This window comes from Schistosoma haematobium, chromosome 6, assembly GCF_000699445.3.
Source record: "Schistosoma haematobium chromosome 6, whole genome shotgun sequence".
Classification (NCBI taxonomy): Eukaryota; Metazoa; Platyhelminthes; class Trematoda; order Strigeidida; family Schistosomatidae; genus Schistosoma; species Schistosoma haematobium.
This window is the reverse complement of record NC_067201.1, coordinates 12279020-12423198: the sequence shown is the minus strand read 5'-3', so window position 1 is coordinate 12423198 and position 144179 is coordinate 12279020. Positions and strand designations below refer to the sequence as shown.

Genomic DNA, 144179 nt, shown 5'->3' with positions numbered 1-144179 from the left:
CACTGATAAGTATGAAAGAAGGCTTGGTTAGAAAAGATACTGTCCTCAAGGCTGAAATTTTGTTCAGAAGTGAACGTGCATTGATAAGCAATAAGTTTAAAAAGGAGGTATGGAGTGTGAAAAAACCAAGAGCTTCCCTATTGATGTTGTGTAGTTTAGATTTGCATAGACTGTGGTTTGTTATGTTTGACTGATCATATGGGCTATCGCTTGAGCAAACTGTAGCGCAAGTAAGACCAAAGATTTCTGAAGGCCCAAAGATCATTATTTTGATAAAGTGAATTAATTTGTTGAACTTGACCAGGCGGACAGTTAAGACAAGCACCTGCTAGTTGGGGTTGGGTTGATGGTGCGTAACCTAGTATTCCACCTTGCCCAGACGGAAATTGTTGAGAAACATTTCGTCTTACAGGTTTGTTGTTTAAAACGTTTGAGGGTTGACGTATGGCACGTTCGTTCACTGTGATCTGTCTAATATTAGGCCTGCTTAAACCATAATTGAAGTGGCCGTCGTGTGAGACATTTGAATGAATTGTGTTCTGATAGCCTCCCCAAAGATGAGTATGGTAAATTATGGTGTCATGAAGTATACTTTTTTTATTTAGTAGAGCAATTGTAATATTTTTGTTATTGGGTATAGGACCAGAAGGTTCTGTACACACATTCTTCTTACGTGTCATAAACTTTTTAATCTTGACAGTGTTTTTACGAGCTGTCACATTAGAACTAAGCTCCGCCTGCAGCTCTTTTAAAGTTACTGCCAGTCCCAAGCCCGCAAATGCCCTGGTATGGCCGAGAGCGGGATGGGTTCGCCCTCGTTCTCAAAATATTTTTACACGGCCACGCGTATACAACCTTTGCCAGGGAAGTCCTACTCACTGCCTTCTCGTGGCAGGCGTATGATTTACGAAAATGAGAGGAAGAAAAGCGAATGTCCGGCGCTTTAGCCGGATCCCAAATCAATGGTGCATATGGGCACCAGCATCCTGCGGGAACAAATGGCGTATGAACCAATCGTTGGTCACCGGCTACCATAGGAGTGGATCTCCTTACGATGCTTCACTGCCTTGTGGATTAGACCTTTAGGTCAAAGGCTCGGAGTGTGGCCCCTAAAATAACCACTTTCTTCAATCCGGGCACCTGGGCAGTATCACAGTCCACACAGAAATGATGAACTGCCCATAATTATGGAAACTACTTTACTTGCTTCAACTAGCAATCAAATTATTCAAATGATGATTATTAACACTATTATTATTATTGTTATTATTATTATTTACTGCATCATTATTCACTTTCTTTTATTCCTATTCTGTCTATACTTATTTTTTCGACTTATACAGCAGCTCGTCTATGGTGGAAATTCGACTTTATCCAAACGATCTTGAGTCACTGTTCGGGTGAAAATTGTATATTACCACCGAATATGAGTACTGAAGCAGTTTTTCTGCAACCACTTGCACCAATCAACGTCCGTAGGTATGGTATGTGCTTTGCACCTTCGAAGTGCAAAGTACTTCTACAAGACTGGCAGGATTCCAATCCTGTACTCACCCTGGGTGATGAGCAGATAGACGTAGTCGAGAAGTTCGTGTATCTGGGTAACTGCATAAGTCCTGGTGGGGGTGTGAGTGATGAGATCAATGCACGAATAGTGAAAGCCAGAGCGGCTTATGCCAATCTTGGCCACCTTTGGCACCTTCGTGATGTTAGTCTAGCTGTAAAAGGTTGTATCTACAACGCGTCGGTGAGAGCAGTTTCGCTCTATGGTTGTGAAACCTGGGCTCTCCGAGTTGAGGATGTTAGACGACTCTGTGTTTGGTCATCGTTGTCTCCGAAGGATTGCTGACATCCAGTGGCGTCACCATGTCAGTAATGCAGAGGTTCGGCATCGTGTGTTTGGACACAGAGACGATAATCCAATTGGTGTCAACATCTTGAAACACCGACTTCGCTGGCTTGGACATGTTCTACGAATGTCGTCCCAGAGAATCCCACATCGTGTATTATTTGCCAACTCTGGGACTGATTGGAGAAAGCGGAGAGGTGGTCAGTATATGACATGGTGTCGTGGTATGAAAGAAAGCTGCAAAGGACTGGCTTGTGTTGGTCGTCCACGACTCCCTGGTTGGGGTCCGAGAGATGGTGCAACACAGTGGCTAGAGATGTTATCAGATATTGCTCAGAATAGAAGCCAGTGGCGATATTGCTGTAACCTTCCTGTACTTTCTTCATAAAAAGTGGTTGTTTCTTCCTTAACTGAAAGATTTCTTCTGGTTGTACTTTTCCGTTCCCCCATTATTACTATTATCATTACTACACTCCCTTACACCAATCTCTTCGTTGTTGTTTTCTTTATTTTTTACGCTCCTTACCTTCTTTTTTTCTTCTTTCTTTTCGAATCCTCATTGTTTTGTGTGGCGCATATATATTGGTGCTCTCTTGTACAAATACTTATGTGTTCAAATAAATAAATAAATAAACAGTATTAAAATAAGCCCGGGTAAAGTAGGAGGGTTGAGCATGGGATCAACGTCCCCATCCCGTAGAAAACTAACTCGCTAAAAAAAACGCTTATCTAAAAAACTAATTGAAAACATTTTAACTATGCCCTGAGAGTAAGAAGGTCTTCATTTAGAAGAATTATGGCGCTTCATGGTGAAAGCCGAGTTCCTTCGGAAGCCACGAGGCCGATGCCCCTTCTAACAACCAGAGCAAAAAATGTTATAGGTACATGGAACGTCCGAACGATGTGGGAGACTGGGAAGATCAGTCAAATAGCAACGGAAATGAGGAGATACAACTTGGCAGTACTGGGAATCAGTGAAACCCATTGGACCCAAGCTGGACAGAAGAGGCTAGCTACGGGAGAGATCCTGCTATACTCCGGTCACGAAGAGGAAAATGCTCCACGCACTCAGGGAGTTGCTCTAATGCTGTCCAAAGTAGCACGAAATGCACTTTTAGTATGGGAATCTCACGGATCCAGAATCAACAGAGCATTATTCAAAACAAAGAAGGGGGGATCATAATGAATATTATCCAATGTTATGCACCCACCAATGATAGCAACGACGACATTAAAGATCAATTCTACGAGCGGCTGCAGTCACTCATAGAGAAGTGCACAAGAAAGGGCCTCACCATTATGATAGGAGATCTAAATGCCAAAGTTGGAATAGACAACACCGGATATGAAGATATCATGGGACGACATGGATTGAGAGAGAGAAACGAAAATGGGTAGAGATTTGCAAATCTATGTGCATTCAACAAATTGGTCAGAACCAGATAGATCATATTTGCATCAACAAAAAATTCCGAAGGACAATGGAGGTTGTGAGAACCAGGAGAGGAGCTGACATAGCTTCAGATCACCACCTAATTGTAGCCAATTTAAAACTGAAGCTAAAAAAGAACTGGACAACTGGACAAACAGCAATACAATGGTTCAAAACAGCCTTCCTTTGAGATACTGACAAACTCAATGGATTCAAGATAGTTCTCAACAACAGGTTCCAAGCCTTACAAGATCTACTGAAGGAAGAAGAAACTGCTATGGAGGACAACTGGAAAGGCATCAAAGAAGCATTAACTTCAACGTGTCAAGAGGTTCTGGGCCTAAAGTAGCATCATCATAAGGAATGGATCTCTATAGAAACACTAGACAAGATCAAGGAAAGGAAGAGCAAGAAGACAGCGATTAACAACAGCCGAAATTCAACAACGGCGGAACTGATGGGTAGAGTATTTCGAGGAACTCCTGAACCCCAATGAATCCACTGGACATCGAAGCAGCGCACACAGACCGTCCCATAGATTTCAATCTATCAACGACAGAAATCACAATGGCCATCAGACAAATGAAGAACGGGTAAAAAAAGCAGGACCCGGCAACATACCAACTGACGCACTGAAGTCAGACATCGAAGTAACTACAAACATGCTTCACCTTGTATTCAAGGAGACTTGGTAGAGGGAACAAGTGCCGATGGACTGGAAAGAAGGACACCTCATAAAAATTCCAAAGAAAGGAGACCTGAGCAAATGTGAAAACTACAGAGGCATTACACTACTGTCAATACCAGGGAAAGTCTTCAACAGAGTGTTGCTCAACCGGATGAAGGATGCAGTAGACGCCCAACTTCGAGATCGACAGGCTGGATTCCGTAAGGATCGATTGCCACACTACGGATCATCGTCGAACAATCAGTTGAGTGGAACTCGTCACTATACACCAACTTCGTTGATTACGAAAAGGCATTTGGCAGTGTAGATAGGAGGATATTATGGAAACTTCTTCGACACTACGAAGTTATTGAGAAGATTGTCAATATTATCCGGAACTCATACGACGGACTACAGTGCAAGGTTGTGCATGAAAGACAGCTGTCAGATGCAGTCCAAGTAAGGACTGGAGTCAGACAAGGCTGTTCACTCTTCCCCCTCCTCTTTCTTCTGGTGGTCGACTGGATTATGAAGACCTCGACATCTGAAGGAACACACGGAATACGATGGACAGCTCAGAATCAATTAGACGATTTGGACTTCGCAGATGACCCTGCCCCCCTATCGCATACACACGAACAGATAAAGATAAAGACAGCCAGTGTAACAGCAGTCTCTGCATTAGTAGGCTTCAGTATACACAAAGGGAAAACCAAGGTTTTCAAATTCAAAGCGGATAACAGCAATCCAATCACCCTTGATGGCGAAACTCTGGAAGATGTAGAATCCTTCACATACCTGGGAAGCATAATCGATGAACAAGGAGGATCAGATGCAGACGTAAAGGCGAGGATTGGCAAAGTAAGGACAGTATTCCTACAATTGAAGAACATATGGAACTCAAAACAACTTTCGACCAGTATTAAAGTAAGAATCTTCAGTAGAAACGTCAAGGCAGTTCTACTGTACGGAGCTGAAACTTGGAGAACTACAACAACCACCATCAAGAAGATACAAGCATTTATAATTAGCTGTCTACGCAAGATACTCATAATCCATTGGCCGGATACCATCAGCAACAGCCTTCTGTGAGAGAGGACAAACCAGCTTCCAGCTGAAGTGGAGATTAGGAGAAAACGATGGAAATGGTTAAGGCATCCATTACGCAAATCATCAGACTGCATCAAGGCAAGCCCTATGTTGGAATCCTGAAGGGAAGCCGAAAAGAGGAAGGCAAACGAATACTTTACACCGGATATGAAAAGGATGAATTACAAATGGAAGGAGCTGGGAAGGATTGCCAAAGACAGGATTGGATGGAGAATGATGGTTGGCGGCCAATGCACATACAGGAGGAGTAATAAGCATAAGTAAGTAAGTAAGTAACATTAGAATTAGGTATTTGGTTATGGGCTTCTAATGTTAAAATGGAAAATATCGGATTAATGTTGTTATTAGATACACATTGGTTCTCAAAAGTCACTACAGACATAAGAGGCAAATTAGCACTCTTCATTGGTAAGTCAGAGTACTGGATAACATGAGATAGGTTAGCTGCATCAGTGGGTCCAGCTGCTGAATCATCGGGATTTGTTATGATCTCAACATCATTATTTTCGCTTAAGGTACTGTTTTGCGTAATTCTTTGGTTGGTGGGCTCATCTGAGAGTATTCGAGCGTTTCTAAACTTCGTAAGCGCGCAGATTAGCCGTTCGGATACTTTCAACTGTTCAGCTAATAAATGAGAATCGAATCTGAACAAAACCGGGCACGAGTATTTCTGGTGCTATTTGCTAAGTCAAATACGTTGGCATGAACTACGTTGGAAGTTAAATCCTTGAATGTGAGTGCGTTTCCTGACATTGTTCACGAATACACGATACTTATTTTTCCATGGTTTTATGCTTGTATGAGGAGTGGGACGATGAATTGGCGGTTGCCACTTAACGCTGGTCTGAGAAGTGTCATATTTGTGACCACAAATCGGTTGTTAGTGATGGTAAATTTACGGTGAAGTTGAAATTGTGGTTTCCCAAGTAGGAAAATGGATTTTAATACGACAATGATATGTTGTGATCTCTTTGTTAAGTACCGTTGTAGATCATAATGAGGTTTAGTTGACGTGCTTAACTCCACAATACTATATTCGTGTGGTCTTCTATCAACACTTAATAAACTACAAGTACACAGTCCACAACTGCAATCACATGCCACTGTAGTCACTTTTTTGGATGTTCAAGACTGTGCAAAATGAAACAATGTGCAGCATCATTTATTTGAACTCATTAGCACTGATTTCATTGTCAATAAACATAACAAAACAACAGATCTGATGCTTCACTTCTCTTCCACTTCCTCCTTCTACTTCCTCGTCCCCTCCACCTTATTCGGAATTTTGCATCTTCCGTTTGTTCCGTCAGTGTACGGTTGACCATTTCTCACCCTGAAATAGAAACAATAGGAACTGAGAAATGTAGTGGCTAGCCGTCGTTCACATGCACACACGTTCTACTCACAATAATGTTCCTGGATGCGAGAGAGAATTCTGTGCGAAAGCGAGAAAAGTGTCGAATATCCACATTTGAAATACGTGGTAGACTTAGGGAACAAACTGAATATAGACATGAAGTGAATCACACTGAAGCACACTGATAAAAACACATCATCGGAATGCTTTGAAACCACCAAAGTTCAATGTAAAACAAATCATAAAATCGGAATTATGCTTAAGTATGTGATGGAACACTATGTGCATTGACGGATGGAAATTATGAAGACTTACGCAGGTGAGTAGAAACAGGTAATCAACTTTTCGTTTGGATAACCAACGCCTTCACATCTGCTATAACCACATCCTACGTAAGCCGTTTCTGCTTGAACTATCTAGATGTAGTTGAGAGAAATTAAGTGATGTAACTTCGTTCAGTGATTGATAATGAAGTTTGAGATTTCGTTCAGTCACACAATTTGTGTATTCACATACCTGCTTGTAACTGTCGCACTGATGCGGTATTTCACATTGGTCTGATTTGTGATCATAGTGGTCCGATTCTTCCATCCAATAAGTAACAGCTCTACAAAAAGCGTAATCATAACAATCTTACACTCGGTAAACCTACTCTGCCAGCTCGGAGATAACAAACGTGTTTCGACCCACGGAGTCAAATTTACCAACACTTCCAATCGGTTCGTCGTCATAAGCATCACATTTTTGGGACCAGCGTTGAGCCGCCGCCTCCAATTCATCGTCCCACTCCTCATACAAGAATAAAAATCATAGAAAAATAATTATCGTATATTCGTGAACAATGTCAGGAAACGCGCTCAGATTCAAGTCCGATGCGCAAGGCTTTCACATCATCTCAAACTTACAAGAGGCTGTAATAATTCCTCCGCTGGCACTATGCCCGTTTCCCCACACTTGCTTCGGTATTCTCGATGTTCATTGTGTACTTTCAGCATGAGTTGCGCCTCCTGTGCGTCCAATCCGAAGACAGCTTCCACGAAGCAAACGGCAAGTAGTAGTGTGGGCACCATTCTCTGGTATCTAGTTTAAGTCGAAGACGCAGTCATATTTATACCTTTGATCATTTGAATATTGTCCTCACATGTGAATTTTGTATGATCACGCCCAATTTCTTTCACATAAAACCAGAGTACATCTCGGTTGTCCTCATAAAGTTCTCACTCATGTCTCAAACATGAATTGTACGTCATTGTATTTGAACTTTATTTCATAAATAATTATTTCTTTAATTGTTCATTGGCACGGCTGACGATGCAGACACCATATACGCTGAGATCTGTGAGTGAAATGAACAGATTATCGTAAATAGTGGTATAAAGCTCACGATAAATATCGTGTTCTGATCTCCATAAACTGAACGTGCCATATTCTGATTCCTATGAAGCTTTCGACTGCATTTAATTATTTTTAGTGCTAGGTAAATTCGATTCATGTAACCGTGGGGCACGTCGTTTCACTGTGGTCTGTCTAATATTAGGCCTGCTTAAACCATAATTGAAGTGGCCGTCGTGTGAGACATTTGAATGAAGTGTGTCCTGATAGCCTCCCCAAAGATGAGTATGGTAAATTATGGTGTCATGAAGTATACTTTTTTTATTTGGTAGAGCAATCGTAATATTTTTGTTATTGGGTATAGGACCAGAAGGTTCTGTACACACATTCTTCTTACGTGTCATAAACTTTTTAATCTTGACAGTGCTTTTGAGAGATGTCACATTAAAACTAAGTATTCGGTTATGGGCTTCTAATGTTAAAATGGAAAATATCGGATTAATGTTGTTATTAGATACACATTGGTTCTCAAAAGTCACTACAGACATAAGAGGCAAATTAGCACTCTTCATTGGTAAGTCAGAGTACTGGATAACATGAGATAGGTTAGCTGCATCAGTGGGTCCAGCTGCTGAATCATCGGGATTTGTTATGATCTCAACATCATTATTTTCGCTTAAGGTACTGTTTTGCGTAATTCTTTGGTTGGTGGGCTCATCTGAGAGTATTCGAGCGTTTCTAAACTTCGTAAGCGCGCAGATTAGCCGTTCGGATACTTTCAACTGTTCAGCTAATAAATGAGAATCGAATCTGAACAAAACCGGGCACGAGTATTTCTGGTGCTATTTGCTAAGTCAAATACGTTGGCATGGACTATCTTGGAGGTTAAATGCTTTTAATATCGAGTTCCCTACATATTTAATGGCGTTAGGCTATCACGTTATTACGAGAGATTAATCGCTTATAAACTTCGATGGCGATGAAATCGATGACAGATTCTGCCTTTATAATGTCTTCAAGTTCCGCAGGAACTACATCCTTTGACAATAGCAGTCTTTAGTTCTTCCATAAGATCGTCATTCTTAGATAAACAGCCATCATGTGACTCGACTTTAGAACGCATTACTCTAGTTGCTTCATATTACCGATATTTTTTGATGCAGCCGCAGATGTGTTGTAAGACAACTCTCATCATTATCAGATTGAAAAGTATTAGGAGAGGATCTGTTATAGGTAATAACATAGTTTCTATTATCTGAAGAATTAGGGCTTTTCAAGGCTTGTTTCTTTTATCAGTCGGCTTATTTTGCTTTAAGTGTTAATTCTAATGCTATTTATGAATTATACACTCGGATTCAACGATATTTAAGCAATTTAAATAGGATACCGTGTTAACGTAACGCAGAGTCCAAACACACCACAATAGTGTGAGCGCCATTCTCTGGTATCTGGTTTTAGTCAAAGACGCATTCATATTTATACCATTGGTTATTCGTGTACTCTCCTTAATTCCCACTTCGGTTTTACGCTTTTCTTCAGTATTTCCATATATGGGTTCCCCGTTTCAAATGTCATTATTGTTTATTGCAAATCAATGCATTTGCGTATCGTATTTTAATGTCTTTTGTTAGTAAGTGACTCAGGACGAAGCACGTTTGCCACATCTAATATGTTGATTTCGATTGATTGACATTTTCATTTAAACTTCATACAAAGTATTAAACCTCGAATATTGTGTTCGCAAATGCTTATAAAACATTTCTCAGTGAATTTTTAAACCGGTTGGTAAGCATTTTGCCTTCTTCTTTTTGGAACTTAAATATTTTCTCAAAGGAACCAACGTCGTTATGTGAAGAATGGTGTCTGTCATTCACAATAAGTTAGTGAATTATTTTTACTTAAACCTGTCGCAGTGTTAATTGACTTGCGTTTCTGCTCGTTTTTATAGTTTTCCTCCACTATAAATACGGAAGATCACCTAAAAATAGATCTTAGTCACGCGTTGTACACCATGATTTTGTTTCTGTTAATATTGTTACTTTCTATCTCATCTGATCTTGGAGGACAAGAGGAAATGGCAGAATTTGCAAGGACTTTATTTTTTACTAAGCCAAACATAGAGAACCGTACGACGCACTGAAACAGACAGCTATTAAAGTCGTCTCATTAAGCGAACGGAAAGCCTTCGAACAGCTTCCCAGTCAAGTGCTGATAGGAGATAGGACTCCATCGCAGCAAAACAACTATATGAGAAGCAAAATCGGAGACAGAAAACTAGATAAAAACATTTTTTGTCAGTTGTGGTTACGACGACTTCCAGCGAACGTGCAGCAGACCCTTGCAGTTGAGGACAGCGATGTCGACATAGACAACACTGCTAAGATAGTCGATAGGATTTATGGGAGAATGAAACAAACGAGTCCATAAAGACATGGCACCACGGCAGGAGATTAACTTTTTATGCCACAAGCTGACGAAGCTTAATCACAGCGATATGCAAAGATGGTCACGTAGTAGATCGAGAGACAGAAGCCGATCATGTTTTAGGAGACGCTCAGCTCCTACAATATGTTGTTATCATCAGACTTTCAGTGTCAAAGCTCGAACTTGTAGAAAACCATGTAAATTCAAACGACTACACCGATTGGCGGCAACCGCCGAGACAACTAGAACAGCTCCTAGGAACAGTCGTTTATTTTACGTTCATTACAGAGTAACAGGCCCCCAGTTCTTAGTGGACACGGGAGCAGAAGTAAACGTCGTGCCTCCAGTGAGTAACAAAACACGAAATATTAATACAGAGCTAACGCCTCAGGCAGCAAATAAATCCGATATAAAAACATATGGCAAACGTAGATTAACATTGAATTCTGGTCGCAGTACTTCATTCCGCTGGGAATTCATTATCTCAGATGTATCCGTACTTATAATTGGTATTGATTTGTTAAATAATTTCGACTTATTAGTGGATACTCGACGAAACCGGTTCGTGAACAAAGACCATTCAGTAGTGATAAGAGGAGTAAAAACTGATCACGTATCTATGAATTTAGTAGTGTCAGAAGACAAGAGCGAGCCATATAAATCGATTCCAAAAGAGTACGCTGATTTGACGGTGGCATCATACGATAACAGAGATTTTAAACATACTGTACAGCACCATATTATAACGAAAGGTCTATCGACTAACGCAAAACCACGGAGGCTAGACCCAAAAAAGTTGAACATTGCGAAAAGAGAGTTCGAAAAATTGATGAAGCTTGGTAGCATAAGACCATCTAATAGTCCCTGAGCATCCCCGTCGTGTATGGGTTTCATGAAGGGTGAAGAAATCAGGCAATGAGGAGACTATAGAGCCCTTAAGAAGCAAACTATACCGGGCAGATATCAGGTACCGCATATCCACGAAATTACCACAAATTTGGAAGGTGCCAAGATATTTTCGAAATTGATCTTGTTCGGAATTATTGCCATATTCTCGTGGCGGAAGAAGATATACCTAAAATAGCTGTAACCACTCCATTTGGGTTAGTTGAGTTTTTGCGAATGCACTTCGGATTAACTGATGCAGCCCAAGCTTTCCAGAGATTCATCAGTCAGGTTGTCAGGGGTTTGACAGGAGTATACGCGTAGGAACATCGACAGCATCTACGACGGTTGTTTACGAAACTTCAAGAATATGGCGTCACATTCTTTTTAATGACGGCTCCTTAGGGTTCAGTGGGATGCCACGAACTTAAGATATTAATACTGATTTATCTTGCAAAATACCTCACTTAATCTTGTTACGAACGTTGAATTGGTTTCACTTCCTACTCAGTAATCCTATTAAATGCAAACTAGACAATTCGCTAATATACGAAGCCTACTCAAGACCCTATGATACCTAAAAAAATAATGATGCAAAAAAATGAAAAGGGCTACAATAGCTGCGGTAAAAAAGGAAGATAGACATTTGTATATCACAATACCGCTTTTAGCACTATATTTTATAAACACACATAATCCAATACTTTCAGTTTCTTTCTGAATCGCCTCCATTTGTCAGTTGTATGTTCACTCATACCTTGTTTACAGTTATTTTATTTAACCGATTAAAATGCTCTTGCTTAATAAATACCTTGATAAAAGAAAATAAAACTGAGTAATCATACCTTAAACATTGTTTCATGAATATTGGGTACTCTGCCTCGTCCTTTTTTTACTTGCTCTTTCTTTCAGCCCCCTTGAGATATGAAACGGGTGACTTCACCATGCACCATCCTTATAGCCTTAGATATTCCAAAGGGACATAAAGTTGCGATTTCTTGAAGCTCCCACATTCAATGGACCTATCCTTGACCATCAGTTGCACATTCTCCACGTAAATTTCATGAAGCGCGCCGTGATACTGACTAAAACCATCTACATTTCATATCTTATAAATTATCAACCCAGCTGAGTAATTTGCTACAGTGGATATTGTTTCATTTGTAACAATTTGATTTTGCCTGTAAACTGGCATGCCTCATGTAACCAACTGTTATTTGAGAATAAATTATTATTATTATTAGCGTGGAGAAGCGCGAATTTGGAAAGGAATCATTGCGATTCGTTGGTCATATGATAAATTCACAGGGTATCATGCCAGTCCCGTCAGAAGTTGCTGCTATTCATAATTATCCGTCACTCGAGTCACAAAGAAAATTACGATGGCTCTTGGGACTGACAGACTATTATAGACGATTTATCCCAAACTGTGAAACAATATTCCAACCATTGACGGACGCTTTGCGAAGACATACCCGAACATTCCGTCTTTTAGTGAATGCTATACAGGCTTTCCAGAACACTAAGCGAGCGCTAGACGATAAGACAATGTTAGTACGACGAAAGAACGAAGCACCACTAGCAGTCATGACGGATGCATCGAACATTGCAGTAGGAGTCGTTTTGCAGCAGTTAGTAAACGGTACATGGGAAACACTTTCATTTTTCTCTAAGTGATTAAACCCTACTCAAACGACATATAGTACGTTTGAAAGAGAACTATTAGTGATTTACTGAGCAGTAAAACATTTCCGACAAATAGTTGAGGGTACCGTTTCAACAGTACATGCAGATCATAAACCCCTCACAAAAGCATTAAACACCAAACAGGATAACTACTCGCCTAAGGGAATTCGACAATTGGGGTTTATTTCCCAACTTACGTCAAATGTACAGTATATCAAAAGCAATAATAACGAAGTGGCAGATGCGTTATTCAGAACGATGGTAAACGCTTTCATCGAATCCGAAATCGGTTATTACAAATTAGCAGCACTGCAAAATATCGATGTCCAGTTAAACAGACTAAAGTCTGCCAATACAATCTCGTCAGTACCAGAAGAAACTCCATCGGAAAAGTAAGCATCATCTGCGACATTTCTACGGGCCAACCACGACCATTTATTCCAAAGCCACTAAGAGGAAACATTTTCGAAGCTATGCACAATATTTCGCATCCTGGAATAAAGGCTACCACCAAACAAATCAGCGAGCGCTTCGTATGGCCATGTATGAACCGGCATATTCGTAACTAGACGCAGGCGTGTATAAAATGTCAGAAAGTTAAGTTACATCGTCACTTTTGTTCCACAGTAGGTCATCTCCGTCACCCCGATAGCAAATTCGAACACATACATATCGAAATTGTGGAACCACTGCCGATTTCGAATGGCTTTAGTTATATTTTCACTTGCATTGATAGATTCACGCGATGGCCTGTAGCAGTGCCCATAAAAGACATTGCAGCCGAAACTATCGCAAAAACACTATTAGAGCATTGGATTTCCTATTTTGGCGTGCCTACTAATATTAAAACCGAAAGTGAAGTTCAATTTGAGAGCCGCCTCTTCCAACAACTCACAGAGCTCCTCGGAACCAAACGAAGTTGCTTAACATCCTACATCTGATGTCGAATGGTATGGTAGAGAGATTACATCGACAACTCAAAGCCTCTCTTACAGCTGTCATTAGCAGTTATGATTGGGCCAGCAGGCTCCCATTAGTCATGGTGGGTTTAAGATCAGCAATCAAACAAGGTATAGGATGCTGCCCAGCAGAGTTGATATATGGAACTACTCAACGTTTACTCGTAGACTTTTTCGCGTCAGGTAAAAGCGTTCCAACTGATACAGTCAATTATGTAAAAAGTCTAAAGCAGCATATCAGTAATCTAAGGATAACGCTTCCGAAAAAACATCAACACCGTATGTACGTGCCCAAACAACTGAGTGACAGTACCCATGTGTTTATCAGAAGGGATAATGTGAAACGTCCCTTACAACCGGCCTACGATAGTCCATTCAAAGTGATTAGACTATTATGGTAGACAAAGCTAGAAAAACTGTTGTAAATAGCATTGACCGAATCAAACCAGACTTCATCGAAACTGACGATCAGTCAGTACATACAGATACTTCGAAAACCGTCGAATCACCGAAACGTGAATCCCAATCATCAGCGACATCGACGAAGACCAACAAAAAGAATCCAGTAACGACAAGATATGATCGAAGAGTGAGATGGCCGCAACGATACGTAGCTACAATTTTGAATTGATAATTTCTTTCACCTCTTCGGATGTAAATTTCTTTCCTCTCCACTTTTTATGTACGCATCGAAAATTTTAACTTATCTCTTATTATATTCGACATATTTTATGCATTCTTTCGATCTTCCGTTATTATTTTATTCGGCATCACGGACATATACGAACTCAAACTTACATGTATTTGCAATAACTTACATGATAGTTCTATTACATCTTAATTTCGTAAATTACGAATATATACCCTTCCGTTAAATTTGTCATTTTTCTCGCAAACACAGACACTGTTTTGTATCTTTGTTTCCTGGGGGGAACTATAATGTAATGTATCCATATTCAGTTGATGATTCGTATGAGTTGCCAACATTGGTCCAATTTATGTGTTTACGAACTTGTTCATTGATTGATCAGCATCCACATGATAGTCATTGCATTCTTATACAAAAGTGAATTGTTGCAAACAAAAAATAAATTTAATCACTTTTCTTTTTCCGCGTCTAACTAAATTAATAATATTGGACCACCTGTTTGATCCTATAGCAACTCACGTCCAATTGAGTTTGTTCACATTTATTTCGGTTAAGTCATTTTGTTAACTTATTAACGAACTGAATCATCCGTACAACAACAACTTATCTTTATCATTGTATCTTTATTATTGTTGCGAATGCATGAACATGTATGCTTGAGCATTGCTTACTGTCTACGCATTTATTCACGCTGCTAGCCTTACTACTAACCGCTTAATTGATTCGATGACTCATTTATTTCACTATGTAAATAAATGTCCATGTTATTCATGTTAATTGTCCTCTCTCGCTTACTCGTACTCATATTCGCTGACTCACTCGATCGCTCGCTCGATTGCCTGCTTGCTTTTTGGCACAACTCTTTCATGATTGTCTTACGCACCGGCATTTTTGGATATCTATGTGTGTGGTCCCATAATAAACACAATCAACACTTCGTATTCGCCTTTGGGATCAAACTGTGGACCAATACTAAACGTATATTTTTATCGTATAATTGTTAAGTAACTAAACTATTCATATTCATATCCCTCTTATTATAAACTTTATTTTGACCTATGAACCATTATTATACGTTTTACCATTCTTGAATTATGCTCTGTCTATTAGTCACTGACCCCTACATTCACAGCCAAATTTGGCCAAATTTTGTACGAATTTTATTTTCTACTTTATGCTACGTTGTGGTCTGTTTGATTGGTAATATAAACTCAGTATGTTTGATATATAATGATTCATATCGCATAGGCTGAGATTGGTGTTCTGAACTTAACTGGCTGGGTTAGGCGGAAAGCAGGACCAATCAGGACTCTAGGCTGCTCGCACGTGTTTTACGCGTCCTTGGTCCGATCGATAATTCTCTGCTTTTGACTGGCGGCTTTGAGCTATAACATGTGTGTCCACATGTCGAAGGATGAAAAAATGGATTTCGTTTTGTGTGGTAGGATGATATATTCCTCTCCAGATAAATTGACCAGACTGTCCCTTCCAGATCACATTGACAGAATCTCTGGATGTGTACCACAATTCTTTTGTTTGTGGTCTGTAAAAGCGTCTTTATGATCACCTCAATGATTTTAGGTGTCCTTGTTACGGATATCTGTTTGAATAACGTTTAGCAATTCGTCTGTCTGCAACAAAACCACAACGTATTTGTCAAGTGACCTAATTTGTATCAACCCACTTACCACTGATCTAAAATATGAGATTTGTTGTTGGTAGATCGAGCGATTGCGCTAATTGTAGTACACTCATGGCTCTACAGAAGTTTAGTAATAAAAACGAGTTATAGTGGTTTTGACCAAAAACAGCCAGTTAGTATCCGAACACAGTGTTTTCCCTACTAAATTTTAAAAATACCCATAATCCCGAATGTTTAGCTGTTTTCTATTCAACCCCATTCCTACAATCCTTTGTTTATTGTTTTCTTCAGCCTCATGAAATATACTTGCTTGGAAATTGACCGAATAAGAGAGAACAAATCCAAGTTTTCATACATAATTAATTTACCCATTACAAGTGACTAAACGACACTGATCATGGACGCAGTTTGTCCTGCTTCTCGCCCTCTCATTTCTCTCTCTCTTTTCCAGCACCCTCGTTATATAACACCTAAAACGTATATGGAACATATGACTTCTTTCTTTGCCGTCACTGATACCTCCCGTATGTATCTGGGAAGGCTATCAAGGGTAAAATATAACACGTGAAGTTTGACGTCTTTCACTCACTATTTATGCATTTACCGCATAACTTACTATAAACAGCTGTGGACTTTAAATGCATTCATTCCTGACCACCGATTGCTTGTCACGACTAGACCTCACCAAAGTGCGCCAACTCTCATATTGAACATCAGAGTCTAAGTGACATTGATATTCCTATGTATGAAAATGTATTCTCCGTTTCCATAGGCATTGTCTTATAATACATCAACATAGTGGAGTAACTTAATAGAACAAAGCCTACAGTAATTGTAACAACTTGATCTTACCTGTAAACTAGCACGCCTCATGCAAAATATTGCTATTATAATGACAAGGGATATCTTCAAAAGCTTTTCTCTCCACATACTGAAATGAAAGGGTCAGTTGTGTTTTTCTCTGCCTTTCAATTTGATGCGTCAAATGCGTTTTCTCTCTCAAGGCGAAAGCTCGATATTCTTCAGTGAGCTTGAGTCCGAAGTTATTCTTGTATGTATATGTAGTGACCGGACAAAATGAGGAATGAAACATTTAATTCAGTTAACGAGTGAGTGGAGTCGGTGCAACCTAGCGGAACTTGAATTAAGGTGATACGCACCGTTCGCAGTCTAGAGGGGAAAATTTAGCTTCAGCGTAGCTATTATAGTTCTTTTGGTCTTGAATAAGATACGGAGTTCCCATATGCACAAATAACGTCTAATAAACTACAAGTATAGGATGAATGATATTTTACACAGTCCGCAACTTCAATCACGTGTCAGTGTAGTCAGTTTATTGGTTGTAAAGACTGTGAAAATAAAACAAATATCCATATACTGCATACACAACATAATGAGTTGGACAATCATTCACGCATTTAAAACGACCACGAAGGAATTTCGATTTGCGAAAAACACGGAATAACAAAGTGCTTGAAATATAAACCGTTTATGTTTAAGGAAGAAAGCTGACACATATTAAATAGAGATGAGTTGATAGTATCAACCGGTTAAACTGAAACAGTATATAAATAAGACTGCTTGAATGTCGAACCGTGATCCACGACTTCTGTGGCCTCCTTTCAGTTGAACTGAAGTAACAGTTAAAATATTTATGGGTTGGATCATTTCTCGTCCAAATAATTACATTAAACATCAGCAATTAACGCAAAATGATTTGAGGGGAACAGCACTCACCTCGATGTGTAATTGCATGCGGTGAATTCTTGGGCATGAAATCGAAAATGTTCACAGTGATGATATGCACATCTTACATGTGCAGTATTTTCGTGAACGATCTGAAAATGATTAGTGGATATCTTTCATCACAGATGTTTATGTTAATAATGGATAAAGACATTGTCGGCAATGTTCGTAACAATGCAAGTGCTGACCTGCTTTCTAATAATTATAACGTATCACTTCAGGTTTGTGTTTGTTCAACATATGATCGTATTTGTTACCTTCATCCAGATCTAAAAGAAAAATGTTTGTCTCAGTACAAGAAGTAAATTTTAAATACCCCAGCATTTATGGAATCGCCAACATTGTTTACTGCGAAATTTTCAGTCGTTTTTACTGGACTGTTTTACCCAGTTCATGTCATTGTTCTCTTTGTCTTCACTTTATTCACAATGGTGATGAAAAATGGAAAACCAGATTAGTTAATGCACCTGAGTGTGCTAGTTGCTAAAATGTGGGCTTGGTTACATTAGAACTGATGACTCACGAGTGTATTTATTCTGATGATACAACAAAATGAAATCTACGATAATTCCAATATTCATGACATGGGTTGTGAAAACGAAGAATTTCAATCCTCTCTTCCTATGTTAAACACAGAAATACTTTGTGAGTAAGACCAGCGTGCGCCTTAAAAATCGAGTGTCGTTCGGTAAACGAGATGTATCGCAGTGTATGCAACTTCAGCCTAGGCTGCACTGCGAATGTCGAGTAACACGAGTGAAGGAACATCAGTCCAATGTTATATGTTTGCAGCTCAATGTGTGGCTTTCGACTGTGGGTTCGTTCCATCAACCGTTATTTTGTATGTGTTAGGCTGTCGTTTGGACACGTGTGATTTCTAGTATATTGTGAGACAATGGAATTGCCCAGATTAGAATTGGCGTCGGTGCCATGTAGTGTTATTTGAAGGGCGGTCGAATATATCTATCTATCGTTCGGCGAAGAAGCAGTAATGTGTTTTCTAGATAATACTTCTGACACTTATGTGAAATGGTCTGCATACGGTAATGGGTGGGAGTGTCCTTCTGAATCTGATAACCGTCGTACCGAAAGAAGATCAACATGGTCGATACGATCGTCGAGGACGTCGAAAGAGATTGACCGGCATCCAGTATGTATCGTCAACTCAGATTTCTGACAGCTTACACTGGACCATGAACATTTCCTCACGTTTCCATTCATAACAGGCCAACAAAATCGTTTGCTATCAGATTGATGGTTTTTCGAACGACTGCTACAAGACAATTTGTACAACCCATTGAGGCCGTTTCATCGATATTGTTCCGGCACAATTGGATGATGCTTATTTGTCGATGTACCATGAAGTAACGTTTCACTACAAGTTTCAATCTACTTGACCCATCGTTTCACAGTTGTTGCAGGTAACTCGTGCTGATGACCGACGTCTTCTTTTTGATAGTGTGTGAGTTGAGGGAGCCGATTTCTAGTCAACCTTTCAGAGAAAATTCTGCAAAGCAGAATACATGGCTGAAAGTTCTGTCTCGAAAGTGCTATACCTCGAATAATATTATCCGCCCGGCAATTTTTGTATTTTTTTTAAACATTACCCCCCACCTCATGAAAAAAAATTTCACCCCCGAATTACAATATTTTCCATCACGTGTTTCGTCCAATGAAATGGCTAGTTCTGAAAGTTTGATTTAATTGGTTAATTATGTCTTGAAAATTGTTATAAATTATCAGTACTTGTCGTCCAAGTACATTGTAATCGTCATTATGGAGGAGAGTAACGTGTCAAGTACAAGCGCTGGTATTTCTCAAGTCACAGAAATGGAGGAAGTCTTTTTGACTACCTTGTTTCTGGTTGCGTTCCCATCGGTTGAAGCGTTAAAGACTGCTATCACAAATTTTGAATGATCGACTTACAGTCATTATGTAGTGAGAGATGAAAATTCGTATATTACATTTGTGTGTTGGAGAAATGGGCGTATAAGATGATGCAGTAGACCTTGTTCATATTTATACGTTTAATGTCCATAGATATTTGTTGAGTCAGACGACGTTGGCTTGTTCACTGACAATTCATAAAACTAATATTTCCGATGCTTGTCAAAAATGGTTACATTCGTAATGTCTAGATATTTCAGGTTTCGTATTACGGTCAACAATATTCACACTTGACAGATTATACGCACTACTTCTTATTATGACAAATAAGTTAATTTTAAAATGCAGAACTACAAATAATTTACAAGTGAAAACCGTTATTCATTTCTATGGATTTTAAAATTAACCCTATTGAAATCTAACGTTTTCTAATTTTTATTAAGAGTGACTATTTAAAAAGTGAACCTCCACTATATATTAAGTGCCTATTTAGGAAAAATTATTACTTCATCAAATGATGGTCTACGGTTAGTTCACCTGAATTGTACATACTGCAAGAAGTAATTTATCATGATGACTTATTGATATGTTTTTTTCCCATTAACAGACCATGTGTTACAAAAAACGTATGCACAAACTTTGGTGTTAATTTCATTATTATTTTGGTATTCAACATTTGACTACCGACCTAATTCAGTAATCACTATTATCAAATATTCAAACCGGTTTTCAGTTACTTTCTTCCAAAACTTTCTTTTTATGTGATACATATAAGTATTCGTGGCAAGATAGCTAACGACTTCAATTAAAGGTGGACATGAAATCACTTGATCGGAAAACAAAAATTTATCCCAATACACATTCGCTAACAGTAGGATTGAACTTAAGTTGGTGTTTTTTATTCTAAATTCTAAATTTCTTACAAGACTAACATTACATAAAAATAATTATTCATTATCAGTGAATTTCAAATTTCAAATGCATATTATGACATTCAATCATAGCACTTGATGCGATTTCGATTTCAACTAATCAGATTGCAAAAGAGGAACAGTTTACGACCAATCAAAAAATTATTGAAGGTGACAAAATTTTTGTTCATTTTCACTTCAGTACACTTTTGCAAAACAAGTAAACCAATCAAAGATACCTAAATTTTTCATTAGCACCCCACAATTTTTTTGAAATGTGTGGTAGGGAATCATATTTGCCGGGCACTCGATGTCAACCCCATACCTCTATATCTTCCTCAGTATAATCGAACCGTCCTGGATAAACGCCGAAGGCTTTCAGGCTTTAACCATTGTTATAAGACTCCTTCGACTGCCGGCTTGGATAGGTCCATGTTAGTTGCTTACTGGGATAAAACTACGGTCAAACTAATAGGTGATTTGGTGTTTTCGCGGGAGAGCACTGTTGCTTGTGCAATAATTTTCTTAATTGTGAAGAAGGCCTTTATCGCGCTGTCCTTCAAATTGATGAGTTTCGCGTTTCCACGAATAACTAGAGCATCAATAGTGTATTCGATAAAATCTGGGGAATCACTTCCGATTTCACATTTCTGAATATCTACAGTGCTGTCGTGTCTTTGTAGTTGTATGAAAACAAGGTCAAAATGTTGAAGATGAGATTCTCAGACCAAGCTCTTGATCAGACAGTTATCTTCATGTACATAAGTGAGGTTGAGGCCTCGAAAGACATTACCGATCAGTCTCTGGAATGCTTTTGCAACATTTCCTATAACAAAACGCATGCGCAAACAATCGTATAGTCCAAATAGTGTAATGATGGCGGTTTAAGGAATATCGCGTAAATCCATGGGAAGTCGGTCATAAGCTCTAATCAGGCCGATTTTCAAGAAAACGGTTGTACCGTTTAAGGTGTCTGTCAGGTCGTTGACTTGTGACAAGACGTCCATATATCGAATGGATTTTCGAGAGACTATGCACAGTAAAGATGTCTGTAATCTGTCGAGTGGCTGAAAAATTCACAAGTTTATCATGTGTTCGAATTCATTTTGTCAACCTCGGCTTTTCTTTAGCCCGTTGACGCACTTTCGAAAATACAGGTGGTCCTGTAGTAATGATGTGGTGTGCAAAATTATGGGTCGCACACGGTAATTTTATTCACGTTTGGTACAGTTCGAGGTGTTCATCGAGTATCTGTTGATAGGATGTGTCAAAAATGTGCTTAAAAATGACTGCGGATTTTCTGCAACGTCAATGCCGGCCGGTAAGAATATTCTCGAAAGGGCTTTCGTGATGGACGGTTGGAAGAATGAGAAAATAATGGGTTTTCTATAATTTCCGGAAGACGAACAGTTACCTCCTCGGTCTGTCCATCCAACAACATGCAGAAGATAGCTTGTCTCAATCTAGATTGAGTCCTTGACAAGATGGCTGACTTGTTTAAAATTGTGGCTAGTATTAGTGAGTTCGAAGTGAAACTAGCTGTCTGGGTTGAAGAGAAGAAAACAAATTTACCACTTGATTGGCGGACAAGTGCGCAGGAGAGAAGACGAGTTAACTGGAACACTACTCAATTTATTCCCAATCCCGAATCGCACTACGATCTTGTTCCAATTCAGCTAAGCGCAAAAAGATATATGAATGAATATATGAATAACAAGACACCAATAAACAAACAATCAGGAAACAATTGGTAAACTAGGGACAAAAGTAAATATTAGTGTTTTCAAAGCTTCGAAATAAATGAAATAACTATGATAATTAGGAGTATTTGAGTCATAATGTAAAGTAAGAGTCCTAGAAATAATGAAATCGGATCAAGAAGTACTAGATAAGCACAGACGAATGTAATGTATTTGGAATTAAAAATCAAGCATTCAACAAGTAAGAAGGAATGATTAGTTCATTCAAACACCACAATAACGTCTACAAAAGTGGCCTTCGTCTTTGTCAGGGCTTCTTGTTTCTCTGTTCACATCACTTACCATTCTTATTTTGGTACAACTAACAGTCAGAATTATCTGTTTCATGTGGTCTTGAGACAGACCTTTATCCTGACAAGCTTCTTTGAGGCGTTTGAGAGAGTCTACGCTTGCGATGAGCATCAAGATAACGAGCGAGAACACGACAGATGTCCGTATCTTCATGTTGTGGTGTTTGATGCTTTTACTGAAAGAATAAACCTCAGAGTTGGGGTTCTGATGATCTCTAGCATTCAATCGGCAGATGCAGCCAGTTTGTCACAATGTTATTTCGAAATGAGACAAGGACTACCTGGGTGTTTTGAGGAGGCTTAAACAAGAAGAGCTGCTCGAACAGGCTCTTGCCGAAGGTCCGTTGACCAATGACCTCTCCCATATAATGCAACATTTTTGTTGCTGAGCCATGTTGCAAGTCCATGTTGTGGAAGAGTTGGTCTAACTTTTGTCGGTCGGTTCGGTCTCAACGTTTAAGTTTGGCTTTCTTCAGAATGCTGTAGGGTTCCAAAGCATCACTAGCGCACATACTAGATGTGACGTACCCGTTGAGATCACGAGACAAAGCCTCCATCACTGCGAGGAATTGTGCACATTCCCGTGGAAGCTGGCCTCTGCGTAGCACAATCAGGATTCTATATATTTTCGGATCAGAGTAGCATTAGTTGAAAGGTGAAATTCGAAAGAGCCGTAATCTTAGATAGCTGACGTGTCTGCTTTCTCATGAAAAAGATAAGATATACCAATGAACAAGAAATGATGTCCGGAAATATAAAATTCATCACAATATGTGAAACTAAAAATTAGAATTATAATATATAATGTTCAAAAACGAACAGACACTCAGTTTATTGTTTGGTGTACTAGATCACTTCAAGTTGCTTTGATGATTACCTTGAAGAAGTCCAGAAAGGCTGACTGAACAAAATGTTGGAATTATATGAATTTCAATCTCTGAGATTATTTCAAATATGATTTTCGCCTAACATTCGTACAAATTTTGTTCATTAAGATTTCAGAGGAAAAAACCAGTTTGTCAAACTGCATCACTTTATTTATTATTCAACAATGAAATAAAAATTGATGATAACAAGCTGAGAAATAGTTAGTTCATGTTATTTTTCATTATTCTTGTGAATAGTTTCATTGTTTACATCTGGTGTTTGTTCCATCGTCGTATGGTCTTCCTTTACTAGCCCTAAAAGTATCACAAACAATAACCAATCATTTGGAACTACGGCAGATGGAAAAAAACTTTTAATATTTAATAAATTGTAGTTGAGTCAATTATTTTGAATGCAGTTAGCTACAATAAATAATTTTGGTTATGTATAAGTTTGAGCCATTAGAAAAATCAACGTGACTACTAAAACAAGATGGAAACGTAGAAATAAGTATGCTCAAACAAACAATAATTTACATTGTTCCTATTGCTTATTGACATCATTCGAATCGTGGTTTTGTGGTCTAGGTACTTAAAGTCTTAGTATCGATTTCGTGTGGAATCAATGAAGGACACCTCTGGTAATTAAAAGTGATGACGAAACAGTTATCTAATGCTCCCTACTGCCCAAAGATTTTCAAGCTGATCTCAGTCAATGATAGTGACTGGTTACAAATACAACAACATCAGCAGATTCTGTAGCAACACAGCATAAGGAGATAGTCTGTGATATTCGAAAACAGGTATATAATAAAATAAGAGGTGTCAAAACTTTACTCGAAAGTTATTCTCATTCCAATTTACTGTAATTTCCTCTGTAACATCTCTAACCAATGAACATAGCTTCAGCCTTTGACTCAATGTGTAATCTTACTCACTGTTTTGATCAATTATTCAATGCTTGTTGATGAAATATTTGCAAAGATGAATGATTGTCATTTTAATTATGTTTTCAGGTTGTCGCATTGTAATGTAAGACTGAAGTATCAAAAATATAGGCGGGTATTTTGAATAAATGGACACTTTATTATGAAATTATGAAATGAGCACGCCTAGACTCAAAGTTAATTTCCCTAACTACAATTGAAAAATAGGAAGATTTGAAGTTATATTAAAAATAACGCACTCCTTGCACGCCGTGGTGGAAATACTGCCTAACAAACAGGCCTGAATGCAAGAATTATCAAAAAGCTGGGATGTACTAAAAAGTTATTTTGTTATAGTTTGTAACAATTTATCAATTCACATTCACGACTTCATACGAAGTGGAATACAGAACTGCGAATTCTTATGGCCTACATGATAAGCATTAAACTATTGTACTCGTCCTTATCTTATAACTTCAATCAATTTGTATTACATTGTGACGGTCAAGGAATGTTCGTGTAAAAGTCGATAAATGGTCAAAAACAAATAGAAAAGTGTGATGACTTCTCTGACTATGGTGGTTAGAAAACAACTATACAAGTGTTAATTATGTTCCACATTAAGGTGAAGAATACGTTAAATACAGGCGAGTAGATGTGTGATTAACCAACATATAGATAAACATAGACATGTATACACACTTATCTAGATCTAAAAAGCCTTCAGTGTTAAATAACATGGCAGCACTTGAGAAGGATAAATATGAGTGCACAGAATAAATTCATTTGGCGATTATAAGGACTCGATTCAGATTTTATATTCATATATAGTACATTTAAATACACTGTAAAATACAATGCTTACGCTGGAGCATAATTGCAAACAACTATATATTTTCCTTTATTTATGTTTTTATTGCACATGTGAACTCCACAGCCAATATGTGTTGTGTTAATGTTTACAATCTATAATTGAAAATAACTAGTTCTTTTTACAAATATAAACTAACTTGTTTATACATAGAACAATCGTAATTCTCTCCGCATTTATCATTTTTAAAACTATAAAATCGACTTCCATCTCGCCAAACATTGATAGCACTTGAGGAAATTCGAAGAAAAAGCGCAAGGTAAGTGGTAACGTATTACTGAATAAATCTTACTATGAAACTGAATGAACTTGAGCAATATTCTGACCGACTGATTTCCATCTACACGTAGTTCTGTCATTTAAACGGCTAGGTGAGTTTTCACACTGTTCTGCATACTGTTGAGCAGTTACATGTAATCCATCATCCCATGTCTACAAACAAATATTCACTGAGATAATTCTATGAATAAAAGGATGTTCACAATTTATATAAGGGATAGTTGTGGTTTGACAATTACGGAAAACTAGAATGATATCGGTATATGTTCCTCTAAATTATGGTGTTCCTGAATGAAGTGTATTCATGGCACAATAGGATGTCAAACCCAGAACTTTGGGGTCTTACGGTATGCATTTCATTTCCAGACCACAGAACTGGTATCCGTTGATATGAACATGTGACTTCAATGAAATGACAATGTTTAGCAACCATAATCAAATATCTTAGGTTGGTAATTGCTTCGCGCTCAATGTGGTTTAACTCCACTGGTCATGGCTTTTAACCAGAACTCCGGAAATTACCTGCGGAAATGTCAAGGGATCGTTATGGAAACTGTAGGTCTTAAGTCCGATCTCTGTAGGAGTGATGAGTTGACAACACTGAGTAATACCATACTAGGACGAAACAGCTACCCAGTACTTCTTGATTTTCGATTATTGTCTAACGACATTCAATTAAACATTACCCATCAACACTCGTTAGAATGAAGAAATATTTAAATGAGGTGAACTTCAGAGTGCACGTGATCCCTTCTTAATACGTTATAATATTATAACATGGTCAGATGAGCTCACAAGATTTCCAAGTTTTGTCTCAGATGGTGTACTCCAATAATAATCACATTGATTTCTCGTTTGTCTAACGTAATTATGGTGATGTAACAAAGTCCTTGCAAATTCTGCCATTTCCTCTTGGCCTCCAAGACCGGATGAGATAGAAAGTAACAATATTAACAGAAACAGAATCATTGTGTACAACGCGTGACTAAGATCTATTTTTAGGTGATCTTCCGTATTTATAGTGGAGGAAAACTATAAAAACGAGCAGAAACGCAAGTCAATTAACACTGCGACAGGTTTAAGTAAAAATAATTCACTAACTTATTGTGAATGACAGACACCATTCTTCACATAACGACGTTGGTTCCTTTGAGAAAATATTTAAGTTCCAAAAAGAAGAAGGCAAAATGCTTACCAACCGGTTTAAAAATTCACTGAGAAATGTTTTATAAGCATTTGCGAACACAATATTCGAGGTTTAATACTTTGTATGAAGTTTAAATGAAAATGTCAATCAATTGAAATCAACATACCAGATGTGGCAAACGTGCTACGTTCTGAGTCACTTATTAACAAAAGACATTATAATACGGTACGCAAATGCATTGATTTGCAATAAACAATAATGACATTTGAAACGAGGAACCATATATGGAAATACTGAATAAAAGTATAAAACGGAAGTGAGAAGAAAGGAGAGTACACGATAAAACAAAGGTATAAATATGACTGCGTCTTCGACTAAAACCAGATACCAGAGAATGAGGCTCACACTACTACTTGCCATTTGCTTCGTGGAAGCTGTCTTCGGATTGGACGCACAGGAGGCGCAGCTCATGCTGCAAGTACACAATGAACATCGAGAATACCGAAGCAAGTGTGGGGAAACGGACATAGTGCCAGCGGAGGAATTATTACAGCCTCTTGTAAGTTTGAGATGATGTGAAAGCCTTGCGCGTCGGACTTGAATCTGAGCGCGATCCCTGACATTGTTCACGAATACACGATAATTATTTTTCTATGATTTTTATTCTTGTATGAGGAGTGGGACGATGAACTGGCGGCTGCCGCTCAAATGTGGTCCGACAACTGTGATGTTCACGACAAGAAACCGACCAGAAAAGTTGGTTTATTTGACTCCGTGGGTCAAAACATCGCTGTTCAATCCGAGTTGGCAGGGTAGGTTTCCCTATTGTAAGATTGCTTTGATTGTGCTTATTGTAGAGCTGTTACTTATTGGATGAAAGAATCGGACCACTATGATCACAAATCAGACCACTGTGAGCCACCGCATCAATGTGACAGTTACAAGCAGGTATGTGAATACACAAATTGTGTGACTGAACGAACTGTCAAACTTCATAATCAATCACTGAACGAAGTTTCATCACTTAATTTCTCTCAAATGCATCTAGATAGTTCAATCTGACACGGCCTACGTAGGATGTGGCTATAACAAATGTAGCGGCTTTGTAAATCCAGATGAAATGTTGATTACCTGTTTCTACACACCTGCGTAAGTCTTCATAATTTCCATCCGTCAATGCACAAAGTGTTCCACCACATACTTAAGCATAATCACGATTTTATGATTTGTTTTACATTGAGATTCAGTGGTTTCAAAGCATTCCGATGATGTGTTTTTATCAGTGTGCTTCAGTGTGATTCACTTCATGTTTGTATTCAATTTGTTCCTTAAATGTACCACGTATTTCATATGTGGATATTCGACACTCTTCTCGCTTTAGCACAGGACCCTGTCTCGCATCCAGAAACATTATTGTGAGTAGAATGTGTGTGCATATGAACGACGGCTAGCCACAACATTTCTCATTTCCTATTGTTTCTATTTCAGGGTGAGAAGTGGTCAACCGTACACTGACGGAACAAACGGAAGATGCAAAAATCCGAATAAGGTGGAGGGGACGAGGAAGTAGAAGGAGGAAGTGGAAGAGAAGTGAAGCATCAGATCAGTTGTTTTGTTATGTTTATTGACAATGAAATCAGTGCTAATGAGTTCAAATAAATGATGCTGCATATTGTTTCATTTTGCACAGTCTTGAACATCCAAAAAAGTGACTACAGTGGCATGTGATTGCAGTTGTAGACTGTGTACTTGTAGTTTATTAAGTGTTGATAGAAAACCACACGAATACAGTATTGTGGAGTTAAGCACGTCAACTAAACCTCATTATGATCTACAATGGTACTTAACATGGAGATCACAACATATCATTGTCGAATAAAAATCAATTTTTTACTTGGGAAACCACCATTTCAAATATACCATAAATTCACCAACACTTACAACCGGTTCCTCGTCGTAAATATGGCACTTCTCAGACCAGTGTTGAGCGGCCGCCGCCAATTATACAAGCATAAAAAGCATAGAAAGATAATTATCGTGTATTCGTGAACAATGTCAGGAAACGCGCTCAGATTCAAGTCCGAAGCGCACGGCTTTCACATCATCTCAAACTTACAAGCATGATGATCTTAAGGAAGAACTGAAGACACTATCACCCCTTAAACTACTATTGTCAAAGGATGTAGTTCCTGCGGAACTTGAAGACATTATAAAGGCAGAATCTGTCATCGACTTCATCTCCATCGAAGTTTTTAACCCAATAATCTCTCGCAATAACGTGATTATCTATCGCCATTAAATCTGTAGGGCATTCGATATTAAAAGCATTTAACCTCCAAGATAGTCCATGCTAATGTATCCGACTTAGCAGAGGGCACCAGAAATACTTGTGCCCGGTTTTGTTCAGATTGGATTCTCATTTATTAGCTGAAGCGTTGAAAGAATCCGAACGGCTAATCTGCGCGCTTACGGAGCTTAGAACCGCTCGAATAGTCTCAGATAAGACCACCAACCAAAGAATTACGCAAAAGCGTACCTTAAACGAAAATAACGATGTTGAGATCATAACAAATCCCGATGATTCAGCAGCTGGACCCACTGATGCAGCTAACCTATCTCAGGTTATCCAGTGCTCTGATTTACCAATGAAGAGTGCTAATTTGCCTCTAATGTCTGTAGTGACCTCTGATAACCAATGTATATCTAATGACAACACTGATCCGATATTTTCCAGTTTAACATTAAAAGCCCATAAACAAATACCTAGTTCTAATGTAACAGCTCTTAAAAGCACTGTCAAGATTAAAAGTCTTTGATACGTAGGAAGTATGTGTGTACAGAACCTTCTGGTTCTGTACTCAATAACAAATATATTACGATGACTCTACCAAATAAAAACAAAAATATATTTCACGACACCCTACTTTACCATACTCATCTCAGGGAGGTTATGAGAACACACTTCATCCAAACGTTACACAAGACGGCCACTTCCATCAATGTTTAAGCAGACCTAATATTAGATAGGCCACAGTGAACCAACGTTCCCCACGGTTACCCTCAAACGTTTTAAATAATCAACCTGTAAGACGTAATTTTTTCCAACAATTTCCCTTTGGACAAGATGGACTACTAGGTTACGCACCATCAACCCAACCCCAACTAGCAGGTGCTTGTCTTAACTGTCCGCCTGGTCAAGTTCAACAAATTAATCCACTTTATCAAAGTAATGATTTTTCTGGCCCACAGAAATCCTTGATCTTAATAGCGCTACAGTTTGCTCAAGCGATAGCCCATATGATCAGTCAAACATAACAAACCACAGTCTATGCAAATCTAAACTACACAACATCAATAGGGAAGCTCTTGGTTTTTCACACTCCATACCTCCTTTTAAACTTATTGCTTATCAATGCACGTTCACTTCTGAACAAAATTTCAGCCTTGAGGACATTATCTTTTCTAACCAAGCCTTCTTTCATACTTATCAGTGAAACATGGTGCTCTCAAGCGGTATCTGATGCAGAATTAAATATCCAGAACTATCGACTCTATCGCTGTGACGGAGAAACTAAGCGAGGAGGTGGGTGTGTTATGGATGCTTCGGGTACCCTAACAAATAATAAATTTGAAGATGGTGTCCTGAATAGTTTACCAGAATCAGTCTGGATATCAGTCAGCACCCTGAATCATAGTCTACTCGTTGGATGTATTTACAGAGCTCCTGATAGTTCGAATAATGAGAATGATCTTATTATCAATGCGTTCACACATGTATCTGCTCTAAACTTTAATGCTAAGGTTATCACTGGGGATTTCAATTATCCTGGGATTAACTGGAATACCGGTAGTCGTCCGTCATGTAATGATGAGTTCTCGGCAACCATTACCATGCGCTACTGTTCACAGTGGGTTCTTACGCCAACAAGGGGTGATAGTATACTCGACCTAGTATTTAGTAGATATGTTATCCCACTATCTGTAAAAGTACACGATGAATTTGAAAGCAGTGACCATAAGATAGTAGTTTGCGCTCTCCCTATCTATCCCCCTTATAATCGACCCATTCAAAAAACCTGCCAATATAGAGACTATAAACATGCTGACTGGGACCTCCTACACTCCCTGATTAAACTTTCAGACTGGGATAACTTTCTTTCATGTAATAGTCTCATGGATGCTATGGACGAATTCTATCTGATCGTTAACTCTTGGCTAGATTCCTGTGTACCTCTTAAAACGTATAGGTTTAGTAAACCTTACGAGTCATATATACCAGCTAAATATCGTAATAAACTAAGACGCCTACAGAATCGTTATTTCAAGTCAAACGACTTCACGGTGGTTGCACAAATAACAATAATTTTCAATCAAATTAAGGAGAAACACAGGTTAAAAGTCATTGATGAGGAGAAACTAGCACTTAATTGTGGCTCGAAAGTGCATAACCTAATTCTCTCTTTCAATAAACGCGCTAAAGCAACTCAAAATGTTGAAATACCATGCGTCCTGCATAATAGCACCTTTATATACGACTCTAAAACTATAGCAGACCTTTTCAGTGGTATTTTTGCGAATGGTGTAGGAATCGTAAGTGGCTCTGCTTCAAGAGTTATGTGCGTGACTAGCAACTCAAAAAGATCCATCTCCTTCAAATGCATGAAAATTAATAAGGCTATATATACCCTCGAGCTTTCGAAAGATCATGGAGCAGACGGGATTTTGTCCTTTCTCTACAGGTATAGTGGTCCAGAAATTCCACCTCCTTTTCTAAAGCTGATTGTTCTCTCTGTGGAATCAGGCTCTTACCCTTACTGTTGGAAAACCGCGTACATCATACCACGTTACAAATCTAGAGATAAGACTGACATGAACAATTATCGGCCGATAAATATTACCCCAGTTATCTCCAGGATTATGGAAAAATTATAAGTGATGAACTTTCCAACTATTTACTCACTGGAAAATTTATCAGTGATATTCAGTATGGATTTCTTAAAAATCGATCTTGCATGACATGTCATTTTGACTTCTTTAATTTAGTCTCCTCTCTACGTAGCCAAGGATATCTAGTCTCAGTGTCATATCTGGACATTTCTAAAGCCTTCGATATGCTTAGCCGCCAACTTCTTATAGATAACCTCGCATCTTATGTGGTTCAAAAGTCTTTGCTTGCTTAGTTTGATTTCTCTCTCAGCAGTCTACATCAAATAGTTAAAATTAGCTCTTCATTGTCTAACGCTGTCCCTGTTAGAAGTGGTGTAATACAAGGTGGTGTCGTAGGCCCTTTGCTCTTTCGAGTGTTTATCAATGATATTTGTGTGGATAAGCCCCTTCTATATGCAGATAATCTAAAAGTAGTATATTCATTTTCTCCACATGAGCTGAAAAATGTGCAAAATTGCATCAGCATGAAGCTTAACAAGGTAGCACAGAGGTGCTCAAAACGGCAGCTGGAGCTTAATACAGCTAAATGTGGATGGATATGCTTCGGCGATACATTACTCAATTTAGATCTTACCACAAATGGTGAAGTGTTATCTGGGTTACATACAACAGTAGACTTAAGTATTCCTTCGACCTGTCGTTTACAAGACAGATGTTGAAAGGGACTTCCAAGTCTCAGCGTCTTGTAGGTCACGTAACTCGAATCCTTCATAACAATGAGTCACGTGTTTTAGTGTACAAAGTTTGTGTTCGACCACTCCTAGAATACTGCATGTTGATTCAGAGCACTGCGCGCATAAATGATAAATTAAGGCTGGAATCAGTAGAGAGACGATTTACACTTCGTATTCTTGGGGCTCACTGTACCTTGACTTTTAATTCTAGATGTAATAAACTTGGGTTAGACCGTTTATGGACGATTATACTCAAACTGAATCTTGTCGTTTTCTTCAAAATACTTAATAAACTATCCCTTACATCCAACCACGTGATTCAATATGCAGAAACTTCTCATCATGACATCCGTAATTTCTTGTCACTGGTGAAACAAACTTATTCTAAATCATCTTCCCATATGAATTTCTTCACCTTTAAATTTTCTGGACCCTGGAATAATCTACGACAATCTATCTGTACGATAAAATCGCTCCTATTATTTAATCGGTGCATTGATGCATACTGCTCCTCTGAAAATACATTGAATGTTCTAGCACCTGTGAGTGTATCTTATTCCACAGGTGAGATTATAGGAACTTTAAATGTTTAGCCACTTTTATTAGTGGATTCTGTAAGTAAAACCACTTACCTGCTGTCACCGGCAATCTTAACTAATTTGAACAATATCTAGCATCAACAATATATCACTGTCACATGACACATGTATTTTGGTAGACCTGATTGACGTATTTTGGTAATTACTGCCTTGTTGTTCCATGCTCTCTGTTTTCGTTTTCATTTCTCTAGTTGTAGATAATTATCATTAGTTCGATCTGGCACACGAAATGACCTTAACTACTCCGTTCATAAATCAACAGGCTATTCATTTAAGAAAAATTAAAAGTTCCGGGGTTATTAATTGGGTCGTCAAAATACATGTACTACCTAGAGAATTACTGAACTAGTATACTTAAAACTATCTTATATCTTTGTTTGTTCACTACATCTGATGTTACTATTTATATGAAATTGAACATGCCTGCAAGCTGGCACGAATTCTCTTATTATTATTTTCAGAATGCATGTATATATATATATATATTACTGCATAGCATTTGCTTCTCGAAAGCTGTCTTCCAATTAAACGCACGTGGGGGGAACAACTTACGCGCATCGAGAATTCCGAAGCAAATGTGTGAAGGCGGAAGTTGTACCAGCAGATTAAATATGAGAGCCTCTTGTAAGTTTGAAAACATAAGGCTAATTTAAGCTATAGGTTCGATTCCGAGCGGATATATTGACATTATTCATGAACATGCACATAGTGTTCCACCACATACTTAAGCATAATCACGATTTTATGATTTGTTTTACATTGAGATTCAGTGGTTTCAAAGCATTCCGATGATGTGTTTTTATCAGTGTGCTTCAGTGTGATTCACTTCATGTTTGTATTCAATTTGTTCCCTAAATGTACCACGTATTTCATATGTGGATATTCGACACTCTTCTCGCTTTAGCACAGGACCCTGTCTCGCATCCAGAAACATTATTCTGATTAGAAAGTGAAATTTAAAAGATTGCTACTGACAATTGTGCAGCACCGTAAACGAATTAAAACAGTTTTTTGGTTATACATAGTGAATATGCGGCAGATAAACATAATGGCTAAAACACTATTGTTAACAACATCGACGTAGTCGTACAAGTGATCTTTGTTTATCAAATCGCACCTTACATGACTGTTGCTCATAAATTCATCATGGCTGGTCACAGCTGCGTCGCTGAAAGATTTCAGGGAAGCACTCACCAACAGAGCACTGTTACTAATTTTATTACAGTTGATAGTGATATCGACCAGTTTTGGCACTTTGACGCTGATCAATTAATTCAAGTACACAGTTTTCCTTATTATCTCAAAGTAAACAAAAGCAACGATGGGTGCAGAATAATACGAGTTCATTTTACTTCGTTAGGTTCCCATCAGCTGGTTACAACCTATAGTATTTTTAAATCAAAGCTTTTACAGATATTGACACACTTAGAAAATACAAAGATGATCAGAGATGAATCTGTGTAAGAAGATGTAGCGAAGATCCCAATACAGTCAATAAGACTAAAAAAATATTTTGTTTCAGATAAATAAATAAAGTTTGAGGTAGAAAGTTTCGGAACATTGAACTAGTGATTAGAACCCATGAAATTAACAAACAATAGATGATTGTGCAATGAAGTAGCAGAAAACACATTAATGACAATACAGAATGTTTCGGGTTGAAATGAGTCAGTCACGGATTAAACAAAGATGATAGTGATGTGAACATACTTCAGAGAGAGTTGAAGTGGTGGATAATGCAATAAAAGAGATGTGATGTTGTCTGAGCAGAGGAAGATTTATTACAACTTCCTTCTTGACACATAGATCTTGTTTTAGACATTTGATCACTATAGCCTCGGAGAATTTCGGAAGATTGGAGGTTGGTTTTCCATTATCCTTTTTGAAAGACTTCAGCATATCCACTTGATATCCTGTACCAAGGAAATCTCGTTTCAATATGTCCACCTAATATATAGTGTTCCGTAACTCGGATACGTGTATACTGTTTAATTTGTCACAAACCACGTTTTGCGTGTGTGTAACTAATGCAAAATATGTGGGCAGCTTTATTACCGTCAGCTGTGTTGTGACAGAAGATGGGAGGAAATGAAACTGCACAGTCTTATCATCATACTCATCTCTATTCCGCTTCATTGCCATGGCTTCTCTTAAACCGCCTGACTACATGAATCGACAACAAGAAGATTACAGAGCGAAATCACTCGATTGATGTGTTTCGAGGTTTCTCAAGTGCTGTAAACGGGCCAAAGTAACAACTGGCAATGTTATGCAAAACAATGTTTGACATGCCAGAAGTGACGAATTTGGTCTGGAAACGACACAAACAAGCAAAACGAACGCATATGAAAATACAAAACATTTAACGCAGTAGTTGACTTGATAACATGATCAGTCGGTTGTTAAAAGCTGTTCATGATTCTTGTTGATTGTGTTCCACAGTGAATACATTGAAGGATTTCACATTGATTTCAATTGACACTCATGGGAATTTCATGCATCATATGTTTCAAAAATCAGAGATACTTTCTTCATACTCCATGTCCACGTTATAATATTTATGTAGTAATCATTTCATAACTCACCACTACATATTATTTTCCCTTCTAATACTCCCTTTTATATTGCTCAACTTTAACTCTCCAGTAGCATTTAAGGTCTCTGTTGGCAACTCACCAATTACCATAAATACGGTTGTTCAGCTCTCTCAGTGACACTGTGTTAACGCAAATAGCCTTCTGTGAACTAAATTGATTTCACCCAACACCAAAAATTACTAGATGCGATCGAAAGCTTCATCTGAATCAGAATATGGCACCTGTAGTTTATGGAGATCAGAACACGATATTTATCTGGAGCTTTATACCACTATTTACGATAATCTGTTCATTTCACTCACAGATCTCGGCGCACATGGTGTCTGCAGCGTCAGCAGTGTCAATGAACAATGAAAGAAGTAATTATTTATGGAATGAAGTCCAAATACAATGAAGTACAATTCATGTTTGAGACCTGAGTGAGAACTTTATGAGGACAACCGAGATGTACTCTGGTTTTATGTGAAAGAAATTGGGCGTGATCATACAAAATTCACATGTGAGGACAATATTCAAATGATCAAAAAGGTGTATATATATGACTGCGTCTTCGACTAAAACCAGATACCAGAGAATGAGGCTCACACTACTACTTGCCATTTGCTTCGTGGAAGCTGTCTTCGGATTGGACGCACAGGAGGCGCAGCTCATGCTGCAAGTACACAATGAACATCGAGAATACCGAAGCAAGTGTGGGGAAACGGACATAGTGCCAGCGGAGGAATTATTACAGCCTCTTGTAAGTTTGAGATGATGTGAAAGCCTTGCGCGTCGGACTTGAATCTGAGCGCGATCCCTGACATTGTTCACGAATACACGATAATTATTTTTCTATGATTTTTATTCTTGTATGAGGAGTGGGACGATGAACTGGCGGCTGCCGCTCAAATGTGGTCCGACAACTGTGATGTTCACGACAAGAAACCGACCAGAAAAGTTGGTTTATTTGACTCCGTGGGTCAAAACATCGCTGTTCAATCCGAGTTGGCAGGGTAGGTTTCCCGATTGTAAGATTGCTTTGATTGTGCTTATTGTAGAGCTGTTACTTATTGGATGAAAGAATCGGACCACTATGATCACAAATCAGACCACTGTGAGCCACCGCATCAATGTGACAGTTACAAGCAGGTATGTGAATACACAAATTGTGTGACTGAACGAACTGTCAAACTTCATAATCAATCACTGAACGAAGTTTCATCACTTAATTTCTCTCAAATGCATCTAGATAGTTCAATCTGACACGGCCTACGTAGGATGTGGCTATAACAAATGTAGCGGCTTTGTAAATCCAGATGAAATGTTGATTACCTGTTTCTACACACCTGCGTAAGTCTTCATAATTTCCATCCGTCAATGCACAAAGTGTTCCACCACATACTTAAGCATAATCACGATTTTATGATTTGTTTTACATTGAGATTCAGTGGTTTCAAAGCATTCCGATGATGTGTTTTTATCAGTGTGCTTCAGTGTGATTCACTTCATGTTTGTATTCAATTTGTTCCCTAAATGTACCACGTATTTCATATGTGGATATTCGACACTCTTCTCGCTTTAGCACAGGACCCTGTCTCGCATCCAGAAACATTATTGTGAGTAGAATGTGTGTGCATATGAACGACGGCTAGCCACAACATTTCTCATTTCCTATTGTTTCTATTTCAGGGTGAGAAGTGGTCAACCGTACACTGACGGAACAAACGGAAGATGCAAAAATCCGAATAAGGTGGAGGGGACGAGGAAGTAGAAGGAGGAAGTGGAAGAGAAGTGAAGCATCAGATCAGTTGTTTTGTTATGTTTATTGACAATGAAATCAGTGCTAATGAGTTCAAATAAATGATGCTGCATATTGTTTCATTTTGCACAGTCTTGAACATCCAAAAAGTGACTACAGTGGCATGTGATTGCAGTTGTAGACTGTGTACTTGTAGTTTATTAAGTGTTGATAGAAAACCACACGAATACAGTATTGTGGAGTTAAGCACGTCAACTAAACCTCATTATGATCTACAATGGTACTTAACATGGAGATCACAACATATCATTGTCGAATAAAAATCAATTTTTTACTTGGGAAACCACCATTTCAAATATACCATAAATTCACCAACACTTACAACCGGTTCCTCGTCGTAAATATGGCACTTCTCAGACCAGTGTTGAGCGGCCGCCGCCAATTCATCGTCCCACTCCTTATACAAGCATAAAAAGCATAGAAAGATAATTATCGTGTATTCGTGAACAATGTCAGGAAACGCGCTCAGATTCAAGTCCGAAGCGCACGGCTTTCACATCATCTCAAACTTACAAGCATGATGATCTTAAGGAAGAACTGAAGACACTATCACCCCTTAAACTACTATTGTCAAAGGATGTAGTTCCTGCGGAACTTGAAGACATTATAAAGGCAGAATCTGTCATCGACTTCATCTCCATCGAAGTTTTTAACCCAATAATCTCTCGCAATAACGTGATTATCTATCGCCATTAAATCTGTAGGGCATTCGATATTAAAAGCATTTAACCTCCAAGATAGTCCATGCTAATGTATCCGACTTAGCAGAGGGCACCAGAAATACTTGTGCCCGGTTTTGTTCAGATTGGATTCTCATTTATTAGCTGAAGCGTTGAAAGAATCCGAACGGCTAATCTGCGCGCTTACGGAGCTTAGAACCGCTCGAATAGTCTCAGATAAGACCACCAACCAAAGAATTACGCAAAAGCGTACCTTAAACGAAAATAACGATGTTGAGATCATAACAAATCCCGATGATTCAGCAGCTGGACCCACTGATGCAGCTAACCTATCTCAGGTTATCCAGTGCTCTGATTTACCAATGAAGAGTGCTAATTTGCCTCTAATGTCTGTAGTGACCTCTGATAACCAATGTATATCTAATGACAACACTGATCCGATATTTTCCAGTTTAACATTAAAAGCCCATAAACAAATACCTAGTTCTAATGTAACAGCTCTTAAAAGCACTGTCAAGATTAAAAAGTCTTTGATACGTAGGAAGTATGTGTGTACAGAACCTTCTGGTTCTGTACTCAATAACAAATATATTACGATGACTCTACCAAATAAAAACAAAAATATATTTCACGACACCCTACTTTACCATACTCATCTCAGGGAGGTTATGAGAACACACTTCATCCAAACGTTACACAAGACGGCCACTTCCATCAATGTTTAAGCAGACCTAATATTAGATAGGCCACAGTGAACCAACGTTCCCCACGGTTACCCTCAAACGTTTTAAATAATCAACCTGTAAGACGTAATTTTTCCAACAATTTCCCTTTGGACAAGATGGAATACTAGGTTACGCACCATCAACCCAACCCCAACTAGCAGGTGCTTGTCTTAACTGTCCGCCTGGTCAAGTTCAACAAATTAATCCACTTTATCAAAGTAATGATTTTTCTGGCCCACAGAAATCCTTGATCTTAATAGCGCTACAGTTTGCTCAAGCGATAGCCCATATGATCAGTCAAACATAACAAACCACAGTCTATGCAAATCTAAACTACACAACATCAATAGGGAAGCTCTTGGTTTTTCACACTCCATACCTCCTTTTTAAACTTATTGCTTATCAATGCACGTTCACTTCTGAACAAAATTTCAGCCTTGAGGACATTATCTTTTCTAACCAAGCCTTCTTTCATACTTATCAGTGAAACATGGTGCTCTCAAGCGGTATCTGATGCAGAATTAAATATCCAGAACTATCGACTCTATCGCTGTGACGGAGAAACTAAGCGAGGAGGTGGGTGTGTTATGGATGCTTCGGGTACCCTAACAAATAATAAATTTGAAGATGGTGTCCTGAATAGTTTACCAGAATCAGTCTGGATATCAGTCAGCACCCTGAATCATAGTCTACTCGTTGGATGTATTTACAGAGCTCCTGATAGTTCGAATAATGAGAATGATCTTATTATCAATGCGTTCACACATGTATCTGCTCTAAACTTTAATGCTAAGGTTATCACTGGGGATTTCAATTATCCTGGGATTAACTGGAATACCGGTAGTCGTCCGTCATGTAATGATGAGTTCTCGGCAACCATTACCATGCGCTACTGTTCACAGTGGGTTCTTACGCCAACAAGGGGTGATAGTATACTCGACCTAGTATTTAGTAGATATGTTATCCCACTATCTGTAAAAGTACACGATGAATTTGAAAGCAGTGACCATAAGATAGTAGTTTGCGCTCTCCCTATCTATCCCCCTTATAATCGACCCATTCAAAAAACCTGCCAATATAGAGACTATAAACATGCTGACTGGGACCTCCTACACTCCCTGATTAAACTTTCAGACTGGGATAACTTTCTTTCATGTAATAGTCTCATGGATGCTATGGACGAATTCTATCTGATCGTTAACTCTTGGCTAGATTCCTGTGTACCTCTTAAAACGTATAGGTTTAGTAAACCTTACGAGTCATATATACCAGCTAAATATCGTAATAAACTAAGACGCCTACAGAATCGTTATTTCAAGTCAAACGACTTCACGGTGGTTGCACAAATAACAATAATTTTCAATCAAATTAAGGAGAAACACAGGTTAAAAGTCATTGATGAGGAGAAACTAGCACTTAATTGTGGCTCGAAAGTGCATAACCTAATTCTCTCTTTCAATAAACGCGCTAAAGCAACTCAAAATGTTGAAATACCATGCGTCCTGCATAATAGCACCTTTATATACGACTCTAAAACTATAGCAGACCTTTTCAGTGGTATTTTTGCGAATGGTGTAGGAATCGTAAGTGGCTCTGCTTCAAGAGTTATGTGCGTGACTAGCAACTCAAAAAGATCCATCTCCTTCAAATGCATGAAAATTAATAAGGCTATATATACACTCGAGCTTTCGAAAGATCATGGAGCAGACGGGATTTTGTCCTTTCTCTACAGGTATAGTGGTCCAGAAATTCCACCTCCTTTTCTAAAGCTGATTGTTCTCTCTGTGGAATCAGGCTCTTACCCTTACTGTTGGAAAACCGCGTACATCATACCACGTTACAAATCTAGAGATAAGACTGACATGAACAATTATCGGCCGATAAATATTACCCCAGTTATCTCCAGGATTATGGAAAAATTATAAGTGATGAACTTTCCAACTATTTACTCACTGGAAAATTTATCAGTGATATTCAGTATGGATTTCTTAAAAATCGATCTTGCATGACATGTCATTTTGACTTCTTTAATTTAGTCTCCTCTCTACGTAGCCAAGGATATCTAGTCTTAGTGTCATATCTGGACATTTCTAAAGCCTTCGATATGCTTAGCCGCCAACTTCTTATAGATAACCTCGCATCTTATGTGGTTCAAAAGTCTTTGCTTGCTTAGTTTGATTTCTCTCTCAGCAGTCTACATCAAATAGTTAAAATTAGCTCTTCATTGTCTAACGCTGTCCCTGTTAGAAGTGGTGTAATACAAGGTGGTGTCGTAGGCCCTTTGCTTTTTCGAGTGTTTATCAATGATATTTGTGTGGATAAGCCCCTTCTATATGCAGATAATCTAAAAGTAGTATATTCATTTTCTCCACGTGAGCTGAAAAATGTGCAAAATTGCATCAGCATGAAGCTTAACAAGGTAGCACAGAGGTGCTCAAAACGGCAGCTGGAGCTTAATACAGCTAAATGTGGATGGATATGCTTCGGCGATACATTACTCAATTTAGATCTTACCACAAATGGTGAAGTGTTATCTGGGTTACATACAACAGTAGACTTAAGTATTCCTTCGACCTGTCGTTTACAAGACAGATGTTGAAAGGGACTTCCAAGTCTCAGCGTCTTGTAGGTCACGTAACTCGAATCCTTCATAACAATGAGTCACGTGTTTTAGTGTACAAAGTTTGTGTTCGACCACTCCTAGAATACTGCATGTTGATTCAGAGCACTGCGCGCATAAATGATAAATTAAGGCTGGAATCAGTAGAGAGACGATTTACACTTCGTATTCTTGGGGCTCACTGTACCTTGACTTTTAATTCTAGATGTAATAAACTTGGGTTAGACCGTTTATGGACGATTATACTCAAACTGAATCTTGTCGTTTTCTTCAAAATACTTAATAAACTATCCCTTACATCCAACCACGTGATTCAATATGCAGAAACTTCTCATCATGACATCCGTAATTTCTTGTCACTGGTGAAACAAACTTATTCTAAATCATCTTCCCATATGAATTTCTTCACCTTTAAATTTTCTGGACCCTGGAATAATCTACGACAATCTATCTGTACGATAAAATCGCTCCTATTATTTAATCGGTGCATTGATGCATACTGCTCCTCTGAAAATACATTGAATGTTCTAGCACCTGTGAGTGTATCTTATTCCACAGGTGAGATTATAGGAACTTTAAATGTTTAGCCACTTTTATTAGTGGATTCTGTAAGTAAAACCACTTACCTGCTGTCACCGGCAATCTTAACTAATTTGAACAATATCTAGCATCAACAATATATCACTGTCACATGACACATGTATTTTGGTAGACCTGATTGACGTATTTTGGTAATTACTGCCTTGTTGTTCCATGCTCTCTGTTTTCGTTTTCATTTCTCTAGTTGTAGATAATTATCATTAGTTCGATCTGGCACACGAAATGACCTTAACTACTCCGTTCATAAATCAACAGGCTATTCATTTAAGAAAAATTAAAAGTTCCGGGGTTATTAATTGGGTCGTCAAAATACATGTACTACCTAGAGAATTACTGAACTAGTATACTTAAAACTATCTTATATCTTTGTTTGTTCACTACATCTGATGTTACTATTTATATGAAATTGAACATGCCTGCAAGCTGGCACGAATTCTCTTATTATTATTTTCAGAATGCATGTATATATATATATATTACTGCATAGCATTTGCTTCTCGAAAGCTGTCTTCCAATTAAACGCACGTGGGGGAACAACTTACGCGCATCGAGAATTCCGAAGCAAATGTGTGAAGGCGGAAGTTGTACCAGCAGATTAAATATGAGAGCCTCTTGTAAGTTTGAAAACATAAGGCTAATTTAAGCTATAGGTTCGATTCCGAGCGGATATATTGACATTATTCATGAACATGCACATAGTGTTCCATCACATACTTAAGCATAATCACGATTTTATGATTTGTTTTACATTGAGATTCAGTGGTTTCAAAGCATTCCGATGATGTGTTTTTATCAGTGTGCTTCAGTGTGATTCACTTCATGTTTGTATTCAATTTGTTCCCTAAATGTACCACGTATTTCATATGTGGATATTCGACACTCTTCTCGCTTTAGCACAGGACCCTGTCTCGCATCCAGAAACATTATTCTGATTAGAAAGTGAAATTTAAAAGATTGCTACTGACAATTGTGCAGCACCGTAAACGAATTAAAACAGTTTTTGGTTATACATAGTGAATATGCGGCAGATAAACATAATGGCTAAAACACTATTGTTAACAACATCGACGTAGTCGTACAAGTGATCTTTGTTTATCAAATCGCACCTTACATGACTGTTGCTCATAAATTCATCATGGCTGGTCACAGCTGCGTCGCTGAAAGATTTCAGGGAAGCACTCACCAACAGAGCACTGTTACTAATTTTATTACAGTTGATAGTGATATCGACCAGTTTTGGCACTTTGACGCTGATCAATTAATTCAAGTACACAGTTTTCCTTATTATCTCAAAGTAAACAAAAGCAACGATGGGTGCAGAATAATACGAGTTCATTTTACTTCGTTAGGTTCCCATCAGCTGGTTACAACCTATAGTATTTTTAAATCAAAGCTTTTACAGATATTGACACACTTAGAAAATACAAAGATGATCAGAGATGAATCTGTGTAAGAAGATGTAGCGAAGATCCCAATACAGTCAATAAGACTAAAAAATATTTTGTTTCAGATAAATAAATAAAGTTTGAGGTAGAAAGTTTCGGAACATTGAACTAGTGATTAGAACCCATGAAATTAACAAACAATAGATGATTGTGCAATGAAGTAGCAGAAAACACATTAATGACAATACAGAATGTTTCGGGTTGAAATGAGTCAGTCACGGATTAAACAAAGATGATAGTGATGTGAACATACTTCAGAGAGAGTTGAAGTGGTGGATAATGCAATAAAAGAGATGTGATGTTGTCTGAGCAGAGGAAGATTTATTACAACTTCCTTCTTGACACATAGATCTTGTTTTAGACATTTGATCACTATAGCCTCGGAGAATTTCGGAAGATTGGAGGTTGGTTTTCCATTATCCTTTTTGAAAGACTTCAGCATATCCACTTGATATCCTGTACCAAGGAAATCTCGTTTCAATATGTCCACCTAATATATAGTGTTCCGTAACTCGGATACGTGTATACTGTTTAATTTGTCACAAACCACGTTTTGCTTGTGTGTAACTAATGCAAAATATGTGGGCAGCTTTATCACCGTCACCTGTGTTGTGACAGAAGATGGGAGGAAATGAAACTGCACAGTCTTATCATCATACTCATCTCTATTCCGCTTCATTGCCATGGCTTCTCTTAAACCGCCTGACTACATGAATCGACAACAAGAAGATTACAGAGCGAAATCACTCGATTGATGTGTTTCGAGGTTTCTCAAGTGCTGTAAACGGGCCAAAGTAACAACTGGCAATGTTATGCAAAACAATGTTTGACATGCCAGAAGTGACGAATTTGGTCTGGAAACGACACAAACAAGCAAAACGAACGCATATGAAAATACAAAACATTTAACGCAGTAGTTGACTTGATAACATGATCAGTCGGTTGTTAAAAGCTGTTCATGATTCTTGTTGATTGTGTTCCACAGTGAATACATTGAAGGATTTCACATTGATTTCAATTGACACTCATGGGAATTTCATGCATCATATGTTTCAAAAATCAGAGATACTTTCTTCATACTCCATGTCCACGTTATAATATTTATGTAGTAATCATTTCATAACTCACCACTACATATTATTTTCCCTTCTAATACTCCCTTTTATATTGCTCAACTTTAACTCTCCAGTAGCATTTAAGGTCTCTGTTGGCAACTCACCAATTACCATAAATACGGTTGTTCAGCTCTCTCAGTGACACTGTGTTAACGCAAATAGCCTTCTGTGAACTAAATTGATTTCACCCAACACCAAAAATTACTAGATGCGATCGAAAGCTTCATCTGAATCAGAATATGGCACCTGTAGTTTATGGAGATCAGAACACGATATTTATCTGGAGCTTTATACCACTATTTACGATAATCTGTTCATTTCACTCACAGATCTCGGCGCACATGGTGTCTGCAGCGTCAGCAGTGTCAATGAACAATGAAAGAAGTAATTATTTATGGAATGAAGTCCAAATACAATGAAGTACAATTCATGTTTGAGACCTGAGTGAGAACTTTATGAGGACAACCGAGATGTACTCTGGTTTTATGTGAAAGAAATTGGGCGTGATCATACAAAATTCACATGTGAGGACAATATTCAAATGATCAAAAAGGTGTATATATATGACTGCGTCTTCGACTAAAACCAGATACCAGAGAATGAGGCTCACACTACTACTTGCCATTTGCTTCGTGGAAGCTGTCTTCGGATTGGACGCACAGGAGGCGCAGCTCATGCTGCAAGTACACAATGAACATCGAGAATACCGAAGCAAGTGTGGGGAAACGGACATAGTGCCAGCGGAGGAATTATTACAGCCTCTTGTAAGTTTGAGATGATGTGAAAGCCTTGCGCGTCGGACTTGAATCTGAGCGCGATCCCTGACATTGTTCACGAATACACGATAATTATTTTTCTATGATTTTTATTCTTGTATGAGGAGTGGGACGATGAACTGGCGGCTGCCGCTCAAATGTGGTCCGACAACTGTGATGTTCACGACAAGAAACCGACCAGAAAAGTTGGTTTATTTGACTCCGTGGGTCAAAACATCGCTGTTCAATCCGAGTTGGCAGGGTAGGTTTCCCTATTGTAAGATTGCTTTGATTGTGCTTATTGTAGAGCTGTTACTTATTGGATGAAAGAATCGGACCACTATGATCACAAATCAGACCACTGTGAGCCACCGCATCAATGTGACAGTTACAAGCAGGTATGTGAATACACAAATTGTGTGACTGAACGAACTGTCAAACTTCATAATCAATCACTGAACGAAGTTTCATCACTTAATTTCTCTCAAATGCATCTAGATAGTTCAATCTGACACGGCCTACGTAGGATGTGGCTATAACAAATGTAGCGGCTTTGTAAATCCAGATGAAATGTTGATTACCTGTTTCTACACACCTGCGTAAGTCTTCATAATTTCCATCCGTCAATGCACAAAGTGTTCCACCACATACTTAAGCATAATCACGATTTTATGATTTGTTTTACATTGAGATTCAGTGGTTTCAAAGCATTCCGATGATGTGTTTTTATCAGTGTGCTTCAGTGTGATTCACTTCATGTTTGTATTCAATTTGTTCCCTAAATGTACCACGTATTTCATATGTGGATATTCGACACTCTTCTCGCTTTAGCACAGGACCCTGTCTCGCATCCAGAAACATTATTGTGAGTAGAATGTGTGTGCATATGAACGACGGCTAGCCACAACATTTCTCATTTCCTATTGTTTCTATTTCAGGGTGAGAAGTGGTCAACCGTACACTGACGGAACAAACGGAAGATGCAAAAATCCGAATAAGGTGGAGGGGACGAGGAAGTAGAAGGAGGAAGTGGAAGAGAAGTGAAGCATCAGATCAGTTGTTTTGTTATGTTTATTGACAATGAAATCAGTGCTAATGAGTTCAAATAAATGATGCTGCATATTGTTTCATTTTGCACAGTCTTGAACATCCAAAAAGTGACTACAGTGGCATGTGATTGCAGTTGTAGACTGTGTACTTGTAGTTTATTAAGTGTTGATAGAAAACCACACGAATACAGTATTGTGGAGTTAAGCACGTCAACTAAACCTCATTATGATCTACAATGGTACTTAACATGGAAATCACAACATATCATTGTCGAATAAAAATCAATTTTTTACTTGGGAAACCACCATTTCAAATATACCATAAATTCACCAACACTTACAACCGGTTCCTCGTCGTAAATATGGCACTTCTCAGACCAGTGTTGAGCGGCCGCCGCCAATTCATCGTCCCACTCCTTATACAAGCATAAAAAGCATAGAAAGATAATTATCGTGTATTCGTGAACAATGTCAGGAAACGCGCTCAGATTCAAGTCCGAAGCGCACGGCTTTCACATCATCTCAAACTTACAAGCATGATGATCTTAAGGAAGAACTAAAGACACTATCACCCCTTAAACTACTATTGTCAAAGGATGTAGTTCCTGCGGAACTTGAAGACATTATAAAGGCAGAATCTGTCATCGACTTCATCTCCATCGAAGTTTTTAACCCAATAATCTCTCGCAATAACGTGATTATCTATCGCCATTAAATCTGTAGGGCATTCGATATTAAAAGCATTTAACCTCCAAGATAGTCCATGCTAATGTATCCGACTTAGCAGAGGGCACCAGAAATACTTGTGCCCGGTTTTGTTCAGATTGGATTCTCATTTATTAGCTGAAGCGTTGAAAGAATCCGAACGGCTAATCTGCGCGCTTACGGAGCTTAGAACCGCTCGAATAGTCTCAGATAAGACCACCAACCAAAGAATTACGCAAAAGCGTACCTTAAACGAAAATAACGATGTTGAGATCATAACAAATCCCGATGATTCAGCAGCTGGACCCACTGATGCAGCTAACCTATCTCAGGTTATCCAGTGCTCTGATTTACCAATGAAGAGTGCTAATTTGCCTCTAATGTCTGTAGTGACCTCTGATAACCAATGTATATCTAATGACAACACTGATCCGATATTTTCCAGTTTAACATTAAAAGCCCATAAACAAATACCTAGTTCTAATGTAACAGCTCTTAAAAGCACTGTCAAGATTAAAAAGTCTTTGATACGTAGGAAGTATGTGTGTACAGAACCTTCTGGTTCTGTACTCAATAACAAATATATTACGATGACTCTACCAAATAAAAACAAAAATATATTTCACGACACCCTACTTTACCATACTCATCTCAGGGAGGTTATGAGAACACACTTCATCCAAACGTTACACAAGACGGCCACTTCCATCAATGTTTAAGCAGACCTAATATTAGATAGGCCACAGTGAACCAACGTTCCCCACGGTTACCCTCAAACGTTTTAAATAATCAACCTGTAAGACGTAATTTTTTCCAACAATTTTCCTTTGGACAAGATGGACTACTAGGTTACGCACCATCAACCCAACCCCAACTAGCAGGTGCTTGTCTTAACTGTCCGCCTGGTCAAGTTCAACAAATTAATCCACTTTATCAAAGTAATGATTTTTCTGGCCCACAGAAATCCTTGATCTTAATAGCGCTACAGTTTGCTCAAGCGATAGCCCATATGATCAGTCAAACATAACAAACCACAGTCTATGCAAATCTAAACTACACAACATCAATAGGGAAGCTCTTGGTTTTTCACACTCCATACCTCCTTTTTAAACTTATTGCTTATCAATGCACGTTCACTTCTGAACAAAATTTCAGCCTTGAGGACATTATCTTTTCTAACCAAGCCTTCTTTCATACTTATCAGTGAAACATGGTGCTCTCAAGCGGTATCTGATGCAGAATTAAATATCCAGAACTATCGACTCTATCGCTGTGACGGAGAAACTAAGCGAGGAGGTGGGTGTGTTATGGATGCTTCGGGTACCCTAACAAATAATAAATTTGAAGATGGTGTCCTGAATAGTTTACCAGAATCAGTCTGGATATCAGTCAGCACCCTGAATCATAGTCTACTCGTTGGATGTATTTACAGAGCTCCTGATAGTTCGAATAATGAGAATGATCTTATTATCAATGCGTTCACACATGTATCTGCTCTAAACTTTAATGCTAAGGTTATCACTGGGGATTTCAATTATCCTGGGATTAACTGGAATACCGGTAGTCGTCCGTCATGTAATGATGAGTTCTCGGCAACCATTACCATGCGCTACTGTTCACAGTGGGTTCTTACGCCAACAAGGGGTGATAGTATACTCGACCTAGTATTTAGTAGATATGTTATCCCACTATCTGTAAAAGTACACGATGAATTTGAAAGCAGTGACCATAAGATAGTAGTTTGCGCTCTCCCTATCTATCCCCCTTATAATCGACCCATTCAAAAAACCTGCCAATATAGAGACTATAAACATGCTGACTGGGACCTCCTACACTCCCTGATTAAACTTTCAGACTGGGATAACTTTCTTTCATGTAATAGTCTCATGGATGCTATGGACGAATTCTATCTGATCGTTAACTCTTGGCTAGATTCCTGTGTACCTCTTAAAACGTATAGGTTTAGTAAACCTTACGAGTCATATATACCAGCTAAATATCGTAATAAACTAAGACGCCTACAGAATCGTTATTTCAAGTCAAACGACTTCACGGTGGTTGCACAAATAACAATAATTTTCAATCAAATTAAGGAGAAACACAGGTTAAAAGTCATTGATGAGGAGAAACTAGCACTTAATTGTGGCTCGAAAGTGCATAACCTAATTCTCTCTTTCAATAAACGCGCTAAAGCAACTCAAAATGTTGAAATACCATGCGTCCTGCATAATAGCACCTTTATATACGACTCTAAAACTATAGCAGACCTTTTCAGTGGTATTTTTGCGAATGGTGTAGGAATCGTAAGTGGCTCTGCTTCAAGAGTTATGTGCGTGACTAGCAACTCAAAAGATCCATCTCCTTCAAATGCATGAAAATTAATAAGGCTATATATACACTCGAGCTTTCGAAAGATCATGGAGCAGACGGGATTTTGTCCTTTCTCTACAGGTATAGTGGTCCAGAAATTCCACCTCCTTTTCTAAAGCTGATTGTTCTCTCTGTGGAATCAGGCTCTTACCCTTACTGTTGGAAAACCGCGTACATCATACCACGTTACAAATCTAGAGATAAGACTGACATGAACAATTATCGGCCGATAAATATTACCCCAGTTATCTCCAGGATTATGGAAAAATTATAAGTGATGAACTTTCCAACTATTTACTCACTGGAAAATTTATCAGTGATATTCAGTATGGATTTCTTAAAAATCGATCTTGCATGACATGTCATTTTGACTTCTTTAATTTAGTCTCCTCTCTACGTAGCCAAGGATATCTAGTCTTAGTGTCATATCTGGACATTTCTAAAGCCTTCGATATGCTTAGCCGCCAACTTCTTATAGATAACCTCGCATCTTATGTGGTTCAAAAGTCTTTGCTTGCTTAGTTTGATTTCTCTCTCAGCAGTCTACATCAAATAGTTAAAATTAGCTCTTCATTGTCTAACGCTGTCCCTGTTAGAAGTGGTGTAATACAAGGTGGTGTCGTAGGCCCTTTGCTCTTTCGAGTGTTTATCAATGATATTTGTGTGGATAAGCCCCTTCTATATGCAGATAATCTAAAAGTAGTATATTCATTTTCTCCACATGAGCTGAAAAATGTGCAAAATTGCATCAGCATGAAGCTTAACAAGGTAGCACAGAGGTGCTCAAAACGGCAGCTGGAGCTTAATACAGCTAAATGTGGATGGATATGCTTCGGCGATACATTACTCAATTTAGATCTTACCACAAATGGTGAAGTGTTATCTGGGTTACATACAACAGTAGACTTAAGTATTCCTTCGACCTGTCGTTTACAAGACAGATGTTGAAAGGGACTTCCAAGTCTCAGCGTCTTGTAGGTCACGTAACTCGAATCCTTCATAACAATGAGTCACGTGTTTTAGTGTACAAAGTTTGTGTTCGACCACTCCTAGAATACTGCATGTTGATTCAGAGCACTGCGCGCATAAATGATAAATTAAGGCTGGAATCAGTAGAGAGACGATTTACACTTCGTATTCTTGGGGCTCACTGTACCTTGACTTTTAATTCTAGATGTAATAAACTTGGGTTAGACCGTTTATGGACGATTATACTCAAACTGAATCTTGTCGTTTTCTTCAAAATACTTAATAAACTATCCCTTACATCCAACCACGTGATTCAATATGCAGAAACTTCTCATCATGACATCCGTAATTTCTTGTCACTGGTGAAACAAACTTATTCTAAATCATCTTCCCATATGAATTTCTTCACCTTTAAATTTTCTGGACCCTGGAATAATCTACGACAATCTATCTGTACGATAAAATCGCTCCTATTATTTAATCGGTGCATTGATGCATACTGCTCCTCTGAAAATACATTGAATGTTCTAGCACCTGTGAGTGTATCTTATTCCACAGGTGAGATTATAGGAACTTTAAATGTTTAGCCACTTTTATTAGTGGATTCTGTAAGTAAAACCACTTACCTGCTGTCACCGGCAATCTTAACTAATTTGAACAATATCTAGCATCAACAATATATCACTGTCACATGACACATGTATTTTGGTAGACCTGATTGACGTATTTTGGTAATTACTGCCTTGTTGTTCCATGCTCTCTGTTTTCGTTTTCATTTCTCTAGTTGTAGATAATTATCATTAGTTCGATCTGGCACACGAAATGACCTTAACTACTCCGTTCATAAATCAACAGGCTATTCATTTAAGAAAAATTAAAAGTTCCGGGGTTATTAATTGGGTCGTCAAAATACATGTACTACCTAGAGAATTACTGAACTAGTATACTTAAAACTATCTTATATCTTTGTTTGTTCACTACATCTGATGTTACTATTTATATGAAATTGAACATGCCTGCAAGCTGGCACGAATTCTCTTATTATTATTTTCAGAATGCATGTATATATATATATATATATTACTGCATAGCATTTGCTTCTCGAAAGCTGTCTTCCAATTAAACGCACGTGGGGGAACAACTTACGCGCATCGAGAATTCCGAAGCAAATGTGTGAAGGCGGAAGTTGTACCAGCAGATTAAATATGAGAGCCTCTTGTAAGTTTGAAAACATAAGGCTAATTTAAGCTATAGGTTCGATTCCGAGCGGATATATTGACATTATTCATGAACATGCACATAGTGTTCCATCACATACTTAAGCATAATCACGATTTTATGATTTGTTTTACATTGAGATTCAGTGGTTTCAAAGCATTCCGATGATGTGTTTTTATCAGTGTGCTTCAGTGTGATTCACTTCATGTTTGTATTCAATTTGTTCCCTAAATGTACCACGTATTTCATATGTGGATATTCGACACTCTTCTCGCTTTAGCACAGGACCCTGTCTCGCATCCAGAAACATTATTCTGATTAGAAAGTGAAATTTAAAAGATTGCTACTGACAATTGTGCAGCACCGTAAACGAATTAAAACAGTTTTTGGTTATACATAGTGAATATGCGGCAGATAAACATAATGGCTAAAACACTATTGTTAACAACATCGACGTAGTCGTACAAGTGATCTTTGTTTATCAAATCGCACCTTACATGACTGTTGCTCATAAATTCATCATGGCTGGTCACAGCTGCGTCGCTGAAAGATTTCAGGGAAGCACTCACCAACAGAGCACTGTTACTAATTTTATTACAGTTGATAGTGATATCGACCAGTTTTGGCACTTTGACGCTGATCAATTAATTCAAGTACACAGTTTTCCTTATTATCTCAAAGTAAACAAAAGCAACGATGGGTGCAGAATAATACGAGTTCATTTTACTTCGTTAGGTTCCCATCAGCTGGTTACAACCTATAGTATTTTTAAATCAAAGCTTTTACAGATATTGACACACTTAGAAAATACAAAGATGATCAGAGATGAATCTGTGTAAGAAGATGTAGCGAAGATCCCAATACAGTCAATAAGACTAAAAAAATATTTTGTTTCAGATAAATAAATAAAGTTTGAGGTAGAAAGTTTCGGAACATTGAACTAGTGATTAGAACCCATGAAATTAACAAACAATAGATGATTGTGCAATGAAGTAGCAGAAAACACATTAATGACAATACAGAATGTTTCGGGTTGAAATGAGTCAGTCACGGATTAAACAAAGATGATAGTGATGTGAACATACTTCAGAGAGAGTTGAAGTGGTGGATAATGCAATAAAAGAGATGTGATGTTGTCTGAGCAGAGGAAGATTTATTACAACTTCCTTCTTGACACATAGATCTTGTTTTAGACATTTGATCACTATAGCCTCGGAGAATTTCGGAAGATTGGAGGTTGGTTTTCCATTATCCTTTTTGAAAGACTTCAGCATATCCACTTGATATCCTGTACCAAGGAAATCTCGTTTCAATATGTCCACCTAATATATAGTGTTCCGTAACTCGGATACGTGTATACTGTTTAATTTGTCACAAACCACGTTTTGCTTGTGTGTAACTAATGCAAAATATGTGGGCAGCTTTATCACCGTCACCTGTGTTGTGACAGAAGATGGGAGGAAATGAAACTGCACAGTCTTATCATCATACTCATCTCTATTCCGCTTCATTGCCATGGCTTCTCTTAAACCGCCTGACTACATGAATCGACAACAAGAAGATTACAGAGCGAAATCACTCGATTGATGTGTTTCGAGGTTTCTCAAGTGCTGTAAACGGGCCAAAGTAACAACTGGCAATGTTATGCAAAACAATGTTTGACATGCCAGAAGTGACGAATTTGGTCTGGAAACGACACAAACAAGCAAAACGAACGCATATGAAAATACAAAACATTTAACGCAGTAGTTGACTTGATAACATGATCAGTCGGTTGTTAAAAGCTGTTCATGATTCTTGTTGATTGTGTTCCACAGTGAATACATTGAAGGATTTCACATTGATTTCAATTGACACTCATGGGAATTTCATGCATCATATGTTTCAAGAATCAGAGATACTTTCTTCATACTCCATGTCCACGTTATAATATTTATGTAGTAATCATTTCATAACTCACCACTACATATTATTTTCCCTTCTAATACTCCCTTTTATATTGCTCAACTTTAACTCTCCAGTAGCATTTAAGGTCTCTGTTGGCAACTCACCAATTACCATAAATACGGTTGTTCAGCTCTCTCAGTGACACTGTGTTAACGCAAATAGCCTTCTGTGAACTAAATTGATTTCACCCAACACCAAAAATTACTAGATGCGATCGAAAGCTTCATCTGAATCAGAATATGGCACCTGTAGTTTATGGAGATCAGAACACGATATTTATCTGGAGCTTTATACCACTATTTACGATAATCTGTTCATTTCACTCACAGATCTCGGCGCACATGGTGTCTGCAGCGTCAGCAGTGTCAATGAACAATGAAAGAAGTAATTATTTATGGAATGAAGTCCAAATACAATGAAGTACAATTCATGTTTGAGACCTGAGTGAGAACTTTATGAGGACAACCGAGATGTACTCTGGTTTTATGTGAAAGAAATTGGGCGTGATCATACAAAATTCACATGTGAGGACAATATTCAAATGATCAAAAAGGTGTATATATATGACTGCGTCTTCGACTAAAACCAGATACCAGAGAATGAGGCTCACACTACTACTTGCCATTTGCTTCGTGGAAGCTGTCTTCGGATTGGACGCACAGGAGGCGCAGCTCATGCTGCAAGTACACAATGAACATCGAGAATACCGAAGCAAGTGTGGGGAAACGGACATAGTGCCAGCGGAGGAATTATTACAGCCTCTTGTAAGTTTGAGATGATGTGAAAGCCTTGCGCGTCGGACTTGAATCTGAGCGCGATCCCTGACATTGTTCACGAATACACGATAATTATTTTTCTATGATTTTTATTCTTGTATGAGGAGTGGGACGATGAACTGGCGGCTGCCGCTCAAATGTGGTCCGACAACTGTGATGTTCACGACAAGAAACCGACCAGAAAAGTTGGTTTATTTGACTCCGTGGGTCAAAACATCGCTGTTCAATCCGAGTTGGCAGGGTAGGTTTCCCTATTGTAAGATTGCTTTGATTGTGCTTATTGTAGAGCTGTTACTTATTGGATGAAAGAATCGGACCACTATGATCACAAATCAGACCACTGTGAGCCACCGCATCAATGTGACAGTTACAAGCAGGTATGTGAATACACAAATTGTGTGACTGAACGAACTGTCAAACTTCATAATCAATCACTGAACGAAGTTTCATCACTTAATTTCTCTCAAATGCATCTAGATAGTTCAATCTGACACGGCCTACGTAGGATGTGGCTATAACAAATGTAGCGGCTTTGTAAATCCAGATGAAATGTTGATTACCTGTTTCTACACACCTGCGTAAGTCTTCATAATTTCCATCCGTCAATGCACAAAGTGTTCCACCACATACTTAAGCATAATCACGATTTTATGATTTGTTTTACATTGAGATTCAGTGGTTTCAAAGCATTCCGATGATGTGTTTTTATCAGTGTGCTTCAGTGTGATTCACTTCATGTTTGTATTCAATTTGTTCCCTAAATGTACCACGTATTTCATATGTGGATATTCGACACTCTTCTCGCTTTAGCACAGGACCCTGTCTCGCATCCAGAAACATTATTGTGAGTAGAATGTGTGTGCATATGAACGACGGCTAGCCACAACATTTCTCATTTCCTATTGTTTCTATTTCAGGGTGAGAAGTGGTCAACCGTACACTGACGGAACAAACGGAAGATGCAAAAATCCGAATAAGGTGGAGGGGACGAGGAAGTAGAAGGAGGAAGTGGAAGAGAAGTGAAGCATCAGATCAGTTGTTTTGTTATGTTTATTGACAATGAAATCAGTGCTAATGAGTTCAAATAAATGATGCTGCATATTGTTTCATTTTGCACAGTCTTGAACATCCAAAAAGTGACTACAGTGGCATGTGATTGCAGTTGTAGACTGTGTACTTGTAGTTTATTAAGTGTTGATAGAAAACCACACGAATACAGTATTGTGGAGTTAAGCACGTCAACTAAACCTCATTATGATCTACAATGGTACTTAACATGGAAATCACAACATATCATTGTCGAATAAAAATCAATTTTTTACTTGGGAAACCACCATTTCAAATATACCATAAATTCACCAACACTTACAACCGGTTCCTCGTCGTAAATATGGCACTTCTCAGACCAGTGTTGAGCGGCCGCCGCCAATTCATCGTCCCACTCCTTATACAAGCATAAAAAGCATAGAAAGATAATTATCGTGTATTCGTGAACAATGTCAGGAAACGCGCTCAGATTCAAGTCCGAAGCGCACGGCTTTCACATCATCTCAAACTTACAAGCATGATGATCTTAAGGAAGAACTAAAGACACTATCACCCCTTAAACTACTATTGTCAAAGGATGTAGTTCCTGCGGAACTTGAAGACATTATAAAGGCAGAATCTGTCATCGACTTCATCTCCATCGAAGTTTTTAACCCAATAATCTCTCGCAATAACGTGATTATCTATCGCCATTAAATCTGTAGGGCATTCGATATTAAAAGCATTTAACCTCCAAGATAGTCCATGCTAATGTATCCGACTTAGCAGAGGGCACCAGAAATACTTGTGCCCGGTTTTGTTCAGATTGGATTCTCATTTATTAGCTGAAGCGTTGAAAGAATCCGAACGGCTAATCTGCGCGCTTACGGAGCTTAGAACCGCTCGAATAGTCTCAGATAAGACCACCAACCAAAGAATTACGCAAAAGCGTACCTTAAACGAAAATAACGATGTTGAGATCATAACAAATCCCGATGATTCAGCAGCTGGACCCACTGATGCAGCTAACCTATCTCAGGTTATCCAGTGCTCTGATTTACCAATGAAGAGTGCTAATTTGCCTCTAATGTCTGTAGTGACCTCTGATAACCAATGTATATCTAATGACAACACTGATCCGATATTTTCCAGTTTAACATTAAAAGCCCATAAACAAATACCTAGTTCTAATGTAACAGCTCTTAAAAGCACTGTCAAGATTAAAAAGTCTTTGATACGTAGGAAGTATGTGTGTACAGAACCTTCTGGTTCTGTACTCAATAACAAATATATTACGATGACTCTACCAAATAAAAACAAAAATATATTTCACGACACCCTACTTTACCATACTCATCTCAGGGAGGTTATGAGAACACACTTCATCCAAACGTTACACAAGACGGCCACTTCCATCAATGTTTAAGCAGACCTAATATTAGATAGGCCACAGTGAACCAACGTTCCCCACGGTTACCCTCAAACGTTTTAAATAATCAACCTGTAAGACGTAATTTTTCCAACAATTTCCCTTTGGACAAGATGGACTACTAGGTTACGCACCATCAACCCAACCCCAACTAGCAGGTGCTTGTCTTAACTGTCCGCCTGGTCAAGTTCAACAAATTAATCCACTTTATCAAAGTAATGATTTTTCTGGCCCACAGAAATCCTTGATCTTAATAGCGCTACAGTTTGCTCAAGCGATAGCCCATATGATCAGTCAAACATAACAAACCACAGTCTATGCAAATCTAAACTACACAACATCAATAGGGAAGCTCTTGGTTTTTCACACTCCATACCTCCTTTTTAAACTTATTGCTTATCAATGCACGTTCACTTCTGAACAAAATTTCAGCCTTGAGGACATTATCTTTTCTAACCAAGCCTTCTTTCATACTTATCAGTGAAACATGGTGCTCTCAAGCGGTATCTGATGCAGAATTAAATATCCAGAACTATCGACTCTATCGCTGTGACGGAGAAACTAAGCGAGGAGGTGGGTGTGTTATGGATGCTTCGGGTACCCTAACAAATAATAAATTTGAAGATGGTGTCCTGAATAGTTTACCAGAATCAGTCTGGATATCAGTCAGCACCCTGAATCATAGTCTACTCGTTGGATGTATTTACAGAGCTCCTGATAGTTCGAATAATGAGAATGATCTTATTATCAATGCGTTCACACATGTATCTGCTCTAAACTTTAATGCTAAGGTTATCACTGGGGATTTCAATTATCCTGGGATTAACTGGAATACCGGTAGTCGTCCGTCATGTAATGATGAGTTCTCGGCAACCATTACCATGCGCTACTGTTCACAGTGGGTTCTTACGCCAACAAGGGGTGATAGTATACTCGACCTAGTATTTAGTAGATATGTTATCCCACTATCTGTAAAAGTACACGATGAATTTGAAAGCAGTGACCATAAGATAGTAGTTTGCGCTCTCCCTATCTATCCCCCTTATAATCGACCCATTCAAAAAACCTGCCAATATAGAGACTATAAACATGCTGACTGGGACCTCCTACACTCCCTGATTAAACTTTCAGACTGGGATAACTTTCTTTCATGTAATAGTCTCATGGATGCTATGGACGAATTCTATCTGATCGTTAACTCTTGGCTAGATTCCTGTGTACCTCTTAAAACGTATAGGTTTAGTAAACCTTACGAGTCATATATACCAGCTAAATATCGTAATAAACTAAGACGCCTACAGAATCGTTATTTCAAGTCAAACGACTTCACGGTGGTTGCACAAATAACAATAATTTTCAATCAAATTAAGGAGAAACACAGGTTAAAAGTCATTGATGAGGAGAAACTAGCACTTAATTGTGGCTCGAAAGTGCATAACCTAATTCTCTCTTTCAATAAACGCGCTAAAGCAACTCAAAATGTTGAAATACCATGCGTCCTGCATAATAGCACCTTTATATACGACTCTAAAACTATAGCAGACCTTTTCAGTGGTATTTTTGCGAATGGTGTAGGAATCGTAAGTGGCTCTGCTTCAAGAGTTATGTGCGTGACTAGCAACTCAAAAGATCCATCTCCTTCAAATGCATGAAAATTAATAAGGCTATATATACACTCGAGCTTTCGAAAGATCATGGAGCAGACGGGATTTTGTCCTTTCTCTACAGGTATAGTGGTCCAGAAATTCCACCTCCTTTTCTAAAGCTGTTTGTTCTCTCTGTGGAATCAGGCTCTTACCCTTACTGTTGGAAAACCGCGTACATCATACCACGTTACAAATCTAGAGATAAGACTGACATGAACAATTATCGGCCGATAAATATTACCCCAGTTATCTCCAGGATTATGGAAAAATTATAAGTGATGAACTTTCCAACTATTTACTCACTGGAAAATTTATCAGTGATATTCAGTATGGATTTCTTAAAAATCGATCTTGCATGACATGTCATTTTGACTTCTTTAATTTAGTCTCCTCTCTACGTAGCCAAGGATATCTAGTCTTAGTGTCATATCTGGACATTTCTAAAGCCTTCGATATGCTTAGCCGCCAACTTCTTATAGATAACCTCGCATCTTATGTGGTTCAAAAGTCTTTGCTTGCTTAGTTTGATTTCTCTCTCAGCAGTCTACATCAAATAGTTAAAATTAGCTCTTCATTGTCTAACGCTGTCCCTGTTAGAAGTGGTGTAATACAAGGTGGTGTCGTAGGCCCTTTGCTCTTTCGAGTGTTTATCAATGATATTTGTGTGGATAAGCCCCTTCTATATGCAGATAATCTAAAAGTAGTATATTCATTTTCTCCACATGAGCTGAAAAATGTGCAAAATTGCATCAGCATGAAGCTTAACAAGGTAGCACAGAGGTGCTCAAAACGGCAGCTGGAGCTTAATACAGCTAAATGTGGATGGATATGCCTCGGCGATACATTACTCAATTTAGATCTTACCACAAATGGTGAAGTGTTATCTGGGTTACATACAACAGTAGACTTAAGTATTCCTTCGACCTGTCGTTTACAAGACAGATGTTGAAAGGGACTTCCAAGTCTCAGCGTCTTGTAGGTCACGTAACTCGAATCCTTCATAACAATGAGTCACGTGTTTTAGTGTACAAAGTTTGTGTTCGACCACTCCTAGAATACTGCATGTTGATTCAGAGCACTGCGCGCATAAATGATAAATTAAGGCTGGAATCAGTAGAGAGACAATTTACACTTCGTATTCTTGGGGCTCACTGTACATTGACTTTTAATTCTAGATGTAATAAACTTGGGTTAGACCCTATGCAATAACCTAGCACAATTTATCTGTACGATAAAATCAACGATTTAGCTCCCATTCTTTTCATTTCAGTCCTCTGTCGGTAGTAAACCCAATTCCGTACACTGCTTTATACAACTTATATCTGACAGCATAATAACATCCATCATAATATTGTACGTTAAACTAGTAGATGAAAGTAGAGGTTACGTTTACCTGGGAATCACCATTGTGGCTAGTTAAATTTCACTATGTGCTTGTGTGTAAATAGTACTTGTAATCACAGGATGATAGCTGGCACTATGCTTTGGAAAGAGAGCTGCACTGGATTAATGCATTTATCTAATAATAGAAAGCTCCAAGTATACATTGACTACAAACCACTTTGATACCTTTACATCCAAATCCACGTTGCTGAAGCACATTGAACATTGATTCACCACCTACACTTCCAAATATTCATCGTACCACTCATGGTAGTGCTGATAACTAGTTTTACTGAATCATGGTGCAAAGTGCTAACAGGTTGAAAATGATCATATCTCGTCGATAATATTTGTGATCTCTACTGTGGTTTGGCGAGAGTAATATCAAGACTCATTTGTATTTGGCTTAGTGTTTAGCACAGTTCGCATCGTGATTCCAATGACTGCTATGTTGCAAGAACGTGAAAGTGACGACCGATATCCACTAACGCATATTCTACACAATCTTGTTTGTTTGCAGGGACGGCGACAGATGTACTTAACTATTCACGAGTGATCTTATTCACCACCGATTTCTTTTACACAGATGCTTGTTAACAGGGATATCTTTGTGAACAATTAAAGAGAAATGAGTGTAACATGATGCAGCACCATTTATTTGAGATTATTAGTACTGATTACATTGTCAATAAACATAACAAAACAACTGATCTGATGCTTCACTTCTCTTCCACTTCCTCCTTCTACTTCCTCGTCCTCTACATCTTATTTGGAATTTTGCATCTTCCATTTGTTCCGTCAGTGTACGGTTGACCACTTCTCACCCTGAAATAGAAACAATAAGAACTGAGAAATGCTTCTGGATGCGAGACAGAGTTCCGTGCAAAAGCGAGGAAAGTGTCGAATATCCACATATGAAATACGTGGTACATTTAGGGAACAAATTGAATATAAACATGAAGTGAATCGCACTGAAGCACACTGATAAAAACACATCATCGGAATGCTTTGAAACCACTGAATCTCAATGTAAAACAAATCATAACATCGTGATTATGCTTAAGTATGTGATGGAACACTATGTGCATTGACGGATGGAAATTATAAAGACTTACGCGGGTGAGTAGAAACAGGCAATCAACATGTTTGCTGGATATTCATAGCCTGGACACCTGGTATAGCCACATCCGACGTAATTCGTGTCTGATTGAACTATCTAGATGTATTTGAGAGAAACGAAGTGATGAGATCTCATCCAGTGATTGGTAATGAAGTTTGAGATTTTGTTCAATCACATAATTTATGTATTCACATACCTGCTTGTAACTGTCGCATTGATGCTGTGGCTCACAGTGGTCTGATTTGTGATCATAGTGGTCCGATTCTTTCATCCAATAAGTAACAGCTCTACAATAAGCACAATCAAAGCAATCTTACACTCGGTAAACCTACTCTGCCAGCTCGGAGCCAACAGCGGAGTTTCGACCCACGGAGGCAAATTTACCAACTTTTCCGGTCGCTTTCTTGTCGTGAACATCACAGTTTTCGGACCAAATTTGAGCGGCAGCCGCCAGTTCATCGTCCCACTCCTCATACAAGAATAAAAATCATAGAAAAATAATTATCGTGTATTCGTGAACAATGTCAAAGATCGCGCTCAGATTCAAGTCCGACGCGCAAGGCTTTCACATCATCTCAAACTTACAAGAGGCTGTAATAATTCCTCCGCTGGCACTATGTCCGTTTCCCCACACTTGCTTCGGTATTCTCGATGTTCATTGTGTACTTGCAGCATGAGCTGCGCCTCCTGTGCGTCCAATCCGAAGACAGCTTCCACGAAGCAAATGGCAAGTAGTAGTGTGAGCCTCATTCTCTGGAATCTGGTTTTAGTCGAAGACGCAGTCATATTTATACCTTTGGTTTATCGTGTACTCTCCTTTCTTCTCACTTCCGTTTTATACTTTTATTCAGTATTTTCATATATGGTTCCTCGTTTCAAATGTCATTATTGTTTATTGCAAATCAATGCATTTGCGTACCGTATTTTAATGTCTTTTGTTAATAAGTGACTCAGAACGAAGCACGTTTGCCACATCTAGTATGTTGATTTCGATTGATTGACATTTTCATTTAAACTTCATACAAAGTATTAAACCTCGAATATTGTGTTCGCAAATGCTTATAAAACATTTCTCAGTGAATTTTTAAACCGGTTGGTATGTATTTTGCCTTCTTCTTTTTGGAATTTAAATATTTTCTCAAAGGAACCAACGTCGTTATGTGAAGAATGGTGTCTGTCATTCACAATAAGTTAGTGAATTATTTTTACTTAAACCTGTCGCAGTGTTAATTGACTTGCGTTTCTGCTCGTTTTTATAGTTTTCCTCCACTATAAATACGGAAGATCACCTAAAAATAGATCTTAGTCACGCGTTGTACACAATGATTCTGTTTCTGTTAATATTGTTACTTTCTATCTCATCCGGTCTTGGAGGCCAAGAGGAAATGGCAGAATTTGCAAGGACTTTGTTACATCACCATAATTACGTTAGACAAACGAGAAATCAATGTGATTATTATTGGAGTACACCATCTGAGACAAAACTTGGAAATCTTGTGAGCTCATCTGACCATGTTATAATATTATAACGTATTAAGAAGGGATCACGTGCACTCTGAAGTTCACCTCATTTAAATATTTCTTCATTCTAACGAGTGTTGATGGGTAATGTTTAATTGAATGTCGTTAGACAATAATCGAAAATCAAGAAGTACTGGGTAGCTGTTTCGTCCTAGTATGGTTTTACTCAGTGTTGTCAACTCATCACTCCTACAGAGATCGGACTTAAGACCTACAGTTTCCATAACGATCCCTTGACATTTCCGCAGGTAATTTCCGGAGTTCTGGTTAAAAGCCATGACCAGTGGAGTTAAACCACATTGAGCGCGAAGCAATTACCAACCTAAGATATTTGATTATGGTTGCTAAACATTGTCATTTCATTGAAGTCACATGTTCATATCAACGGATACCAGTTCTGTGGTCTGGAAATGAAATGCATACCGTAAGACCCCAAAGTTCTGGGTTTGACATCCTATTGTGCCATGAATACACTTCATTCAGGAACACCATAATTTAGAGGAACATATACCGATATCATTCTAGTTTTCCGTAATTGTCAAACCACAACTATCCCTTATATAAATTGTGAACATCCTTTTATTCATAGAATTATCTCAGTGAATATTTGTTTGTAGACATGGGATGATGGATTACAGGTAACTGCTCAACAGTATGCAGAACAGTGTGAAAACTCACCTAGCCGTTTAAATGACAGAACTACGTGTAGATGGAAATCAGTCGGTCAGAATATTGCTCAAGTTCATTCAGTTTCATAGTAAGATTTATTCAGTAATACGTTACCACTTATTTTGCGCTTTTTCTTCGAATTTCCTCAAGTGCTATCAATGTTTGGCGAGATGGAAGTCGATTTTATAGTTTTAAAAATGATAAATGCGGAGAGAATTACGATTGTTCTATGTATAAACAAGTTAGTTTATATTTGTAAAAAGAACTAGTTATTTTCAATTATAGATTGTAAACATTAACACAACACATATTGGCTGTGGAGTTCACATGTGCAATAAAAACATAAATAAAGGAAAATATATAGTTGTTTGCAATTATGCTCCAGCGTAAGCATTGTATTTTACAGTGTATTTAAATGTACTATATATGAATATAAAATCTGAATCGAGTCCTTATAATCGCCAAATGAATTTATTCTGTGCACTCATATTTATCCTTCTCAAGTGCTGCCATGTTATTTAACACTGAAGGCTTTTTAGATCTAGATAAGTGTGTATACATGTCTATGTTTATCCATATGTTGGTTAATCACACATCTACGCACCTATATTTAACGTATTCTTCACCTTAATGTGGAACATAATTAACACTTGTATAGTTGTTTTCTAACCACCATAGTCAGAGAAGTCATCACACTTTTCTATTTGTTTTTGACCATTTATCGACTTTTACATGAACATTCCTTGACCGTCACAATGTAATACAAATTGATTGAAGTTATAAGATAAGGACGAGTACAATAGTTTAATGCTTATCATGTAGGCCATAAGAATTCGCAGTTCTGTATTCCACTTCGTATGAAGTCGTGAATGTGAATTGATAAATTGTTACAAACTATAACAAAATAACTTTTTAGTACATCCCAGCTTTTTGATAATTCTTGCATTCAGGCCTGTTTGTTAGGCAGTATTTCCACCACGGCGTGCAAGGAGTGCGTTATTTTTAATATAACTTCAAATCTTCCTATTTTTCAATTGTAGTTAGGGAAATTAACTTTGAGTCTAGGCGTGCTCATTTCATAATTTCATAATAAAGTGTCCATTTATTCAAAATACCCGCCTATATTTTTGATACTTCAGTCTTACATTACAATGCGACAACCTGAAAACATAATTAAAATGACAATCATTCATCTTTGCAAATATTTCATCAACAAGCATTGAATAATTGATCAAAACAGTGAGTAAGATTACACATTGAGTCAAAGGCTGAAGCTATGTTCATTGGTTAGAGATGTTACAGAGGAAATTACAGTAAATTGGAATGAGAATAACTTTCGAGTAAAGTTTTGACACCTCTTATTTTATTATATACCTGTTTTCGAATATCACAGACTATCTCCTTATGCTGTGTTGCTACAGAATCTGCTGATGTTGTTGTATTTGTAACCAGTCACTATCATTGACTGAGATCAGCTTGAAAATCTTTGGGCAGTAGGGAGCATTAGATAACTGTTTCGTCATCACTTTTAATTACCAGAGGTGTCCTTCATTGATTCCACACGAAATCGATACTAAGACTTTAAGTACCTAGACCACAAAACCACGATTCGAATGATGTCAATAAGCAATAGGAACAATGTAAATTATTGTTTGTTTGAGCATACTTATTTCTACGTTTCCATCTTGTTTTAGTAGTCACGTTGATTTTTCTAATGGCTCAAACTTATACATAACCAAAATTATTTATTGTAGCTAACTGCATTCAAAATAATTGACTCAACTACAATTTATTAAAAGTTTTTTTCCATCTGCCGTAGTTCCAAATGATTGGTTATTGTTTGTGATACTTTTAGGGCTAGTAAAGGAAGACCATACGACGATGGAACAAACACCAGATGTAAACAATGAAACTATTCACAAGAATAATGAAAAATAACATGAACTAACTATTTCTCAGCTTGTTATCATCAATTTTTATTTCATTGTTGAATAATAAATAAAGTGATGCAGTTTGACAAACTGGTTTTTTCCTCTGAAATCTTAATGAACAAAATTTGTACGAATGTTAGGCGAAAATCATATTTGAAATAATCTCAGAGATTGAAATTCATATAATTCCAACATTTTGTTCAGTCAGCCTTTCTGGACTTCTTCAAGGTAATCATCAAAGCAACTTGAAGTGATCTAGTACACCAAACAATAAACTGAGTGTCTGTTCGTTTTTGAACATTATATATTATAATTCTAATTTTTAGTTTCACATATTGTGATGAATTTTATATTTCCGGACATCATTTCTTGTTCATTGGTATATCTTATCTTTTTCATGAGAAAGCAGACACGTCAGCTATCTAAGATTACGGCTCTTTCGAATTTCACCTTTCAACTAATGCTACTCTGATCCGAAAATATATAGAATCCTGATTGTGCTACGCAGAGGCCAGCTTCCACGGGAATGTGCACAATTCCTCGCAGTGATGAAGGCATTATCACATGATCTCAACGGGTACGTCACATCTAGTATGTGCGCTAGTGATGCTTTGGAACCCTACAGCATTCTGAAGAAAGCCAAACTTAAACGTTGAGACCGGACCGACCGACAAACGTTAGACCAACTCTTTCATAACATGGACCTGCAACATGGCTCAGCAACAGAAATGTTGCTTTATATGGGAGAGGTCATTGGTCAACGGACCTTCGGCAAGAGCCTGTCCAAGCAGCTCTTCTTGTTTAATCCTCCCCAAAACGCCCAGTTAGTCCTTGTCTCATTTCGAAACAACACTGTGACAAACTGGCTGCATCTGCCGATTGAATGCTAGAGATCATCAGAACCCCAACTCTGAGGTTTATTCTGTCAGTAAAAGCCTCAAACACCACAACATGAAGATACGGACATCTGTCGTGTTCTCGCTCATTATCTTGATGTTCATCGCAAGCGTAGACTCTCTCAAACGCCTCAAAGAAGCTTGTCAGGATAAAGGTCTGTCTCAAGACCACATGAAACAGATAATTCTGACTGTTACTGGTACCAAAATAAGAGTGGTAAGTGGTGTGAACAGAGAAACAAGAAGCCTTGACAAAGACGATGGCCATTTTTGTAGACGTTATTTAATTTTATCGAAATCTTTGAAGACATTAATATTTACTTTTGACCCTAGTTTACTCCGCAGACACTGAGATGACGTTTGATGTATAATCCAATTCCGTATCCCTTTGTGTTCCAAAGCCATTGTAATTTAAACATGATCTTTTGTATTCTATTTTCTACCCTCATCCCAAGTCTTGTACATTATCGTATTTTCCTAATTGTTTGTGCATTTGAGTCATGTTATTCATCTATTTATTTATGTATCTTATTGCACTGAGCTGAATCGGAACAAAACCGATGTGTCAGTCGAAATCGAAAATAAATTGTGTAGTGTTCCAGTTAACTCGCCTCCTGTTGTCAACCAGTCAGGTGATGGAATCGTATTCCACTCTTCACCCCAAGCGGCTAGTCTCACTTCGAACTTACTCATACTAACCACAAGGTTAAACCAATTAACCATCTTGTCAAGGACTCAAGTTAGATTGAGACAAGCTATCTTCTGCATGTTGGCGGGTAGGCAGATCGAGGACGTACCAGTAGGTTTTCTAGAAATTATAGAAAACCCAGCATTTACTCATCCTCTCAACTGCCCATCACGAAGAAACTTTCGGGAACATTTGACTGCACGCGCTAACGTCAACCATGGTCGGCGTACATAGCTGTCCATTGTATACCACTCAAGTAATTACGAAAATCCCTCATTTAGTAGATATTAGCGGAAAATTAATATTTCTTCCGGCAAATTCCAACGACTGTCTGGATTAACCGGTTTTAAACTCATCTGTGGCAAATGCAAAACCGATTAGAACATATAGTAGATGTGTATTTTGCAGATGTTTCTATGTCAATCACAGGTTTAAGCTTCTTACAGCACCATGATCTACTCGTCATTACGTGCAAACGGCGTTTAGTACGAAATTATCAATTTGTGTAACTTCGTATTCTGTTGTAGATTACCTGCAATCACTGCTAAGCACACTTTTGACCCATCCTATCAACAGCTACTCCATAAATCACTGAAATATACAAAACTTGAGCACAGTTACCGTGTGCAACCCGCAATGTTGGACACCACATCGTTACTGCAGGACCACCTGTATTTTCGAAAGCGCGTCAACCAGCTCGAGAAAAGCTGAGGTTGTCAAAAATGAATTCAAGCACATGATAAACTTGTGAATTTTACGGCCACTCGACAGATTATAGGCATCTTTACTGCACATAGTCTCTCGAAAACCCATTTGATATACGGACATCTTGCCACAAATCAACGACCTGACAGACACCTTAAACGGTACAACTGTTTTCTTAAAAATCGGCCTGGTTAGAGCGTATGACCGACTTCCCATGGATTTACACGATATTCCTCAAACCGCCATCATTACACTATTTGGACTATACGATTGTTTGCGCATGCTTTTTGTTATAGGAAATGTTGCAAAAGCATTCCAGAGACTGATCGCTAACGTCTTTCGAGGTCTCAACCTCACTTATGTACATGAAGATAACTGTATGATCAAGAGTTTGGTCTGAGAATCTCATCTTCAACATATTGACCTTGTTTTCATACAACTACAAAGGCACTACACACTGTAAATATTCAGAAATGTGAAATCGGAAGTGATTCCCCAGATTTTATCGAATACACTATTGATGCTCTAGTTATTCGTGGAAACGCGAAACTCATCAATTTGAAGGACAGTGTGATAAAGTTCTTCTTCACAATTAAGAAAATTATTGTACAAGCAACATCACAGCATTCATCAGTATAGCTGTGGACTCATCCAATTTGGAAATCAAGGCAGTCTTATAACAATAAGCACACGAAACATGGAGACAGGCGTTTTTCCAAGACGGCTAGACGATACCGAGGACGATATCGAGGTATAGCTCTTTTGAAATAGGACTCTAAGAAATGTATTTTGCTGTAACACATTTTCATAACTCCGTGGAAGACGGAAACTTTGCTTCATTCACCGAGAACAAACCTCTAACCTTCTATCTTAGCTCGTCTTCAGAAAGTAACCTTCTTCAAGGTCTCGCAAGTGGAATAAAATTCGCACCTTACATCAGATATACAACATATTTCGAGGGCAAATAGTGTAGTGACAGACACCTCGTCCCGTATACCTCCCTTGAACAGTTTGCAAAGAATCCGTTTCCTTAACTTTTGTACTATCAAAAAGAAGACACTGATTTTCAGCCAGAGTTATCTCCAGTAACTGTGGAACAATGGATAAGAACATACAAGGAATGTTTGTGACATATCCACAGGTAAGTAACGTCCAATTGTACCGAAACATTATTGATGCATCGTCTCTAATACGTTGTAAAAATTTCCTCATAATAGTTGTTCGAACAACCAACAAGCTGATGGCAAGATGACTTTGTTGGCCTGGTATGAGTAGAAACGTGTGGTAATGTGCATGCTCCTGCGTAAGCTGTCAGAAATCTGAGATGATGAGCACGTTTACAAACGCCATGTATTCAGTTGAACCTTTATCCACTCTACCAAAATCAATTGATGTTTTCATCGAACCTACCCTTAAACATAGTACACACACTTTCGTACGTCCCGATTCTGTACGATCACCCCTCCAAATGGTGTATGAACGACCCCTCTTTTATTTAGAATGAAACTCTGATAATGTTGATTTTCCTTCTGTGCAATAGAATAAGACGAACCTCAGAATTACGATGAGGTCCCCGCTAACCAATAATCAGGAAGTAACTTTGCTGCTATCCCGAAACCGGCCCAAAACAACACGCTCTGGATGGAGATTAAGGTTTCTGGGTCGTGCAAACGACTAATGCGCGCAGTACATTGTGGAAAATTGTTTTATCTCGACTTATTATAACGTTATTGCAAAAAAACATGTTTTCTATCCAATATCGATGGATTTCCAAATATGCCACTGCCTTAAAGTAGAAAGTCAGACAGTGTCGTTGACAACATCTGTTCGTAAGCATCGAGTTATAGTTAGGTCTGTATGCAACAGACTAATTGTAAGTACACAAGTATAACCATGAAGAGAAGTTGTGATTTGGTTGTGCGAAGCTATTTGTCAACTTGTAGTCAGAGTTTGGGTAGCCGATAACTTCTGTTACAGACGGTAAGGATTGAAGACTACAAATCGATAGCGAAGATGGCATGGTGAAGTTTCTAAATGATGATAAACCGTGAATGCTGCATGTTTGTTCGATAAATAAAGCGAAGAATATCGAAAAGAAGGTCACAAACCAAGAATGTGAATCTAGACTCATGTCAATGATACCGGTTAAAAACGCTGTCTCCGAACACTTTTATTTCCAACTTCTAATCTGACTGTGTTGGTATACTTCCATCACAAACGTTCCACGTTCAAAGTCGTTGTCAAACCCGAATACCTGTTGCGTCCTTATCAGTTATCGTCGCATATTCACCAATTCTAACAGACGATAATATCGTCTGCATCATTTATATGCTATGATGGTATTTTGATCGCTAAACTGCGATATCCATTAAGAGATATTGTTGACAGAAATATTTTCAAGCGCGGGTGATGTCTGTAACTTTGTGAAAACATCGTTGGTCTACCGACATTGTTTGATGTTATGGTGAAATTAAACTATTGAATGCCGAGAACAAGTTACAATTACAACTCTCCCTTCCCATATAAAGTAAATCATATTATTCTTGGACCATTTCATCAGTTTGATCGCTTGTGATGATATTTACAAATAATGAACTGTAGAACCGGTTACTGAATTCATAATTATCAATAGGTGATGACTCATTTTTACTGTTTTTTGTATTAGAACATCTACTGTGTGGCGGCAACCATCAAAATATCTTTATTGGACACTACTGTATAGAATACTGTGTTGGCATCGATCCTTCAGTAAATAAATCAAAATCAAGTTCGATTTTCTCCTTTACGTCAATGGAACACCAATTTGCCTTAGGAAAACAACTGCACTCACCATCACCCCAATGTTTATTCTACAGGACATCAATCCATGACCGGCATGACTACGATGTGAGTTAAATTCAACGTCAACAAACGACAACAACAAAGACAATTCATGAACATCTAACACCTGTCAGACTATCTACTAATCTGACAGTTTCTATGGTGACTCTTCAATTGTATGATTGTAGCAGTCTTCTTGTATTTATGTGTGAGTTTTTCTGTGTGTGCTCCATACAGCAGCATTTCTCTGTTTTCCACTGGAAGTTGTGTTTCGTCTACTGCCATCTGTATTTAGGTGCGTCACATCCATATTTCTTATTTACTCGAAGTCATCATATTTTTGTAGTGTCTACAGACTCTGAAATTGACTGACTCCCTGATGTCGTCATTTTTTTAATAGCTGTCACACATCTGTTTTACTTCGGATTACCTAAAGGCAGTTGCCATTTTGAGACACCGTACTTCGGTTATTTTTGTATAAACTGGTCAATTTCGTCTTGTATCACAGAAATTCTAGCCCACTCCACGGGTTTTATGAATGTTTGCTTTTAATAACCACTAATTCACTGCATTTCATGTATAATCACTGTTTTACGGTTAGCCACCCATGTTTGAACAAATGGAATTAACTTTTTCTTTTTTCTTGAGCACAGTGATGTTCTTTCATTGACAGAAGTATTTTTCGTATTGCAAAGTATGGGTTTTACCTAGTAAAGCATAAATTAGAACAAAATCCCCCACTTCGGTGATATCATGAGGTCTAGAAACAACGGAAAATATTCATATGATTTCATTCCAGTTGGCAAGCAGAAACAGTTTCTCTTATCTTGCCAGTGTTTAAAGTTTTACTGTCAATATATGCTATTCCATCCTTTTGTATGTACCACTAGTACCGCTGTCAGAATCGAATACATTTAGCAGTTTTATTTTAATATATTTCAATTCCTTCTTTTTTACAAGTTACAAACTCTGGTCAGCCAAAACAGCCATGAAAACGTACAACATGACGTGTAACGACTTTTCAGACAGAATGTAGTATCTTACAATGGTTTGATTTCTGTGTATATACAAAAGCTCGGCTTATTTCGCGCCTCACAGGACCTCGCTTCTCGAGAAAACGCTAAACTACAGTTATAGACGTCCGCATTAGCTTCGTATTGTATATGTTGTCACAATTTTAGTCACCACCTGTACACTTTGTTCACATTATAAAAGACTAGGAAGATTCCAATTGATTCAGTTAATTGGTTAGCTTGTTTGTGAACTACATTCAGATGATTATCTTGTGTGAGAACATATTATACACTTTCTGAGAATGCCATGTGCCGGGCTTTAATTTTTCCGAGTTCCTTATTCACGATCATCTAGTAGAACTCGTTGAAGTTTAAAATGTCAGTGCAGATATCTGATGATATCAAAGCTACATATTTTCAGCTTCCATTAATTGATTATTTTGTACTCAGGAGTTCCACAAATACCGAAACTGTCTCATATTGATCAGGCGTAACTTTTTTCAGCTTGTTCTTCTCGAATCCACTGTATATCTTCTTAAAGAAGGCGATGTAATATAAGTGTAGACGGCTTATTATCGTTGATGAAGCCATAATTGATGTAGTGACTTTTAATAATAATAATAATATATTTCTGCATGAGCAGGTACACGCCATTTTTACAGCCATGATCTAAGAATTACAACATTTGTTGGCTCACAGCATGCTTCCTAACTCATTAGGTTCATATTTGTCATAAAGTAGACTTGTAGAACGCTTATAGTAAATTATAGCCTTGAGGAGACGCGTACATCAAGTTTGTTCCAGACGTCAGAAGTTCCATATCTGTGCACTCAGAGCAAGATTCTGAAGAAAGAAAAAAAAGAAACTGAAGAGCAGCAAGGCAACTGGATATGAACACCAAACATTGCTCAACATTTTGCAGTAGAACAGACAGAGGTGTAATAAATGAGGTTAAATTCATATTATTTCTTGTTAGAGTGAAATGAAGTCGGAGGCTCTATATAAGAGAATGTAGTACTAAAGAACAATGAATTATTATGTTTAACAAGTTGGAGTAGGCTCACATGAAGGAAAAGAAATCAAGGCTGGTACAAGGAAAGCTGTTTATTAGAAGGGAGTGTTCATTTAGAAGGTGAAGTGTTAGGAATACTAATAACTACTTTATTGTCTAAGTTTTTTCTTGCTTTTTTTCCATCCCATGCCAGTCACACACTCCTAGTGTAAAAGTCCGAGTTAGCATGCTATAGGTTGTCTTAGTAGAATAGCTAATCCAGATTAAAATTGGAAACATGAGTCTGAGTGGTGGCCATAGGAAGACAATCTATATCACAGATTGATTGACTTATTCTCAATCATAAAGAGCTCGATACATACAGAATGTTCTGCCCCACAAACATGGGGGGATTGAATTCATCACCCTCACCATCGATCATTGCTGGTCAGTGACTCCAGCCTCTCTCTTTTTTTGATGTTCGGCTCATCTTAGCTTATTTCTGGATATATGTTATACCTCACACAATTCTCTGTGTTTCACAACCTGTTGGAAAACACTATTTCTTTAAGTACCATTTTACAATCTTATCATGCAGTTTCAAGTTATGGACTGTGGGTAAGGCATCGATGCAGTGCTTCTATTCACTATAGTATAAAGTATAGTTTGCCAATCAGAGTATAAGCATTAAGAAGGGTATAATGTAGGATAGTTGTTTATTAAAGCAGGCGGAAAAGTATAGAATTATATGAGTTGTAGATAAGGTAACGAGTGGAGAAATAATATTAATTGCTAGTCAACATAGTGTACTGAAGAGTAAAAGGCTAATAAATAATAAACAGGAAGAAACTCACATTAACTTGATGCTGATGTTATTTTGTGCTGTCCGAACCAGTTGAGGGGTAACAGGCTCCATAGATGCAATACCACTGGTAATAGGCAATCGACTGTGCGGTCCTCTTGACTTTCTGAGGGTGGTAGTGAGTGTCCCTCAGTGACCAAGTTTAGTTGAACAGTATCGATAGGTCCAGTGAGTTACCTGTCTACTTCAAGTGGAGAAATAGGGTGGAAAAAGTAACTAATACAACTGCAAAGTAGGAAAAATAAGGCAGACTGAACTTGAAGTTTGTTTTGGTCTAGACATGTAGAGAGCCTATGGTGTCTGAGTAAGGAGCAGATGTGTCCGTACATGCTAGATCAGTGCAAGTGAGGGGTTGATCAAGCAGTTTTACAAACGTTTGTAGATACTTTGTTTTCGAGTTTGTATTCATGTGGATCTCGGGCAGGCACTATATTACATGTCGAATAAGCATGGTTTTTGAGTAGTTTAAAGCAGAGGATCAAATTAGACCTAAGCCTTCTTTTCCAGAGGTTCTATTCATAAGCTTTGGCATCGGAAACTGTAGTCAACGACTGAGTCAGTCTTAAGTATTTCGCCGGTGAAGTATCGTTGTATTCCTTTTATTTTTAGTATATCAGATAAGTGTACGTCGGAAAATAAGAACGAGCAGTATTCAACGACAGGTCTTACACAAACTTTATAAAGAAGAATTTTAGATTCATTTTGATAGAAACTACAGAGAATGAAGCCAAGCAATTTCCGCATTGTAGATGCTTTGGCTGAGATGTGTTCAGAGAAGTTAAGACTGTGTGAGTAATATACCCTTAGGTCAGTTACTGATGCCAGTCTGGGCAGTGTGTTATTGTTAAGTGTTAGTTTTGTTTTAAGAGACGTGTCTCCTATGCATAACCAGCCGCATTTCTCTGTGTTGAGCCCCAACCTCCAGCGTTTGCATCAGTCGTCTACCATGTTGAGTTCGTGTTGGATTGTTTGCATAGTACTACGTACATCGCAAGGTTAGTTTTATAGATGACTTTTAAGTCGTCGGCATAGGGATAAGTCTTACCTGTGCTAAAGTACTTGCATATATTGTTGATGTAGATTATAAAGAGCAATGAACCCAAGAAACTACCCTGCACAACGCCACTGGTTAGTGGTCAAGGTGTAATTTTGTACAGTTATTCTTGGTTATTTGGTATCTGTTCGAATGAAAAGACTTGATCCATAGTCATAGGAGGTTTATAATTCCAACTGACTTCAGTCTGTTGATTAGAAGATTATGAGGTACTTTATCAAAGGCTTTCTTAATATCGAAATATAGTATAATCACTAGTTTCTTCTGGTCACGTATACGAGTAACCTCGTTAAAGAAGTCTGTCAGGTATGTATTGCAGGACCTTGTTCTAGTGAAAGCATGTTGTGACGGGTCTATTAGATCTTCCTTAAGTAGGTGATCAGATAGTTGATTTTGCATCACTTTCTCGATTATGCGTGATGCAACTGGAATGATATTTATAGGTTTGTAGTTTTCGGTCAGGTTTCTAGGTCCTGATTTGTGCTTGGGAAGAACATACGTTACCTTCCAGGTAAAGAACACTTATACTACAGCAGTACTTTATCACAACAGAGCAACATGAAGCTCATATTTTTGAAGATCACCAATGTAGGTGAGCTGAATAGATGAGTAAACGCTTACTCGAGCTGGACAAGAATGGTGTGAACTTCTAGTATACTTTGAAGTCGCACCGCCCGGTAATAATCAGTGTCAATTTAACATTCATCGTATTCATGTGCCGAGGATATTTTGATAGCCGTACAGAACGAATATAACGTTAATGAGAAAACCTATCAGTAAGAACGGCCTGAAGAAACAAAGTGCGACCAATATTGTAGCCACCTGTTCATAACGTGCAATCATCTGATGACAGCTAGCTGTCCTCGATTTTGACGAGCAGTGGTAAATCGTTTGACAACGAGTGACATGCCTACCCAGTGACATTTCACTGCACTTACACGTAATTTTAGATAACCCCATATGTGACTAAACAAAACACAATTTCGAACAACTTAGAAGCGAAACGTTTGATATATCAAACTAAATCAAAATGCCAGAACAAAAATGAGGAGAAATTGCACATATAGACCATAGAGATATATGTGACTGTAAATAATTTTCGATGCTGATTAAACAAACCCCAGCATTAAAAGGATGTATATTTTCAAGAGGAACTTGAGAACAGTTTTAGAATAAATAAAAAACCACTTTCTAAAACAATTTATAACACCTATATAGAATATAGAAGCTGAAACTGTTGATTATTAGATGGTTATACCCCATACTATCTGTGAAAAAAAGTAGGGGGAAACGGTTATTCGAATGTTGTGTTGGAGTAAAGACATTCACTCCACTAGTTAATTGTGACTTGTTTAAATAATTACTCGCCGGCCGCGGAAAAGTCGCTACCCGGTTTTGAAATCAAAACGTAACGCGAATGGTTAGTCTCATATATTTCTCAACCATATTGTATGTAGGCAGGAGGTAAAGCTGGAAAGGACTCTGGTAAAGCAAAAGCCAAGGCAATTTCTCGTTCACATCGTGCAGGCCTTCAAGTAAGTCTTCTTTGATCTGAACTACGTTTATCATAATCAACTTTCAAATCATTCTTATGGTAGGATGACAATCATTTCCCTGACCGAATTAACTTAAGATTTATTCCAAAAGGTACTGACATTGTAATATATGTTCCGGTTTTCGGGATAGAGAATCATGCGATTTGTCCTCCTTATAGATACTGCAACAATACCTGGTCGAGGACCACTTCCACATTGTATACTAAATAATAAGTACTCGTACAGTACAAGTAAAATCGTCAATATAGTTGCTCTTTAATGTATAGGGTTTGGAATAGTCCGTTTACTAGTAGTCATAATTCGACAGACTTGTCAGCTATAATGAATTCAAGGTCCTGTGAGTTGTTTAGAAATTTAAGTACCAAATCTTATCAGTTTTTCGAAACAAAGTTTCTTTATATCTGTGGGTTTTTAGAGTCCTAGAAATCTATAAGCAAGCGGATAAAATATTTCTCCCAAGGGAACGTCTAGCAGTGCAGTGCCTTACCAATGAATACGTTTATTTCGAGTGTAATATGTTTTGCTGTATATTAACTTATGGGTGTCTGTATCAGTAATAAAAAGTAATCAGAAGCAGGGTAGTTAGGAGTTAGTATCCTTTGTGACCGTCTAGGTTTATATTTTTCATTTTAGATAAATGTGAACATAGAATGTTAGGTGAGATTATGGATGACGCTAAAACGATTTTGGATTGTCCATCTATTTATCAGGGTCATATATTAGTTTGGGGAATTAGATATGATGTTTCTACGAACTGATATCAGCTATAATACCAAAATGGTATTTGGCCAAATGAGTTGGTGAATTTCGTGCCCAAATCCCAGATCTGATTGGTTCGTGCATAAATGCGTAGTTTCGTCTAATAGAAAAGTCATACATATAGTGCGATACAGGGATTCAGTATACAAAGGGAGAACGGTATACAGAAGTGAGCGATCGCTACTGATTTTAATTTTTATCTCAAGTAATCATAGGTCATGATCATCGTGCGGACTCCGACTTGTTTCTGTGTATCACGACACGTCATTTCAACACTAAAGTAATACTACGTTCCAGTTCATCTGCCCATAGCTTCCCCTAAGCTTCTACTGGACAACAATCAGGGAGTTGCAAAACAGGCACTTCATTCAGTAAAAGTCAGTCTCATGTCGTATATCGAAAACCATTTTTGACTCAGTTATCTAGTCTTTTAAAATGAAATAGAAATTAACGATACCTAGTAATCGTGTTTGTATAAACTTTCTACGTCCCCCTATTCTCTTATTCTAGTTTCCTGTTGGTCGTATCCATCGTCATTTGAAAGCACGCACTACTAGCCATGGGAGAGTTGGGGCTACTGCTGCAGTCTATTCGGCAGCTATTCTAGAGTATCTGACTGCAGAAGTTCTCGAATTAGCTGGCAATGCAAGTAAAGACTTGAAAGTCAAACGTATAACACCTCGGCATCTACAGTTGGCCATTCGTGGAGATGAAGAACTTGACACATTGATCAAGGCAACCATTGCAGGTGGTGGTGTTATCCCCCACATCCACAAGTCCCTTATCGGCAAGAAAATACCTCCACCTAAACCCCTTTCAATGTAACAAGATTCATAACATGAATTTTATTGTATTACTTCTCACATTTCTATCGATGTTACATTATTTTTGAAGAGGGCATCTGTCTCCTCTCAAACGTATGAACCCTATTGCATTATATGTGTGAAGTAGTAGATTTATTCAGACCTATTTTATTATCTGTCCATATGTTCATATTTGTAAGTAAATGTCGAAATCACGTTCCCATTCCCTTAATTTCCATTTATTTAACCATTACCAAGCATTAGTTCTACTCTTGAGTTTATCATCCTTAGTTACAGTTTTCTATAGGAACTGGAAATATCATAGGGAACTGTTAGTTTGTTAATGCCAAAGGTTTGTGTTAATCCGAGTACAACTGGTCAGTTTTCATCAAAGTTCTTAGAGTTTAAATCAAACAGTAAGAATTTAAATTCAGTCCTATTTTGCCACTAGTTAAGATTAGTTGAATGTAGTGATTTTGCGTAATGGAAGCTCATCGTAAACATTGGCTCCTCGACATCTGACGCTGAAATGAACTTGAAACTGCTGTTCTAAACTAGGCTGGGACTCGGTTTACGAGTAATATCTTGCAAAAAATTTTGCCTGTCACCCATTGGCTTGCTAATCGTCATTTAGAAAACTACCTTGACTCTGAACGCAGGTGTGCTGGTCTTATTGTAAATATGCCTTGCGACGGTAACTGAGTCAACTGATATGCGCTAAATCTAGTGCGATTAAACTAAGCCACAAGAGATACTGCCTAGATATGTAGGGTAGTTCAGTCTATCAAAAGTAACGCGTGGGTGGTTGGTACATGCACTTGTGCAAACTAGTCGTCCACGTTTAGAATATATTTGCCTATTACGGTCGAAGCTGGCGTTGCATAGAGCTAATTGGGTAGGAGTTTGACTGATAGCAACTGGTGATTAATGTACTATTGGGCCGACAGTTACTCCTTCGTTAGTCTGACTAGTGCTTGGTCGGCCTGTTGGTTGAGGTTTGACTCACGCTCTATGCAGCACTGCTGAGTTCTCTAAATTAAATTTGGTGCAATGTAAGAAATGTGAGTGACGCCAGTTGCTCACGCCTCGTGTTCTAAGTAACTTGGTTGCTCACAATCAGTGATGTTTCTCTGCGACACCCTAGTTCCTATGAAGATGATTTCTGGGTAGTCTATAGCATTAACTTTTGAAAATAATCTATAGTTATTAGCCAGGCTTAGAGTCTGACTACTCATCAGCGTGGTGAGTTGCTATTGTAACTCGGTCAGGTTGGAATTATCCCTCCAAAAACGACAACTCTACATATTTGAAGTGTCAGATTATGAATTATAAGACTCAAATAAAAGATGTTTTTATTACTGTAATAATTACGATTTGATCTCGAGTGAGCAAGCGAGTTGACTGCAATTTGTGGACGAATAAATCAGGTATAAGATAACATGTCGAATTTTGACGCTAAAGCCTCTCATCTATTTGGCTAAATCAATTTCTGGCATTATAGCTGATGTCAATTCATGATGAAAACCCCATATATAATTCCTAACTAAGGCAAATTACCACTACAAGCACTTCACTATTTATTCACGACCCATTGGGTATGTACAGAGCATACGGGTATAGTGTTTTTGGAATCTGATGTCAGATTTTGTCGAAATCTACATCATTTGGCGATACCAACTAGATAACTAAACAAATTAAAGTGATAAATTGTTGGTCCCCATGAACTTTACCAATGGGATATTCCTAGTTAATTATGACGTGGGTCACCTGGTTTATCCCGATCTCCCAAGTTTGGGGAAACTCCGGAAGTCGAATGATCTTCACCAATGTTTGGGGAGATCCCCAAAATCGTGAAGGATTTTTGGGTTTTCTTAATAAATATAGGCGCACTTCCCCAAAGTGTAATAAGATTCTGGGGGACTTCCCCAAAATTAGGAGCTCGGGGTGCGACAATCATTTATCCACATGTTTTAATAATGTCTCGAAGTTACCGAGCAGAACTGAAATAAAGTAACCTCGGGGGACCTTAAAATGTCAAGTAATAACCTGTTGTAAACTTCTGGTCGGTAGGCTTTGGCTCAACTATTTTAGTAAAAAGAAATGGTTTAATTACATCCAGTTTTTTGACGATCGATTGATGAACTAGAAGTTTCTCAACTTGAGATCTCGATTCACGCAGTTATATAATGTGAGTAATTTTATCAGATTTATTCTGCTTCTAGGTTAGTCAGAATAAATCACCTATATTCTCTCCATTCCAGTTCCAATATCGATCAATAGTAAGTGCCGAGTTGTATTCCTTCTTCGTAATTCCTTATAGTCATAGGCTAAGTTGTGTTGTCTAGTGATCGGTGATCTATAACAGATGGAAGAACATCTACTTACTTTATTGTTAAACACAATCTGTTACTTATTATTATGTATTCAACCCAATCTATCATATCACCAGATCTTGAATCATGAAACATTTAGTTACAACTTCATGGGTACCGACATTTTTCTCAAACCTACCGGACTTCATCCTCTTTGTTCTTGTCCACTTATATGAACTGACCGGTAACTCGTTTCCAAGCACTGGAAAGAATAGACGTTTTTCCTAATATATCCACATTATTTAACAAATTATCACTCAACCATATAAATATCCCTTAAAATATCTCAATACTTGGTTTTCTCCCTTGTCATTAAAGTAAACTGGTGAGAGCTTTTCTAACACTATGATATAAGGTGGGTACGAAGGATCCACCTAGGGAATTCGGGAGAACCTTATGCTAACCAACTGCACTCATGGACTTCGAGATCCTGGAGGAACAAATGGCATATGAATCTATTCTTGATCACCAGTTAACATAGGATCGCATCTACTAACGTTGCTCCGTCGACATGTGGATTAGACCTCCAAGCCAAAGTTTCGAGGGGTGGCTCCCTAAAAAAAACCAACGGCTTCTGTCTAGGCACCCAGGGAGTATCCCGCCCACACACAACTTTAATGATAACTGCTTTGTGTGACACATTTTGGTGCCCTTTTTTTTACCAATGTTTATGTATTCAAATAAATAAATAAAATGATATTAAGTATTTACACTAGTTTTTCAAAAAAGAAATAACTATTACCATTATTTTTAGATTGTGAGCAATTGAAGAAAACCTGTATAGTATTAACACATATGTTGTATATTTTTGTAAGAGACATCCTACAACAATAACAAAATTCGTCAGTAATTTTTTGTTGTTCATAAATGCTAACAAAATTAAGAATAAATAGTGTACACATTAGATTAATTAAAACCTGTATGAATATATATATATGTTTCTGTACAATGATATTTGATATGAAAACCTATTTGACAGAACAAATTCGATTATGAAATTGAAGATGTTACAATTGACAGAGATGAATTACTATGAAGACTTGCATCAATTGATGTTGAGTCTAAATTCATAGCCTTTAAGGAAAAAAACAGAGGATTTAAAAAGCATCAGGTTTATTAAGATAACTTCGGTTAGACAACCAAGACTGATTGGATACTTTTTGCGTCCTAACATAAAATATCTCAACAGTGCACACCAACAAACTTATAAGAGATAGGATTGACTATCATCAAGCACTAATGCAATCGCTTAACAACCAGAGCACTGAGTTGGGATCCAGTAGTTCAAATCCCTAACTCCAATTAACTCGTGATATTTCTGATGTTATTAGGAAGCGAGTATAAATAAAATTGGAACTTTCAGAAGCATTTTTTCATATTATCATTACAGATAGTTTTATTACACAATCGGTATATGACAGCATTATTGTATTTTCAGATTTTCCTTATTGTAAAATTCCAGTGGACCTAATGGACCTATTAACCATTATGCGTTTTACCATTCACATAGTACTAATAGGAAATTATGTACTTATTGCTTCGTTATCTGCTACTTATGGCTTAACAGTGATGAAATCATGACTCGTTATTTGCTATATTTTGCGATCTGACAATTTGCGTATAGAATCTAACAATTGTTTGAGATAGCTAATGTGCTAGCTGGCTGGACTGAGTGATTGAAACATAATAACAACAGAAGCTTGTTTACGGACTTCTCCTGAGGCTCAAGGCTAGGGATGAGGTAAGGTCCACAGATAGGCGACCAATAGAAGTGTAGCTTACGTTAGCTCAGTGTTGTGTCGGCCAGAACGTATCATTCCTCTAAGATAAGGAAGCTAGGCTATAGTTCATAAAGCAGAGGCGGGGTGAAAAAATGTGATCGGAAATTCTGATTGGTAGACTTAGCTCGTGGCAACGATCAGCGTCCCCAGACACACCAGTTCAACCATTATCCGCTACCATTAGTGATATTTATATAACAATTGGAATACTAGGACAAAACAGCTGTCCAGTACCTTCTGGTTTTCACTAATCATCTAAACAAAATCAGTTTCTGATGAGAAACTTTAAATTCGACAATTTGCATAATACCCTCTAACAACAATCATTATTTGTAGTTAAACGAGATGGAATTTACCATGAAAAAGATATAAGATAAATTTAACCTTCACTATGAACAGTTACAGATATAATAAGCAGTAACGGGGCTTAAAAATGTACTTCTGTAGTATACTTATGTGCTTATTTTGACAGATATAAGTAGTATGTAATACCAATCAGAAGTTGAACGTCTGTTGAAAGAAGGTTGAGGGGATTGAACTGAAGGAAAAAGCAAGGAACTTGGGAAATGAGAATTGAGAAATGGAGGAATCGTGAAGCGTGTAAAGGACAATTGACGATACATTTGCAAATGAAGTATTTAATTTATGCTTTTTGGTATCTTACGAAAGAACTCTGTAACTTTGCATTAAACAATAAATTACTTGTCCCCATCTGAGTTATCATTCACTACAGTTCTACTGGTTGATCTTGAATAAACCTAGAAAGTTCGACACCTAAAACTACCAAGGTTTTTTTTATAGAACGTCTGTTTTTGTGACAAACATACTGTGTATTATTGTATGTAGCCTCCATTAGTGCTGACTAGTTACCCTGTCTGCTTTGCATTAAGTCAGTTTTCTTTATAAATGATGATCAATTGACTACATAATTCACATCAACTCGGACAAATCACGATTAATTCAATTATATTGTAAGTAAACGACAGACAGCACCAATGGAATGATAATAGCGTAATATTAAAACTTGAGATTAAATAGGAATGTAGAACATTTGATTGTATTTCAATGGTTTAGAGATTTTGTACCTGTCAAGAAATTCAAAGTTGATTTATCTATTTTGTTGTACATTTTGTGTGTGTATAGACACTGCCGAAATTTGTCAAATCGGAACAAGACAGCTGTTGAGTACATCTTCATTTTTAATTATTAAACACATATGGTGATATTGATGCGTAGTGAGAATACACTTCAGGATGAACATTATCCATATAACCTAAATAATTATATGTTTCATACAACAAATACTAGCTGAAACTATCCTCACAAATAAGTTTGCTGACAATAAATATAAACACATTGCCAAATATATGCACCTAAATCCACGAATATTTGGATCAAATGTCTCATTAGATTTTTGGTTAAAAGAAAGGCATTTCAGTGATAACTAATAACATCCTATAAATACAATTCTAGACATAAATGAAACTGTCTCATATAGAATAAAAAAGGATTGGATCATATAATACTTAATACTACGTTATGAACATAACTATAAAATTTCCTCAGGCAGACTAAAACACTGTTATGCTTTATATGCCGCTAACAATAAGCCTATTGAACTTGAGTTTTCTCTCTCGGATAATTATTTTCATAGATATAACTCACAAATTATGCGACTATATAATTAAAATATACGACAGTAAATTACCATAATTTATAAATTCTATGATATTTGCAACAAAATTCGTGGCCCATGACAACGTTCGATGGAGAATTCTGGTGGGGAGCCTATGTTTCTCCATGAGGGGTAAAAAGTGTAATTAGTTCATCAAGTAATCTCATCTGTATATTCAAGTTGATTTTAATCGATTACCTAATCTTCGATTACTTTGATTTGAGATTTGGAAAAAAAGGAAATTGTTGCCGCACATCAATGGTATGATAATAAACAAGTACGGAAATTGGTGCGTTTACAATAAGCGGCGTAAGAAAAACGTGAAGCACACACGCAAGACTTAGAGATAATCATAGTTTCTTTTTCACCCCTATCATCTTGCAAGGAATGGAAGTTTACAAACTTAACTTATTACAGAGTTACTCTAAGACAAATAAATAACCATTTGATCTTATTAATAGATCTCCTACTGAAATGTTTGACATTAACATCTTAGCCGTTTCATAAAGCCCTAGCCTACTTTGACACTTTAACTGGGACATTAGAAAATAGGCACAAAATGTGAGTAAGTGCTATTAACTCCTGGGGTTAGTGATGTACGGAAAATTCATTACACGTACAGAGTTCCATATGACTTTAACCTTTGACAAACTTTCTGGAAGGATAAAAAATATAGTAACAACACAGCTAATTATCCAACTAAAAAATAACACAAAAATTATACCTGTAAAGCAGCTTGTCGTACAAGTTCCAAATCTGAAAAATCTTCAAGATCATAAGAATCAGTGACAGTAGTATTCGATTCAATGTCTCGATGAGTTCCTAATATTTTTGAAGTATTACCATAAGACGATCGTTGTAATATATTATTCATTAATACTATTCCATTATTATTCTCATTCTTATCAAAATTTCTATTATCATAATGCAAAGTATGATGTTGTTCTGATATTTGAGAAAGTTCTGTATTAGACATTTTAGCAAATGAAGATAACGTTTTATCTTCTTCATATTCATTAAATTTGCTCAGTTCATAAGAAAATTTCTCATTTTGTTCTTCTTTGGTACCATTAAATTGAACAATAATTTTTGATAAATGACTGTTTGAATTATTTCTATCGAAGTAAATAGTAATAATAATAATAATAATAATAATAATAATAATAATAATAATAATGTTTCAAGCATTCATATCCGTTTCTTAATATTATTTCAAACATTATGAAATAGTGCTGATACAAATGATAAGGGTAATTCTAATTGTAAATACATTTTGATAATAGATAATTTTTTTTCATTTAATATTCTAAATATATGCACAAGATATTTAACATGGGTAAAACCTAATTGTATTATTCATTAATATTATTATGGTCTCATGAAAGTGTTACATTCATGTGACTTGGTTTACTTACTTACGTCTGTTACTCCTCGTGAAGGAACATAGGCCGCTCACCAGCATTCTCCATCCAAACCTGTCCTGGGCAATCCTTACGGTTGTTATTCATCCTTTACATATGTGCTTCTATTTCCCGACGTAATGTGTTCTTTGGCCTTCCGCTTTTCCGTTTCCCTTCAGGATTCCAAGTTAGAGCTTGCCTCGTGACGCAGTTTGATGATTTGCGTAATGTATGTCCTATCCATTTCCATCGTCTTTTCCTAATTTCTTCTTCAGCTGGAAGCTGGTTTGTTCTCTCCCAGAGAAGGCTGTTGCTGATGGTATCCGGCCAATGGATGTTGAGTATCTTGCGAAGACAGCTATTCATAAATACTTGTACCTTCTTGATGGTGGTTGTTGTAGTTCTCCAAGTTTCATCTCCATACAGTAGAACTGCCTTGACGTTGGTATTGAAGATTCTCACTTTGATATTGGTTGACAGATATTTTGAGTTCCATATGTTCTTCAACTGAAGGAATGCGGCCCTTGCTTTTCCAATCCTTGACTTTACGTCTGCATCTGAACCTCCTTGTTCATCGATGATCCTTCCCAGTTATGTGAAGGATTCTACATTTTCCAGAGTTTCGTCATCAAGAGTGATTGGATTGCTGTTCTTCGTTTTGAATTTGAGGACCTTGGTTTTCCCTTTGTGTATGCTGAGGCCTACTGATGCAGAGACTGCTGCTACACTGGCTGTTTTCATCTGCATCTGTTCGTGTGTACGTGATAGGAGGGCTAGGTCGTCTGCGAAGTCCAAAACGTCTAATTGATTCTGAGTTGTCCATTGTATTCCATGTTTTCTTTCAGATGTCGAGGTCTTCATAATCCAGTCGACCACCAGAAGAAAGAGGAAGGGAGAGAGTAAACAGCCTTGTCTGACTCCGGTCCTTACTTGGAATGCATCTGTCAGCTGTCCTCCGTGCACGACCTTGCACTGTAGTCCATCGTATGAGTTCCAGATAATATTGATAATCTTCTCAGGAACTCCGTAGTGTCGAAGAAGTTTCCATAACGTCCCCCTATCTACACTGTCAAATACCTTTTCATAATCAATGAAGTTGATGTATAGTGACGAGTTCCACTAAACTGATTGTTCGATGATGATCCGTAGTGTTGCAATTTGGTCTGTGTACGATCGATCCTTACGGAATCCAGCTTGTTGATCTCGAAGTTGGGCGTCTATTGCGTCTTTCATCCGGTTCAGCAACACTAAGTTGAAGGCTTTCCCTGATATTGACAACAGCGTAATGCCTCTGTAGTTTTCACATTTGCTCAGATCTCCTTTCTTTGGAATCTTGATGAGGTGTCCTTCTTTCCAGTCCGTCGGCACTTGTCCCTCCTCCCAAATCTTTTTGAATAGAAGGTAAAGCATGCTTGTGGTTGTGCCGATGTTTGGTTTCAGTGCTTCAGCTGGTATGCTGTCGGGTCCTGCTGCTTTCCCGTTCTTGATTTGTCTGATGGCCATTCTAATTTCTTCCGTCGTTGATGGATTGACATTTATAGGAAGATCTGTGTGTGCTGCTTCCATGTCCAGTGGATCCATTGGAGCCGACCTATTCAGGACTTCCTCAAAGTATTCTACCCATCTCTTTTACTGTTATTGAATTTCAGTGATTGGCTTGCCTTCTTTGTCCTTGACCGGTCTCTCTGGTTTACTGTATTTCCCTGCTAGTTTCTTCGTTGTATCGTAAAGCTGTTTCATATTTCCTTCCCTTGCAGCTTTTTCTGCCGTCGTTGCTAGTTCTTCCACGTATTTCTTCTTATCGGCTCTAATGCTTTTCTTCACTTGCTGTTTGCTTCTATGTATTCAGCTTGTGCTTGGACTTTCTCTGCTCGTGTTTGGCTGTTGTTAATTGCTACCTTCTTGCTCTTCCTTTCTTTGATCTTGTCCAGTGTTTCTATAGAGATCCATTCCTTATGATGATGCTTCTTTAGGCCCAGAACCTCTTGACACGTTGAAGTTAGTGCTTCTTTGATGCCTTTCCAGTTGTCCTTCATAGTAGTTTCTTCTTCCGCCTGTAGCTCTTCTAGAGTTACTGCCGGTCCCAAGCCCGGATAAAGGAGGAGGATTGGGCATGGGGTTAGCGTCCTCATCCCGTAGAAAACTAACTCGTTAAGAAAAACGCTTACCATGTGACTTGGTTAATAATCTAAAATTGTAGTCAATTGTTAATTAGCGATATCGTATCATTCTACATCATTTTACAATTATTGTTCTTCAGTAACTTATTTCTTTTATCAGATCTTGTGTGTGCACTGCTGAGGAGTCCCATACTAAGAAAAAACGGTCGTCCAGTGCTTCCAGATTGTCCATGGTGGTCTAGCTTCAATTGACTCAATGAATTCAACTATAAAATTATTTCTTTTAAACTTAAATTGTCAAAACACATCCTTCAAACAATGTTCTATAATGGACAAATAACTGATTGTTTCATTTTTAAAGCTATTACATGATGTTCAATAGATAAGTAGGCTTAAAAATTATCTAGTTATATATATATATATATATATATATATATATATATATATATATATATATATATATATATATATATATATATATATATATATTATTATGAATAAATAGTAACGCTGGCGTGCAAGGAATTCCTTAGTAACTTGATTCCAATCCATTGGTTTTCCCTGTTATCATATTTGTTACTGTTACTTTTGGTTTGCTACTATTGTGGTGTCTCTAGGTCACAATTATAGCTAAATAACTAAAGTTGATTTACTACGATTTCACCTTCTGTCAAGAAAGTATCAAGCCAACATAAAGGTCTATTTTTTATTTCTTATTTGAAGTGTTCTAATTTATTAGTCACCTGATCTATCTAGTTTGCGTAGACCATGTTCTATATTGAAAAACCCCCCATCCGTTCAGAACCATTATAGGCTACAGAAAATCATAACCGCTTAGCAGTAAGCATCCACGATCCCACACGCAGGACTCGAACCAAGAAACATCGGTTTTGCGTGAAAAAACATTGATCGATTCACGATTTCAATGAAATTCGAAAATTTTCACAACTCCAAATTGGAAATTATCATGTGCTCACTAGTGACTAGCTTTGAGGGAATTCTCGAAGTTCTAGTGGGAAGCCGTGACCAGTGGAGTCCAAACGTTTCGGGTATGAGGCAAATAAACACTAAAGACAATGGATGATCACACAACATCGGGGATTGGCTGAAGCTAGACGTTAACACCAATAAACGCCAGCTCAATATTCTAAAGTTTAGGCATTCGCGAAAGACCGGAAGTCCTGTGTTTAAACCCCGCGTATTGGGCCGTGGGAGCACCCCAATGAGGCGCCGCATGCTAGGGCGAAACGGCTGTCTGATGCTCCCAGGTTTTCAATGTTTTATCATTGATGGGTACATGATTTCAATTAAATTCGAAAAACTCCACAACCCCAAACTGCAGGAAATCATAATAGTAGTAACCATTAACAGTATAAATTGAATAGATAATCACGGCTTCATACAACAGGAATCATTTGGTTGAGCTACGCTTTAGTAGTCAAAGCACTTGACTAGTAGCCACCAACATTCACCCCACCCCCCTTTTATTTTATTTATTTTTTATTACGTCATTCCAACTCTTTCTGAATTTTATACTTACATCATTCATAACTGACCAATTTCAATTCATATCTCTCTTTATTAACATTAAATTATTTTCAGTTACTTCATTACATAATCGTCTAATGTGTTTTAATTCCATGATTTCTAATCACTATCTCAATGTTCTGGAACCTTCCCTCCCAAAATTTATTTATTCGAAACAAACAATTTTTATGACCTTATTAACTATATTGAAATCTTCGCTACATCATGATACATATGTGCATCCTTAATCACCCTCTTATGTATAAGTATGTCAATACCTATAATAACGTTAAATTTCAAATATTTTAGGTTGTAAGCAGCTGATGAGAACCTAACGAAATAAAATGAATTCATATTATTCTGCACCAACCTTTGTTCTTACTCTCTTTAAAATAATAAAGGGAACTATGTGTATAAAAGTTTAATTTATGGTAAATCTTAAACAAATAATACTGCAATATATCAGATAAATACAGTGAAAGTATATGGAGAAGAAAAGAATCTAAAATAGTCTATTCAGACCAGGTCAGTTATTCAAAAGCAACTTAATGAGGATACCCATGAAACATGTTTTTATTTATATAGACTTATTATATTTGAGTAGTACACATCAATGCTACTTAAAAACGGTAAACCTATATGTACAAAAATCATTCTAATATTACAAATCTCCAAATACAATATGACACAGAAATAAAATGATTCACTAAACTATTTCTCAAACCATATGTACTGCTCAATTCAATAAATAAACTAATATCCAACACAGAATTTGCACTATACTACATAATTCTCTATCGTAGCAACTAACACTTGAACAGATGAATAAGCACTGATACAAACTTCATTCATTCCAATTACAAATCATTAATAAAACAGATAATCCATTATTATTTACACGCTAATTTGTTGTATATTTAAATATTATCCCCTTAAGTTAAAGTGTTTAACGGACCATACTTCAAATTTTCGCTAGCTGTCCACAAATCTTGAAATGTTAACCCTTTCAAAAAAAGAAAACTTTATATTCAGTCAGTTCTAATAAACAACTAAAAAAAAAACAAAGTATTTCACTTGAAGCGTTTCTAGTGATCATTTAATTTGATAAAGGGTTTAAGAAATTTTTATCCCGAAACAATATCAAATGCTAATAAATTTCCAAATAAATGAGTATTACACAGATTGAAATCATGAGTCAGTTGAAGCTCGACCACCATTGAAAACCTGGAAGCACTGGACGGCCGTTTCGTCCTAGTATGGGACTCCTCAGCAGTGCGCATCCACGATCCCGCACCACGCGGGGCTCGAACCCAAGACCTACTGCTGAGGAGTCCCATACTAGGACGACACGGCCGTCCAGTGCTTCCAGGTTTTCAATGGTGGTCGAGCTTCAACTGACTCATGATTTCAATCTGCGAAATCTCTAAAATCTCCACAAAACCCATTCTGATAAAAATGAGTATTAGACAGTTGTTTGAATCCACTTAAAAAAAAACTAGTCAATAGTAAATAGACATGATTCCGTATAAAATCAAACTTAAAATCTTTTCAGTAGTCGTACTAAACACTATAATTTTTTAACTATGGAATCAAAATATGAATGGTGATATTTCCAATTGAAGGTGATATTAACTATGTCCATAGCTCAACCAATCAAATTCTTGTATAAACGCCTACCATGTCAATCAGTAGACTATCCCTGTTTCCTGTAACCAGTCCATTGAAGGACATTATTAGCATGACTCATAGTTTTTTATATTCATTTCCATAAGACAAGTGATACCGGTTGGTATATTTGTGTGTTCCACTTAATGACTTGAATTTCTTTAATTATTGTACCAATCAAATTGTTCATAATTAAGTTTAGAAACAGATAAAGTTTAAAGCCAATTTGTCCTTGTTCTAGCTAGAGCTTTTACAAAGACTCTGTGGGGTCGTCAGTATCACGTTCACAGCTCTTGTAGAATACTTGTACTTATTTACTTACGCCTGTTACTCCCAATGAAGCGCAGGCCGTCGACCAGCATTCTCCAACCCACTCTTGTCCTGGGTCTTCCTTTCTAGTTCTATCCAATTGTTATTCATCATTCTTCTCATGCCTGTCTCCATGTCTCGGAGTAAGGTGTTCTTTGATCTTCCTCTTCTCCTTTGACCTTAAGGAGTTTAAATGGTTTGAACTATTTTTTCCTGGTTAGTGTTTTTTTAGCGAGTTAGTTTTCTACAAGATGAGGTTGCTAACCTCATGCCTAACCCTCCTCCTTTATCCGGGCTTGGGACCAGCAATAGCCCCGAAGGGGCTCCGGACGGAGTTGTAGAATATCTATAGGATAAATTAAATTCTACAGTTGATTTTACAATGTTACGCAATAATACACCAATATAGCATAGGTACATATCTGTCTGTTTTTCGGATCTGTTTTAATTTCATTGATTACAGGTTACCATTATTATTATTATTATTATTATTATTATTATTATTATTATTATATTTGTTATTATTATTATTATTGTTGGAAAATTTGATCATCAGTTTTCAATAATCACACAAAGATGAAAACAAAAACACAGTTTAAACAATCTACAACAACATACTTCAATTCATTATCATTTTCCATATGTTCAATCATATTATTAGATAATTGAACACAATTTAAATTATTACTATCGTCACTGTTCTTTGTATTCAATAGATATACATTATTCAATGTATGCTCCATTATTAGTTCTTGTCTTTGATCATGATAATTATCTTGTATATCAGTTTGAGTATAATTAGAAGAAAATTCAATAGATTTATAAGTAGAATTTGTCAATTTAAGTGAAATGGATTCTTTCCAAGCTTTTAATTCTTCAACCTAAACAAATTAAAAAAATGATAAGAAGTTTCAATTTCATTCTTTTTTGTTTTCTTGTTACCAATAAATAACGATAAAATACAAAATCAGTGTATAATTCATTTCAGTTTATTTGATATATGATTAGTAGTGGAATTCATATTGAATGTTTCGTTTTCGTCGAGTTTCATCAGCAGAATTTTCATATATTTCAGTATTAATGTTCCCATGGAGATTCACTGGATAACATGTTAAGCACTGGAAGAGAACTATATTGGGTTTGAGATATTAATGGAGTTATAGGTACATCCAGTTAATGGGTATATCAAACAGGGAAAAACGTGCATCCCAATCTTCACTTCAAACAAAAAAATGTAGCATAACAATATATCGAGACAGTTCGGTCAGGATACACAAAAAGCAAAGAAAACTGAATAATTGCAATCTTGAATATCAACAACGACAAATTGTGAAACATTTTGGCAAAGCAATTCGTTTGTTTTAATTTTTACATTTAATAAAATGGTTACGTAGAGATGGCATGTCGATTTTAGAGTCACAAGTCACAAATAAATTTCCACTGTAGAAACACCCTAAATCTGTGATTAGTTATTAACTGTTTTTTCAGGCTGAAATCTCTCAGTGATCTACATTCAAGACCTCTGCACGAAACCAAAACCAGAATTCTGCTTTTCATCTTTCCGTCCGTCCACCGAAACGAATGTTTGCAACATAAACATTCGAAGCACTCGTGTCCAGTGTTCTATAGATAAAATATATACAATATAAGTAGGATCTGTATTTCGTCTACATCGTTAAAGATTCAATCACATTGAAGTCAGAAAACCCCCCATTTAAAATATGTCAAAACAATTTAACAACAAGCTCAAACAATAATGACGACATAATATTTATGCAAACTAGTCTACTTCATTGAACATTGGTTAGTCACTGGATATGATGGGTCCTTTTTCGTGCTGGCCCAATTCTATCGATTAAGTTGCAACATGGTCGCTGGTCTAAGTGACTTAACACCACGTGCACTATGTTGAGATGCAAGGTGGTTGTTGGAAATAGTGGATGGTAAACGCTGAACCTAGGTTTCATGCTATTTAGCACTCTTCAGCAAGGTATATCTGTGGTCTTGATGGGACTGATGCTCCCGAGTGTATTAAATCACACACCAGAGATCAATCATTTGTAAATACATCTTAGTCCTACAGGCGGTCACCTGCGGCCCGGATAGCTCAGTAGTAACATTACTGGGCGACAAGAGATTAAATCCTCCGGGAAGCATTAGCTTCCACTAGATTAAAAGTGCATCTCCCTGACGAGTGCCAAATAGTATGAAACGTAGGTTCAAGGTTTCCTGTGGACTACTTCCAACTACCATCTTACAGTTCACTTTATGCACAAAGTACATTATTCATTTCCATCTTACTGCAGTTTGTCGGGATACGTAAGTAAATTTGTCTTGAGTTCATAAAAGACATAACACCAATTTACGTTCAATACATAATTCTAATTCACCTGAATCAACAATATATTACACATGATCTCCCATAGTATCGTGTATAGTTTATTCATCGTATATAGTTCATTCGAAATGTTATCGACAAAACTATGTTTCAGGCAGTAAATATTTAAAATACAATTGACATGCGAAAATACCTATTCGATCTTTAAAGATTTTAGTAAGGGAAATTATAAAATTAATATAATTTGAAATTCTTTGATATGGTATGACTAGTTATTCGTTTAACTAAAATAAGGAAAGCTGTAATAGTTTCAAACAAACCATTTTAATTCGTACCTATAATAAGTAACCAATTATATTGTGATCATCAGTAATCCAGTTAAAAAACTGTCACTTTTTACAATGCGCGAACTAAAATTTATAAATCATGATCGACTTAAATGTTTCGGCTGTGAAGTGTATTTTCTATACAGACAGATATAAGTAGTATGTAGCAGGAATAGGAAATGGGATGCTTACCAGAGGAAGATTGAAATGAAGGGGAACAAGCAGGAAAATGAAGAACGATCGAAATAACAAGAGAATTAGAAGAATGATTGAGTATGTAAAGGACAACTAAAAAAATTGTCAATTATGTATTTAATGTAGGATTTTCACATTTTACAGAGGCACTGTATGATTTTGCACTAAACAATAAACTGATTTACCACACCTGAGATTTTATTCTCTACACTACTACTTAAAATCAAGCATATAACCGGTAAATAATCTCATTTAATGATTTCATGACAGGTTATAATCCTTACAAAAACACATCAAAATAAACGATTAGAATCGGTTTTGAAGCACAATTGGTTTGTATTATATAGCTATAATATGATGTTAGGTCTAAGCAACTAAAGTTTGCGATGCTGAACTTCTTAACCGACAATGGATTGTCACTACTTTGGGAAAATCGAATCCTGAACAAATAATAAGGTGGTAACGTAAATGCAATTTTACTGTAACCTTAATTCAATATTCCAAATTAAAAGTTATTCACAAACGATCTTCAATATTTAGAAACTTATTAAAATGAGAACTCTGCCTGGAGCCCTTCCGGGGGTTACTGGCGGTCCCAAGCCCGGATAAAGGAGGAGGGTTGGGCATGAGGTTAGCGGCCCCATCCCGTAGAAAACTAACTCGCTAAGAAAACGATAACCGGAAAAAAATAATTCAAACCATTTAAACTTTGCCCTGAGAGTCGAGGTCTTCATTTAGAAGAGTTATGAAGCCTCATGATAAAAGCCAAGTTCCTTCGGAAGTCACGAGGCAGATGCCCCTTCTGACAACCAGAGCAAATATTTATTTAAGTACATGGAATGCTCGTACAATGTGGGAGATCGGGAGAGTCTTCGAAATTGCTGCAGAAATGAGGAGATACAACCTAAAGGTGCTTGAGATCAGTGAAACACACTGAACAAAAGTTGGACAACAAGGACTAACTTCAGGAGAGCTTCTGTTATACTCCGGCCATGAAGAAGAAAATACCTCGCATACACAAAGAGTTGCATTGATGCTGTCCAAACAAGCACAAAATGCACTTATAGGATGGGAATCTCATGGACCAAGGATCATCAAAGCCTACATCAAAACAAAGAAAGATGGCATTTCAATGAACAGCATCCAATGCTATGGGCCTACCAACGACTACAATGAAGACGCTAAAGATCAATTCTACAATAGGCTGCAGTCAATCGTCTTGAACTGCCCAACAAAGAACCTAACCATTCTGATGGGAGACCTAAATGCCAAGGTTGGAATGGACAAAACCGGATATGAAGACATCATGGGACGACACGGGATGGGAGAAAGGAACAAAAATGGTGAGAGATTTACAAACCTATGTGCTTTCAATACACAAGTCATAAGCGGCACTATATTCCCACATAAAGGCATTCACAAAACCACATGGACTTCACCGGATCACACTACGCAGAACCAAATCGACCATATCTGCATCAACAAAAAGTTCAAGAGGACGATGGAGGATGTAAGAACCAAGAGAGGAGCTGATATAGCACCAGATCATCACTTGCTGGTCGTCAAGATGAAATTGAAACTCAAGAAGCACTGGACAATTGGGCGGACAATATCACAAATATTCAATACGGCCTTTCTTCAGGATACTGACAAACTCAGCAAATTCAAGATAGTCCTCAGCAATAAGTTCCAGGCCTTTCATGGTCTACTCAATGGAGAAGGAACTACTATAGAGAGCAACTGGAATGGGATAAAAGAGGCAATCACTTCAACATGTCATGAGGTTCTGGGCCACAAGAAGCACCATCAAAACGAATGGATCCATAGCAACTCACGTGAGATTGAGTTTGTTCACATTTAATTCGGTTAAGCCATTTTGTTAACTTATTAACGAACTGAGTCATCCGTACAACAACAACTTATCTTTATCATTGTATCTTTATTATTGTTGCGAATGTATGAACATGTATGCTTGAGCATTGCTTACTGCCTTACTACTAACCGCTTAATTGATTCGATGATTCATTCATCTCAATATGTATATAAATGTCCATGTTATTCATGTTCATGGCTCTCTCACGCTTAATTGCACTCGCTTACTCGTACTCATATTCGCTGACTCACTCGATCGCTCGCTCGCTTGTCTGCTTGCCTTTCGGCACAACTCGTTCATGTTTGTTTAACGCACCTGCAATTTTGGATATCTGTGTGTGGTTCCACAATAAACATAATTGACACTTCGTATTTGCCTTCTGATTAATATACCGTTGGGGCGTTATCTAGTGACGGTTATCAAGATGAACTGTATACGAAGTTTAAGGATTATATTGAATACCGACCACCACAGATCACTGTTGATACACTGGACAAGATTCAAGAAGGGAGGAACAAAAAGGCACTAGTCGTTACCAGCCGAATAAGAGCAGAGAAACCCAAGGCACAGGCTGAATACACAGAATTAAACAAGCAAGTGAAGAAAAGCATCACAACCGACAAACGTAAATATGTGGAAGATCTAGCTATGACGGCGGAAAAGGCTGCAAGAGAAGGAAACATGAGAAAACTATATGACACAACAAAGAAACTCTCTGGAAATCACCGTAAAGCAGAACGACAATGAACAGCAAGGAAGGCAAGGTAATCACCAACATTGAAGAACAACGAAACAGGTGAGTAGAACACTTCAAAGAACTCTTGAATCGACCAGCTCCACTGAACCCACCCAACATCGAAGTAGCACACACGGACCTCCCAATCAGTGTTGGCCCACCAACAATTGAAGAAATCAGAATGGCCATCGGACAAATCAAGAGTGGCACAGCAGCAGGACCAGACAACATCCCAGCAGAGGCACTGAAAGCAAACGTAGCAATAACTGCAAGGGTACTCCACATTCGCTTCAATAAGATTTGGGATGAGGAACAAGTACCAAAAGACTGGAAAGAAGGACTTCTGGTCAAAATAGCAAAGAAAGGCGATCTCAGCAACTGTGATAACTACAGGGGCATCTCTCTTCTCTCAATACCAGGGAAAGTCTTCAACAGGGTATTGTTAAACAGGATGAAGGACTCCGTAGACGCCCAACATCGAGACCAACTGGCAGGATTCCGTAAGGATAGATAGTATACAGACCAAATCGCAACTCTACGGATCATTGTGGAATAATCAATTGAATGGAATTCATCACTCTACATCAACTTCATTGATTATGAGAAAGCATTTGATAGCGTGGACAGAACAACACTATGGAAGCTTCTTCGACACTACGGCGTGCCTCAGAAGATACTCAACATTACACAGAATTCCTATGATGGATTAGACTGCAAAATCGTACATGGAGGACAGTTGACAAACTCGTTCGAAGTAAAGACCGTTGTCAGGCAAGATTGCTTACTCTCACCCTTTCCCTTTCTCCTGGTGATCGACTGCATCATGAAGACGTCAACATCTGGAGAGACGCACGGGATACAGTGACATCTAGGATGCAGCTGGACGATCTAGACTTCGCAGACAATCTGGATCTTCTATAGCAAACGCAACAACGAATTCAGGTGAAGACGACCAGTGTAGCAGCAGTAGGTTTCAATATACACAAAGGGAAAAACAAGATTCTCCGATGCAACACAGCATGCACCAATCCAATCACAATTGACGGAGAAGATTTGGAAGATGTAAAAACCTTTGCATATTTGGACAGCACCATTGATGAACATGGTGGATCTGATGCAGATGTGAAAGCGCGGATCGGTAAAGCAAGAGCAGTATATTTACAACTGAAGAACATCTGGAACTCAAAACAACTGTCAACCAACACCAAGGTCAGGATTTTCAATACAAATGTCAAGACAGTTCTACTGTATGGGGCGGGAACCTGGAAAACTACGAAAGCCATCATCTAAAATATACAAGTGTTTATTAACAGTTGTCTACGCAAAATACTTCGAATCCGTTGGCCGGACACTATTAGCAACAACCTATTGTGGGAAAGAACAAACCAGATCCCAGTGGAAGAAGAAATGAGGAAGAAGTAATGGAAGTGGATGGGACACACATTGAGAGAAACACCAAATTGGGTCACAAGACAAGCCCTCACATGGAATGCTCAAGGCTAAACAAAGGAGGAGAGGAAGACCAAAGAACAAATTACGCCGGGAAATGGAGATAGACATGAGAAGAATGAACAACAATTTGATCAAACTAGAAAGGAAGGCCCAGGACAGAATACTGGTCGGCGGCCTACGCTCCATTGGGAGTAACAGGCGTAAGTAAGTATTGAAAAGATCCTAAAATAATGATTTTTTGCTGGTTTTCATTTACAAATACTGTTCACATGAACAGAGATGCGGAGCGAATGAAGTTATTTTCAATGATAAATCATTATAATAATTTTGTGCGAGCTGAGATATTGTTTGACAACCCAGACCGAAGCAGGTAGTATTCTGATAGGAGAAGCCAATCCCCGTTTCTTCGATTTAAAGGTTTAGACAGTAAGGCAGTGCAACAATATCACAAAGTCCTGGTGATCAAAATAAGTTCATATTGCTATTTATTCTCATAGGATCTTGGATTCAATGTACACCATTGGTTTGGTCTTAGAGTTTTATAACTCCTCTAGTTGGATCTTCCAAATCCACCAAAACGGTTTAAACGATAAAGTTCAATTTTTGTTCTCATTCATAAAATAAACCAGTAACATGAAGGTAATAAAAACTATTTCCCTGGCAGAAAAGTGAACATAAGAAAACATTTCACTAGGGAGATTGAGCTCTCCTCACCTGCAACTATATCAGGGCACTTGAAGGCCTTGTTTTCAGCTAAAATTATCAATAGCTCCAAGTTTTTCTAAGTATAAAGTCGGTTATTTTTAGCTTTTATATAAGATTTTCCGTGACATTACCGAATTATCTACCTTTAAATACACCAATAATAAGATTTTTTTAAATGTTAGAAAATAAGTTAACTCACTTCTTTTAGTAAAAATTGAATAGAATTCGAATGTAATTGATTCAGTTTAGATTCAGCTTCATTGGATTTACATTGAGTTTGTAATTGTTTTTGTAAAAATATAACATGATCTTGTAATAGTTTAGTTTGATTACCACATGTTGGACAGTAATTAGATAATGATGTTGTCATGGAAGATGTTGAAGATAATGTTATTGGGTTAGAATTGTGACTAAATTTGTTAACTGGATTAATCAATGGATTATCTAACACAGTAGTTGTTACGTTATAACGATCAGCTGTACAAAAAGAATAGTTTATATTGTATACAATATAATGATATTTTTTATAAAATTTGTAATGAGATGGAAAATCAGAAATTAACAATGGATTATGTATAGTAGGGTAACTTAATTTAAACACCATATCATAGCCACTGCTTGTTTGAGTGATAAATATTTCCATTGATTTCACGCATTTAAGGAACAAAATATTGCCATTTTCACTTCGTTAATCATAACATATGAGCTATTTTGTAATGCACTTACAATTTCTCGCGAAAATCCACGAGGAGCTATCTTAGTTTTAATTGGTTACTTTAGGGCCGTCAGTACAATATACTTATCACCGTATACAGATGTAATTGTCGAAATTTGATGTGACTGATTGAAAGGAAAACAATGATCCTACTACTAATAGATATTTACACTGGTTTATGGTATTCTACTCGTAAATGTATGGAAAGTTAGATTTGAGACGGACAAATTGTATTAAGATAAACACTTTGTTTTAATACCGATGATTAGAGTATAATTGGTTTTAAGCAGTTATATATAGTCAATACGCAACATTTCCATATTTTGTATATTATAAATAATCGGCTTAGAGATCACTGGTTGATTCTAAGTAATTTATTAATTACATAAGATGATAAGAAAAATATTTGCGATAAAAGCATATTGTTTTATAACTGGCAGCGAGCAGTATATATTTTTAGGTTAAAGGTTAGAAGATCATAAATTTAAATGTCAAATGAATAGTATCAGAAACTTTAACATAGCAAATGTGGATTCAGGCTGAATGCCGGATTTACTAAATTAATTTAGTAAATAATGAAATGTGATTCACCCGACAGTCGTAATCAATTGACATAGATACTAGCAGTGAATGAAATGGTGAGTCATTAAGACTATCAAGCTGGATAATCCAAGTTCAAAATCCTACAGACTGCGTTACTTCTATTCATGTTGACTGGTGCCCATCAACATGAAGCCTAGCTCAAGCGGGATTTACAGCAGGTTAACCCTCCAATCACTTAATATCTCAACTTAATGAGCACGATATTGAGTCAATTGAGCTAATGACTACATAGTAACTTTTTTGATAGGATCCCATCAGTACGAAAGGACTAAACAAATATGACATTATTTATTTGCTACTCAGTGATCAATCAGTTCGAAGAAACCACATAATTCAGTCAGTCAACGTAGGATCAGGCACATATATGCATCGGTCCAAGTTGCCACAGCGTATTAGCACAAGATGAACACCAAATTCATAGAAGTAGTCACTTCAATGGTAGTAATGTATAAAAGATTGTGTATAAGGATATAATATAGGGAGAAAGAATTAGTTCGTAGAAAGAAAGATATAAAGCACTTGTGATCTTACGGTTTAAAGGAAGACAAAGAGTGTATACACCCACTTTGATATTCATCTTGTTAATTTTGACTTGTTCTATTAATGGAATGTGGAGAATTGGGCCAATACACATATTTAGCAGACTCTACATTAGTTACAACTGACTGAGTATAGAAATTCTTAGAAGTGAGTTTAATAAAACAAGTTAAATAGTAAGAATAAGTTACCTTTTTCAAACTTATTACTAAGTTAAACAATATAAACTATATTTTAAACAAAATATTTACAAAATGAAACCTACTGGCTGCTACTGAATTCGATTCTACATGATTATCATCATTAACGTCAGTGTTAACGGCTAATTTCGAATCTTCATTCACTTCAGCCGATTGTGCCGACTGTCTATTAAAGTATAAAAATTAAAAAATAAAGTGGAAATTATTAAAGATTGAATTCAATCCTATTTGTAGATAGAGAATACTTAGATTAGGGGGTCTTTGTGATTATCAGAATCAATGGTTGGAAACGATAGATCAAATGGCTCATAAACACAGCTACCTGTGTTCATATTGGTTAATACGTAAATATACGAAAATGAATAATAATTTAGAATTGCTTGAAGTGGAAGCAAAACCTAATCCCATCGTTATTTCATTTGTCAATATTAAAAAAATTATTCGATTTATTTAAAAATAACATTATTAATAGGAAAATATCAGAAGTATGGAAATCTCAACGATAGGATAACCAAACATTTAAATAAACCAGCCCGTAAAAAATCCCAAGCATAATTCAAAGTTTACAATAGCGACTGGATTTGGTTACATTTTTGTAACCCGTTGATCTGACTGATTCGATCGTATGATGATGGTAATCTAATAGAGATTCTCCCTATCCTCATATTTAACTATTAACCCAATTTGCGCTAGAGAATAACAGAATAAGTGAAATATGAGAATGGATTTTGGATACGTATATTTCATACACTAATCGATTCAGATAGATAATCAAAGAAAGGAAACGAAGAAGCAGACTGTGGAAAACAAATATACCAAACTCGCTTGGTAAAGCGTGACTTAATATGTGTAGCCAAACAAAAGTTACAGACATGTAGACGAATAGGATAAGGGATGAACACATGCAATCAGATTAAAAAAGTCAAGGTTAATAAACGAATAATTAACAAGGTCAAAATGTGACTCAAGAGGAATAAAAATCAACTGATCTATCCGGAAACTAGAATAACCCAGTGGGCCTGACGTAGTACTAGAGGCTACAAAACAACTGAAAATCACTGGAAAAATGTTTTATTCCAGTTCGGAACTCCTTAATAGAGCAGATTCACAGCTAGGACAAAACAGTAATCCCTGACTTTCGGTGGTTGTCTAACTAAGATCAGATCAGCCCCCAAATGCCCTGGTACGGCCGAGAGTGGGCAGAGTCCGCTCTCCTACTCGAAATGCTCTCACATGGCCACGCGTATATAGCCTCTGCCAGAGAAGTCCTACTCATTACCTTTTCGTGGCAGGGGTGTTGTTTACAAAATCGAGAAGACGAAAAGCGAATATCCGGCGCTTTAACCGGGTTGGTGGACATGGAGATTCCACACCTAAGGGGATTGGAAAACCCTCATTCCAAACCAATGGTGCACATGGACTGCAGGGTCCTGAGGGAACAAATGGCGTATTAACCAATCGTTAGTCACCGGCTACCATGGGACTGCATCTCCTAACCATGCTCCACTGCCTTGTGGATCAAGACCTTTAGGTCGAAGGCTCCGGGTGTGGCCTCTCTAAGAAAACCACCTGCCTCAGTTTGGCCACCCGGGCCGTATCACAGCCCCCACACAATTCTAATGGTGTTTGTGTGGCGCATATGTATCTGGTGCCCCCTTGTACCAATATCTATGTGTTTAAATAAATAAATAAGCATGGTATAAACTACAAAACACAACAATCTCCATACCCCTTCATCCTAATAATTCAAATATCATTGGTCACTATATGCCAATAAAATAAAGTCAACATGACGACAAACAAACAAATAAGTGGGAAAGTGAAAACATAAGAAATGATGATCGATCAATTAAAATTGAGAAATAACAATTAAAATACATTTTAACTAAAAAAACACAAACTATGGTGTTTGAGACTGAAACTATTAATTTGTTCATTGATCAAATGCTAAATGGACATGATAAACAAGTCTATATTCAGTTTAAAGTTCCAACTGATGAAGAAACAGATACGTTAGATCCTGAAAAGTATGGAATAGTTACAGATACGTGAGTGGCAATGTAACAGAAATCTCTGCTTCATTGAACTTTACTAACATTTTTACAGGTAAGTGAATTTTTAAGAGATATATTTATTAGAATTTCGCAGTTGTTCATTAGAAACACGATGAGAATTATCGACAAGCTGTACAATAGAAATGTTCCTATCTTCCGAAAATCCGCAGGTTTGAATCACATGTTTATTTAAACACATAAACATTGGTACAAGGAGGCACTCAATATATATGCACCACAAAAATCATTTGATTTATGCGAGGGCCATGATACTGCTCTGGAGCCCAAACCGGAGCAGATGAATTTCTTAGGAGGCCACTCCTCGAGCCTACAAACCTAGAGGTCTAATCCATAGGGGGCAGTGGAGTAACGTTAGAAGATGCAGTCCCATCGTAACCGGTGATCAACAATAGGTCCAAACATCATTTTTTCCCTCAGGATTATAAAGCTCATATGAACCAATAGTTCAAAATCAGAGTTTTCCAACTCCCCTGGGTGGATTATCTGAAACATACCCATCAATTAATTCAGTTTTCCTGGAAAATTTATTAAATCAATAGTAATTACACTTAATGTGTGATTCAACATTGAATACATAAAACTATCTAAACTTGGGTCTTAGAAAATATATGTGTATAATCAGATTATATTGCGTTAATATATATTAGATAATCTTTATCTTTGCATTATATTATTCTGATTTTTGTTTTAAAACATCAACTAATTAGTATGAGATGTTTTGTGGAGATTATAGTAATTTCAATGGTTGAGATCGTGAGTCAATTGATGCTAGACCACCATGGAAAACATGGAAGCACTGGATAGCTGTTTCCTCCTATTGTGGGACTCCTCGGCAGTGCGCATCCACGGTCCCGCCGTCCAGTGCTTCTAGGTTTTCTATAGTAGTCTAGCTTCAATTGACTCATTATCTCAACTATTGAAATTAATTAATTAATTCAAATAAAAACCAACAAAATAATAACAACAAGAAACTCACTGTTTAATGTTATCAAAAATTTCATTTTCTTGATCTTTTGTAATTGAATTATGAACTTTCATAGATTGTGTGCTAATTTTATGTTTTAAATTAATTAGACAAGTTAAATCCATATCATCCAAGACTCCTTTAACTAATATATCTTTTTCATCAATATTATTATTACTATTATCATTATTATCGATATTATTATCATCATTGTTACTATTATTATTTTTGTTATTATTATTATTAAGGGTAATAATATTATCCTCTTTGAATTGTTCATCATTGTTTGGTTTATCTATGTGTTCAGCGAATCTACTACTTTGAACTGTTGTTTCTGTTATGACATCATCTTCCTCTTCATTGATATCATCATTATTATCACCTTCTTCGTTTTCTTCACCATCATGAATTAAGTGTACACCATTTATTAAACCTAATGCTTCAAATTTTATATTTTCATTAGAATTTATGCTATGTAGAGAATTTTTCAATGAATGTGACAATTTTGGTGATTGAAGACACATTGATCTGAAGAAAAAAATGAAGAAAAACCTTGAACATGTAGTTGGAATTTAAAATATAATTTAGTTAGATATCGCTAAGTAATAATTCAGGATTAAATACTCGAAGATTGGTAAGCATTCAATGGATATACTAACGGTCAAAGTTAGAATCCGTTTGCTTTCCAATTAATTTTCATTCCAGCATCCGAGTAACATTGCTAACGAGCACATCTATTCAGTGGTTCATTCACACCGATTTTACGCAGCTAGTAAAAAGTGAAGAATAATTAGAACTTGATTGGTTAAGTTAAAACAAATCTCATCAATAAAGCTATGGGACATTAGATATTCGGACGTAATCAATAAGAAACTTTGGGCCTGGGATTAATCCTAGTAGGACTCATCAGCAAGGTTTGCCTATGGTCTTGAGGAGAATGATGTTTTTGAACCTTAATCACTTAACTACATAGTTTGAGACGTTATCACTGAATTATTTGAGCTGTGAATGACTTGTAGGAAGTGCAGGTGATAGTGAGTCATTTAAACTAGTGGTCACATTGTAAACAGATAGATAGAATTCGACCAGCAACAACGAGCAAACAAGCATGTCATTGGTCATCGTTCAAGAACTGATCAATGTACAATAGTCAGAAGATGAGGGAACAGAATACAACATGCAAAAACCAAAAATTAAACTAATAACCGATGTTTGCAAGTTGAATCGGTCAATACAAATTTTAGATTTGGTTTTTCAGTAATTCAACCCGACAAATTGAACCATATTTTAGGCACACAACTATTGGTATCAATTCCCGGATTAGATCTATGGGATAAATAAAAATTTAGTAGTGATGTGATGTGACATGTTGGTAGATTCAAAGTACCTGGTTGGTGTCCTCATGATAACCACAATCAGCTGTTGGAGACTGGTGATATGTCCCAAAATCAATTCGTGGTGACGTAGATGCACTTACTCTTTACCTGCCTATCAATCTTTGATTTTAGTATTTTCATATACATCCTTCCACTCTATCTTCTCGAACCTTCTCCAGTATGTTTTTTTTTTCATTTTCATCGCTACTACATTATTCAGATCTTTTTGGCTACACGTAAACTTCATTTTGTCATCCTAGTGTACCATGGAGACGGGCTAAAATGTACAAATGTCCCAGACTGACTGACTGATTGAGCGATTTAACACAAATACACAAACAAGTACACTCGATCCCTTCTTAAATATTGAACGAAAATTAAAATACTCACTGGTGTAAAGGAATGAAATTCCCAGAAGATAATAAGCTATCACTAGGTGATAATTTCAATGACTTCTTATCAATACTTTGCCAGTTGTTGACATCACTTATCGTGCAATGAACTGCATTTGAAGGACTTTTCGCCTTATATTCTGTTTCGAATGTTTCTTCTATGTTATTGGTGGTATTTGATAAAGGTAAATAAACTGAATCCGACGATAACAGATTATTAGATGATGTAATAAGTTGATCATTACAATATGAATTCATTCTACATTTTTCATCAATTAATTTCGTTTTGAACAATCCTTCCTTGATTTCAGGCAGAACTTGTCGAGGTGAATTAGTCGATATTTTTAATAATGGTTGAGGGTTAGTCATAGAGTATGATGATGTTTCGTGTGCAATAAACAGACTTTTATTATTATCATTATTATTATTGATACTTAATTTCGGATTAGCAAGACTTGATGAGTAGGATAAACTAGACATATTGACACCTTCTGTACAGGTACTTTTATTATTGCATTTAATTTGATTTAAATGAATATTACCATTATTTAGAATAGATGAAATCATAGAATTATTATTGGGTGAGTAATTGCTTGGAGTAGAATTAGTAGTTGTAATAACAGATGGTGAAAACGATTGAAACACATGATTACGATCTTCATTTGAACAAAACTAAAACAAAATAGTGGAATTTCAGTAAAGAAAACCATAAGTAGATAAGGCAAAATAACTTATCTGGATTAGTTAACAGTTTATATTCACTAGACATGATCTACGATAATCTTTCCCATATAAGATGAATCTTTTAAAAAAAATCAGTAATTAGTATGAAGTGATTTATCTGGACAACAACATTTTCAGCTGTTACTCGATGAGTATTGAATCAACGATAACAAAGAACACTGCTAAACCAAATCAACAAAATTAAAATCCAGAGATTTTTTAATGTAATTCCCGTCTGTCTATCTAAATCTTAATCAGATGAAATACCTTCAACATACTGGATATAAGGAAAAATCTTATTTGAGTTACAAATGTTGTATAGCTATCTATCTTTTAGGAATTCAATAAATAGGAAAATCTTAAGGATAAATTGAATAGTTTCTTTGTTCGAAATTGTGCCACTTTATACAAAAGTATTGGTTGAATGTCAAGACAAACTTAATGCTTTTTTAATGAAGTTAACGATAACTTACCTGTGGTTTGAAAATAAATTCCATAACAAAGAAAATGTTAATGTATTTAACTTTGTCAACCGATAAAATACTTATAGTGTGTGTTGCTGATGTCGACAGATATAGGTAGTATATATTATCAATCGAAAGTGGGATACTTGGCAGCAGAAGGTTGAGAAGATCAAATAGGAGAGAACGAGAACAGAGAGTGATTGGTATGGAAGTGAGGGAACAATAAAATCTGAGACAATTAGTGGACACTTTACAAATGAAGCATTTACTGTATGGTTCTCAGATTTTACTAAGGAATTCTGTAATTTTGTACTTTGATGCATTTGGTTGTCCACACTTATGTTCTCATTCACTACTCATTTACATACTGGCGAAAATCAACAATAAATACAAACTATAACTTACATTATTCATTGCGGAGGTTAGTTCTCCAGAACAGGGTTTACTTGAAATACCTAAGAAACAAACGTTTTTTTCACTCAGAAGGTGAACATACAAAGTATGTGCCAATATTATTAACCACTGTGAAGAACGGATATAATAACACATTACTATAGAATTGTAATTTGAACTCTTATTACAAAGAAAACATGAGATGTATTTCATTGATTATAGTGGGTTATTTTCTTGATAGACAAATAAAAGTACGTGACCACTAAGATTAGTTGGTAGAAGTCATAGATTGTGTTCAAGTCCTGATCCCAATAAAGTACATATTAATCAACGTTTGTTAAATATTCTGGCTTTTTTTATGCCTAGACTTGTGTTAAGACACGTAGATTATTTATTCTACGTTCATTTTCTATTGAAGTTAATAAATAATAGATGGTTGCTTTGTTTCCATATTAAGTAACCTAAAGGTTAAAATCTCTCATTAAAATCATCCACGACCCCGCATACGAGAATTAAACCCGAAATCTTCGATTTCGTGTGCTAACGCTTAACCTCTATACCACTGAACTGGCATCTAATGGTGTTAATGTCTAACTTCAACCAATCCAGATCTTTTTTTAACTAATTTTGTATGACGATATCAATTTCTGATTGTTTATTTTTGGATAATTCATTTGAGATGTTGTAAGTTGGTAATGGTTATTTGATAAAACAATTTAATCTTCTTATTGTCTTGATGTGGAGTTTTTTATCTACATAACATACGATGAACTCTTGGTTGGTTATCTCTTAAACTGATCGACCATTCCTAAGATAAAAGCAGTTCTGTTAGGTACTTTATTTAAGATGATTGGCTTGATTCGCAGGTTATATTCATCAAAGATTTATCTCAGTTGGCGGATTATTGAAGACTAAAGAACAGTGGACAGGTATTTCGTCTAAGTTTGAGACTACTCATAAGTTCCTCTTCATGACCCTAGCAAGGATCAAACCCACAGCGAATGATCAACCATTAGAATCACTTGATCGGAGTTCAGTGGTACAATTTTAACTTCAATCACTTTATGATATAGTGCTACGATCATATAATTCCACTGAGAATAACAGTGCTACCTTTGATGAACATAGCTCCATAAAAAACTCTTCAACTGAACTATGACAGTATTTTCTTTGTTAGCATTGGTTGTGATTTGAAAGCGAATTTATTGATTTGGTGATCAGTTATGGTAATATTTCACAATATAACCTATGACTATAAACCGTTTATCATTATCAGTATTATCATTAGTACCTCATTGTAATCTTTTCGACTGCAAATCAATAATTGTTAGTTTATCTTTCATTACATAATAAACAATATGTTGCACAATTATATTATGAATTTTACCATTTATTTTGTTATTCCATCATGTAATAAGTTTAGATTAATAGGATGAACGGTGAATGGGTATTTAGATGATTGAAATGAATGAATTAAGTGCTAATCGATAAATGAACAAAACAATGATACGATCTGGTTGATCGATGTCTATTCAAGAGATCTAATTATTAATTGATATTCAATACAAAATCACTAACCAGAAGAAGAGGTTTTTGTTGTTGACTTTTTACATCTAATAAAACAGTATGCATATTTATATACAAATTATTAACAGAAATAAATAAACAGGATTAGATTTCATAAGCGATTAAATGAAATCAGATTTGTGTAGGTCATCATTCAATCACTATTCAACAAATTAAAACACCTAACTATTAAGCCTAATTCTTAGTCCCTATTAATAATTTTATAAGAAAGTCTTCATGATTTTTTTCGATCATTTAACTCATTAACTATACAAATGATTATTAACAGTTTGTATACTAGCAAATTGAACGATAAATCAAGGACAAAGACCATTTATATTAACTTGATGTTGTTCACTTGTATCTTCCGGTTGTTATTTAGGACTGTAAGTGATCAGTATCTTGTTGGCATATGTGCATCTTTAGGTCACAAGCTTTATAAGCAAAGATGGATAGTGGCTAGCAGTAGAATCCAAAACGCGCGTTTTGTCCCATTTGGGACTCGTTAACTGGATGTACCTGTATCTCAGAATTGATGTTCACTCTAGGAATCGAATTCAGTACCGTTTGCTTCAAACGCCATCGCGTTATCCACTCAGAGTGAACAGCTAAAGATTTGTTTTACACAACTAAATTGGAAGTTCAAAGATAATTGCTTTGTTTCTTTTTTCAAAAAAACTGATTTTTATCATGAACTAATATTAGATAGAAAATTATTATAAGATATTTCAAAATGATCGTGTTCTATTGAATATCATACACAAATTGAAAATCAATGTATGGGGATCACTGCACGGTAAAATGAATTATATCATGGTCGATTTGACACTCCCAAGTCATAAATGCATACTATTGAAGAATCCTTAAAATTTACATAAATCACACTAGACATTTGAACAAGACATTATTCTCTTAGATTAAAAATATATTAACAGTGTAGAATCCTCATGCTTTGTTAATCATGTGTAGTTAAACCTTCTCGAAATCCCTAAATACAAAATCAATTATTATCGTTTAACCTGGTGAGACGAACCAATCACATTTAAGATAATAGGTCTTGGATTTTAGCGCGAGATTAATTTATCCATTTAGCTAAATGGCGTTTCGGCATTTTAACTGATATCAGTTCTTGATGAAACCCTATACCTAGTTGCTAACCTTAACTATCAACTGTAAATCATAATCTTTATTATTCCTACAGGTCAATAACCCTCATTTAACTCTAGTAAATAGATGGACATTCTCAAGGTCACTTTAGTGTTGCTCATAGATCGTCCATAAAGTATACTCTTACCTTCAACTTTAGTAAAAGTGAAATATTTATGCCTTATTTTTAATCAGTTGGATATATATTTGAGATTATTGTTTCAACGATCCTCATACCAAAGAGATCATTTAGTGTAACTAAATATGTTTAAATTGATAGTAGAAACTTGATTAAATGAAACTAAATTTATAAATTCCTCAATCAAGTTCTTTATAACATTTAATCTATGGTAAACAAAAGCATTACAATTTGTAATATGTATATCAAATATATGACTTATTATTAAAATAGCAAAATTTCATAATTAACATTCATTACAATAACTTACTACTAACAGAATGAGAAAAAACGTCATCACAGGAAAAATTCTGATTTAGCTCAGTTGAGAATCTGGTACATGATGAAATTGATCTACTATGATGATTTCTTGGAAAATTATGATTGACAGCTTCCTGAGTTATTAACTCTGTCTGAATTGGATGAAAGTATTATGTAAATTATGTATTAACAGTAAGAAAACAATCACCAGTGACTAACCAAAATAGTCTTTTAATAATTCACAGTATTTAACGAACAAAATAAAAAGAATAAATTATCATATAAAAAGGGATTAAATGGAAGTTTCTATAAAACTGATAAAATCTTATTCCTGACAATTATTTCATCTTCTCTATGAAATAAAGTAGGATATTTTTGAAGTGAGGTTCGTAAGTGTTTGACCTTTTTGACATAATTGTACAATGGCTTGGAAGAAAATAAAAATATATGTCTAATCCTGTTTCACACTCATCAGCCGGATATATCTGCATTCCAGTGTTGACGCGATACATTGAAAGTCGAACGCAGTATCTATATTTATCATCATCAACGCGTTTTCCACTAAGGTACAGAGAGCCATTGACTTTTACAACGGATAATACGTTTAATTGTTTTATGCTATACCCCCGTAGAGTTTCAAACAATATCGAGGCATTACCTTGGAATTTGCATAAGCTAACAAAAACTGATAGTTGTTCAATCTTAAATATCAACAAACGGACACAACTTATAAGACTTAAGGCTGTCAACGATATGCTGTCTTAGTAGAGCACCAACTGTGTGTTTATTTGAAGGGATTCTGTGGATATAGGTTTAGTTCGTCGATAGTATTCGTCACGGATTGATATGATTTAGGGTGTAATTGAAGACTAAGGAAGACTAGACAACTGGCTCGCCCTAAAGTGGGACTCAGCAATGCACACCTATTACACCACCATGCACCAAACACAAGGTCTTCAGGAGCCCCATGATAGGGTGAGAAATTAGCCCAAGACGAATACCTGCACACATCAATAATGTATTATTCATTGAATTCAGCTTTGATATATTAACCTGACTATATACTGAGTTAATAATATATGAATAGAGCATTGTTATCTATTGAGATACCAAATATTCCTTCATCTTGCTACTGAATTGTGTGAGAATCAATAAAATATTAGTGTATTGAGTGGATGAGCAATGTTTAACTCATCGAAAGACAGCCGTACTGGAATTAAACTACTGAACCTGCTTTAGCTCTGTTATAAGTTTCACTTCGTAGCATGTCATAAATTATATATATATATATATATATATATATATATATATATATATATATATATATATATATATATATATATATATATATATATATAGCATAGTAAATTGCATGTTTCCATAGACTATACTCATCTCTTGTGCTATGACAGGAAAACTGGCTTATAAAATTGTGAGATGATGTGGACTTGCAATGAAGTAATCAACTTTATAGAAACAGAAGCTTCTTGAATCAATGTGTTCATTTAAAATACCTAAGTGCTTAGTGATGGGCAGATCTAAAAAACATGAAAGGTTTTACAAGCAAGATTGTCAATACTTGGTATTTAGTGTTTTAACAATCGCACACACTATGACAAAACCCACTACCTTTTGATACCCTCACCCATTAGTAAACAACTATCACTGTACCGAAAACAAATTACATAGTAAAAAAACAGTGAAATTCTTATGTCTGCTTTAACAGTTTTGTGGATACTTAAATTATTCCAACAGAAACAAGGGTTTAACTTATTCCATTACGTGATGTAATCGGTGACTTTATGTAAAAAATGATTTCAATTCCTTTGCACATCTGGTGTATGAATTCTCTTACACCCGTTTGAAATGCTTTTGCTTCTAGTGTTCCAACATTCGCATGCTTATTAATTATCTAATATCAATATTGTTCATTCCTGAACTGTTTTACTGAAACTACATAATGTAATCATTTAAGGTAACACACGATCTATTAACAAGTGAACTAATATGATTCATCTGACAACAAACACAGTATTATATACACAGTTTTGAGCAACATGGTGAGACTACAATTTATGGACGACCTATGAGAAACACTAAAGTGACCTTGAGAATGTCCACTTATTTACTAGAGTTAAATGAGGGTTATTGACCTGTAGGAAGAATAAAGATTATGATTTACAGTTGATGTTTGGGGTTAGAAACTAGATTTAGGGTTTTCATCACGAACTGATATCAGTTAAAATGCCGAAACGCCATTTAGCTAAATGGATGAATGAATGTCGCACTAAAATCCAAGACCTGTTATCTTAAATCTGATTGGTTCGTCCATAAATTATAGTCTTGCTCCTTTAATTGCTTTAATACCTATAAATTATCTATTCATTACACGCTAATAATTGGAAATCGAATTCGATTCTATTTAAAGCACATCAGAATACAAAATATTTATTTGATTAACAGATTTCAACAACCATGCACACTGTTTTGTAAGCTAGAAGACCATGCATTCACATGATCTCTGTGGTAGTTAGGCATTTTATCAGTTAAACGGATCAAACCTAACCGTACTAAGTGATTTTTGACAACAAGATCAGAGAGAGATGTGTGTAGCTTAACTTTTACGCTATCCAGCAATGAATAATATGTACATCATTAAAACGTTGAATACGCATCATTAGATTATAGGTCTACAAAGTAATGAATACGGTAGTATAGACAAATACTGCATATAATGAACTCATTTATCCATGCATAAATATATTTACACTAACATTTCTGTTAACAATACCCTTATCAGTATCTTCATTGAATTTGCTGCGTTCACTTTGAGACAACGGTTGTACAAACAAGGGAGACTTTATTCCAGATATGAAGCAATTAGCTTTCTCACTAAAAAAAGGAAAATAAGCACCAAGATACACAAACTACTATGATGATTTTTTTTTAAAAAAGAAGCTATCAAAAGAAGTGTAGGACTAATTAAAAAGAAATGTAACCGAAATACAAAATTTGCACCAGAGAAAAACCTGATTAACTGTAGTGGATTTTAGAATTATTTAATTACTTTTCCTGAGGAAATATGTCTGGCACAGTAGAAGACTCAAAAACAATTTTTTATTATAAGCTAGCATTGACTAAAGAACCGCCAGAAACTAGTCATATGCAATGTAAGACCTAATGTAAATATAAAGTTCTCATACCATGTCATTATGGCAAGAGGAAATTAATAGGATAATAACCAAAATAGGGAAGTTAGTAATGTCGAAAATCGTAAGAAATGATTAAGAACACAGAATATAGCTGAAGATGAAGGAATGAGTTCATAGAGTGGAAGTTGTGGGCTAATAATGAAGTTCGAAGTCTATAAGTAAACAAAGAAGAGATGTATCCGGCCATCAAGACCGGGTTCGTGCCATATTATCCAAAGTCAACAACTTTTAATCATGAATATCGCCCGGACCCCAAACAAGTAGAAGTATGTACCTACCAACGCAGCATAGAAAAACAGTAGAATTATTGAAAATGAAGCGGGAGAGCTAAGGTGCTAATAAAAAACGACATATTTTCGTATTAGGCAGTAAGTAAGAGTTGTTGATCACTTTACGACTTTTATCTGGATTCTTGACTAATTACTTCGTATAGGAAGTAACTCTGTTCCATTAATGACAGCTAGTTAAATTTGAGTTTGCTAATCCATCAGATCAAAAAATATGTTTTCATTCACTTAAGTCGCAGTAATGTTTACCGATCGATTACACTATAAGTTCGTACAGTTAGCTGATATAGTGTCAGTTAAGTTAGCAAACGGATTTAAGAAAATTTTAGATAATAAAGCATGTATTTGCGAGCTGTTTACTTCTCGAACTGTAACCCTTCTAGTGTTACTGACGTTTCTATTCCAAGGTAAACGAGGAGGGTTGAGCATGGAGTCAGTAACCCCATCCTGCAGAAAACAACTTTTCTAAAAAACACTAACTAGAAAAAAATTGGACCATTTAAACACTGTCCTAGAAGTTGAAGGGTCTTCATTTAGAAGATTTGTGTCGCCTCATGGTGAAGGCCAAAATTTTTCGGAAGTCACGAGGCCGATACCCCTTATAACAACCAGAGCAACAATTAATTTAGGTACATGGAGTGTTCATTGGGAATTGGAGGCAGATATCAAAAGAATGATTAGCAATTCAAAACACCTGGAAAAGAGAGCCCAGAACGCAGTTGGTTGGAGATTCCTGCTCGGTGGCCTATGCCCCCACGAGGTGTAATACGCGTACTTAGGTAAGTTTATGATAGGATGAAGGTAAAACGCAAGCTGATGTCATATATCTATATCTATATCTATCTATCTATCTATCTATCTATCTATCTATCTATCTATATATATATATATATATATATATATATATCAGTATTACTTAGTTTTATTTTACATTTACACCCATTTGTTTAGCAGAGTTTTTCCTCTGTAGTTTTATCGTTATTCACCTACTACACTTTCGGCAAGAAAACAGAATGTCTTCATCACTCTACCATTCAGAGGTTAGTCGAATGGCCTTGTGTTGAAACAAAGGCTCAAATCAATTTTTAGAAAAACGTGCTTTGCAGTAAGAATCATTATTTTGGAAAAAAAGGTCTATGACTCACTGAAAACTTTAACGGCATATTATCCCACTCTTATAAGCAATTTACATGTGTGTGTGGTCAAACATACATGGGGGCGAGTATTCGTGATTTGCAAATTAGGGTTTCTGAACATATACTCAAAAGACTGCAAAAACCAATGAAATCAAACAACCTAATAAGATGAGATGGTGAACATCTATCGTCTTCTATAGCTAAACGCATAGTGAAACAGGTCACATGACTGATCTTAACTCAGCTTTAGTGGTGTTGCACAAGAGTGTTCAAGGGTGAATACTTGGGCTTATTGAAGCTTTGGTCATACGAAAATTCAAACTCATTTTATGCACTTGAAAAGTTTTTTCTCAATCTAAATCTACCACGGAAATATTATTTTCTTATGTAGCGTGGTGAGTTTGAAATTGTTTTTCACATTACTTTCTTGATTATTATCTTTGTTTCCTTCTACCTTCCATTTGTTTAGAAGACCATTTATTTTTTACCTACATGTTTTTAACAAGTAAATGTGATCAGATTGTCCAAAATGTATTGCGCTAATATGTCAAATAGTTCTGATAATATTCGTCTTCTTACTACACTATCCATATTTATCGAAGGACCTTATTACTTCATACACAAAATTCAGGTTCTAGAGTCTAAGTCGAATTTCCTTTTGTCCCGGCAGAAAACTAGTAGATAGTGCGTGAATTGAAGGCAATCAGAACACAAAAAATACACAGAGATAACGAAAATAACTGGAGAATAGAGTAACGTCGTGTTATATTTCGCTTAACATACGTGCGCAAACCAGGAAGTAAAACAGTAATACTAACGTTTACTTTAAAATGTTTTAAGTAGAATTATCTGGCGTTACAATACATTAATTTATTAAGCTCAAAAACTAGCGAAAATAGTAGACAATCTCGACAGAACTATGACTTAATCAATGACCAGCATCCAAGTTTAAAAACCTGACGCCATAGAAAAAATATGGACAACAATGCTTCAAGAAATAATCACACGAACCTTCAGTAAGATGTGACTTTACCATATGGTAAATGGTACTAAGTCCGATCCTCTCGCTCTGGTTATCTGATAACATAACCATTGAAACTATACGATACGAAAATATCGGTAACAAAACATCTATCTGTGATGATACCGTAGAGTTTAACCTGCGTATAACAGTCAAGCAAGATAACCAGTGAAAAACGAATACTTGTGGAAACAAGTGAGCTTACAGAATTTTAGTCAGTAATTTCAGAAAATAAAAATTCTATGACATTAGTACGATCATAATGGGAGCTAAAGTCATTTCTATGAACGGAAACCAACTAAAAAAATTCTGAAAATCCGAACTGTTTGTATTTAAAACATGAACCACACCGTACAAGAAAACCAACATACATGTCTTCTTTTGTTATCCGAGTCCCATCGAGAATACGTAAATTTGACAACCAACCCAAGACAAATAATCTATAGTTGTTTGCACTAAAGAATTAACGTTAAGGTAAAACTGTTAAAAAGGTTAAAGTAAATCTCAATGAATAAGATAAAAAGGATACAATGATTCGATGCACGGATTATTTCCTAAAGAAAACTGAGAAAGCATCGGCAAGCACGACAACTCTTGAACCTTCAAAGTCGTGGTTAGAATACAATCTTACTTCCAGAATATTGGAGACCATGTTACTGGCTAGAGACAGTATCTCAAGTGATTTTGGTAAATTTTTCGATACATCATGTAGAGTGCTAATGTGGTTGCAATGTAAAAGGAGAGTCTGGTAATGTTATATATTGTACCCAAATATACCCTTAATTTTTTCAAGTGAGATAAATTTTGAAGTTCGTAAATATAATTGTCAGATAAATCCAGATGTTTTAAGTTCAGATTAGTGTCCAGCTGTTCAATAACCTAAAGTATTCTCAACTACCACATACTCAAATCACCTTAAGTTTGTTTCCTGATAGATTAAGCCACCGCAAGTTAGTGAGCTTGGCTAAACCTTAAGGTAATTAAAATTCACAATAACAAAAGTTATCAAAATACCATCCATTGTAACGATACCGTTATTAGGTAAGTTTAGAATTGTTAAGTTTATTAGCCCCGCTACCCCATGCATCTGAAGTAGCTTGTTGTCTGCTACTGAGAGCTGAAACAGATCAAGTCTAATATAACTCATACTTGTTGCAAATCACACAAAGTTGATAAGTTCTCCAAGCGACGAATATAGTTATGATCCAGGATTAAAACATTGATATTAACTGGCAATGTGTCAATGGTTTCTATACCAGATCTAGCGATATTTAGTGTTATTTCGCCATTTGGTCCTATAAATGTTGGAAGATCTTGGAACCCTCGTCCAAGCAACTTATACATTTGTTGACAGATTTCGAAAAATTCACAGCTCCAAGGTCAAACAAGTTATAGCTCTAAATGACTCATACAACTAACGACTTTCAATATCCAATATTTTCGTATGAGCTTACATGAAACGAAGAATTATTTTTATTTCGCTTGTTTATTGGTGGTTTTTAATATTTTGCGATCTGAGTAAATAAATTCGTCCTCAGTCAGTAGCCTTTATGAATATTAACAGCTATCACTACCAGGTAAAAGTTTCAGTTTCAGTTTGGGAAGGACAGGAAGCTCGATGGCCTTTGTTAGTCCTGGCAATGGTGGTCTCTCAGTTGATCCAACTTTCTTTTGAAAGAGCCGACCACGTACTGAGGTAGTGAATTCCACTCGTTGATGATTCGATGGGAAAGTCGATAGTCAGCTGACAAGTAATTTGTTCTCGGCTTATGAACTTTTTTGGAGTGTCCTTTTAAATTCTCTGTTTTGGAAGACAAGAAAAATGAGGGCATATTAGGTACAAATTTATCACTTGGCAATTTGAAAACTGTAATGAAGTCGCCTCTAGTTCTGCGATAAGACAACGGGAAAAGGTTCAGCTTGGCCAGTCGAGATTCATACGGAAGCTTCGCTATTCCGGGAATCAGCTTAGTCGCCGTTCTCTGAACCTTTTCCAGAAGCTCACTGTCTTTTTTAAGCAAGGGCTAGCCGCTTGTATTCAGTACTCAAGTTTGGGACGTACGAACACTGTATACAAAGTCAAAAACGTTTTGGCGTCGACATGACTAAAAGCTCTACGTATTGACCATAACGTTCTAAAACCTTTGGCGGCTATTGCACGGCAGTGTGTAGTAGTCTTCAAGTCTTGGCTAATGATAACTCCTAAGTCATTATATGTCTGGACGACAGGTAGATCAGTGTTATTCATCGTGTATGTATCTGTGCCTTGATGACCAGTGTGCATCACAACACACTTGGAAGTATTTATCGGCAACTGCCATGTTTGAGACCATTCAGATAACTTCTTCAGGTCATTTTGAAGTTCTAAGCTATCACTCTTACATCGTATCGTTTTCCATATCTTGACATCGTCAGCATATAGCAAGACCGATGATGATAGGAGACAAGGAAGGTCATTTACATACAAGAGGAATAGCACTGGCCCCTAAACTGTACCCTGGGGCACTCCACTAAGCACAGTTTCCCAGCTAGATAACTTTGAGTTCACCCTTACTCTTTGTTGACGCCCAACTAAGAAGTCTTTTATCCACATCAATAAATTGCCTCCAATCCCGACTTTTCTTAACTTATATAACAGCCGGTTGTGCGGAACTTTGTGAAAAGCTTTACTGAAATCAATGAAGGCTACGTCTACAGGTAGCTTTTGGTCCTTAAGAGCGCACCAGCTTTCACGAGCCACTAATAAGTTAGTGAGACAAGAGTAACCTATTCTGAAACCATGCTGCTTCTCCGAAAGGATCTGGTTTTTATCGAGATACTTAAACAGCTCCTTCCGAGTAATCTTTTCTAAGATTTTAACAACCACACTAGTTAGGCTAACGGGACGGTAGTTCTCAGGTTTGTGTTTCGTACCTGTTTTGAAGACAGGACTTACTATGGCGTTTTTCCAATCTTTTGGTAAACGACCTTACGTAACGGATAGGTTAAAGCATATACCTAAAGGGCTTGCAACGAAGTTAGATAATTCCTTCAGTAGCCTAGGATGTAATTCATCGGGCCCCGTGGATTTACCTATGTCAAGCTTATTTAGCAGACCAAAGACATCGAGTTCTTTAATGGTCACGCTATCCAGTGTATGTATGGGGGGATCTGTATACGTTGACGGGAAGGGCGCTTCTATGGTATATACGTTGATAAAGTAGTTCGAGAACACTTGAGCCTTACCAATGTCGTCATCCACTAATGATGAAGCAGTACTGTCTCCACATAGAGCAGGAATATTTCCTTTTCTCCTTGTCCTTTGGTTTATATAGGAATACAAGCGTTTAGGATATTCTATGGATTCCTTAACAATTTTTCCTTCGTACAATTTTCTAGACTTACGGAGAGTCGAGGCACAAGTATTCCGAGCCTTTCTATACTGAGATATTGACTCATCAGTCCCCAGTAACCTAAATCTATCCCACATTTTTCTTTTCTTACGGAGAAGGATACGGACCTCCGTACTGAGCCATGGTGGTGAGTTTTTCGGCCCCTTTGGTATGGTCCAAGGGATGTGAGGTGTGGTAACTTTTAAGTATGAATTTCGAAATGCGTCCCAGGCCGTTTCAATGGAGGACTCTGGGTCTATTGTTCAATCTATTAACGATGCTGAGTGCATGATGTCTGGTATGTTTGCTTTCCAGACGTTGGGTCTGGACTGGACTGACGCGTGCTAGTGACTGGCAGTTATATGGAAGTCGAAAGATATAACTGCGTGGTCACTTTTACCTAGGGGTGGCATATGATGGAGGTTCGCAGCATCATCCTCATAGTGAGTCAGTATAAGATCTAATAAGGATGATTCAGTGTCCGGATCGTACTTTGTCGCTTCTTTCACATGTTGCACTAGAGCACTTGTGATAACCCCATCCACTAGTTCCTGCTCGAAAGAATTTTCCGACGATTTAGTTCGCAGATTTTCCCAGTCTACCATAGGTGCATTGAAGTCCCCTAGGATTAGACATCGACCACTTTGGGACCAAGTATTGAGACTGCTAAACAGGATCTCATTTGCCTCACAGCTTAGACTGCGATAGACCAAACCAATCAGCAGCTCTTGTCCCTTGCATTTCAAGCGGCAACTAACTAATTCACACGTCCCACTCTCATGGGATACACTATCGATAATGGCAAATGGGATAGCATTCATAATGAATAGAGCTACTCCCCCTCCTTTGCGCTTTTGTTTTCTGTCGGCCCTTACTAACGTAAAGCCCTCGAAATCAAGTTCCATACTATCTATAGCCTGTGTCAGCCAGGTTTCCGTTACTGCGATTATATCTAGCTTTGTAGAGTCAATCTGTATACCTAGTTCCGATCGCTTATTAAGTAAGCTTCGTGCATAGGTGTAACAGATCCGAAGCCTGTTTAAGTGCCTTCGTGCTTCACCCAGAGTGGCTTCGGCATCATTTTCTGTCGAAGTCTTACAACCCGAAAATTTGCAATTTTCAGGTCCTTTTCGCCAGCGTCTAACCTAAGTTGTAGTTCTTTCTCGGCTTCCCGTCTTTTAACACGGTCTGCCAACGGTAGGTCTTTTCGGATAAAGACTCCTGAACCATTTAATTTGTGTCCATTCTGTAAAATCAGGTCACGTTCGTTCGAAGAGCTGAATACTACTTTAAGCAGTCTGGAATGATTTGGTTTCGAGTCCGCTAGACTCCCTAGTCTGTACACCTTTAGCAAGGTGACCCCGGTCATATTTTGAGGCATGAGTTGATTAAGTAGCTGCCTAATCAGTACAATGTCATGCTCAAAACGAGCTTTAGGTTCAGATCTCTCACTCTTCTTGATTCTATGAAAAATAGCTGATCTGTCACCATGATCACCTCTCGATTTTTTAGCTACTTTTACGGGGCAGGGTTCCCTTTTATATCCCTACTTTTCTTCCTTACAACCTGTACCCATTCGTCAACGGTGCTGGTAGAAGCAATAACAGTTGCGTCAAACCTAGTGTTGGATTTTGGGGGATTGTCGACGACCTGAGAGGTCGGGTTATGTTTACCGCTTGAAACCGATCGAGCCTTGCGATTGCGGCTTCTAGGTGTTTCCTATTGGATCCCATCTGGGAGACGGGGAACAGAAGACCCTACTTTTCTTGAGCTTTTGTTTAAGGCAGGCCCCTTTGGAGGCTGCTTTTCCTTCTTTGACGGGCGTGAGTCATCTATCATCGAACTAACCTCAGTTTCCTTGGTTGGTTAGTTGGAAGGAAAAAATTAAGAAAGCATTCAGATGCTGAGCAATGGATGTTTCAGGAAACAAACAAGACAATAATTTAAATACATGGTAATGAAGACTATGTGAGAAAACTAGAGTGTGAGAATAAAAGGTTATCCGAGATGCTGACAGGCGGTATAAGAATGACTGGGGATATGCGATAATAATAGATAGATGGATAGGCGATGATATATGCATCAGGCGCTGTCATTTCGAGTTGGTCATTGTGTGACAACATAAGACGCTGTTCATGACTCAGGCTAAGGTTAACAGCTTGACATTCCTCTGTGGCATTCCAGAAAACGACCCATAAATCCTCATCCATGCAGACGATTCTAAATTTTAGGCAGCTGTGAAAGTGATTCACAAATCGTCCGAGGAAATTCAGTTCTGTTAAATTAATGGACACAAAACAACCATTTTACATTCAAATTTGAAACTTTTTCAATGACTACATCTCGAGATACAGAATAGTATAAAACAGATTACTTGCTCCGTGATAAGTGTCTTCATGGAACAACGAAAGATGGTGATATGGGTCTGCAATTAACAGATCATCAAATATCATGTCTTTCTTATACCATCTGTCGGCATCTCGGATAACCTTTTATTCTCGCACTCTAGTTTTCTCACATAGTCTTCATTACCAGTATTTAAATTATTGTCATGTTTGTTTCCTGGAACATCCATCGATCAGCATCTGAATGTTTTCTTAATTTTTTTCCTTGCAACTAACCAACCTTTTACCTGGTAAAGTGATAGCTGTTAATATTCATAAAAGCTACTGACTGTGGACGAACTCATTCAGATTATTAGATAAAGAAGCCGACAATTAACTAAAAAACTGACTAAAATTAGTACAGTGGGGTGACTGGATCACTACTTATTGTACATTATTGGAAACTTGCATTAATAGAGAAACAAGAATAAGCAAATGCAAAGAAATTAATTGTTTCATGTAAACGCATCATTAAGATAGCTAGAACTGCAGTGTATATGATTTCCTGTATTTAATTGCTGTCCATAGAAAATAGCTCACTTCATTCTGCTACTCTAGCTGTTCCTTTACGTCATAAAACAGGACGCTCAACAAGAAATCCCTATTAGTGAACTCTATTCATCAAGTATGTCAATAAAAATGGGCATCTCTTACCTCCACACACTGCTTTCTAGCAACGAAAAGTGGATTATTCCACCGAAAACTAACATCCGCCTTCATAAGCTTTTATTTCCAGTACAAACTTAGGTGAGATTCATTAGAAAAGGTTTCATCAGTCGGTATGTAAGACAATTATTTGAATATCACCCACTGTAGTCCTTTTTCTTGCAGTGAGAATCTAATCCTCAAATTCGTGACCTGCTTGATGACCAGACTGTTTTTCAAATAGATCTTCACCTTCCTAAGTGACATAGAGTAACATGATAAATTACCTTTCTCCTAAATGTAACAAATGTTAATAGGGCTATCAGACTGATAACTACCAGATGTTTAAGTCTAGCTTCATAATCAGAAATAACAATGCCGCCCCTCTAATTTTGGAGTATTTTGACCGCTTTAATTACATGTCATACTTTTGGTTTGAGAATTACATCAACTAACGACCCTATAACAGTGGTAAAATAGATTTCATCTGGACTTGTAAAATTTAAGATGTTTGAAAACACCCTCTTATATTGAACGCTAGATCTGTCGGCAATTATCCTCCCCTAGAACCGACAGCTGGTCCCACCTATTAGCATTCGAAAACAATAAATGAGCGTTGAGACGGATGTATCCCTACCAACACCATTAGCTGCTCGTTCCATAAGACCTCTTTGAGATACAAGTTACGGGTCTCGCTACTTCCCTGTTTTAATCATAAAGATTTTTGTTTAATGGCTGAAAGGTGATCATGTACCACCTTATCTTAAAAGAATAAGACGGACCCATGTAACTCAAACAAGATATTTCCTTCCTCGGTTTTCGCTTTCGCAAAGCCGTTCCGGACATTAACTTGGTGGAAGTTCAAGTAATTTGCCTTAGTGGTCATAGATGTACAAAAATCCCCAAGTTCTGCTTTAACCAGCTAGTTGATGTCTTTAACGCAGTCTACTGGAATGTCAGGCCGAGTACCGTTGTGATGTGATGGCAGTGTGGTGTATGTTACTTACATCGACAGACATAAGTAGTATGTAATACCAACCGGTTGTCAAATGCCTATAAAAAGAAAGGTTGGGAAGATTGCACTGAAAGCAGAAAGGAATTGTGAATTGGAAGATTCATGATGTAAAGGATGGTTGGTGAGAGATCAGCAAAGTATTTTATACATGGCTTTCCACAATTTGCGAAGTAACCCTGTAATTTTACATTAAATTACCTATCCCACCAAGTCTTCGTTCATTACAGTAGTGTCTTTTGTGTTCTATGCCTTCGTAAAAACTGTCCAGCATTGCCTACAAGACACTAGGTTGGCATTTCCTTTTATGTAGTGGTGAAAACTTATCACAGAACTAAAAATCTTAAGAGCTAAACAAACCACCATGATTCAGCACTATGTGTGGCAACGCAATAGTACTGTCATCGGCCTCAGTTATTATCCTGACAAGAACTGTACGGCTGCTTTATTAAACTACTCTATCGTAACTCTCCTAGTTAGATGTAATCACCGGATTTCCTACCTAACACAAGTCCTTTGATTGATCTAAAGTCATATCACATAAAACATATCACACATAACATGGAAAAAAGCAAACTACTTGAATTTCAAAGTGAAATAACACAAAATAAAAAGACGATAACCGAAAAATTGCATGGCGAAAGCATATATTACAGATATTTTGAGAACATATATAATACATAGTATGTTTTGTTAAAAACTTGAAAACACACAAACATGTAAAAATGAAATGTAAAAAGTACTTGCAATTCTGTACACAATTCTGAGCCTTGAATAAAAGAGCGAAATACAAATAACAGAAATTTAATAGCTCGTTTTTAACAGTATAAAACTCCTTTAATCATGCCTCAACGCCGCACATAACTTGTTCTCTATGCGACCGATAGGTTGATAAAAGTTCAGGCAATGGTGCATTACAGTCGAATACCTATATTAAATACAGAAATCACATTTTATCGCGGCAATCATATAATTAAAAAAGGCTGAGAATAAACTAATCGAAACGAATCAATGGAATGAAGTATGAAGCATGTTTGTGAGCACTACTTCTGAGTTGCTTGGTCACCAACGACAAAATATCACGAGTTAAACAGTTTAATAATCAGTTAATTCCAAATGTGATTTATGAAAAGGAATGTTAACGCCAAGATCTAATTAAGGGATTACCAATACTATGAATATTATTATTGTATAATTACATAGTAGATTGGTTACTATGTATATACATTCCATTTATCACAGGCCTTCGGTTAAACTATTTTTATACGACTTAGTCTCCCTGATTTGTCAGTCTATCTAATTAGATTTCGCCCCATTCGCAGCCCATATTGGTTCGTTTACGTGTAATTTGCATGTTCCACTTCATGGTATGACGCGGTTCAGTATATTTTCATATAAATCCACGTATGTTTGAAAGATAATTGTAGTTGAATTTGGATGCTGACGTCTTAGATTCAAGGTGAGGTATGGAGAGAAGCTAGAGAATAGTGGAAAAATAAGAACTTAACTGCACTGGCTCAGAATCAACGGTACTGGTGAGGCGTGTAACCGGTCAGTACAATGACACTAGGTTACAGAGGAAATTACAGATAAGAGATGCACAAAAAATAGAATTAAGATCCATATTGGTGACTTGGTACGTAATACCAGACGGTGGTCTCCAAACTCAACAGAACATAACGCAACAAACTTCGTTTAGAAGTACGTGCAGGTGATATTGTTGGAAGAGCAATCACATACCGCCTCAGAGGTCTATATGTTACGCGTTCATTGAGATTTGAAGGTCATGGGTTTGATCCCCGGTGAAGGTCGTGGATGCACACTGTTGATAGGTCTTGCACTAGAACAAAACAACTAATTAACTTATGTCGGAATGTGACATCAATAAATAAGCATTGACTTGGTCAGTTAGGTGACAAAGGTTTCTTTACTTATATGTAACTCCTAACTATATATTCCCTGTACAACTGAATTCGACTGTGGCAAACTATTCCCTGACAAAGATCATTTTGAAATAAAGTTCGGATATTTATGTTATTTATTATTTTACTGGCAAAACTTACAGAAATTATGACTACATTTTCATAATATTAAGGCGAAAAACAATATACCACAAGACAGAAGGCATCTAGTCAGATGGATCAGTTTTTATATCCAAATAAACCTTGTATCATAATGTGTTTGATGACTAAAATAGCAACGATTAATATCAGATGTAAATGTAACCTAAAGCACAATAATACCATTGATGTAAGCACTCACTAATAAAGGAGCAGGTAGCTGACCGAAACGGCGTTTAATTAACCAAGCTTCATGTAATTCATGCAGATCTTCAAGGTATTTCTGTATAACAAAGAAACCGAAATGTTTAGTGATATATTCTTCGAATGGGTATACGTACACACAGTACATCATAAACTTAAAGAACAGTGTGAATAAAATGTGCATCACATAATCACTTAAAAACTGAAAACATAATCGCATACATCTATAAGTTTTAAAGCCATGATGTATTACATAAGGAAGAATAACGGAGAAAAGCACATGCACATAGCGTATAACACGCTTTGCATCTAACAGGCAACAATAGCGTCATGCGCTACCCTATTTCCCTTAGCACATCAAGCAACTCGAACGCCACGAGAACACCATTAAGGTACATAACAGGCCATGTACTCCAATGGCAACGGAAAAAGGTGCAATAGAAGGAAATATGAGACAACTATATGATACGACGAAAAAACTGAAGAGGAAATATAGTAAACCAGAGCGATCAGTCAAGAACAAACAAGGCAAACCAATCACTAAGATTCAAGAGCAGAGTAACAAGTAGGCCGGACATTTTACAGAACTTTTGGATACACCAACCCCACTGAGCATCAAAGTAGCACCTACAGAACTTCCCACAGTTGTTTCCCCATCAACAATTAAAGAGATCAGCATGACCATCAAAAAGGTTTGGGAAAGCAGCAGGATCAGACAACATATCAACGATCAGTCAAGAATAAGCAAGGCAAACTAACATCATACGAAATTCATAAGACCGACTACACTACAAATTCCTGTATGGAGGACAGGTCACAGATGCACTCCAAGTGATGACTGGTGTCAGGTAAGGCTGCCCACTCTCACCATGAGAAGAGGAAGACTAAGGAACACATAGCGTCAAGAATCGGAGGCAGACACCAAGAGAATGAGTAGCAATTGAAAACAACTGGAAAGGGGAACCCGGGACGCAGTTGGTTGGAGAATCCTGGTCGACGACCTGTTCTCTACGAGGAGTAACAGATGTAAGGACATATATTACACCAACAGAAAAAAGAAAATGAATGAAAATCATAGTTGATTAATAATTATTTTTGGTGGCTGGAAATTCGTGGAAGGGAACCTTTGTGCATAAGTTTTCTGTTATTTCATAGTCATCAGTAAAAATAATTTTCAAAGAACTGACACTCCCTATGAGATTCAAACACACATTATGTTATCACAGTGTGATGGGAACGCTATTTCACCAAAAATATTGTATTAAATTATTTAAAAAGAATTCCATTCATTAGCTTCCAGTGTAATTCAGTTATAAATAGTTATTTGATGTTTAATGTATTTCCCTTGTATTGATTATTTTATTATGATTTTATGTTTAGTGAAAATCCCTCAGCTGATAAGACTCCTTAATTAATAATCACAGAATTGATATCTAACTAAATTCTCGCTGTTATCCTAATGATTTAGTAGATCTAGAGATACTTTACTAACAAGCAAATTTTTCGGCTGATAAGCCTATTGAAGGAGTAAGTTATTCACACTATTTAACTAAATGAGTAGTGACCAGTGTTATATCTAGTTTTTAGTGCTAACTAAATTTCACTGATTAAATTTAAATTTAACTATTAATTCAAGCCAGTCGATATTACGATATGATTTACTTATTATAAGGCAAATTTAGGCAAACGACAGCACTCCCAGGACCTAATTCTTCTTTAATCTGATTAATATGTTTGAACTAAAACTGATAACTAAACACTAGCTACTACTTGATGACCGATTACTGTAGTAATGAGTTACTGTTTAATTAGATAACTTATTAGTTAACCGAAATGTTTACAATTATCTATCGTTCCAACTAGGCAGCTACGAGAGTTCATGTAAAAGCCCGTACATAGAAGATACGCAATGAGCTCTACACAGCACGATAGCAATTTAACTTTAGTTAGTACTAAAATTAACTTAGAATTTGGTTTGCAGAATGTGAATTACAAACAAGAAACATTCGTAACATTTTACTAATTGCAAATACTATTCAATCATTAATGAAAATGGTAAGATTAGACAAAAAGGATTAATATTAAGAAGCATGAAAAAGTGTTCTGTTAATAAAAATGAAACTTAAATAACAAATTGTTTTCACAAACAAATAGAATTGAGCGGCCAAACGAAAACGTGGCATCAGTCCTCGAAGTCACTAACTTCTAGTCTTAGCCATGTTGATAGATGCAAACTACTTGGTTGGGGTCCGCGTGACTATCCTAACCAATGGTTGGAGACTCTGGGTGACATGGCTCAGAATCGATCACAGTGGTGTAGGTGAATACATTCTCTCTTCCCTTAAACCGTGAGATTAAAATTGCTTTATATCTTTCTTTCTATGAACTGATTCTTTCTTCCTGTACTATATCCTTATTGCAATCTTTCTTTTATATATTACCACCTCTGAATTAACTACTTCTATGAATTTAGTGTTCATCTTGTTGTGCTAACACGATGTGGCAACTTGGACCGATGTATATATGTGCCTGGTCTTACGTTGTAGCTGACTAATTGATTCAGAACAATTAATTTAGATCATTAGTTATCATTATATGATTTATCGATCATAAAATATCTAAATAATAAATTTAACCTGATGAGAAACTCTTGAACATTTAAGATGTTATTAAGAAATCTGAAAAGACTTTTAAACAAGTCTGATACAAACACTAAAAAACGTCACCAGAACAAGTTGATTTATTACTCTTAGAATGATCAAACAGCTAACTTTTGCAAAAAGTCATCGCTAACGATGTCGTGTAAAACAATACAATTGATCAACCGAAATTCGTCAAATAAGAACACGTTGCACCAATCAAGTACCTATTAATAGCAAGTACATGTTATTGGCCAAGAAACAGTTTCATTTTCTAAGGAATATATATATATATATATGCTTAATCTGATAAACTTCATCCTTCATTACTTTTCTCGCTCAGTGACAGGTTAAGAGCTTGTGTTTAAGTTTGATTATCTATATCAGTCTCAGACAGTGCGCAACATAACAGCTACAACGAAAGCTTAGTAATTTAACCACAATCCTGGAGAACAAAGTAACCAAAACCATACACTTGAGTAACTAATCTTCTTCACTAGATAAAGCTAGAAACTTTTGTGGACTTGAATTGAGAAGTTTGAAACATACACCTCGAGAGAGGTCAGATGATCATAAGATAGGACAGTAATTTCTGTTTTGATTTAAAGCTGCAGAACAACTAATCTAAAAGATAACAAACTGTTAGTATCTTTAGGTTAAAGACTAGAAGAAAATTAGTGGATTTTTCAAACAAATAATTTCAAGAATGATAAAGGAGTGTCGTGAATTAGTGTGAGTTTGTACGGCGAACATGATCAGTGGAGGGTAGTGAAATCAAAATAAATATTTTAAAAAATCAGTTGCCCTAAAGTACAAGAATGATTGACCTGGAAAACTTAATGGAATGCGTATAGTCCTGAAAACTATCATTTCACTTAATTTACAGCAGCTCTGTATAAACGCTTTATTTAAAACTGTTACGTCCTCTACTTGATTACGGCAGAATACAATATAAAACTAACGGCAGAACGCCACAGACAGAAGAAACACGGGAGGTGATTACTGGGTAAAAAATAAAAATGTACAAAAAAACATGGGTATTTATAGTTATTAGAGTTGTCTATAACATCATTATAATTCAACCAATCCACAAGGAGGCAAGTTATGCTATCGTCTAATTGTGGAATGGCACGTTGATATTCTAGGTTACATCAGGTTCTGATTAGATGGAATATCCTTGGTTCCTTCATAACTTCTGGAGGCTTCGTCGCGCTTTTCGAAGCCAACCCAACACCTCCTCAGAATAAGATTTCCTGCTGGGGTCCACTTGCAAAGTGACACTGATTTACGACAGCGTTGGATTCCTTTCCTTGTCTTTCTTGTCTAAGTCTTCATTTTCTTATTCTTACTGTTATTCTTGGGTGTATCTGTGATTAACTCTAATGGTAGATTCGCTTGGCTATCTCCAGTGTGCATTGTTCTTTTATCTTTGTGGATTTTGTTCGTGCCTGATACATATCCCAAAAGTTCCTCGGATCCTATACAAAACTCTTCCCAATCTTTGTACAATAATTCCTGGTTCCCATCGATTCTTCCCGAGGTGTGACTTGATGAACATTTTATGGCCTACATTAAAACTTCGGATATTCGAATTTTATCTGTGCCCATCCACCGTTTTAGGTGGCAACACAGTGTTGAAAATAGTCCGAATTCCTCTAGACATGGCTTTCCACCAGGGACGGCTTTTATTTTTTTTAATTTTAACACAGATATTCGTACAAAGAGGCACCAAATACATATGCGCCACACAAAACTCATTTGATATGTGTGAGGGCTGTGATACTGCTCGGGTGCCAAAACCGAAGCAGGTGGTTTTCTTAGGGGGCCACACCCGGGGCCTTTGACCTGAAGGTCTCATCCACAAGACAGTTGAGCATCGTTAGAAGATGCATTCCCGTGGAAGCCGGTGACAAGCGATTGGTCCATACGCTATTCGTTCTCTCGGGACCCTGGAGCCCATGTGCACCGTTGGTTTAGAATCGGGGTTTCTCAACTCCCCTAGGTGTGGAATCTCCATGTCCACCAACCCGGTTAAAGCGCCGGATATTCGCTTTTCATCCTCTCAATTTCGTAAACAACACCCCCGCCACGAGAAGGCGATGAGTAGGACTTCCCTGGCAAAGGCTATATACGCGTCGCCATGTGAGAGCATTTCGAGAGAGAGAGAGAGAGAGGACTCTCTCCACTCTCGGCCGTTCCAGAGCATTTGGGGGCACCAGGGAAAGTAGGGTTGGGAGTAGTTCTACAAGCTGTTAAAAATCTTATGATTACCTGACTAGTTATTCGCTCGCTTTCTCCTTTCAGTAGTGATCTTTTAAAAGCGTCGATGAAGCGTTCTGGATGTCCATTGAATTGGGGATGATAGGCTGGCAAGCGAAGATGTGTTATTCTATTCGTACTACAGAAGTGCTCGGATGAGTCCGAAATGAATTGTGAGCCAGTGTCTCTGGAACTCCGAGACAATTAAATAAAATAGAAAACTTGTTGATTGTTTCTGTGGTTGTAAGGCGTGGTATATACTCCCAGTCACTTTGTAAATATATCCACAATAACTAGAAACCCTTTTCCTTGTACTGGACCAGAGAAATATGCGTAAAGTCTCAACATAAACAAAATCACAATTTTGTCTTCTATTTATTAGTATACGGTTGTGGAAACTGTTGAGTCTTATCCGAGTCCCGCATGCGGAATCATGGATGCTCACCGCTGAGTCCAATGATTCCAGGTTTGCAAGGGTGGCCTGATACTGATCAGCTTATGATCTCAATAAAAAAAATTATCTGTCAATATTAAATATTAAGTAGACTTATAAGCTGGGGATAAATTAACCGAATACAGTGAATTCATTATATTCTACAAATGATCATCAACCAAGTCTTGTGAAAGCGATAATTTGCATCACATCTAGGGAAAATATTTATCAAGATCAAATGTAGGGATAAAATTTACCAAGGAAGCAAGAAGCACCATTTGAAATAGCATTGTACGATGTTATATGAATCCTAGAGATTGAGATTTTTAGCTTATTTATGAAAATCAAAATAAATTATCTTAAAGAGTTTTGAACAAGATAAAGAAGTTGTAAATTGTCATAAAGCTGTAATATAAAAAGAGCATACGAAAATCAAAATAAACATTACAACCCCCATATGAAGTAAGCGTGTGAACAGTAATAAAATTTAACTATGTAACTTACAAGAGGAATATCTTCTTCACCAGAACGATTTCTAGCACGTAAACGCTCGAAGCAAACAGTTGGACTTGCACGTAAATATACTGAAGTTAATAGTAGAATAGACATTATAGAATGAAAGGATATATCAATTGTCACACTATGACTGATCCACTGAAATGCAATTCAAATCTATCAGGGTTAATGGTATCACATGTGTTTGATATTTGTGAATTACAACTAAATACAAAGCTGTATATCTCATTAGTTTAACGGAGTATATTTTTGGAAAAAGATAAACCATGTTAACAACTTTATTAACGAATGAGACAGACTAATGTCACACGTCAAGGAAAACCTAATCAGACTCGAAACATCATTATTCCTAGTTGTTTAGGCAAATTGACGGAAAGAATCATGATTGAAACTGAAAATTAAAAATATAAACCTATTTCAGAAAGTTTAATTCAGACAACCACTCAGTATCATTATCATAGTTAGTGCAATAAATAAAGACAGCTTTCATAACACTTAAACTGTAATCTTGTTTTCTCTGTGTACACGTCTAAAATTAATATAGCTTTGACGGTTCTCTTTTTGGAAGAACAAAAGCCTAACATGAACATTAGTATTGATTGTCATTAGCAGTATGTAAAACCAAATAAACTATGGTGAAAATCCGCTGGTTATACATGCTTAATGAATGTAACATTATAGCCGTGATACGATTTTACAAATTTTATAGTGGTTTAACACTACGGAATGACCAACTGGAAACCAGAAAACGATAGAATGATGTTTTACCTCATTTCAGACTTTTTAACAGAGCATATATACATTATTGAACTTGATTATTTATTTATTTGAACACATACACATTAGCACAAGAGGGCACCAAATATATATGCGCCATACAATAACAATGAGGCCAGTAGTAGTTATCATTGATTTGTGTGAGAGTTGCAATATTGCTTAGGTGTCCAAAACGAAACAGACAGTTTTCCTAGGGGCCCGCTACCCGAGTCTTTGACCTAAAGGTCCAATCAAAAAGATGGCGGAGCAACATTAAGAGATAGAGTCCCATGGTAGCCGGTGACCAACAATAAATTCATACGCGATTTTGTTCCCTCAGAACCCTGGAGCTTATGTGCACCATTGGTTTGGAATCAGGAATTCCAACTCCCCTAGATGGATCCTCTGTATCCATCAACCCGGTTAGAGCGTCGGACATTCACTTTCTGTTCTCCCAGTTCCGTAAACAACCTTGCCGGTCTGCTCTGAGCCCAGACGTTTAGAACGATGGGAAGAACACTTTAAGGGGCAGTTCGGATGGCCTTCAAATACTTTATAGCTACCAACCATTTCCGAACAGCCTGAATGGAACATTGAAGTAGGCCCCTCGACTCTAATTGAAGTTAAAAAAGCTATAGATAATCTGAAACTAGGAAGAGCAACTGGTTTAGAGGAACTAACTACAGAGGTCTTTAAGAATGGTGACCCAGTTTTTAGAGATTAAGTTGACTAATATTTTAGCTAAAATCTGGAAGTTGGATGTAATCCCATTTGACTGTTCGCAATCACTAATCGTCTCAATGTATAATAAGGGGTCAAAACCATCCAGTGACAACCATAGACAGATTAGTTCAACTAATGTAGCATCTAAAATACTAGCCTCAATAATTATCGAGCGCAAAACAAAGATTCGTGAACTACAAACACGAAAAAATCAGGCTGGCTTCAGACCTTGTCGTGGCTGCATCGATCACAAATTCACTACTCGTCAGGATCTAGAACACAGGCATGCTTATCGGAGTCCGACAATGATAGTATTTCTTGACTTAGAAGAAGCATTTGACTCGGTAGACCGAGAGATTCTGTTTCAGTGTCTGTCATCGAAAGGTGTACATCACGATTACATAAACCTTGTGAGGGCCCTTTACTCGAACACTACCAGTTGAGTTAGAGCTTATGATGAACTTTCATCTGATTTCGAAACCTCAAGTGGCGTTCTGCAAGGCTGTCCACTATATTCATTTGTTTAATTTCATCATAGACCAACTGCTGGAAATAACGTTCTCGTTGACTAGATTGTTAGGAGTTGATCTCGTTCCAGGTGGTCCACTTATCGACTTAGAATACGCAGATGATATAGTCCTGTTTGGTGAAGACGCCGATAACAGTGAGAAACAACGCCAGGATATTTGGAATGCATTTCTCCTTCTTTAAATGCAAGTTGTTGCTTCAGGATTGGTCTGCGTCAACACCTGAACTAGGGATAGGGAGTGAAGCAGTCGAACGCGTTGGCAACTTTACTTATCTTGGAAGTCTGATCAGCCCTAATGGGTTGGTGTCTGATGAAATCTCAGCACGGATTCGAAAAGCTCGCTTGGCTTTTGCCAACTTACGTCACCTATGGCGAAGGCGAGATATCCGTCTATCAATAAAAGGACGAATATACTGCGCGGCAGTCCGTTCTGTTCTACTTTAGGGCAGCGAAACATGGCCATTAAGAGTAGAAGATACTCGTAAGCTACTAGTATTTGACCACAGATGCCTCAGAAATATTGCTGGCGTCTGCTGGGATCACCGGCTAAGTAATAGTGAGTTTAGACGCAGAGTATTAGGGAAGGATGGTAAATCAGTTGATGAGGTTGTTAATTTTCATCGACTGAGATGGTTGGGTCACGTGTTACGTGTGCCCAAACACCGATTACCACGTCGTGCAATGTTAACCGGTGTTCGGGATGGTTGGAAGAAAGTTAGGGGCGACCAAACCAAAACGTGGCATCAGTGCTTGAAGTCATTAACTTCTAGTCTGAGCCATGTTGATAGATGCAAACTACTTGGTTGGGGTCCGCGTGACTATCCTAACCAATGGTTGGAGACTCTGGGTGACATGGCTCAGAATCGATCACAGTGGTGTAGGTGAATACATTCTCTCTTCCCTTAAACCGTGAGATTAAAATTGCTTTATATCTTTCTTTCTATGAACTGATTCTTTCTTCCTGCACTATATCCTTATTGCAATCTTTCTCTTACATATTACCACCTCTGAATTAACTACTTTTATGGATACGGTGTCCATCTTGTTGTGTTATTGAGGTATGGCAACTTGGACTGATGCATAAATGTGCCTGGTCCTACGTTGTAGCCGAATGACTGGCCCCTGCCGCGAAAAGACTGTGAGTAGGACTTCCCTGGCAGCCGTTGCATACGCGTGGTCATGTGAGAACATTTCGAGAGGGAGAGCTGACTCTCCCCGCCGTCGGTTGTACTAGGGCATTTTGGGGAACTGATAAGATCTATGGCATCTGGACTAGAAGATAACGATGCCACCAGACCACTGAGCAAGAATTCAACGGTACACATATTTAGTCTATCTGCGATCGAGAAATGGTGGTTATTTAATGTTACCAGTGAATCACCGTCTCATTTATAGCATGGTTGAACTCAACAGGTTATAGTTTCTCTTCAATACTCTTGGAAGTGTTAATAGACAACAGTCATCAGTGAGCAAGTGAATAGTAATTAGATAAGTCCTTCGTTTGTGAAATTTATGGATGTCATAGATCAACCTAACAAACAATCTCAGCTTTAAAGATAATGACACTCCACGGACACTCAAAAGAAGGTTTAAAACTACGCTAAATAAGCTCATTCTCCAGATCAAAGAGTCCTTTTGTGTAGAACATGTTTAAAACACGATTAAAAACTAGAAAGCACTCTTAATGCCATTATCAACTATTAAGTAATTTACATGTATCTACCATAGCAGTTACACTGATGGATAAAGAAATGGGGTTTGAATTGTTTCTCTTGAAGATATTCCGTGAAAGTGAATGAGAACACTAAACACTACAATTTTCAGACATCTGAGTTACAGAAGACATATGATAATCCATTTGATAGACCAAATGTCAAAATATAATCTGTAAAGTTTAAGAATTGTGTAGTTTAGTTAATGGTTGCTCAAAGAATGAACAAACTTAAGCTGGAAGTAAAATATATGAAAACAACATGAAATTTTTTCTGTTACCTTAATTCTAAAACGAAACAAAACAGTAAGATCTAAACACAACCTTCGTAAGAGTGAAACGAATGACTCTCAATGCAAATTCATAAACAGGTTATAATTCGAACTAATGAAGTTACCTCAACTAAAACATAGTAAAGTAGGTCATTTGCCGGAGTAATGCGAATATCTACCACTGAAAAGAGTTCTGTATGCCACAAAAGATACAATTTTATCATAAACCCTTAAACTATTACCTTCATCCTAAGTGGAGATGGATGGTAGCTAGGAACGGAATCCAGGACGCATGTCCCGTCCTGCTCGGCACTTGTCAGCAGGATGCACCTGCATCCAGGAATCGATGTTAGAGTGAACTGCTGAGCAATAAACTCGTCCTTTGGTTGGAAGACGGATATCTCATCTAAGCCACAAGTGAGGCATGTTGGCAAGAGCCAATCGATCCTTCTGAGTCCGTGTTGAAATTTAGTCAGACACTAGTCTATAAGAGCTGATGATACTTCCAAGATAAGTGGAATGTTCGATGCACTTAACTTTGACACACTATCATTAACTCAAGCGTCAACGCAAACGAGTCCTAAACCAGATGTATGAACTAGAAATTTTCTTCATAAACTAGAATATACACTTACCGATTAGATCTACTGGTCCACTTTTATTCTTCAATATCCATTGGAAAATTTTGAGGAGTTCTTCATAGTCAGCATCTGAAATACTCCCACTATAAAGTGGAAATATGAATGTTTTTGTAGCACTAAACCATAAACTATCTAATAACTCCCATCATGTCAATAAACGGTAAATATAATACAGATATATTCTTGAAAGTTACAGGGAGGATCATTTTAAAAGGGATTATTTAAGGGGTCATTTCAAATCCAAAGATTTTTTTCTACGCTGGCCTATACTTTGGCTTGAATCACAAATAAGACGAAAAAAGCTTATGAATGGTTGAGTTACATACTACATTTTATTGCTTACATGTTTTAATGACAGTCAGTTATGTAAAAACTTGTAGTCCTAAAACACTAGGTGTGGCTTAAATGCTAGAAAATATAACTGTAAACTATTATTAAATTTATTTAGATCCACAAGCTACTATTTTAAAAAGTAGTGATGAACTATTTGGTGCGTCACATTTAACGATGAAACAGATTCCTAATAGCGCTAGATGAAGCTTGTTGTCAATGCTAAAAATGATGGATATAAGTATGACTATCACAAACAATAAACTAATATATTTAGCACTACGTTGAGTCAATGTTGAACCAGATAGGCGTGCAATATAAAGGGCATTATGATCAATTAGCGGTTGAAGTCTATGCGACATAGTTCACATTACATCATGAGACAGGTATATTTACGGAACGTTTTCGTTTTAAGTTGCTGCACTTTGCTTTATCGTCATATAGATTTAGTCTTTATATATCTACATAGCTTTTACTTGCCTTATTTTTATCAATGTTTTTGATCCATTATGGCGAGAAGGATTTTAAGCCAATCGTCTGCCTTATCAGCTGCTGTTTATTTCAAATATCAAAGTCTTGGCTATGGTCACGAGAAAAGTAGGTGTATCACTAATATCTCACGACCGTTGTTGCTACCTTGACGTGGTGGTTTGGCTTGCCTATCATGATGAAGCAACCGAGCTATACTGGCTGGAACAACTGTTCCTCAAGGTCCTACCACGTCAGAAAGGTCGGTTGAAGAGCTGTAAGACTAAAAGCAACAAACCGAAGGTCCTAAGGCGAAGTCACACTGCTGACTGTACAGAGGTGTGACAGCAGTAAGGTGGTTTCCTTCAGACAACCAGCATGACAGCGATGCTGCCTTCCCACAAGGAGGGGTGGGGTTAGAAAAGGTCGACCCTAAAAATGCACACCTCGCCTTATCCCAAGGATATCCGTCTCCGGCGGTAAGGTCCCAAAAAGTACGGAGCTAACACAAAAAGTACCCATAAAAAGGTCGTGTGTGACCGACCTCAAGCAGTTGTCCCTTGGACACTGCGGTCACGCTCTCAGGTCACTAAGACCACCTCTAATCCAATTTCCCTTCCAGGTACCTACAGAAGAACCCTTCCACGGTGTGGGCAACCGGGAAGCGATAAACGCCCTCATACCTCTAACAACACTCAAGACCACTGTATTCCTAATCAACCTCTGTCTTCACTTCCTATTACTCCTCCTACATCGACTTTCAACGCTAAACTTCCTTTTTCGGCTTCCTCCTCAAATGTCACCATAGCCAACGATTCTAGTGCTCAAAACACTGTCCCAGGTCTACTGAAACCTCGCTCCAAACTACACATTGGAGCCTTCAACGTACGCACCCTATGTCAAATCGGTCAACAGGCTTTCTTGGCTAGAACCCTAGAATCTCGTACCATTGATGTATGCTGTGTCTCTGAAACACGCATACAGGATCCCAGTGTGGTCATTCACTTGACCACACCTCGGCAACACAGAGAGCCAACGAGATACACCCTCCGTGTATCTGGTGACGCGATGGCCAGCTCTCGTGGACTGGCAGGAGTAGGGATAGCACTAAGCATGAGGGCGGAACAAGCACTGTTAGAGTGGATCCCCGTTAACAGTCGTTTATGTGCTGTTCGGCTAAGCGGCTACGTAAGAACTCGGAAGGATAGGGACACACGTCGTTGCCTTTTTGTCGTTTCTGCCTACGCTCCCACCGACTGCAGCTCAGATGAAGTGAAAGATGAACTTTACAGAAAGCTGTTCGAACTTCTTCAGAAAGCTAAACGTTCACACATAGTACTCATAGGGGGTGACTTTAATGCTCAGATAGGTAGTTTAAACCAAACAGAAAGGCATTTAGGTGGATATTTTAGTATTCCGGCACAAAGAACAGATAATGGTGACCGTCTGCTGCAACTGTGCTCAGACAATCGTTTATTTTTAGCAAACAAATTTTAAGCATAAGGAGACATCGTCTAACATAGCGACCCCCTACACCAAACCAACGATGGACTCAAATAGACCATATTGCCATCAGTCATCGTTGGAGAGGGTCGGTAGAAGATTGTCGCTCATTCTGGAGTACCTGCTTGGACTCCGACCATGCCCTAATACGGGCACGCCTCTGCTTGCGCCTCACTGGACGCAAAAAAGCCACATTAAAAAGACCCATTAGGACTGAATTGAGTAACGAGAAAACCAAAAGTAGGTATGGCAACTTGGACCGATGCATAAATGTGCCTGGTCCTATGTTGTAGCTGACTGACTGATCACTAATATCTCTATATTAAAATCAATCAACATAGTTCTCTAGTAGCAAAATCACCAAGTTTATTTCAAATTAGGACCAGTTCGGTGTCACAAAACTACAATAACATCAAGCTCAATCTTAAGATCTTTGACTTACGAAGCAGGATTAAATATGCGACTTACAATGCATAAAAATTAATTATTCTTAAGAAACTCCCGAACTTTTCACCACGAGCAAACTCATTAATAAGTACGTGCTAAAAAAACTTTTTGAGACTTACTTATTGTGCATATTTTCTGTAAAACAGTACCGACTGCTATGGATTGACCTTTCCAATAGGCGTATTGGTTTAGTCTGTATTTGAAAAAAATATAAAAAAAACTCGATAAATCCAATACAGTGACGAAGATATCACTAAGATATTTTTCCAGTGTAAATATAATGGCTTAATGATCAGACTATCTCCCGGAGGTTCATACGTGTAAGCTTCATCTTATCTACGTTGGTTCACCAAATTAAGCAGAATTAATGGTCCTAGCAATTTAATTTTCACTAAAATTCTAGTACGCAAACTAGTTCTTAACTGTTAAATTACACTCGAGCTATCCACACACGTAACAACAACTGAGCTTGTAAATTACTCTTACATCTTCAAAATAGCAGAGATCGCTGACAAAGAACTTCAGTTACAGTTTGAATGTTTATTGTAAGTGTATAGATAGCCACTTCAAGTATACTTTTTTATATATGTATAGCATACGAGTCAGAATAAGCTTCATTGAGCTGCTAGTATACATACATATTTATTCCAATGATTACACAGTAGCCAACTTGGTATCAAAAAGATCACTACATATAGTGATATGAAATGACAGCTATATTAGTAAATTTCGAAAGGATTGAAATTAAATCGAAGTAATTCCTACCATTTGTTACAAAGTGTTAGCACATAAGATTCTTTGGGTGAAAATTATGGAAATAACTTACAAAAGCAATGACGCATTTTGGCGGTCTATATTAGTGTAGACAGCTTTTTACTAACCTCATCATATACTGGGACTCGTCAGACAAAAATTATTGGCTAGAAAAATTTCTGACAACTTAATTAACTCGTGAAATATGAGGTATATAGGATTAGACATGCTGGTAAAAAATACAAACGAGATTTATCTTACTGGTGGTTTTGACTGACGGTCTAGTAATGTCACAAGGACCTGAGCCTGAAAAGGAACAGACCATCGGCGTTGATCATGATACATAAGTTCCTGTATGAATAAGAAAAGTTTAAAAAACATAAGTTACGAATAGATCATAGCCTCTAGCGTCTTTCCATAAATATAGCGGTTCATGCATGACTTCATTTTTAGGAGAAAGCTGCTGAAAGTAACGCAAAAATGTTGACTTTCCACACCCTATATTCCCCTCAACCATAACCTAAATACTCTAAATTAACAAATGTGTAGAAACCAACAGTCCGAAATTCATATTTTGAAGTCATAACCTCTACAAGGATTCGACCTAGAAATTGATTAAAGACAGTGGCGTATCTTAACAACTATGGGCTGGATTCATCAAATTCATTAATCTTCCGAAATGTTTCCTTGATTGGTGGTATCATATCAAAGCAATGCTTATTCAGACTAATCTAAAGACTTGAATGCTACAGTTTAAGTGAATTCGGCGAGTATTCTGTTTATATAGAGTATAGTTGAGTGAGCCCTATATTCAATATCTCTAACTTTTTGTCTTTTTGTCTTCTGTCTTTGTGACAAGCTTTCATGAAACGGTCAGTTTCTTCGCACTTGCTTCTCATTGTCTCAGTACGACTGCAAGTCTTTGATAATGTTCGATAATCATTAGTCCAGCCACTTGACTGCATTTATTTCAGTCAGTTACTTTAGTTAAGTGTAGGTTTGTATATCGTGTAATTTGAATAAGTGAGTTCGTCTCAGATCATTAGCGGTAATGGATAATAAGCTGTCACTTTACCAGGTTGGTTGATTGCAATAAAGGAAATAATTAAGTAGATATTCAGATTTTGAGCGATGGATGTTCCAAGAAACAAACAGGAAGCTGATGTATTTACGTGGTAATGAAGACGATGTGAGAAGGTAGGAGAGCGAGAACGAAAGGTGGTTCGAGATGTTGATAGGCGATATGGGGATTATTTGATGACGTGACGACGATAATGGTAGATGATTTTCGAGATATGTATCAGGCACGGGTGTCCCAAAATGCGAGGGGACTGGGATCACTTCAGGTGAGAAGGCATTCAGGAAGGAGGTAACTACTAATAATATAGTGACATTATACCTACATTTTCAATCGTCCACTTGCAGTTCTTCGAGGTTTTCCTCGTAGAGTGACGGTGATTTTCTGGTTGGACGTTTTCATTAGGTTTCAGGTGTATTTAGTAGGTTGTGAACTATCAATATTTCACCTCTTATTTTCGTATGACCGAACCATAACACCCCAATAGTCGAAGTTTATTTTCGCAAGATTCACTTCTTAGCCCTATCGTCTACTCATTTGACACTCTTCATGCTTCATCTCATTTGATGAGTAAAGTTTAGGACTTTGAAGTAATGCCTTGGGTTCGTTTTGAGGTGTGATTTAAACAAATCTAGGGGGATTATGCTAAGTTATTTCCATTTGGGTTGAAAAGCTACATTTCTTTTGGCTGAGTCTATAATGCAGTTTGATTTGTGTCCAAGATCTCTGCAGTAATTATGTCACGGGAGAACTGCAGATATTTGGCTGATTAAAACCTTTGCATTGAATATTATTAATTTCACTGAGTTTTTGGAAGTATTTGTTTTACTCAACTTCTGAACTTGTTTGCTCATATCATTATTTTCGGACATTTTGGTTTCTTTTGTATTTGTTTAGGTATTTGGGAGTTTTTGCTCCGGGAACCTACGAAATCGAAGAATGACGTTTGGGTCGACTATTTGTAATAATAATAATATATTTCTGCATGTGCAGGTACACACCGTTTTTACAGGCATGATCTATAAATCACAACATTTGTTGGTTCACAAAATGTTTCCCAACTTGTTAAGCAAATAAACTTCAGTATCTAAATTGGAGTCCGGTTCTATCATTAGCTAGGGTTCGTACGTTACAAATACATCAATATACCCTACTTCAATAACGGGAGCGAGCAAAAACTTGGACGTATCATAAAGGTCTTCAATTATTTGTTCTTTGGTCTACATACTTTGGATTTTTTGAACATTTTGGGTCCAATCTTCTGGTCCTATTGTTCGATTTCGTTCGGATTACTTCACCTATGTTTAGGTAACAGATTACATGGAACAAAGGCATACGATGGGAACGCAAAGCAAAAGGCCGAAAGAAAATGACGAAATGGATGGTAAAATTTCTAAAGCTGTTTGCGGTATGTCTCGTGTTAATGATAATAAACGTGATGATGATAGTGTTAATAGTATGTACTCTGACCAGCTTAGTACTTGTAGAATAAAGTTAGGCAAGACATTATTAAGGAAGAAGAATTTAGAAAAGAAACTTGAGTTAGAAGTGCAGCTTAAGAAGAGGTTGATATGGCTGAATTAGAATGTAAGATCATGGAGGACGATAACCAGCTGTCCGTAGACAAGTGTGAAATAAATGCTAAGGTGGAAAGCCACTTGGATTGCGATACTGGCTGTACTAGTCACCCAAGGGAGATATTTAGCATCTCAAAGGGCGACTGAGTTGATGAGTTGAAGGGTATGGTACATACTATGGTTAATAATATGGTTTTGTAGAATTACGGTCTACTATAATATTAGTACTGCTCGAATAATAGACCTAATCCTTAAATTGTAGACTTGTCATGATATAACTGCCTAATCTATAAGATCTTACGTGGAAGTCACACCATCGACTACACCAACTCACTGTATCATATCAATTACCAATACATGATGTAGAACAAGGTTAGGCTAGAGAAGGAACAATACATTTAATATGAATAGAAGATATAAGGTAACATTCAATAGGGACCACGCCTGCATGGCCGAGCCATGCCATCCGATCAACTCCAATTCATCCAATTAGCTGTTCCCGCCTTTTCCATCGTTAGGTATTTCTCCTTGTTAAATATTGAATATCTATTTTCCGAGTAGTCTTGTGTTCAGCTTTGAAGATTGTGTGGTTATGGTCCAATGCCACTGCAGTTTTACCTAAAATTGATATGTATTTTATGAACAATCGAGTCAGTACCACCGTTTTGTTAGTCAGTCTACCAGCATTGTAGGGAGTAGACTGTCCGATGATGGCCAATTGTTGTCGTATTTGTTATATTATTGTAAAGGAAAGGCCAGAGCGGCTAGTGAAGCTTGCATTTCTTTGCCCAGTCATTTGGGTTCTGACATAGTTAAACAAAGTTTATATGATCTGCATGGTAGGGAATACCTTGTCACCCGCGTGCTGATTACTAAGTTACTTAACCACAAATCTGTTGAAGGATCATCCGATAGCTTAACTGACTTCGCAATTAAGCTGCGTAATGCGTGCATAACATTGAAGGAAATGGGGTATATGTCTGATGTGAAGTCTACGGCTAATTCGGAAATAATTGTGTGATGTCAACCCCTGGAATTACAGAATATGTGGATGGAAGTTGCCGATAAGACCATGGTGGCTGGGGAAGAGCCGATCTTTGACGAAGTTGAGACTTTTGTGTAAGAAAGAGTCAGGATTGCTCGAACACGTTATGGTAGATTGGTTCAGTGTAACTCAAAGTTCGGCGAAAGGAATTATGAAGGCCAAGTTGATAAGAGATCACGCTTTAATGTAGTTAAGTGGGACCTAAGGAACTCATTCAAGATTTTAAGTTGCGAACTTCGTTTAGGTGACCAAAAATAGGCAGATTTTATGAAGTTATCGAAAATGAATGTTAGAGAAAGGCGACAGGAAGTGAGGAGACGTGGTCTATGTTACCTGTGTTTAAGGGAGTGTCACATAGCCAAGTCATGCAACTCTGACATCGTGTGACCTTGATAATTGCAAGATTCGGTATAGTTCATTGATAGATATTGATAGTATTATTAACCATGTAGTGAACTCAGTTAGGGATTGAGACTCATCAAATGTTTGTTTGGGTATCATTCCGGTCAGACTGTACGGTCCGAGTGGAACAATTGGAAACTTACACCCTTCTAGATAGTGGTTCAGATACTTCCCTCGTATGTGAAGAGTTATTTAATCAGTTGGGTATCGAGGGTAAAGAGGCTTCGATGACAATAACCACTGTGAATGAGACAACTGCCTGTAAATGTTTGAAAGTAAATTTGAAGATATTTTATTTGGACAAACAGGGATCTGTGGAAATCAACAAGGCTTATACGACAAAGAAGTTTCCGATCGATTATGTAGAACCTTTAAGCGAGGAACACCTGGGATAGTGAAAGCATTTGAAAGACATCACCCTTCCGGTGTTGCAAAGAAATCTGGTAGGAGTGTTGATTGGGCGTGATACTCCAGACGCACATTGGGCTCTGAAACAACGTCGGAAAGACATGTAACATCCGTTCGGTGTGAGTACGTCTCTCGGTTTGATGGTTTTAGATCTCAAAATATTATGTAGGTCCGTGCATTCAGTACAGCTTTGTCATTTTCACGATTTTTCACCGGATTTAGAAACCAGAACCTAGCAAAATATCCCTAGATCTCATTCTGAGGATAGATTTGTAGGGCCAGTGAAATGTCACTGAGCCCTAGCCAAATCATTCAGCAGCTAGGTCACTGAATATCGAACAAATAATCGATCCTCGTTAGTGTCAAGGACAACTAATGAGCATCAGTTAATCATATGTCATGGACTGGCCGATGTGGTGGTGGTCTCGCTATTTTCTCTGTACACATTCTTACCAATACATTTCCTGTAATAACGTCCTCTGTGTGTCGTGCAGTCTACAAAGCTTATATAGTACCTGGACACATTGATGCAGTAATCCACGTAAGGATATTACCGCGAGGTGTGACTTCGAAGTTAACTGGTTCGCACACTATTCCTGTCTAACTCTAGTAGGCCCTCAATCATTCAACATAGATCATCAGCGTTGATGATCTAAACATTTGACTGATTTTCTTAGAGGACGTAAGCTGTTTATGTTACTTTTGAGTGTGTGTTTACAATACGACATTGTAACAGGTTGAATTTCTACTCATTACCGAGTCAGTCCTCTTTTTTCTTGTGGCACTCCATAATTTGGCGTTGCCAGAATATGGGAGAACTGGTGAAGTGATTTTTTTGAGAGGTCATTAATAACGATGGGGTATATAATTGAACTAAAAGTTTCTCTTGATGTTAGGAATTCTATCGTTGAGACTCTCCTGCTAGAGAGCACTTTGTTTGCAACATCTAATTCTTCGGATAGCGCCAAAGCTAAGATAAATGTGATCCAGTGAAATACATTTATAGCGACTCACGTGCAAATGGGTTTATTCTCATTTAACTCAGTTAAGCCCTTTTGCTAACTCATTTAGCGGACAAAGTCATCCGCACTATAACAACTTATTGTACCCCTATTATTTTGTGCTTGTATGAAATACGTGTGCTTGAATATTGA

General features: G+C 37.2%; 7 protein-coding genes across 7 annotated transcripts; 3 read left to right on the top strand and 4 right to left on the bottom strand.

Moving 5' to 3' along the window:
- Nucleotides 1-23712: 23712 nt before the first annotated feature.
- Nucleotides 23713-26497, bottom strand: H2AFV_3 (Histone H2A.V; the record flags this gene model as incomplete). The annotated part of the gene is made up of 5 exons (XM_051219456.1): nucleotides 23713-23767; nucleotides 25244-25344; nucleotides 25389-25479; nucleotides 25542-25681; nucleotides 26324-26497. 5 exons carry the CDS (start codon nucleotides 26495-26497, stop codon nucleotides 23713-23715), a joined length of 561 nt encoding a protein of 186 aa, XP_051065492.1.
- A 588-nt stretch (nucleotides 26498-27085) lies between these two features.
- On the top strand, nucleotides 27086-27998 carry GLIPR1_1 (Glioma pathoproteinsis- protein 1). The gene is made up of 2 exons (XM_051208302.1): nucleotides 27086-27487; nucleotides 27533-27998. The coding sequence occupies exons 1-2, from the start codon at nucleotides 27384-27386 to the stop codon at nucleotides 27735-27737; spliced, it is 309 nt and encodes a 102-aa protein (XP_051065491.1). The 5' UTR covers nucleotides 27086-27383; the 3' UTR covers nucleotides 27738-27998.
- A 32508-nt stretch (nucleotides 27999-60506) lies between these two features.
- On the bottom strand, nucleotides 60507-61543 carry GLIPR1_3 (Glioma pathoproteinsis- protein 1; the record flags this gene model as incomplete). Its single annotated transcript, XM_051219455.1, has 5 exons — nucleotides 60507-60573; nucleotides 60864-60964; nucleotides 61065-61155; nucleotides 61201-61337; nucleotides 61454-61543. 5 exons carry the CDS (start codon nucleotides 61541-61543, stop codon nucleotides 60507-60509), a joined length of 486 nt encoding a protein of 161 aa, XP_051065490.1.
- Nucleotides 61544-62190: 647 nt separating this feature from the next.
- On the top strand, nucleotides 62191-64968 carry H2AFV_2 (Histone H2A.V; the record flags this gene model as incomplete). Its single annotated transcript, XM_051219454.1, has 5 exons — nucleotides 62191-62364; nucleotides 63007-63146; nucleotides 63209-63299; nucleotides 63344-63444; nucleotides 64914-64968. 5 exons carry the CDS (start codon nucleotides 62191-62193, stop codon nucleotides 64966-64968), a joined length of 561 nt encoding a protein of 186 aa, XP_051065489.1.
- A 10364-nt stretch (nucleotides 64969-75332) lies between these two features.
- H2AFV_1 (Histone H2A.V) lies at nucleotides 75333-77394 on the top strand. The gene is made up of 3 exons (XM_051216866.1): nucleotides 75333-75438; nucleotides 75476-75553; nucleotides 76844-77394. Exons 1-3 carry the CDS (start codon nucleotides 75436-75438, stop codon nucleotides 77156-77158), a joined length of 396 nt encoding a protein of 131 aa, XP_051065488.1. The 5' UTR covers nucleotides 75333-75435; the 3' UTR covers nucleotides 77159-77394.
- Nucleotides 77395-80031: 2637 nt separating this feature from the next.
- On the bottom strand, nucleotides 80032-116248 carry TK2_1 (thymidine kinase 2, mitochondrial). Its single transcript, XM_051208301.1, has 17 exons — nucleotides 116009-116248; nucleotides 115874-115976; nucleotides 115774-115829; nucleotides 115637-115738; nucleotides 115491-115604; nucleotides 115389-115459; nucleotides 115231-115314; nucleotides 111978-112095; nucleotides 109214-109355; nucleotides 106065-106114; nucleotides 104471-105144; nucleotides 102717-103232; nucleotides 99731-99831; nucleotides 97810-98087; nucleotides 90604-90866; nucleotides 83689-84079; nucleotides 80032-80582 (listed from the first exon to the last, which is right to left on the bottom strand). Exons 1-17 carry the CDS (start codon nucleotides 116201-116203, stop codon nucleotides 80499-80501), a joined length of 3342 nt encoding a protein of 1113 aa, XP_051065487.1. The 5' UTR covers nucleotides 116204-116248; the 3' UTR covers nucleotides 80032-80498.
- Nucleotides 116249-122893: 6645 nt separating this feature from the next.
- On the bottom strand, nucleotides 122894-139115 carry TK2_2 (Thymidine kinase 2, mitochondrial). Its single transcript, XM_051216865.1, has 8 exons — nucleotides 139069-139115; nucleotides 138904-139035; nucleotides 138777-138866; nucleotides 137882-137955; nucleotides 135009-135097; nucleotides 130371-130450; nucleotides 124534-125543; nucleotides 122894-123199 (listed from the first exon to the last, which is right to left on the bottom strand). Exons 1-7 carry the CDS (start codon nucleotides 139084-139086, stop codon nucleotides 125400-125402), a joined length of 627 nt encoding a protein of 208 aa, XP_051065486.1. The 5' UTR covers nucleotides 139087-139115; the 3' UTR covers nucleotides 122894-123199; nucleotides 124534-125399.
- Nucleotides 139116-144179: the final 5064 nt, after the last annotated feature.

Bases quoted from the DNA above. Each gene is read 5' to 3' on its own strand.
- GLIPR1_1 (XM_051208302.1), top strand. From the start codon at position 27,384: ATGTGGTCCGACAACTGTGATGTTCACGACAAGAAACCGACCAGAAAA. The intron at 27,488-27,532 runs GTAGGTTTCCCT...TGCTTATTGTAG, and splicing joins GTTCAATCCGAGTTGGCAGG to AGCTGTTACTTATTGGATGA.
- H2AFV_1 (XM_051216866.1), top strand. The intron at 75,554-76,843 runs GTAAGTCTTCTT...CTCTTATTCTAG, and splicing joins CACATCGTGCAGGCCTTCAA to TTTCCTGTTGGTCGTATCCA.
- TK2_1 (XM_051208301.1), bottom strand. From the start codon at position 116,203: ATGTATAAGTTGCTTGGACGAGGGTTCCAAGATCTTCCAACATTTATA. The intron at 103,233-104,470 runs GTGAGTATTTTA...TTTTTTCTTCAG, and splicing joins AATTTCATTCCTTTACACCA to ATCAATGTGTCTTCAATCAC. The intron at 98,088-99,730 runs GTAGGTTTCATT...CTTTTTGTACAG, and splicing joins ATCGAATTCAGTAGCAGCCA to CTGATCGTTATAACGTAACA.
- TK2_2 (XM_051216865.1), bottom strand. The intron at 138,867-138,903 runs GTAACTTATGTT...TTATTCATACAG, and splicing joins CTAGAGGCTATGATCTATTC to GAACTTATGTATCATGATCA. The intron at 137,956-138,776 runs GTAAGATAAATC...TTTCAAATACAG, and splicing joins ACCGTCAGTCAAAACCACCA to ACTAAACCAATACGCCTATT.